This window comes from Vidua chalybeata, chromosome 24, assembly GCF_026979565.1.
Source record: "Vidua chalybeata isolate OUT-0048 chromosome 24, bVidCha1 merged haplotype, whole genome shotgun sequence".
Lineage (NCBI taxonomy): Eukaryota > Metazoa > Chordata > Aves > Passeriformes > Viduidae > Vidua > Vidua chalybeata.
Window position 1 is genome coordinate 5008552 of NC_071553.1, and position 136195 is coordinate 5144746.

Consider the following 136195-nt stretch of genomic DNA (forward strand, 5'->3'; position numbering starts at 1 on the left):
CCACAAGGGCAGAGCTGTCACCAACCCCGAGGTGCTGGGGGTCCCCATTTGTGACCCCCACAGAGCTGTCACCAACCCCGCGGTGCTGGGGGTCCCCGTTTGTGCCCCCCACAAGGACAGAGCTGTCACCAACCCCGCGGTGCTGGGAGTCCCCATTTGTGCCCCCCACAAGGACAGAGCTGTCACCAACCCCAGGGTGCTGGGGGTCCCTTTTTGTGCCCCCCACAAGGACAGAGCTGTCACCAACCCCGGGGTGCTGGGGGTCCCTGTTTGTGCCCCCCACAAGGACAGAGCTGTCACCAACCCCGGGGTGCTGGGGGTCCCTGTTTGTGCCCCCCACAAGGACAGAGCTGTCACCAACCCCGGGGTGCTGGGGGTCCCCATTTGTGCCCCCCAAAAGGACAGAGCTGCCATGTCCTGGAGCTGGAGGATGGGGAGTGTTTCATCCATCCAGGGAGGAATTTGGGGATGTTGTGTCACCGTTCCCAGGGTTCAGAGTGGGCAGGGCGACACCCCTGGAATATTTTGGGTTCCTCAGCTGAGCTGGGACATTCAGTGCCTGGCTGGGCACTGCCAGCACCCTGGTGGTGCCATGGGTGGGATGGTGGTTTCCAGAGGCTCCATCCCGCTGTTCCCAGTCCTCCTGGGGGGCAGAAACCAGGCCAGGTGCCAGTTTGTTTAGTGCCACGGGGTTTTTTACACTCCCTGGGGGTTTTCTTTGCCCAGCCATGCCCGGTGAGGCCGGTGGCACTGGCGTGGCACAGCCGCAGTGCCCCTCAGCTGTGGCATCACTTGTGTCTGTGCTCAGAGCGGCTGATCCGGGTGTGAAGTTTGGGACTTTGGTTCCTTGGGGCTTTCCTTCAGCTCCTGTTGTGAAACCTTCATTTGCTTCTAAAAGCAGTGAGTATTTGTTGTTTTTTTTTTGGTTTTTTTTTTTTTTTCTCATGATCTTCTCTTTTCCCCCTCTGTTGCCCTGAGATAAAGGCTTCTAAATTTGTCCTGTGCTGAAAACGCAGCTAATCCTGACGGACCTGAATTCACATCTCCCCCCCAGAGGAATTGCACTAATTTTTTTTTCCCTTTGTTCTGCCAGGGGACCTGTCCGTTTCCTAGTGGAAAGAAAAAAAAAAAAAAAAATCACTATTTAGGGCAAGGTTTATATTCCCGAAACCTGTGTTTGTTTGCGAGAAAAGAGGACAGGAGGGAAATAAATGAGAAAAGCATCATGCTGCTTTTTTTTTTTTTTTTCCCCTCTCCCAGTATTGTTTTTACAGCAGGCAAGTTTTAATTAAAGTGAAAAACTGGGTCGCTTGTGCTGTCCAGAAGATGCTCTGAGGACGTGGTCCTTTCCCACCAGTGTTAATTTGGGAGCCCAGAGCAGCTGGCCCAGCCTGGAGGTGTTGGGAAGGCTCCTTAAAGGACTGCAAGGGCTCTGGAGGAGGGCGTGCGGGTCTCTCCTTCCTGCCCACAGCTCCTGGTGGTGGTGGAGGGCTTGGATGTGGCCTTTTGGGTGCTGGGTGAGCCCTGTGCCACTCCCAGGGTCGGGCTGTCACCGTGGCGGGGGACGCAGGGGACGGGCAGGGTCTGGCAGCACTGCGGGGACAGCGCCGGTGAGAGGCAAAGCAGGTGCGAGCTGGCCTCGCTGGGAGCGCCGAGCTGGCAGGAGCCACCTGGGCTTCAGGAAGCCGCAAGTGCTCGCCTGGGGCAGAAAAATCCACCGAGAGCCGCCTCGGCCTCACCTGGGGCTCTCCCTGCTGCGGGCGGCGCGGGACGGGGAATGCGCCGGCCGAAGAATCAGGGACAGGGACAGGGAGAGGGACGGGGACGGGGACGGGGACGGGGACAGGGAGAGGGACGGGGACAGGGACGGGGACAGGGAGAGGGACGGGGACGGGGACGGGGACCTGCGGCTCCCGCGGTGCCACCTGAGAGGGGCTGCACCAAGGGGGCGGCACGGGAGGGGCCGTGCGGGACGGGGACGGAGCCGCGGCAGTGACCGCTCGCTACCGCCGGTGGCCGCGGGGGCTCCCCGCGACCCCCGAGCGCCCGGGGCCGTTCCAAGCGGGGGAGCCGCGGGCGAGACCCCCCGGGCTGGGGGCTCCGTGCTGGCTCAGAGCGGCCCGAGGGGCGGCCGGGGGTCACGGAGCCGAGTCGGGGCAGCGGAGCCGGGGCTGCCCGCGGGCACCAGGGCGCGCAGCCCCCGCCCCCCCCGGCGGGAGGCGGGTGCGGGGGTGGGGCCTCTCGTGGCCCCCCCCGTCCCGGGCGGCCCCGGGTCCCCTCCCCGCACGCTGCTGCCGGCGGGACTTCCTGATCCCGCCGCATTGGCCGCAGGTAGCGCAGCTGTGCGCGACGGGGCACGGACAGACGGACAGAGCCCATGCGGACCCTTAGCTGAGCTTCATCCCCCGCCCCCTCCTCCTCCTCCTCGTCTTCCTCCTCCCTCCCTGTCCGGCTCCCTTCCTGCCCGGCACATGTAAAACTTGTGCGTGGAGCTCCGCTCCCGTCCCGCTCCCGGTGCTGCCGGCGGCAGGAGCCGGGCTGGGATCGTCCCCCCGCGGAGCAGAGACCCCTCCGCGCCCCCGGAGCAGGGACCCCCCCCCCGGCTCCGCTCGCCCATGCTGGATTTCGGCCCGGGAAGGTGACTGCAGGAGGAAGCGGCGCCGCGCCGGGTCAGGGTAACCATGAATGAGATGTCGAGTTTCCTGCACATCGGGGACATCGTCTCCCTGTACGCCGAGGGCTCCGTCAATGGCTTCATCAGCACCTTGGGGTGAGCGAGGGGCTCCCGGGGCCGCCCCACGGTGATTCCGGGATGGACAGGACGGGACGGGGGAGCTGAGCCGGAGCGCGGTGGGAAAAGGAGCCGGGAAGCTCCGGGAGCTCAGCAGGGACGGGGAGAGGAGCCGGGCAGGGGGACAGGCTGTCCCCGGGCTCGCCCCCGGGCTCGCCCCCGGCTCCAGCTGCTGTCATGGGCAGGCTGTGGCCCTGCAGGGACCCTCAGCCCCCCCTTCCCCTGGCCAGAAGCTGCTTCCCCCCGTTCAGGGGCTGGGGGGATGAGATGGGTTTCAGTAGCGCGAGGGGTCGGTGGGATGAGGACGGGGACATGTCGGGGTGAGAGCTCGGGCAGCCGGGGCCCCTCCTGGGCACGGAGTCGTTCTGTGCCCCCAGCCCTGCCCAGTGTGGCCGGAGGCTGCCGGCCCTGGACAGGCAGTGGCGGCTGCCGCTGTCCCCCTCAGCGGGAATCGCTGCAGGGTCACCAAGCCGGGCTGCCCGTGGCTACCAAGTGCTGCCAGGGGCTGGGGGACAGGGCAGTGCCAGCTCCGGGCTGAGGCAGCTCCCCGGACGTGGCAGGACGGGCCGGGGGATCTCTGCCCAACCTGGGGACCTGTCCCGCGTCACTCCTGTGTCCGTGCAAGCCAAGGGTGCGGCCGGAGCCGCCCCTGGGCACAGCCCAGCGATGCCCCTCTGCTCCCACAGGGAATGTTTGCCCGGCGGCACGGGGGCAGGGGGGGTGACAGGGAGGGCTCCGACACGGCCGCCCTGGGGCACGGGTGGGTTTTTCCTTACCCTGACTCAGGATCCCGAAGCGTGCCCGCAGCCCCGGGCGAGGGGCATGCGGGGCCGTGCCAGCTCCTGCCCCGCGCTGCTGCGTGTAGGAGAGGCTGAGCTCAGGCAGGAATGCTGACTTGGATGGGATTCCTGGGGCAGGAGCTGCCCGGCTCTATAATCTGCGCTGAATGCACTTGCTCCCACATGCCTGTGCCGAAGCGGAGCCGCGCATACCTGCGCCCACACGCGTTCCCCCACCCACCACCGGGCACGCGTGGCACTGGGCTGCTGCCCACCGGGGCTCCCTCCGCCTGGCAGCCCAGAAATGGGGTGCAGAAGTGCCCAGAATCCCCGTGTGTTCAGCCACGGTGCCGGGCAGCAGGTCCTGCAGGTGCAGCCTGTCTGAGCCAGCCCTTCCTGGGTCCCCACGGGTGCTTTTGGAGAGGTGTCCTTGGAGCTGTCCCAGTGCCAGAGCTGTCCCCAGGCAGGGGATGCTGAGCACTCCTCCAGCCTCTTGGAAATGGGGTCTGCAGGAGGCTCTGCAGGGACCAGCGCTCGTTGTTGTCCCCTGAACACGTCCCAGTGGCTCAATTAGAAAAGTGTGGATTTTTCAGAGCTCTGATCCCTTTGCAGCTCTGGGCCCTCACATCCCCCTTTTTGCCAGGTGTTTTTCCAGACTTCCACAGAAGCAGCTGAAGAGCAGGGCTTGCCTGGGGAGCCTCTTCTTCCTGGCCCAGCACATCCTCTGCTGGGCAGCCCCACTTCCCCAGGCTTCGGCTTCCTGCAGGTTCTTTACCCCCCCTCTCCTAAAATTGTTTTCCCTGGTGCCCTGCGACATGGGAGACACAACCGCACCTTAAATCACTCCTGTGATAAGGGACCAGGTGACTCACCCAGAGTGCTCCTCCTGCCACAGGGACCTTCCTTAGCTCATTTGCAAGGCAAACAGCTCTGCCAGCCCACGCGGGCGCCCTGCGGAAGCCTTCCTGACATCCTTCCTTGTGGAGCGGCTGGCTCTGGGCTGTGGGATCGCCTGGGGTCTGCAGCGGGATCCTCTCTTTATGGGGTGACACGGAGTGTCCCCAGGTGTGGATCACCAGTGTCACATTAAGGGTGGCTGCTGTGACATCCCTGTGCCAGCGCCCTGTGGAGCAGCCCCGGGGGTCTCCAGGGTGTGGGGCAGAGGTGAGGGGAGCCCTGCAGCCCCCCACCTGAGGCTCCTCTGCTCCTCAAATCTCTCTGTCGGGGCCGCCGGGCACGAACCCTCCCTTTCACCCCCTCTCTGCAGTGGGCGTTTGCTCCTGAGCAGGAAAAACATCCCGGGCCAGGCGTGGAGCTCAGGCTGGGCTCGGAGCTGGGGGGATGCCGAGCCAAGATACCCAAACCAGCCCAAATGCTCGAGTCAGCCCAAAGCAGCGCCCTGGGGAGGGAGAACCGGGCTCAGGGCTGGTCACAGTGACCCTTGTGGGGCTGGGGCACGGGATGGGCCGATTGCAGTGGCCAGAAGTGGTTTTGGGGAGGTGGGAAGTTTCCCTGGAGGATTTTGTGCTGCCCCAGCCCTGCCAGGCTCCTAGAACCCTTCAGGGGCTCAGAACGAGCACTGGCAGAGGGGAAGGGTCGGTGACAAACTCAGCTCAGGTGGTGGCTGTTTCAGGTGAAATAACACCTGTACCTGTGCTTGCAGGTGGATTTCGGGGTGGAGCAGCTCGGGGAGATGCAGCTGGTTAAAGGGTAACTCCATCTCTGCCGGGTCAGGATGAACCCGTCCCTGCCGGGGGGAGGAGGAGGAGGAGCCCGAGCCTTCCTGGCACCGGGACAGCACCAAAAAGCCGCATTTTTGTGGCTGCCCCGCTCACTTTGTTCTCTCCTCCCTGGGGCAGCGCCCACCCTGCGGGTGCCAGAGGGGCTGACCCGGCTGCACGGCCGAAAACGAGCTCTCATCACCCTCCTCTTCCTCCTCCTCCTCCTTTTCCTCACCTCAGGGTTTGCTGGGCTTTGTATTGGGGTTCTCCTGGCTCTGTTGGGGTTTCCCTTCTCCCAGAGCTCCCTGGACTCCGGCATGCCCGAGCCCCCCTTGGTCTGTGCCACACCTGGGGAAAGTTTCTGCCCGGCCCAGGGGGCTCCAGCTGGGGGCTGTCCCCGGGGAGGGGTCGGGAGGGTCCGACTGCCCCGGATTTTGGACGAGCTCCTTCTCCCCTGGCCTCGGGGAAGGCTCTGCCTCGCACGAGGCCAAACGCGCTGGCCCCGGGCCAGGGAATCGCTTTGCGCTCGGGATTTGGAAGCACCAGGAAGCCCCGCTTGGAAGCCCGGGGCTAAGAGCCGGCCAGATGCTCGCCCGCGCCTTGAGGGGCTCATCAGAGCTGGATCCCGCCCCTCCTGCTCCCGGCTGGGGGGAAATTTGGAAGGGCATTTGCCATTAAAAGGTGCCCTCGCACATCCCCGCCGCTCTTTGGGGAGCTTCCCTGGCCCATCCCACCGCGGGAATGCCGGTTTTTAGCGGGAGCGTGTCCCGGCCCCAGCAGCCTCCCAGGTGACTCATGTCCACTCTGTCAGAAACCCTTTTTTTTTTCTTTTTTTTTTTAATATTTTCAGCAAATTTTTAACCGAGGAATGTTCGCCCAGAGTATCAGTTTAATAAAAAGAACACTTCACGTTCCTGCTGAGCACGTAATCCTGGGATTAAAGATGCTGAAAGTGCCTTGAGATCGTTAACTAATTAAGACTTCCAGGCTGGCAGGTCACTGTCTCCAATCCTGCCCGGTGGAGCGGGGATGCCGGGCACAGAGCACGGCTGCAGCAGGGCAGAGCGGAGGGAGAGGCTCCCCTGCTCTTTTCTTCAGTGCTGAAAATAAACCTGGCAGGTCAGGCCCTTCCTCAGAGACCCCCAGCAATAAGAGTGGAGGGTTTGGGGGTTTAAAGTGCCCAGATGAATCGAGCCTTTCTGCCTCCGTGGGCACTGATGGGAGCTGGGGATGTGCTGAGGGTCAGGGCTTTGCTCCCTGAGCCCCACCCGTGGATTGGTGTCCTCAGCCCTCGGTGGTTTTTGCTCCCAGGCACATCCCAAGGGTTTGTTCTTCCCCGTCCCCCATCAAAATAACAGAACAGAACCCAAAACTGCCCCCGAGTGATGCCAGGGCTGGGCTGGGGCTTTGCAGCCACTCTGTTTTTTCCCCTTTCCCCCTTTCCCTGCCCTCCCAAGGCTCTGCAAGAGCCTGGGAATGTCCCTGGCTACTTCCCTGCCATCACGACCCAAGGAAAAGTTGTTTGGACAGCCCCAAACCCCCTGGTTTGCAAAGCCCAGGCAGCCCTGTCTGGCCACAGCTCGTGGGTTTGGGGTTTTTCCAACCTTCCAGGTCTTTGCTAATGGTTTTGAAGCTTCTGCTGCCACCAGGCAAATTGCTTTTCTCTCTTTATGTGAGATGTGAGGCTGTTCTCCCCGGCCCCGCGGAGCCGTGAGGAGCTCAGGGGTGTCAGAGCCCGGTGCCAGCCCACGCCTCCCCACCAAGGACGCGGCAGCTCCGGGCTCCGCGGGGTCCCCATCCATCAGCACCGAGGCCAAATTCCTCTCTGCGAGCGAAAGGAATTCTCCCCTCCTCCAGAGAGCGGCTGGGCTGAGGGCAGGAGGCCGGACCTGCGGGTGGGATGGACCTGCTCGGGTTTGAGCCCTTTGCAGAGCAGCGCGTCCATCTCCAGCCATTTTCGGGTTGTTTGCTTTGCTGGGGACACCGAGAGTCCCAGCGCAGGCTCCAGGCTGTCCGTGCCCTCCTGTGCCGGGGACAGAGCTGTCCCCCATGGATTGTCCCTCCGGCAGGCCATTGTCGCATCCTCCGGCACGCTCCGCACGTGGGGACACGCTTCCCTCTCGCTCTCCCGGGCAGGAGCAGAGTTTCTCCTGCTGCTCCGGCTTCCCGGGGCTGGGCAAAGCAGGCGAGCGGGTACAGCCTGTCTTGCTGGAGCTCCCAGCTCCCTCGGGAGCCTCGCACGGAGCTCCCAGCACAGGGAGCCCCTCGGGCGATGCTCGCACCTCTGATCGCCCTGCCGGGCTCTGCTTTGCTGCTCTCCCGCACTCTGAAAAGCAACGTCCCACCCACCCCAAAATCAGCCCCCAGCACCCGAGGCCAAGCCTCGAGGATTTTGCTCAACGCTGGGAAAACAGAGGTGGGCAGGGAGGAGACACGGAGCCTTGATCTGATGGGCAGAGCCTGCAGCTCTGATCAGATAATAATTAATAACTGGGTTTGGGGGGGCCCTGCCACCTCCATGCGCAGCACCTGCACCCTCCATATCCCCGTGGGAAGAGTTCCCAGCCAGAGAAGGAGAACTGGTGAACAGAACTCCTCCTGTTTTTGCTGGATTGAGAGTGCAATAACAGAGCTCTGTGTGCAAGGGGGGGAGAGCTGGGCAGGGCAGGGTCCCCTCTGGCACAGCTCACCGAGCAAAGGGCCTGGAGTGACTGCCATGAACCCTCCCTGGCCCTTCACTGCTGTGCCAGCCCTGTGTGCCCGAGGCAGCGGCATGGAAAACACCCAGGGAAGCAGTGGGAACCGAGGGAAGGGGGGTTCGGCTCCTGAAAAATATTTATGGGTGGGAAACAGGAGGTGCAGCATTTGTCAGGATTTGTCACTCTGGGCCAGGCGATGGTGGCACAACCACTCTGCACACCCAGCCCCGCTGTTCCTGACCCTGCTGTCGCTTTTTGTCCCCCTCAGGCTGGTGGACGATCGGTGCGTGGTGGAGCCGGCGGCCGGAGACCTGGACAACCCCCCCAAGAAGTTCCGAGGTGAGGCTGGGGCAGATCCATCACTCCCTGAGCAGCATCGGGGCCAGTCCTGGCCCTGAGCATCCACAGCAGGCATGGCATGGCATGGCATGGCATGGCATGGCATGGCATGGCATGGCACGGGGGCACAGCTCTGCCCTGCGCTGCACCCACCTGGGAGGTGCTGGCATGGTCCACCCCATGTGCTCCACACTCAGGGAAGGGCCCTATCCCGGCAGGATTTGAGTGCCTGGATGACACAGCCACGGAGCAGAGAGCTGGGAAATCTCCCCAAACCCGTGACTGGGAAGTTGGTTTAGGGCAGCTGCTCCTTTCATCCCCCCTGTTGTCATTTTATGTCTTCTTTTAAATAAGAATTTTTAAATATGGGTTCCCCACTCTGCCTTGTGCCTCCACCTTTTTCTCAGCACCCATCCCCCTGACCACCCTCCTTTCCCCCCACACCCCAAAATGTCTCAAGACACCAATTCTTCCACTCTCTCAGGATCCCACCAAGCAGTGACCTGGCTCTCCACAGGCCTTATTACCATTAATTTACTCACTAATCTAATTAACAACCCATCCAGCATCTCCAGCATCCCCCAGCAGCTCCATCCCCAGATTCCAGCCGGGGCTGGATGCTCAGCAGCCACCCCGGCCGTGCACGTGGGTCGAATCTCTTTTCCAGGCGCAGGTTTTTGGGCTCAGCCCTGCTCGCTATCAGGATATCCAGCTGTTTGTTTTAATGGCCGGAAAGGTAGAGCTCTCCCTGCTCGATAGCCATCGCCTGCAGCGAGGTGGAAACAACGGGCTGGGGCTGCTCCCTGGCCCAGAGGCTGCAGGGGATTTTCGAGCGCTGTCGCCGTCCCCACATCCTGTGGCCGGACCCTGCCCTATCCTGAAGCGCGCACGGGTCGTGCCGGGGCTTCCCGCTGGGAAAACAGGACCCTCCCGCCGAGGGCAGCTCCGAAAGGTTCTTTGGAAATGCCAGAACCCACCTGGGAGCTGCTCCTGCCCGGCTCTGCCGTGGAGAGACGCTCGGCCACCTCGCAGTTGTTTGCTTTTCATTTCTTGCGGTCTCTCCTCCCGCCGAGGCTCTCCCAGCCCAGTTCAGGCCCATCAGGAAAAGCTTCCACCCTCCCAGGCAAGGGGACAGCGGGACCCTCAGCTGTGCCACTGCTGTCCCTCGTTCCCCAAAGGAGTCACCTGGAGATTTTGCCCCTCAAAGCCTCTCTGGGTGGAAGTTTTGTCCTCCAGGCCTCTCTGGATGGGAATTTTGTCCCCAAAGCCACTCTGGATGGGAAGTTTTTCCCCCCAGACCTCTCTGGATGGGAAGTTTTGCCCCCCAGGCCTCTCTGGATGGAAATTTTGCCCCCAAAGCCACTCTGGGTCAGAGGTTTTGCCCCCCAGACCTCTCTGGATGGGAATTTTGCCCCCAAAGCCTCTCTGGGTGGAAGTTTTGCCCCTCAGACCTCTCTGGATGGGAAGTTTTGCCCCTCAGACCTCTCTGGATGGGAATTTTGCCCCCAAAGCCACTCTGGATGGAAAGTTTTGCCCCCCAGGCCTCTCTGGATGGGAACTTTTGCCCCCAAAGCCACGCTGGGTCCTGGCAGGTCAGCCCCACATCACCCTCCGAGCTGCTCACTCTGGGCACTGCTGGTGCAGGAGCTTCCTCCACCTCCCCTCTTTTCCACCCCAGTCCATTTTCAGAAATCTGGCGGTGCTTTAGCCCAGCTGCCAAAACCCTCCTGCTCCCAACACAAGCTGAGCTGGATATTTTCTGCACGCAACCCCCGCCGTGCCTCAGTTTCCCTCCTTGCAAAGCCGAGCTCAGCTTTGCAATGGACTCGCAGCCATTTCAGAGTGGCTGTGCTGGGTTCTTTGACCTCCCCTTGGTTTCTCCTTCCCACCAGCGCCTTTCTTTCGCGGCAGTTCCCATTAATGACCCATTTAGGGAGCCCCGTGCAGGTGCTCCGGGGCGGGGGTGGGCGCTCACGGCCGCTGCCCCGGCCCCGCCGGCTGCTCCGGCTGCTTGGCACGGGATGTGCCGCGGGCAAACGGGGCTGGGAAACGAGATGTGAAACCTGGCCCTGCCCCAGCGGCCCCGGCCGGTGAGAACCGCGCTCGGCGTTGCCCCAGCGGCACTCCCAGGTAAATAAATACACGCTCGGGCCCGCCGCCAGCCAGGGAAGGGACTTCGGTTTTTGTTTTTGTTTGGTTTTGTTTGTTTTTTTTTTATTTTCTTTTTTGTGTCTGAACTTTCTGGGCTGCTATTTCAGGCATAATTAGGGCGATTCAGGCTGCAGAGCCCTTCCTGCCCTCGCCCCGCGCAGCTTCCAGCTCGGGGAGGGGGTTGGGAGATGCGAGGGCCTCGTTGTCTCCAGACATCTGCTCTCCTGCCTCAGCTCCCGAAGCCTGGCCGAGGATGTCTGCACTTCCCACCCACCATCCTGGGGGAAAACAGGCGAATCGGGGCAATCTGCAGCGCAGGGAGGGTTTGGAGGAGCTGGGATGCATCTTGTGCATCCTTCAGGATCTTGAAATAGAGCTGCTGACACGGAGATCTCGGGAGCGGGCGCTCGCAGCATCCAGTGCTGGTGATCCGGGTCACGGAGGGGATGGACGTGTGTGTGCCAATGGCACGGCCATCACAGGCTCCTTCCACAGCTTCTGCAGGCTCAGGGTGTCCCGTGGGGGACAAGGGACGTGGAGGTGGCTGATGGTGTCCCAGCCTCCCTCCTGGATCCTTCCCACCAGTATCCTCCTCCTTTGGTGCAGCTGGGCTCCATCAGAGCTCCTTCTCCCCCCTGAAGCTTTCCTTCCCGACCAGCACAGCCATTTCCGATGGGAACACTTCTAATCACGAGTCCAAGAAGTGCAGTAATTCCTGAACTCATTATTTATCCTGATTTAAAGCCGACCCAGCAGCCAGCACACGGTGACGTGACCTCCACCAGTCCCCGCCGTGCCTCCCTCGCTGATGGGGGGGGGACCATCGTCCCTTCCAGGAGTGTCCCTGCCCCTCGGTGACATCGGCCCTGCTGGGGACACCCTGGTGGCTGCTGCAGCCTCATCAGGCTCTGCTCTTGTTCCCAGATTGCCTCTTCAAAGTGTGTCCCATGAACCGCTACTCTGCCCAGAAGCAGTACTGGAAGGCCAAGCAAACCAAGCAGGACAAGGACAAGATCGCCGACGTGGTGCTGCTGCAGAAGCTGCAGGTGAGCAGGAGAGAGGGACCCAGAGCTGGCTGGGTGATGGCATCCACACCTCTGGTGACGCTGGTCTGGGATGAGAAGGGATTTCCAGCTGTGTTCTCCCCCTTGTCCCCTGCCCAGCCGTTGCTTGTGTCACCCTCCTGATGCTTCTAGTGTGGAGGTGCTGTGGCAGAGGAGCTCTGTGAGTGCAGCCCTGCACCCTGGGGCACCCCAGGGCACCTCAGGACACCCTCAGCACCCCGGGACATCCATGCAGGAGGGAGCCCTGCTTCCAGGACATGCTCCAAAGGGTTGGGGAAGGGAAAGGCTCCCGTTGGCTTCCCCCAGCCTTGGCCAGGGCCCACATCAAACATTGCACAACGGCCTCAGGCAGCTGGCGAGGCCCCGCCGATGATTCATAAAACCGAGGCTGGGGAAGAGATTTCACTAAATCATCTCATCGGGCCTCGAGCCCAGCCCCAACCCCGCCATCCCCAGCTCTGCCTCGGGCAGGGGGGGCCGAGCAGTGCCAGGACAGGGTGTCCTGCCCTGGAGGTGCCAGGACAGGGTCAGTGCCTGCTCCGTGCCCAGCCCTGCGCGGTCACTGGCACACAGAACCCCCATTTTCCTGCTCCCCTTAGCCGGGCTTGTAATGTCACAGCTGTCCTGGCCACGAGTGGCCCCAGAGGCTCATTTCCGAGCCTGATTGATTGCACCTTGTTTAGGGCTTGTCTTAAAGAGATTTTGCCATTTCCTGGCTCCTTTCTGCTGCTCCTGGTGTTTCCCTTCGTGGCCGGGGCTCAGCCCAGCCCTGCAGGCACCGGGCTGCAGCCTGCCCCTGCTCAGGGAGGCTGGTGCACAGGCTGAGAGCATCCCCCAGCCCTCGGAGATGATTTCCTGAGGCAGGAGCAGCCAGGGCTGGAGTGGGAGAGCCCTGCCTGCCATGCCCGTGGTTGCCTTTCTGAGCTCGTGCCCCTCGCTGCTGTGTTTCAGTGGGTTTGAACTCTGTTTTCTTGGCCCAAAGCAGCTCAGACAGGCTGGGGGGCTTTCCAGCCCCTCTGCTGGTGTCCCCCAGTCCTCCCCAATCCTCTGTGGGCATCCCTGACTGGGCTTGGGGACAGACCCTCCCCATCCAAGTGGGAACTTGAGTGCTTGGGGCAGCCAGCTGCCACTGCCAGCCCCCCTGGCTGGTGGCTCAGATCTGGAGGGAAATTCAGGATATCTCGAGGTGCTGGATCTCCCACCAGAGCCCTGCTGCTCCATGGGACTGTTGTTAAACTCCCAGAGCAGCATCACTGAGGGATTTCTTGGAGCGGGTTTGTTCTCCTGATGGCAGCAGCCACTGCTGCAGGGCGGTGAGGGTGACTCCAGAGCTCCGTGGGGATGGAGGTGACTCCAGGTGGCACCCAGAGCTCCATGGGTGCCCATGGAGTCATGGACAGGTGCCAGGCACATTCAGAGCCTCACCTCCCTGGGCACTCAGGACCTGCAGCCCCATCCTTCCTCCTGGTGCCAAGCCGTGATTCCAGATGTTTCCCAATCCCTCTGCCCTCAGGTGGAAGGGGTGAGAGAAGGATGGGAAAGGGCAGAGGCTCTCCCAGCTCCATCCCTCGCTGTTTCACATCTTCCCATCTCAGTTTTGGGGGAGCCCTGGGCTGGAGCTGCCCGGGCCGTGCCCAGCCTGGCGCCGGGGCTGTCGGCGCTGCCTCGCCATTCCCAGATTTGCTGTGGGAGCAAGTTCCTGCCTCGCTCCACATGTGTCAACATCCCGTCACTGCTCCGACTGCCAGAGCCAGCGCATGGAAAATCTCTGTGGTTTTGGAGAGGGGCTGCTGAGCCTTCGCTCCTGGGGACACATCCTGCAGCAGGTCCAGGCCTGCTCCATCTCTGGGCATGGCACCGCTGGCACGCCGCCTTTGGCTGCTTGGCTTTGGTGCTGCCGAGAGCCCCCAGTGCCCACATCCCCTATTTTGGGTGTTTTACCCCCATCCCCAGCCTGAGCCCAGCACCCTTGTTCTGTATTACCCCAAGACCTGCTGTCCTGGGGGAATTTTGGTGCCATTTTGTCCCTGTCCTAGTTTTTAAAATCCTCAATTTAAAGCCCTCATGGCCTTCCTAGGGCTGGTCAAGGCCACACCTTGGCCCTGGCCTGAGCTCTTGGGTGCTCCCTGCTGTGGCCCTGGGGCACAGAGGGGTGCTGACCCCAATCCCAGCCCGCCCCATCCTTCCCAAATCCAACGCTGTGAGTGACCCTGCTCCTGGGGATTTGCTCCTGGGGAGGGAGGAGGGCGCTGCTCCACCCTCAGCTCTTCTCCTTTTGGAGCAGCACGCGGCCCAGATGGAGCAGAAGCAGAACGAGACGGAGAACAAGAAGGTGCACGGGGACGTGGTGAAGTACGGGAGCGTCATCCAGGTGCGGGGGCAGCACGGACCCAGCACAGATCCAGCAGGGATCCAGCAGGGATCCAGCACATCTGGGAAGGGGCTGGTGGTGCCTTGGGGGCTGCACTTCTCACCTCTCCCACCCTTGGCTCCTCCAGCTGCTGCACATGAAGAGCAACAAGTACCTGACGGTGAACAAGCGGCTGCCGGCGCTGCTGGAGAAAAACGCCATGCGGGTGACCCTGGATGCCACCGGCAACGAGGGCTCCTGGCTCTTCATCCAGCCCTTCTGGAAGCTCAGGAGCAACGGGGATAACGTGAGCGTGGGGCCCGGCAGTCCCTGCAGGGGTGTGCAAAGAGCTCCGTGCCTGGGCTCGGCTCCACACCGGGTCTCATCCTCGCTCCCCTTTTCCCATTTTGCTCCCCAGGTAGTCGTGGGAGACAAAGTCATCCTGAACCCCGTGAATGCCGGGCAGCCGCTGCACGCCAGCAACTACGAGCTGGCTGACAATGCTGGCTGCAAGGAGGTACAGGAGGGGCTGGGGTTTTTTTCCTTCTTTTTCCCTTTTTTTTCCTTTTGTTCTGGGGGTCGTGACCGCGCTCTCTTGCTCTGTAGGTGAACTCGGTCAATTGTAACACCAGCTGGAAAATCAACCTGTTCATGCAGTTCTGTGACCACATGGAGGAAGTGCTGAAGGGGGTAAGGAAGGAGCTTTGGCTGCATGGACCCGGCAGGCTCTGGGGGACAGCACACTGTGAGCAGCCACCTGGCTCTGTGACAAGGGCAGAAAAGAGCTCCTGCCTGGAGGGCTGTAATTCCTGCTTGAATTCATCACCTGGAGAACAGCACAGTGAGGCGGAGTGGGATATTTTAGGATCTGCTGGCAGCAGGGAGCCGAGGGCACAAATTACCGACCTCAGGGTGTTAAAACTGACTTTTGGGGACAGCCCCACGCAGTGCCAGCAGTGGCTTCTTGTGTGGGGACAATTCCAGCTGCTCAGCCCTGCCTGGGAAAGGAACTTTCCCTGCTGAGCTATTGTTCGGGGCTGAGGTCCTCCAGGAAGCAGCTGGATGGATGTGGATTGTTAGGATCTTACAGCCCTTCATCCCCAGGCACTGTGCTTATCCCAGCTTCCCACATCCTCCTTCCTGGGGTGTTAATGCCTCAAACATGTCAGGGAGCAGAGCCTCTGCCTGCTCCAGGGCTGGAAAATGGTGGATTCACATCCACTCATCCCCTGGGGGTGGAAGCAGAGGGTCTGCATGGATAAAGGGAGTGATGGCAATGCAGGGTGCCTGTGCCCTGTCCCCTGGGCTCAGAGGAGCATTTGAGCTGCCTGAGGCAGGTTTTAGCAGAGCTGCAGGATGCTGGATAGGAAGAGGTGACAGTGTCCTGTGGTCCCCAGCGTCCCTCAGTCCTGCCGTGCAGTTGGGAGCTGAGTTCAGGAGGAATCCCGTCCCCTTTGCAGCATTGCAGGAGAGTCGTGGAGAAATTTCCCCACTGACTGAGTGGTTAAACATGGGAACAGGCTCTCCAGGACAGTCACCTTCCCTGGGAGTGTTCCAAAATGAGTAGACACACACTCCAGGACACAGTTTAATGGGCATGGTGGTGAAAGATTGCACTTAATGACCTTGGAGGTCTTTTCCAACCTGAAAGACTCCAGGATTCTCTGACCCTGACCCTGGCCCCTGTGTCCCGGTGCAGGGGGATGTGGTGAGGCTGTTCCACGCTGAGCAGGAGAAGTTCCTCACCTGTGACGAGTACAAGGGCAAGCTGCACGTCTTCCTCCGCACCACCCTGCGCCAGTCAGCCACCTCGGCCACCAGCTCCAACGCCCTGTGGGAGGTGGAGGTGAGCAGGGAGGGTCTGGAGGGGCTGTTTGGAGACGTCCCAGTCCCTCCTGTGCTGTGGCTGAGCTCTCCCCTGCCTCTCCCAGGTGGTTCACCACGACCCGTGCCGAGGGGGAGCCGGGCACTGGAACGGCTTGTACCGCTTCAAGCACCTCGCCACGGGCAACTACCTGGCAGCAGAGGTAAGGGGGTGGCAGAGAGGTGCAGGAACGTGCCCTGGGGCTGTGGCAGCCCTTGCAAAGGCAGTGCCCACCTCAGGCAGGGAGTGATGCCCAGCGTTTCCTCTGGTCCTCTCTGGTTTGCTCTGCGAGCCCCTGGGACTCCTCCTTGCTGGCAGGAGATGTTGACACCTGACCACCAGCATCACTTAACCTGGTTTAGGACCAAACTTTCCCCCCTGAAATCCCCCAGTGGAGGGGTTCACTCGCTCAGATGGCTGCGTTTGGCTCCTTTTCTGGCCCAGGGGGACCGGAGGGGGTGGCTGGGGCGTTTCTGTGCTCACCCCATGCCAAGGGACCGACTGGCACAGCCCGGTGCGTTCAAAGTGGGACGTGACTCATCCTGCTGTCCTCGCCTGGCAGAGGCTGGGGGCAAAATCTGGGTCTGGAGGCACCATCTGCCAGGCTTTTCTGCTCCCTTTTAAGGCCAGCTCAAGGCCTCCTGGTAGAGGCACGAAGGAGTTGCTGCACTTGGATACTGGGGTGTGTCTGGCACTGCCAGCACCGAGGGCTGTGCGCTGCTGCCAGGGCAGCAGGGACATCCTGGGGATGCTCCCCAGCTCCCAGGACCTTTCCATCACTGCGGGATGGAAAATGACAAATGCTGGGGCTCTGAAATGGGTGCTTTAAACCCAAAGACACTCTGCTAACACTTGAAGGCAAAAGAAGATCTCAGACTGAGCCCATCCTGGGCTGGTGCTGCTCACTGGGAACTCAGCCTGGAGCCTCCAGGGAGCTCTTGCTGCCACACAAGAGCCCAGATCTGCTCCCCTGGGCTCCCCCATCCTCCTCCCAGGGCTGGGACACCGTGCACTGGGCGCAGGTCACACCCTCCAGCCCCACCCGGGCAGGTTTCCCTCTCTGTGTTCAGGGAAGGCAGGAACAGGGATCACACACCATCCCCAGGGGTTTGGAGGGACCGAGCAGGAGGACTGACAGCTGCTTTTCATCTCCCTCTTTAACTTTTCAGGAAAACCCAAGTTATAAAGGAGACGTGGCTGAGCCCAAAGCAGCGCCCACGGTGAGCAGAACCGCTGCTGCCACTGCCCCAACCACGCCAGCTCTCAGCAAGGGCCTAAAAGCAGAGAAATGCCCCAAAACAGAGCCCTGTGAGGGGACTACAGCTGAGTTTGTCCCATGGTGCCAGCCCAGCATCCCCTGCCCTGCACTTAGAGCAGTGTCCCGCCTGTGAGAGGGCCCTGCCAAAACCTCTCAGAGGGGTCCCAGTGCATGTTGGCTCCCCAGGCCACAGGGAAATGCTTGGTAGATGAGAGAGCTGGAGGTTCAGGGGGGTTTTTCTGCGCTGTTGGTGAGGTTTGGATCGGGGGGGACCTCGTAGCTCAGCTGCATCCACGCCGCTTGTGCTCCGCTCGTGCGAGGCTCAGCCCCAGCAACGCTTGTGCTGCGTCCCCCCCGATGCCGTGGGGGCAGGGGACCCCCGAGCCGGGCTCAGAGACCCCCTCCCCACCGTGCAGGGGGGCAGCAGCCGTGCCAGCCGCAGGAACACCGGGGAGAAGATCAAGTACCGGCTGGTGGCCGTGCCCCACGGCAACGACATCGCCTCCCTCTTCGAGCTGGACCCCACCACGCTGCAGAAGACGGATTCCTTCGTCCCACGGTACGGCAGCGGGGTCGGGATGAGGGGAGGGGGCTGAGTGCTGGGGGAAGGGCAGTGCTGGCGTGTCCCCGTGGGGGTCACTTTGCCAGGACACTCTGTGGGGGTCACTCAGCCGGACATTGTGCTGTTGGCAGGAACTCCTACGTGAGGCTGCGCCACCTCTGCACCAACACCTGGATCCAGAGCACCAACGTGCCCATCGACATCGATGAGGAGAGGCCCATCCGCCTCATGGTACGGCCCCGCTCCCTCCTCTCTCCCTGGGGCTGTTCCCTGTTCCCCGAGAGCTCTTAGGCTGCTCCTTCCCTCGCAGCACCTAGAGACTGAAACACCCTGGATGATCCAAAGGGGTGGCTGGACACCACCCTGGAGCCCCCTGCAGTCAGCCAGAGCCCAGCCCAGCCCCTCTGATGGGGACAAACTGGGTCACTGGTGTCAGCAGGGGTGGTGGCAGATGGTGGGGACACGCCTGGCACGGCCCTGTCTGTGTGATGCTGCTTCTCCGTTGCTTCCCAGCTGGGCACGTGCCCCACCAAAGAGGACAAAGAAGCTTTTGCCATCGTCTCCGTGCCCGTGTCTGAGATCCGGGACCTGGACTTTGCCAACGACGCCAGCTCCATGCTGGCCAGCGTGGTGGAGAAGATGAACGAGGGTTTCCTCAGCCAGAACGACCGGAGGTAAAAGGCCCCTGGGAGATGGGGCCGTGCTGGGCTCCTCCAAGGGCTCCCCAGCAGGACGGGGCCCCTGCCTGGTGCTGGTGCCAGTGCTGCCCTCACCTCCCTGCCCACAGCCCCCGTCCACGCCTGCTTCTCCCAAAGCCTGGCGAGGAAACCAGATAACGGCACAGCCCCGCTCTGGCCCCTCCTAGGAAAATATCCTAGAAAAATATCCCAGAAAAATATCCTAGAAAAATATCCGAGGGGCTGGGAGATGGCCCCACGATAGGGGCCTTAGTCACTGTATTATTTTTAGGTGGGTGGGTTCTTGGTGCTTCCTGAGCAAACACAGATCCCTGTGGGACAGAGTGAGCGACTTCCGCCCCGCCAGCCTGGCCCATGGGGGTGACCATGGGGGCAGTGGCGTTAAATGCAGAATCCCTGGTGTAAGCCACAAGCAAAGCCCCTCAGACATTCACCCTGGCGCGTATGGGAGCCATAGGGGCTGCAGATCCAGCCATTGACTTCCATCAGGGAGTGCAGGATGGGCCAGCAGCTCCCCTGGCAGGTTTCTGAGGCTCTTTGGTCCCCAAAACCCACCAGCATCACTGCAGGGTCCTGAGTCTGGGCAGGTGAGCAGCCCCCAGCCCGCTCACCCCGTGTCCCTTGGCAGGTTTGTGATCCAGCTGCTGGAGGACTTGGTGTTTTTTGTCAGTGATGTCCCCAACAACGGCCAGAACGTGCTGGACATCGTGGTGACCAAGCCCAACCGGGAGCGGCAGAAGCTGATGCGGGAGCAGAACATCCTGAAGCAGGTGGGTGGCCCTGGGGCCCTGCATCCCAGCAAGGCTGGGACATGTCCTGTCCTGCTCAGGGCCACTCTGGGGGCCAGAGGGATGGAAAACACCATGGAGGAGGGTCTGGCCTCCAGCTCATGCCATGGTGTCCAGCCACGCACAGGGGGGCTGGTGTGGAGCAGGACACAGCCCTGATCTCTGCTTTTGGGCAGATCTTTGGGATCCTGAAGGCCCCTTTCAAGGACAAGGGCGGGGAAGGGCCCCTGGTGAGGCTGGAAGAGCTGTCGGACCAGAAGAACGCTCCTTACCAATACATGTTCCGCCTGTGCTACCGCGTGCTCCGGCACTCCCAGGAGGATTACCGCAAGAACCAGGTGCCGGGGGGTGACTCCCCGCCCCCGTGGAGCCTCGGGGGGCAAGGGGGGGACATGGCTCACGGCCCCTCTGTGCCCGCTGCAGGAGCACATCGCCAAGCAGTTCGGGATGATGCAGTCCCAGATCGGCTACGACATCCTGGCCGAGGACACCATCACGGCCCTGCTGCACAACAACCGCAAGCTGCTGGAGAAGCACATCACCAAGACCGAGGTGGAGACCTTCGTCAGCCTGGTGCGCAAGAACCGCGAGCCACGGTGCGTGGGGGGCCCTGCGGGGTGGGAGGGGAAGGGGGGAGCCATGGGGACCCCCCCCCTGATGGCAGAGCTGCCTCTCCCCGGCAGGTTTTTGGATTATCTCTCGGATCTCTGCGTGTCCAACCACATCGCCATCCCCGTCACCCAGGAGCTGATCTGCAAGTGCGTGCTGGACTCGAAGAACAGCGACATCCTCATCAAAACCGAGTGAGTGGCTGAGGGAGAGGTTTTCCACATCAGGGGTTTGTCGTGGCACCCACCAAAGCCTCTCACTCTGCAGCTGGACAGAGGAGAGAAAATTTATCGAAGGGTTCATTGGTTGGGATAAGAAGCAGGAGAATTCACTCATCAAATACAACCACAGGCGAAACAGGCTCTAGTTAGGGATATGAATTAAGTTTATTCTTAACTAAATCAGAGCAGGACAATGAGAAGGTAAATAAAACCCTCACACCTTCTCCCCACCCTACAAGAAACCCACGACAGGATGGGCCTGGTCCCACTGAAGCTCCATCACCTCTTGAGGTGCAGCCCCTCCATCCATGGGAGCATCTCCAGATTTCCCCTCTCCTGTCCCAGGCTGAGGCCAGTGAAGGAGATGTCCCAGACCCACGAGTACCTGAGCATCGAGTACTTGGAGGAGGAGGTCTGGCTCACCTGGACGGACAAGAACAACGACCACCACGAGAAAAGCATCCGGCAGCTGGCGCAGGAGGCCCGGGCTGGCAACGCCCATGACGAGAACGTCCTCAGCTACTACAGGTGATGCTCCTGTGGCACCTCCTGTCCAGGTGAGGCTGTGAGGGTTGCACGGCCTCACTCCCTCTCCCCCTCACCCCTGGGCAGGTACCAGCTGAAGCTCTTTGCCCGCATGTGCCTGGACCGCCAGTACCTGGCCATCAAGGAGATCTCCCAGCAGCTGGGGGTGGACCTGATCTTCCTGTGCATGGCAGATGAGATGCTGCCCTTCGACCTGCGCGCCTCCTTCTGCCACCTCATGCTGCACGTGCACGTGGACAGGGACCCCCAGGAGCTGGTGATGCCCGTGAAGTTTGCACGGCTCTGGACAGAGATCCCCACAGCCATCACCATCAAAGAGTGAGACACGCCAGGGCTCGGGATGGCTCTGAGGGACAGGGCAGGACAGGGGGTGGCAGATGCCGTGGCAGGGAGTTTGTGGAGTGACCTGGGCGGGTCTGAGCCCTCAGAAGGAAGTGGGCTCCGTCTGTCACGCCATCACTGCTGGTCACGGTGGCTCAGGCGCCGCCTGGACAGCGCTCCTGCCAGCTGGGTGTGAGGACACCCGCTGTCCCCAGCTCACCCCGACGTGTCCCCTTGCAGCTACGACTCCAACCTCAACGTCTCGCGTGATGACAAGAAGAACAAGTTTGCCAGCACCATGGAGTTTGTGGAGGACTATCTCAACAACGTGGTGAGCGAGGCCGTGCCCTTCGCCAACGAGGAGAAGAACAAGCTCACCTTCGAGGTGCGGGCAGTGCCGGTGTCGCCGGCACCTTGCAGGGTGTGACACGGTCTGGCTGCTGCTGCTCCTGCAATGTCCCTGTCCCCCACCACGGATTCTCCTGCTCAGCCCTGAGCAGGGCGAGGTCTGGAGCTGCCTTGTCCTTCCCCAGGTCGTCAGCCTTGCCCACAACCTCATCTACTTCGGCTTCTACAGCTTCAGCGAGCTGCTGCGCCTGACACGGACCCTGCTGGGCATCATCGACTGCGTCCAGAACCCTCAGCTGATGATGCAGGCTGTCTACAATGACGAGGTGACAGGTGAGTCCCTGTTCATGGCCAGGGAGGTGTTTTCATAGTCTGCCCAGTGTTTTCCATGGTCTGTCCAGTGCTTTCCAGTTTTTCTGACGAGAAAACCAGACACTGGCTTGCTGATGTGGCTGGGTGTGCAGTAGAACGTGGGGTAGTGAGCCCTTGCCCGTGTCAAAACAAATATTCAGTGCCTTCTGCCCATTCTCTGCTTTAGTCCAGGGCATTTTCCAGTCCAAGTGGGTCCTTCCTTGGTCCTCTGCCACCTCCCTCTCCACCCACGCTAACTGTGGCTGCCTCCACAGGGAAGAACGTGCGGAGGTCGATCCAGGGCGTGGGGCAGATGATGTCCACCATGGTGCTGAGCAGGAAACAGTCCATCTTCAGCCCCCCCAGCCTCAGCACCGGCTCTGCCCCGGAGCAAGTGGACAGAGGGAGGAGCATTGAGAACGAGAACATTGTGGTGATGGAGACCAAGCTGAAGATCCTGGAGATCTTGCAGGTTGGAGCCAAAAGAGCGGTGGGACCTGTGGGATGGGGGTGTGGAATGTGATTTTCTCAAGCAGGGGCACAGCTGGCATGAAGAGGGCACTCGGTCACTTCTGGTTTCTCCTTCCTTGCTGCCTCCAGTTCATCCTGAACGTGCGGCTGGACTACAGGATCTCCTACCTGCTCTCTGTCTTCAAGAAGGAGTTTGTGGAGGTTTACCCCATGCAGGACAGCGCGGCCGATGGGACAGCTCCAGCCTTTGACTCCACAAGTAACTCTCCCACTTTGCTCCTGGTGCACCCCCAGCTCAGCAACCCCCAGGGGCTGGGAGGACACAGGTGGCAGAGGTGACATCTCCAGCAGAAGTGACATCTCCAGCAGCTGCTGCTGGCAGGGGGCAGGGGGAGATGGAGTTTGTGTTTTGGTGGGGACGGGATCAGGGAGCTGGGTTGGTTCCTGTGGGCTCCTGCCAAGACACAGGGCTGGCATTGTCCACCCTTGTCACTCCCTTCCTCTCCCTGCAGCCGCAGCCATGAACCTGGACCGGATCGGGGAACACGCCGAGGCCATGTTTGGTGTGGGGTGAGTCCCTGCCCCCCAAGCCCCCCTGGCCATAGGGCCCTTCCCCTTCTGCCCACCCCGCCCAGGCTGGTGATGAGCAGGATGAGCCTCTAAAGGCTCTAAAGCTGTCCCCGTCAGCCCCTGAGCTCCGTGTTAACGCCCAGCGCTTCCATCCCGCTCCAGGAAGTCGAGCAGCATGTTGGAGGTGGATGACGAGGGAGGGAGGATGTTCCTGCGGGTGCTGATCCACCTGACCATGCACGACTACCCCCCGCTCATCTCCGGCTCCCTGCAGCTCCTCTTCAAGCACTTCAGCCAGAGGCAGGAGGTCCTGCACACCTTCAAACAGGTGACGCTGAGGGGACCCGGAGCATCCCACGCCTGGCTGCGGGTGGGGGACGTGGCGTGGATCCTGGCCCTTTCCTTGGGAGGGAGATCTGGGAGTGGGATTTGTGCCCCAAACTGGAAACCCCTGGGAATGTCGCTGCAGGTCCAGCTCCTGATCTCAGCCCAGGATGTGGAGAACTACAAGGTGATCAAGTCGGAGCTGGACAAACTCCGCACGATGGTGGAGAAATCGGAGCTCTGGGTGGACAAGAAGGGCAGCACCAAAGGGGACAGCACAGGGGAGGGGAACAAGAAGGAGAAGAAGGAGGTGAGAGCCCTGAGCAAGATCCTGGGATCCAGGGTGGGGAAGGAGTGGGAGGCAGGGGGCAGCTCACCTTAATCCAACACCTGATGCCTCTCGATGGGGAGGCTCCAGAGGGTCCTGGGGGTGTGGCTGGAGGGGCACGGTGTGACCCCAGTGCTGTCGTGTCCCCTGCAGCACGGTGCTGATGAGGAGGTCATTGCTCCAGGAGAGAAGAGCAGCGAGAACTACCAGATAGTGAAGGGGGTGAGTGAGACCACACCCCGCTGCACCAGCAGGAAGGAAAGGGGCGAAATCCTGGGGGGGATTTCCAAGTTCTGCTGTGCTTCAGTAGAAACAAGTCCAAGCCTGGTTTGCTCCTGCCAGCTGAGCACAGGGAAAAGCTGTCACATCCCTGCACTGGGGGGACTGGAGGGACTGGGTGGGTGACAGCTGTGAGGGCTGTGCACGGAGGATCCCTGAGCGGGGCTGAGATTTGTGAGCAAAGCAGGGAACACCCGGGATTACAGAGGGAACACCTGGAATGCAAAGCAGCCCCGGTGCTGGTGACCATCCTGAGTGGCCCCAGGCTCAGCCCCTGCCCGCCGTGGTCCCTCTGTCCCCAGATCCTGGAGAGGCTCAACAAGATGTGCGGGGTGGGGGAGCAGGTGCGCAAGAAGCAGCAGCGCCTGCTGAAGAACATGGACGCCCACAAAGTGATGCTGGACCTGCTGCAGATCCCCTATGAGAAGGTGGGTGGACAGAAACCAACTGGTCCTGAGTGCCCAGGGCAAAGGGGGCACGCAGGGACCCCCCTGAGTGGCCTCCTGCCACTCCCGTCCCTCTCAGCTCCGTGTGTTTCTCCTCTGTCTCCTCCTCAGGGGGATGCCAAGATGATGGAGATCCTCAAGTTCACCCACCAGTTCCTGCAGAAGTTTTGTGCTGGCAACCAGGAGAACCAGGCCCTGCTGCACAAACACCTCAACCTGTTCCTGACCCCGGGGGTAAGGAGAGGACACGGAGGGGCAGCAGCACAGGGAGGGAATTCGGCACCACTCCTGGGGCTGAGAGCACGGGATGGAAAAGCCAGGGGGAGACAGCAGGCAGGGCAGGAGCTGGGGACAGCTCCTGCAGCCCCCTGACCTCACTCTGCCCCTTGTCCCCAGCTGCTGGAGGCGGAGACGATGCAGCACATCTTCCTCAACAACTACCAGCTGTGCTCGGAGATCAACGAGACGGTGCCGCAGCACTTCATCCACTGCGTGGCCACCCACGGCCGCCACGTCCAGTACCTCGACTTCCTGCACACCATCATCAAGGCCGAGGGCAAGTACGTCAAGAAGTGCCAGGACATGATCATGACTGAGGTGAGGACCTCTCCTGTGGGGCAGGAGTGGGGGAGGAAGCAGGACAAGGCTCTTGCAACCTGCAGCGTTGGCTTCTTCCTTGAGAAGAGCCTTCCAGCCATGCTGGCTCCTCCCTGGAACCAGCCAGCCCCAGTGCTGCTGGCCGTCTTGAGTGGCCATCAACCATCTCCAGGGGCTCAATGCAAGGTCCACGAGTCAGTTTGGGAGTCCCACAGTTTTTGATTGCACTGCAAATGCCTGGTTTTCTCTGTAAACACAAATCCCTGTCCCCCTTTCCGGCCACTGCTGCTCATCCCCCACTGCAGAGGGGACACCACTGGCCTTGGAGGCTTCTGACCTTCCTTTTTCAGAGTGGTGACCACTGAGCACTGAGCACTGACCCTTCCCTGCAGCTCACCAACGCCGGGGACGACGTGGTGGTTTTCTACAACGACAAGGCTTCGCTGGCCACCCTGCTGGAGATGATGACGGCGGCCAGGGATGGGGTGGAGGAGAACAGCCCCCTGATGTACCACATCTCCCTGGTGGACCTGCTGGCGGCCTGCGCCGAGGGCAAGAACGTCTACACCGAGATCAAGTGCACGTCCCTGCTGCCCCTGGAGGACGTGGTGCGGGTGGTGACACACGAGGACTGCATCACGGAGGTGCGGGGTGGCAGCCAGGAGGACACTGGGGCTCTGCACTGATTGTCCCCTGACTGTCCCTGCCCCTTTCCCCCTCCCTGACAGGTGAAGATGGCCTACGTGAACTTTGTCAACCACTGCTACGTGGACACGGAGGTGGAGATGAAGGAGATCTACACCAGCAACCACATCTGGACCCTCTTTGAGAACTTCACCCTGGACATGGCCCAGGTGCGTGGGGAGGGTTGGGTGGGAGGGACACAGCAGTGGTGGCTTGGATGGGGACGGGGTGGTGTCACCAAGGCTCCCTTGAGGGCATGGATATAAATGTGGGACCTCATATAGGCACATCCCACGGCTCAGTGCGGTCGCAGCCTCTGGGCAGACACGAGCTGGCCCTGGTGCCATCAGGGTCCTCCCTGTCCTCACAGATGTGCAAGAAGCGGGAGAAGCGCCTGCCAGACGCCACGCTGGAGAAGTACGTGCTGACAGTGGTGCTGGACACCATCAACGCGTTCTTCAGCTCGCCCTTCTCGGAGAACAGCACCTCGCTGCAGGTGGCAAGGGTGGCCAGGGCGGCAGGGGGAGGACAGCGCCTCAGCCAGGCCCCCAAAACACGGTTTGGATGCGTGTGCTGACACTCCTGTCTCCTCCAGACCCACCAGACCATCGTGGTGCAGCTTCTCCAGTCCACCATGAGGCTGCTGGAGTGCCCGTGGCTGCAGCAGCAGCACAAGAGCTCGGTGGAGTCCTGCATCCGCACGCTGGCCATGGTCGGTAAGGAGCTGCTGCTGTGCCCAGGGGACAGGGGACAGGGCCACCCTGGGCTGTCTCTGCCCAGCAGCGAGCAGGACACCCTGTCCCTCCTGTGGGGGTGGCAGGACACCACGGTGAGGGGCTGCCAGCTGGGGATGGGGACACTCAGCTCTGGGATGTGCTTCTCTTTGAGCTTCATCTCAGCACGCCCAAGGTAATGTGGGGATAACCAGAGCCTGGGCTTGGCTGGGAGCTCCCTGGTGTGTCCCTGGCCGGACACAAAGCCAGCGCTGACAGTGGTTTTCCCTGGCCAGGACTTTGCCCTCGGTGTGCAGCTGCCTGACTCAGGCTGAGGGCTGTTAGCACTGAGTCACCCTGGAAAGGATTGCTGGTGGCTGGGCTCTGGGTGGGGATTTCCCTTTGGAATTCCAGGCAGGGTGTTTGCAGCCTCCCCACGCTGGGCTTTCCCAACCAAAAACTGGGGCTGGCGCCAGTTTCCACCCTGCGTGGGGCTGTGGGTGTTGGGATGTGTGGGAACACTCCAGCCCGTACTGGCCTGGAGGCGTTTACTGGTGTATTTACCCCAAATCTCTGCTGAACACTGGTGAAGGGGTGCCCAGACAGGGTGGCAGGACCCAGCTGGGCGGCGGCTGTGCCCACCCCATCCATCCCCGTGTCCCGCAGCCAAGAGCCGCTCCATCGCGCTGCCCATGGACCTGGACGCCCACGTGAGCTCCCTGCTCAACAGCAGCTCCACCAGCACGGTGCAGAGGAACACCTCGAGCTACAAGGCGGCCACACGCACCTTCCCCCGCGTGTCCACCACCCCCAACCAGTGGGACTACAAGAACATCATCGAGAAGCTGCAGGTAACAGGGCAGGGCGTGGCGGGGCTCAGGTGGCAGGAGGGCGCTGGCGTTGCAGGGTCCCTCTCTCGTGTGTCCCCCCCTGGCTCTGAAGGGGCGTGCTGTGGCTTGCAGGACATCATCAGCGCCCTGGAGGATCGCCTGAAGCCGCTGGTGGAGGCCGAGCTGTCCGTGCTGGTGGATGTCCTGCACCGGCCGGAGCTGCTCTTCATGGAGGGCACGGAGGCGTTCCAGCGATGCGAGAGCGGGGGGTTCCTGTCCAAGTGAGGCTGGTTTGGGACTGCCCTGAGGGTGCTGGGAAGGGTTTGGGACCCTCATCCTGCGTGGGCTGTGCATCCCTGCGTGCCTGCAGCCTGGAGGGGTGCTGGGGGTGGTTCCCTCAGGGATCCCCGGGTCCCTCCCAGCTCTGTGACAATGGCTTTGCTGTGCCAGGCTGGTGCAGCACACCAAGGACCTCATGGAGACAGAGGAGAAGCTCTGCATCAAGGTGCTGAGGACGCTGCAGCAGATGCTGGTGAAGAGGAACAAGTATGGAGAGAGGGTGAGCGCCGTGATCTGTGTCCATGCAGCCCCACTCCCAGGCTGGCAGAGCCCACCCTGGGCACCCAGGGGTGCTCAGCTGGTTCTGCCCTGGCCCCCACCTTGGCACGGGGACACTGGTGACATTTGTTTGCCTTGGCAGGGCAACCTGCTGCGGAAAATGCTCATGAACAACTACCTGCAGAACAAGAGGTCCAGCTCCAAGGGGGAGATGGGGGACGCTGCTGGGGGAGGTGAGTGCCCCTCTCCTGCCCCTTCCCCTCAAATTCCCAGCTCCCAAACAGCGATGGGACCAGGTCTGTGGCTGGTTGCCATGGCTCCACCTCCACGGGAGCAGAGGATGTGGGGAGGTGAAGGGATGGCACTGAGGTGCCCCGGCAGTGGTGGAGCTGTGCTGGCTCTGTGCTGGCAGCACATCACATCCCTCCTTGTCCTCTCACGCAGGCCAGGACCAGGACTGGTCGGCCATCGCCGCTGTCCAGTGCCGGCTGGACCGCGAAGGGGCCACCAAGTTGGTGGCTGACCTCATCATGAACACCAAGAACGAGAAGATCTTCCAGGAGAGCATCCTGCTGGCCATCCGCCTGCTGGATGGAGGCAACACCGAGATCCAGGTGCTGAGGGGCAGCAGAGGTTGATGTGGGCAGTGTGAGGGTCCAGGGCTCAGCCTCGAGCAGTGGGTTTGGCCAAAACACCTCTTGTTTGTGCTGAAATGTGATGATTTTGAGTTTCCCAGCTCCACGGCTGGATGAAGGGCTGGAGGCTGTGGGAAGAGCAGGTGGTTCCAGGTTGTTTCTGGAGTTCTGCTGATGCCCTCTGCTGGGAATTCCTAAAATGGCTCAGGGCTGCAGCGCTTGTGGGGGACCTCCAGGGTTATCCCAAACCCTTTGCCACAGGGAAGCTGAAAAATGGTGTGTGCAAATCCCAGTGGGGCTCCAGCAAAAAGCAGGTCATCCTGGGCAATGTCTGGAGCGCTGAGGCTGCTGCCCAGAGGGACAGGCAGGGACACTTTGGAGGCCGTGGTGGGGACCTGAACGAGTGTCCTTTCACCAGAAATCCTTTTACAACCTCATGACGAGCGACAAGAAGTCCGAGAAGTTCTTCAAGGTTCTGCACGACCGGATGAAGAAGGCGCAGCAGGAGACCAAGTCCACGGTGTCGGTGAACATGAGTGACATCGGGAACAAGCCCCGCGAGGACAAGGACGAGCCAGACCCTGGCACCAAAGGTACGGGGCTGTGTCCCCTTGTCCCCTCGGCAGGGCCAGCACTGGCTCGGTGACAGCCTGAGCCGACGAGGGGACAATTCCCTCCAGGACGAGGAGACACCTTCCTGATGCCCGGCACCCCCACGCGGTACCCGATGGCCGTGGGGTTCAGGAAGGGCCACGACCCCGGGGAGCAGGGCCAGAACAACGAGATGGGGGTGACGGTGCTGATCATGGAGCCCATCCTGCGCTTCCTGCAGCTGCTCTGCGAGAACCACAACCGCGACCTGCAGGTTGGTGCTGGGTTAGGGGAAGGTTGGGATCTGCCCCAGTTTTTGGCCCCAAAATGCTGTGGCACCCAGCAGCTCTGTGCCTCAGTTTCCCCATGTGCGGTGCACCATCCAGCTTGGGGTTGTGGGAGGAGTTCATGGCAGGACTGGCTGTGGGACTGAGGTCTGTAGGTTACAGGGGCGGTCCCAGCCCAAATGTCCCTGAAACTGCAGCTGGAGGGTGTGGGGAGAGAGGGATCAGGACCCCACTGCTGGGCTCTGCTCCACAGAACTTCCTGCGGTGCCAGAACAACAAAACCAACTACAACCTGGTGTGTGAGACGCTGCAGTTCCTGGACATCATGTGTGGCAGCACCACGGGCGGGCTGGGGCTGCTTGGCCTCTACATCAACGAGTACAACGTGGCTCTCATCACCCAGACCCTGGAGACCCTGACCGAGTACTGCCAGGGGCCCTGCCACGAGAACCAGGTCCGGGGCTCATTCCCCAAACCTCCTCACACACCAGGGGAGCTTTTGGCGGGGATGTGGGGGAAGCAGGGACAGGTTTTGGGTTCAGAGTGTGAGCAGGAGCAGCACGTGGGCAGCAGAGGTCACAGCGTTCCTGCACAGGTCACCAGCTGCTGCTTGGCTGCAAAATGGGGTGATGCAGATGGGGGGGTAAATAATTCAGTGGTGTGAACGGGGCTCTTTGCAGGGAGAGGGGAGGTTTGGGGGCCCAGCGCCGCAGGCAGGGCTGTGTTCCAGACCAGGGCTGTGCTGGAGGGAGGACTGGCAGGATCTGTGGGATAACACACTGCCCGACTCCCCCAGAGCTGCATCGTGACCCACGAGTCCAACGGGATCGACATCATCACGGCCCTGATCCTAAACGACATCAGCCCCCTCTGCAAGTACCGGATGGACCTGGTCCTGCAGCTGAAGGTGCACGGAGGCCTGGGCTGGGGTGGTGGGGACGTGTCCCTGTGTCACTGCGTGTGTCACTGCGTGTGTTACTGCGTGTCACTGCGTGTCACTGCGTGTGTCACGCCTGTGTCACTGTGTGTCACTCTGTGTGTCACTGTGTGTGTCACTGCGTGTGTCACTGTGCGTGTCACTGCGTGTCACTGCGTGTGTCACGCCTGTGTCACGCCTGTGTCACTGTGTGTGTCACTGCGTGTGTCACTGCGTGTGTTACTGCGTGTCACTGCGTGTCACTGCGTGTGTCACGCCTGTGTCACTGTGTGTGTTACTGCGTGTCACTGCGTGTGTCACTGCGTGTGTCACGCCTGTGTCACTGTGTGTCACTCTGTGTGTCACTGCGTGTGTCACTGCGTGTGTCACTGCGTGTGTCACTGCGTGTGTCACTGCGTGTGTCACTGTGTGTCACTCTGTGTGTCACTGCGTGTGTCACTGCAAGGACTCGCTGGCAGGGTCACGGGGTGTGCTGTGGGGTGAGGTTGGCACTGGAGGGGACCCTGCCTGTGTCAGACCCTCGGGTGTGGGAGCAGATGGGCTCGGTGGGGCAGGGCTGGGGCATCTCCACCACACTCAGATGCCCACAAGGGAGTTGGCAGGGGCACAGGATAATTCTGCCCACCCCAAAGCCCTGGGCAGTGGCAGGGCACAGCTCCCCTCACCAAGGGCTTCTCCTCACCAGGACAATGCCTCCAAGCTCCTCCTGGCCCTCATGGAGAGCAGGCACGACAGCGAAAACGCCGAGCGGATCCTCATCAGCCTCCGTCCCCAGGAACTGGTGAGGGAACTGGGAATGTCCCACTGAGCCCCCAGCCCCCAGCTGGACGTCCTCTGCCCTGGGTCGTGCTGCAGTTCCTGCCTGCCCTGCCCCACTGCTGCTCCTGCTGCCCAAATCCTGGCTGGAGGAGGAAGCAGGGAGTGGGGAGGAGCTCAGTGCCCCCGTGCTGCCTTGCAGGTGGATGTGATTAAGAAGGCCTACCTGCAGGAGGAGGAGTGTGAGAACGCCGAGGTTTCCCCCCGGGAAGTTGGACACAACATTTATATCCTGGCGCTGCAGGTAGGGAGCTGTAAAAGCATCCTGCCAGGCTGTGCTCACGGGCTGCACTTTTTCCTCCACAATTATGCACATTTCCTTCAGCCAGATCGGCCTCCCTGGGGAGCCAAATGTGCCTTTGGCTGTGGGGAGCAGCCATGGCTCGCTGGCCATCCTGCACCCCCTGTGCCCCACGTCCCCTCCCGTGTCTGCTGGTGGCTGCCTGCCATCCTGTGCTCACTGTCACCATCCCTGTCCCCCTCCCAGCTCTCCCGACACAACAAGTCTCTGCAGCAGCTCCTGAAGCCAGTGAAGCGAATCCAGGAGGAGGAGGAGGAGGGAATCTCATCCATGGTATGGAGAGGCGCAGCCCCCGCAAGCTGCAGGGCTGTAAAAAAGCCTTTGCAGAGCCCACCTGGGCTTTGTTGTTGAGGATTTGATGGATTTTGGTGTTCCCCAGGGGATTAAAGAGGGAGAGACACCTTTTAGCCAGAGGTAGAAGCCCAAAGGTGTGTGTGCCCTGCTGTGGGGTGACACAGCCTGGTGGCCCCGGGGGGGTCCTGCCCTTACCCACCTCCCCCCTTCCCTTCAGAAGGGAAGGGCCGAGTCCTTTGCTGCCGTTCCTTGCCCAGGTACCTCAGATCCCGACAAGATTCAGCAGGAATGTGATTTCCCCGGGGGTTTTGTGAGCACTGGTTTGTAATTTGTGGATTAGCAGCACTTGGATGTAATTATTGCAGGGAATCGATTGTCTGTCACCGCAGGGAGCACTAGCACCCCTCATGGAAGCTTTAATTCATTTGCTTTTCCCTGAAAACCTCATCAGCTGCAGGAGATGTTGAGGCACGTTGTGGGAACAGTCAGATCCAGCTTCTGGCTGGATCCTCATCCTCTCCCTTTCCCTCTCCCCATCCAGCTCAGCCTTAACAACAAGCAGCTGTCGCAGATGCTGAAGTCAACAGCCCCAGTGCAGGAGGAAGAGGAGGATCCACTGGCGTATTACGAGAAGCACACGTCCCAGATCGAGGCAAGACCTCCTGGCTGTTGGCTTTCCAGCCTGCCCCTGCTCCATGAATCCCACCTGGCTCCAGATGCCCCACGTCCGATTATTTTGCACCAGGAGCTGTCCCCTCTTCCCACCCCCGTGCTGCTCCAGGAACTGAGGGATGAGCAGCCCCCTGGACCCTCCCCTTCTCTCCCAGCAGCAGTGGGATGCAGCTGATCCAGCAGCCTCATCCTTGGCATGGATTCCCCCATTCCCACACTCCCACTTACCCCAGCCAGGGCTGCCTCTGCTCGGGGCAGTTTGGAAGCTTTTAAATGAGTGGCTGACAATATTTGTACCCTGTGGAGCGGGAAGGAGGAGGGGAAGGCACAGCTGGATGTGGGAAGGAGGAAAAAACCACAGCAGGGCAGGATCTGAGGGCTCTGCTTCCCGCAGATCGTGCGGCTGGACCGGAGCATGGAGCAGATCATCTTCCCTGTGCCTGGGATCTGCGAGTTCCTCACCAAGGAGACCAAGTACAGGCTCTTCACCACCACGGAGCAGGACGAGCAGGGCAGCAAAGTCAGCGACTTCTTCGACCAGTCCTCCTTCCTGCACAACGAGATGGAGTGGCAGAAGAAGCTGCGCAGTAAGAGCAAGGCAGAGCCTCCCCCAGGCTGCCCCGGTGGGAATCTGGGGGGCATTCCTGCTGGGAAAGGGCTGCAGGAATTCCCACCTGGGAATGGCTTTGCTGAGCTGCCCGAGCTCTGCAGAGCACCACACACCTGGCAGAGTGCACGGAGTGAGGGTTAAAATCCCAGCCGTGGGGCTCCTCTCTGCTCTCAGAGCAGTTTCTCCACAGGCTGAGGGGCACCTTGCTCACATTCCCTGGGATTCCAGCTGAGGTGTTTTCCCTGGAAAGCCCTTTCAGTTGCCTTCCCCTAAACCAGAGTTGTAGCTGCACATGGGAAAAACAACCTGTTTCTCTGCCCCCTGCAGACCTGCTCAGGGGCTTCCAGGGTGGAAATCCTGGCTGTAAATCCCAGGAACCGAGTAGAATATGGCTACTGGGATGCAGCTGAGGAGTAGTGAAGGAGCTGTGAGGGAGGACAGAACCAACCTGATTCCAGGGTCTCAGAGTAGGTTTCCAGAGGGCTGGAAAACCAAGGAATGTGAGCAGAGCCACTTGGAAGGTGCACTCCTAACAGATGAGCAGGGATGTTTTCAAAACACTTCATGAATGGTTTGAAGAAGGTGGGAGGCTGGGTCAGTCTGGGGGCAGCAGCTGCAGAGCCCACAGGGGTCTGGGATGGCAGGGAGGGCACAGGGGCTCCAGGAGGGCACAGGGGCTCCAGGAGGACCCGGTTGGCACGAGGCTGGCTGAGGTTTGTGTGTTGCCTCCTCTCCCCCCAGGCATGCCGCTGATGTACTGGTTCTCCCGCAGAATGACGCTCTGGGGAAGCATTTCCTTCAACCTGGCCGTCTTCATCAACATCATCATTGCTTTCTTCTACCCCTACGTGGAAGCCACTTCCATGGGTAAGTGCCCCAGCATCTGCTGCTCCTCGGGGTGGAAGGAGCAGGTCCTTGGGCTGGATGAAGGCAGATCCTTGGGCTCCTACAACCCCAGGTCCTTTCTGCTGGATAAAGGATTTCAGGATTTCAGTTTCCAGCCCTCCCACCCCTTCCTTCTCAGGGAAACCTCTTTTCTCCTGGGCTGCCCTTCTCCTGTTTGTACAATGTGGGGAGCAGTGATGGATGTAGCCTCCATCACCTACAGTGGTTCTGAGCTCTCAGATAAAAGATGTTAGAAAATGTATCAGTAAAAACCATCTGAACCCACACAAATCCTGCAGTGCAGCATCAGCATTTCTGATAAAGAGCTCATTAGTGTGGCTGGACAGCCTGGCAGCAGCAGTGCCCCATGTGTTCCTCTTGCCAGGAGTGCTGGATTCCCCGCTGATCTCCCTGCTCTTCTGGATCCTGATCTGCTTCTCCATCATGGCCCTGTTCACCAAGCGCTACGGGGTGAGGCCGCTGCTGGTGGCCCTGATCCTGCGCTCCATCTACTACCTGGGCATCGGGCTCACCCTCAACATCCTGGGGGCTCTCAATGTGAGTTCTCCACCTGCTGGGGGATCAGGAAGCTGTCCCGTGTTCCCAGGGCACGGCAAACCCCACTCCCTCCCGTTTCTGGCTGTCCCCAGCTGACCAACAAGATCGTGTTCGTGGTGAGCTTCGTGGGCAACCGAGGCACCTTCATCCGTGGCTACAAGGCCATGATCATGGATGTGGAATTCCTCTACCACGTTGGCTACATCGTGACCAGCGTCCTGGGGCTCTTCGTGCACGAGCTCTTCTACAGCATCTTGGTATGATAAATTCAGGTGCTTGGGGGCACAGGCAGCCTGGCTGCTGCTTTAGGAGCTGGAAGGTTCCTGTGACACCTCCCAGGGGCTGATTGATAGCGGAGAGAACAATTCCCTGTGCTCTAATCTTTGCATGGGCTGAGCTTTCTGCCTCCTGACAGTATCTATTGCTGTCTCACTCCTGGTCCTGGGCTGTATCTCTCCTTCTAATCTGCTGTGTGCTTTATCTGGGTCAGCTGGGAGGCAACGTGAGCTGGCGAGGGCAGAGCCAGGGTACATGTGGCCTATTCTTGGCTCTCCTGCTGTGTATAAGTCATCCATTCTTCTCTGCTTCCCTTCAGTAAGCTGGGAAACTTAAAGGCTTTGTGAGAAAAGTTAGTCAAGGTCTGCTGAGCGATCCAAGATCTCAGGATAAAAGGGGATATAGATAGACCAGGCATTATCAAGAGAGGCACCCCGCAGCATTTCTTTGCTCCTGGGTCCTTTCAGCTGTTTGACTTGATCTACCGTGAGGAGACCTTGTTTAATGTCATCAAAAGCGTGACGCGGAACGGGCGCTCCATCCTGCTGACAGCCCTGCTGGCCCTCATCCTCGTCTACCTCTTCTCCATCGTGGGCTTCCTGTTCCTGAAGGATGACTTCATCCTCGAGGTGGACCGGCTGCCGGACAGCAAAGCCAAAGGTTGGGCAGCGCTCGGGGTGGTGGGACACTGTGGGGTGCTCCACACACATCTCAGGGTGTGCTGTGTGGGTTTTGCGCTGGGAGCGCTGGTTTTGGGGTCGCAGAGAGGACAGCTTTGCGCTCGTGCTGCACAGAGCAGGCTTTGGGGTTAGTGGTGGCAGAGAAGGGGGCACAGGGCTACCAGTGAAGGGTCAGCTCTGCGGGGTCTCAACGCTGAGAAAAAGCTTCTGGGCCTAGAAAAAGTAGGAGAATATGAGGCAAGTTTTTCCCAGGAAGGTTGGCATCTTCCTGGGAGCCCATGGCAGTGGTTTCCTGGGGAGAGGTGCTGCTCTCACAGCGCTGGGGTCTCTTCCTTGCAGATGATCCCTTGGGGATGCAGAGGAACGTGGAGACCTTCATGGAGTCGTGCAGCAGTGACAAAGTCAGCTGCTCTGCTGCACCCACTGCCTTGGAAGGTAAGAGAGCCCCGTGGAAATGGCAGCTGTGTGTGGCAGCGTGGATTTGCCAGCCAGCTGAGGAAAATCCCAGCTTTTCCAAGGCAGAAACTCAATCCTCTTCCTGGGACATATTGGGCAAGAGGCCTGTGAATTTTGCACTGACCCTGGCATAAAAAATGTTGGGGTGGATTCATTTAATCAGAAAGGAAGTGGGAGCTGCAGGAGCGTTTGGCTGCTGGAGGAGCTGCTGGGATGTTGCTGGCTGGGACATCACAACAGGCAGCTGCTTGTGTGTCACTGCCACTGCAGCTGGAACCATGCCACTGCCAGGGGCTGGTGCTCTGCCCGTGCTCTGAGTCCTTGCCCTGCTCTCGTCCCCAGAAGCCGACCCGGAGCAGTGGGAACGTGCCTGTGACACGCTGCTCATGTGCATCGTCACCGTCCTCAACCACGGCCTGCGCAACGGCGGCGGCGTGGGGGACATCCTGAGGAAACCCTCCAAGGATGTGAGTGGGGACAGCACCTGGGACTTTCCTTCTTCTGCCAAACCCTGCTGCAGTCACTGCTGGCCCCTCTTCCTGGGAGCTGCAACACATCCAGTTCCATCCCTCACGTTCTCCTCCTCCCCTGGTGCCTCAGGCACAGCTGTGCCACAGGGCTGGCTGGAGCAGGGCTGTGCAAGACGCCCAATTCTCCCTCTCATCCATTACAGGAGTCCCTGTTCCCTGCTCGAGTTGTCTACGACCTCCTCTTCTTCTTCATCGTCATCATCATCGTCCTCAACCTCATCTTTGGGGTCATTATTGACACCTTTGCTGATCTGAGGAGCGAGAAACAGAAGAAGGAAGAGATCCTGAAGACCACCTGTTTTATTTGTGGTGAGCACTGGGAATGCAGGAATTGCCCCAAAGCTCCTCCTCTCCTCCCAGGCTGGGGGAAGGAAAATAATTTCAGATGGATTTTGGTTTTTATTTATCATTGCAAGACTTGAGACTGTGCCTTGAGGGGTCACTGCACTGGGAGGGGTTTAAACAAGGACAGAGCTGGAGGGAAATTCTAGGAGTTGTTTCTCACCCTGATAATGAGGGAAATTCTAGGAGTTGTTCCTCACCCTGCTAATGAACCCCACATTGAGGGGTTCTTGTCACTGTGCATCTCACTGCTGAGACCTTCCCTTGGCCAGTGGCGGGGGAAAAAGCAGCATGCCACTGGGGAAATGTAATAGACAAAATGCTCTGGAATCCTTTCAGTCAGCAGTAGGCATAAAAAAAAAAAAAAAAGAAAATAAAAGAAAACCCCCAGTAAATCTCTCTGCTTTTTCCTCTAAAGATCCTCTGGGTTTATTTTACTGGGCAGAGGCAGAGCCAGCAGGACATGGGAAGAAATGGTTCCCTGCGAGGGTGGTGGGGCCCTGGCACAAGGTGCCCGGAGAAGCTGTGGCTGCCTCATCCCTGGAAGTGTTGAAGGCCAGGTTGGACAGGGCTTGGAGCAACCTGGGATACTGTAAGGGGGTGGAAGATCCCTTCCAACCCAAACCATTCCGTGATTCTCTGATTCTGTGCTTTTAAACAGAAGTCTCCTGAACCCCCAGCTGGGTTGTTGCCCCCTGGTTTGGATGTTTCTGTGCTAATTATTGAAAGCCGCTAATTATTGAATGTTGCCTTTAGGAGGGGATGCACTGGGCTGAATTTCCTTCCAGATGTTTGCTGCTCACTCACCTCCTCCCCTCCCCATCTCTTCCCTGTCCTCCTCCACCTTTCCCTGCCTTTCCCAGGGCTGGAAAGGGACAAGTTTGACAACAAGACCGTGTCCTTTGAGGAGCACATCAAATACGAGCACAACATGTGGAACTACCTGTACTTCATCGTGCTGGTGCGGGTGAAGAACAAGACCGACTACACCGGCCCCGAGAGCTACGTGGCACAGATGATCAAGGTACAGGTGCCCTTGGGGCAGCTCCTTGGCTATCCCAACCTGCCTGCCCCAGGAACAAGGGGCTGGCCAAGGAAAAACAGCTCTGGGAAGTCCTTTTGGAAAATGTTGACTAATGGTGCAGTGCCTGAGATCGTTCTTTGCTGGTTTTTTCCACATGGTCTGTTTGAGGGTTTGCCCCATGAGTTGAAGGGTTGAAACAAGCAGGGAGTGGGGCTTCAATGGGGTTTCTAGGCAAGGGAGGGAAAGGAAAGCAAGGAAGGAAAAACCTCTGCACTTGAGCCCATGAACCAGCCTAGAAATGGACCATGCATGGGAAAATTGCAGATTTTTGCAAAGAGAGTTTCTTTAATCTCTAAGCACAGGGAGGCTGCCTGTTAAACCCTGTCTTCCTTCCCTCCTCCTCTCTGACCTCTCACCCCAATTCCCCTTGTCTGTGGTCACGTTCCCAGAACAAGAACCTGGACTGGTTCCCCCGGATGCGAGCCATGTCTCTGGTCAGCAATGAAGGGGAAGGGGAGCAGAACGAGATCCGCAATCTGCAGGACAAACTCAACACCACCATGAAGCTCGTGTCCCACCTCACCTCCCAGCTGAACGAGCTGAAGGAACAGGTATGGGAAATGGGAAACCCCCTGTGGGAACCCTCTGTCCTTCCCAAAATAGCCACTGAGGGCAGGGAGCGGGAGGCAGGTCCTGCCCAAGGCAGCACAGTGACAAGCGCAGGGCTCCTGCCGCTCTTTTTTGGGGGAATTGGGGACACCTGGGACACGTGGGTTTGGGAAGTGCCTCACCAGCTCAGAGTTTGCTGGCAGAGGCTCAAAGCAGCACAGTCAGACACTTGGGAAGCACATCCAAGAGCAGGAGGGCCTGGAATTGCCTCAGCGCGTCCTTGTTGGAATTGCAGATGACGGAGCAGCGGAAGCGCAGGCAGAGGATGGGGTTTGTGGATGTCCAGAACACCATGAACCACTGAGACACAGCTCCAGCCACCGAGGGACTGCACCTGTGTCAGCTGAGGAGGCTGCTCCTCCCTGGGCTCCAGGCATGGATTGTCACTGCCTGGGGACAATGGACCACATGGAAAGGGCTTCCCAGGCAGCATCTCCCTTAGAGCGCTTGTAAGCAATGCCAGGAGCAGGGACAGGCCGGAGCCCACCCCACACCTGGGCCCAGGTGTTTTTCTACCACCCTCGTAGGAAGATAAACCATACAGGACTTTCATTCCTCATTGCAATAACTCTTTTATTTTGCAACTGTGGAGGGTTGTATCTTTATCTCCATGTGCTCCAGCCCCTCGGCTGTGGGGTAAGTAGCTGTAGGGCCGCACTATTTAACTTATTCCGAGTGCCACTTGTCCCTGTGGATATTTGCCAAGCAGCCCTCGTTATCTGCTGTGCCTGCTCCACGCTGACCCCTCTCCATTTACAGAATTCTCTTCATCCTGTGGTGCAGTAAAGAGCAGCTGAACTCAAGGAGGTGGATTTAATTTAATTAACTTGCCAGATGAGGAGCTGAGCTTGTCCTAGTGGGAGCTAAAAGTCTTTTGCCTTCTGTGGACCAAGGATCTTTGGGCAGCAGTAGTAGGAGCCTGCAGGTTTACAGGAGTTCACTGTGAAGGGGTGTCCTGTGTTTTAGTTTCATCTCTGGTGTCATGTTTTACCTTTTTTTTTTGTTGTTTTGTTTTGGTTTTTTAGTTGTTACCGTTGTTACTTAAGAACTGAAGTGTAAATTGCCTTAACTAAATTAAATACAGAATCATGTTATAATAAAAACTTCAACGTGGTAAAGAAAGTCCCCTCCCTGTGCCCTCTGGTGTGTGATGGGGCTGTCAAACAGAACCCAAAGCAGGGCTGGCACCCAAGGTGCTCCCCAGCCCTCTGCTCCCAGCTCCAGGTGTTGCACATCCCCTGCCAAGCGCTGCCATGAAGAGCCACCACGAGCACCAGCCTTGGTTCCTGGAGCTCTGGACCAGAGCCTGCTGCAGTTTCAAATTCTTTCACTGCCTGCCAGGAAATCACTGCTGAAACCCATAAAAAGGAGCAGCTGTTGGTGCTGTGGAGCCCTGGCACAGCTCTGCTCCAGACACTCATCCTGCCCAAGCCAGCCCCAGCTCCAAGCCCAAGAACAGACACTGATGAAAGCAGTAAAGCTCTAAAAAGGAATAAAAAAGCCCATAACAGGGAAGTTGCAGAACACTTGAAATGTGTTTATGGCTCCATCTAGCAGCATGTCATTTAATCCTGCCTTCACCCTCAGCTCTGCACTAACCCACACATCCCTCTCCTCAGGCTGGGGGGAATCTGCACAGAGCTGGCTCCTCCAGCAGAAGCAGCTCTGCAGCAGCTGATTAAAATCTCAATTAAACTCGTGCAGTGCTCCACTGTCACCATGGCAAAGTCACCCTCCGTCCTCTCGTCTTCTCCAAAGGAAAATAAATGTGGTGATTAAAGTTCTCCCTCCCTGCACTGCCCTGGTCCCTGGGCTAACACACAAACACAAGCACAGAGAGGTTTTCACATCCTCTCTGTTCTCTTCACAAGAACATTTAAAGCTGCACCTCCTCCCCCTGGGCAGCTCCTGCTTGTTCCATTTTTTGAGGTACAAAGGGCCAGGTTTGACACCACAAAGATCCCTTCCCTCCATTGCTCCAGCATGGATGTGTTAAGCTCTGCCCCAGATTCTCAGCAGAAAAAAAGGAGGCACTAAATATGAAGAACGTACAGGGTAGGGCTGAACAAAAATCCTGTTGCTAAGAGGAATAAGTGGTTTTATTCATCATGGCAACACACAGAGCTTCAGGGATATGTACAGTGAGAAGCTGAGAGCTGGGCCCTCACATCAAGTCCTCCTCGGGTTTCTTGGCAGAGAACTTTTCCCGCAGTCTTTTCCACGTCCCTTTTTTCCTGTCTTCCATCTGTTTCAGAATGTCTGCAAAAGGAGAAGGGAGACAGAGATGGGGCCAGAGGAAGATAAGCAGGAAAGCAGAGGAATGAAACCCTCTTAAAGCAGCTCTGCCTTCCATCTAATTTCCTTTCCTGACTTTTCTTCTTAATGAATTTTCATTCCAGGCCCGAGGCGAGGTTGGTTTCCCTTCCAATCAATGCAGGGAGCCTCTTATCACTAACAGCTGATACTCAGTTTCCACGCACTGCAATCAAAGTTAGGAACTGGAGCAGAACAAAACTGCTCTGGCTCCCAGCTCTGCCCTTCATAAGGGATGTGGTGACAGCATTGCTGCGTGGGGCACCCACTCCTTCCCAAGGTCTGCACAGAAGGAACACGAAGGGAATTGGAAGATGGTGAAAAGAGAAGCTGAGCTCAGTGTTGGGCTGACGTAGCAAACGTGTTCCTTCCACACACATCTGACCCCACAGAGCCTTTGCAAACCCTCTATGGTTCCTGACAGTGCAAAATCCAATTGATTCTTCACCCCAAAATACTGAGTTACTCCTCAACTGAGTTATTGCTGAATGTACTTCTCATCCAACACCTCCACAGAATTGCAGGCAGCCCCTTGGCACCCTCCAGTGCCAGGGGCTGAGGAGGGATGCAAGGGAGCACCCCAAAACCCAGAATGTCCCTTTCCCCTGCCCTCTCAGAGCAAGCCCAGCAGCAGTACCTGTGGCCAGGACCGTCCTGCAATTCTCCACTGTTACCCCGGTGAAGGTGGTGTCTTTCAGGCGTGGGTACTTCCCAGGAGAGCAGGAAAAGGAGGGACAGAGACAGAGAAGTCACTTGTAGTGCATGAAAAAGGTGCAAGTGTCACCAGCTGGTGCAGTCTCAGCTGGGATTCTGTTCATCCACACCAAGAACCAGGCCGGCCCTGTTCACCCAGCAGCTGCCCTGGGTGACCACAGGCACGGCTGCATCCACCCCTCAGGTGTCCCTCAGGCATTCCAGGAATGCTGCTATTCCCAGGAATCCTGCAGCAGGTGGTGGCTCCCCTCCAAAGAGAGGGGCAGTGGCCGGTGCCACAGCTCTCACCTTGTTTTTGTAGAAGTTGGTGTGGATCCTGACTAAGCTCTCGTACATTTGGTCACAGGCCTCGGGGTCAGGGATCTGCAGGGGACACAAGTGTCACACAAGTCTGGTTTTACACCTCCACAGCAAAAACCCTCCTCGTTCCAAGGGACAGCGGCCATGAAGGAGCAGCTCAGAATTCCCAGTGCACTGCTGGATACTGTCCATCTGCTGTGCTGCTCCAGGCTTTTCCCCTCCATCTCCCACCAGCTCAGCCTGCAGGAATAACAACAGCTGGGATTTCCAGAATGGATCTGAAACTCTGCATCAGCAAGGTCTGGCAGTGAATACCCGGCCCCAGAGAACGGCATTGGCTGGTGCTGTGAAATCTGTGGCCCTTCCTGCTGCGAGGCCACTTCTGTCACCTGCCTCATGGCAGGGAATCACCCAGGACAAGGTGCCAGGACTCCCTGTAGGGGGCTAAAAATAGCCTGTAATTGATTAGGGAAATCAGTACAAATGACAAGGAACAGCTTGAAGGGTAACTGGATTTCTATTTCAGCTGGAAGATCCGGCTCAAGCCAATGTCTCTGCTTAGCACAGCCCCTTCTCAGCTGCTTTTCCAGTCTAAAATGTTTTCCCCGTTGTTTGGGGTTTTTTTTTTGTTTTTTTTTTTTTGGTACAATGAGCCCAGCTCACCCCAGACCTCAATGTTGGTCCACGAATGGTTGAAACAGGTCAAGAGTAAAAATACCACCAAGAGAAAGTGTCAGGACAAAGGAGGGAGAGTAAGGAAAAGGTCTCTGCAGGAGAGAGGACACAGGGACAGCCACATCCCCCTGCAGGTGATCCCCACCTGTGCCCTGCAGCCCAAACAGGCCCTGCCAAGGCTCCAGCAGATCCAGCCATTACAAGGGTGGCACAAACAGCATCCCTCCCCTGGAAATCCAGCAAATCTCATTCCATTAGATGGCTAAAGAAGCCCTGTGGCTCTAGTTCCCCTCTTAGAAGCTCCTCCTGCCAGCACATTCAGCCTCTCTACACACAAATTGCTACCACTGCTGCAGGCATCAATTCAGATTTCCAGGATCAGTGGCAGCTTTGGGATCTTGGAGCCAACTGGTGCAACACATTAAGCTGTCCTGAGCATATGGAAAAGCAATAAAACCCTTCCCAAAATGCCTGCTGCAGACTATTCTGGTCACCAGTATAGGATTAGGAGCCTCTAATGGCCCCTTGAGGTCGAAAACGCATCTCTGGAACAATGTTTTTATGCTAAGAAAGGGCACATTTGCATTCTGCAGCAACACCTCCGCGCCTGGGATGGTCTGCAGCCAAGTCAGGCATCAGATTCCCTAATTTATTTCAGCAGCAAAGCCTAAACTCCAACAGAATTACAGCTGGAGGCGGAATTCAATTGTAAAACCGCTGCATTCCATCAGTGTCAGGCCGTGCTGCAGCATCCCATCATCCCACCCTCGAGGTAAGGAGATCACAGGAATTAACTGGATTCCAGCACGGCTGACAAATTCCCAAAGCCCTGTACCCCACTCCCATAACCACAGGAACGGGGTTCTCCAAAGAACACGGCATAAAGGGTGCAAGAACTGGGTATAGACCAGTTATCCTGAGGATAAAGCAGCTGAGTGCTGTTTTATCAGGCGTGCTGAGTATAAACCATCTGTCCAGGGCACCAACCAGGTGTCCTGAGTACAAACTGTCCTGGGCACCAACCAGGTGTCCTGGTCACAAACTGTCCTGGGTACCAACCAGGTGTCCTGGTCACAAATTGTCCTGGGCACCAACCAGGTGTCCTGGGCATAAACCATTTATCCTGGGTGCAAACCAGGTGTCCTGGTCACAAACCTGGTGTCAAAGGTACAAACCAGGTGGTCCTGGGTACCAACCTGATGTCCTGGCTACCAATCATTTGTCCCAGGTACATCCCAGGTATGCCGGGCACAGTTTGCCCCGTGGAAGCACAAGCCCGGTATTCCCGGGATGTGCGCTCCAAAGGCTGCCGAGCGCTCACACTCCTGCCGTGCCCGGGAGGAGCCGGGAGCACCAGGACTCCATCACCCCTGGGGCTCCCGTTCCCTCCCACCTCAGGATGTCCTAACACTCCAAGAGGGAGTGTTAGGGAGGCCCGAGCGCAGCCTCCTGCCGGCATGCAGCCCAGCGAGCCCCGGGGCAGAGCCGCGTGTGAGCGCCGAGCCCTCAGAGCCCCCTCAGAGCCCCCTCAGAGCCACCGCCGGGCCGCTCCCCGCGCCCTCCCCAGGCCGGCGCCGCGCGGGTGCCGCCCTCCCGCCCCTCACCGGCGTGTTCTCGCCCTCGCGGAAGGCCTGCGCCACCCGCTGCCGCAGGAACGAGCCCAGGTCCCGCTGCTGCTTGGTCTCCTCCACCGGCCATTCCTCACAGAGCCGCAGGAAGCGCCGGTACCGGCTGGCGGCCATGGCGGCGGGTCACGTGCGCCGCTCACGTGGCGCCGCCGCCGGGTCACGTGCGGGCGCGGCAGGGCGGGAATGCCTGAGGGGGGAGAAGTGCCCTGAGGGGCGGCGGGTCCCAAAGGGCGCCCGGTGCCCGCTGAGCGCCGCGCCTCCAGCGATGGGGGCTCCAGCACCGCCCCGCACGGCCCCTTCCAAAGCCTGACCGCCCTCTCCGTGAGGAAATTCCAACCTGAACCTCCCCCGGCTCCGCTTGAGGGCGTTTTCCCTTGTCATGTCCCTTGGGAGCAGAGCACGACCCCCTCCGGCTGTTCCCTATTGTCAGGGAGTTGTGCAGAGCCAGAAGGTCCCTCCTGATCCCTCTTTTCTCCAGGCTGAGCCCCTTTCCCAGCTCCCTCAACCTCTCCTGATGCTTCCCAGACCCTTCCCAGCTCCCTCAGCCTCTCCTGGTGCTCCAGACCCTTCCCAGCTCCCTCAGCCTCTCCTGGTGTTCCAGACCTTTCCCATCTCCTCAGCCTCTCCTGGTGTTCCAGACCCTTCCCATCTCCTCAGCCTCTCCTGGTGTTCCAGACCGTTCCTGTCTCCCTCAGCCTCTCCTGGTGTTCCAGACCTTTCCTGTCTCCCTCAGCCTTTCCTGGTGTTCCAGACCCTTCCCGTCTCCCTCAGCCTCTCCTGGTGTTCCAGACCCTTCCCAGCTCCCTCAGCCTCCCCTGGTGTTCCAGACCCTTCCCAGCTCCCTCAGCCACTCCTCACAGGATTACGATGGTTTGAGTGGAAGGGACCTTAAATCCCATCTCATCCATGGGAAGGACACCTCCCGCTATCCCAGGCTTGGAGCAACCTGGGATCCAACCTGCCCTAGGACACTGCCAGGGATGGGGCAGCCACACTGTGCAGGTGAAAAGGGAGGGCGCATGGAGATTTTTCTAGTTATTCAGCCAAAAAGTTGTTTTCTGTGCAGCAATGAAGAGTGAGGGGCTGCCCAACGTTGGTGTCACACTCAGACTCTTCTCATCCATCCCTTGTCCCACCCGTGTCCTGCTGCACACCCTGGGAATGCTCAGGTGGCTCTGTACAAACTCATCCACAAAGCCACAAAGTCTTATCACAGACTTCTGGTGGGAGCCAGGACAATCTGTGGCTCGACCCTTACTAAAATTGGGTGTTTGTGGCTTTTTTTTTTTTTTACAGTTTGCGGTCAAGCAATAATCCAACACTGTGAACAAGAGTCTTCCCAGGTGGACTCCGGGCCAAGCAAAACACACAAATGGGCCAGATGTCTCAAATTTTCCAGCTATAAACTGCAGCAGCTTTCTGCTGTAAATCCAAGTGAAGCATCTCCCTTGGGATCTGGTGTTTAAACCCATGGCAATAACGGCTCTCTTAAAAAATGATGGGCTTAAACAAAGGATAAAGTACCTCAAGGATGCTGCGGGAGGGAAACAGAGATGGACAACGGTGGGAGTTACTTCCACAATTTTATTTATATCCCCTCTCCCCAGTAGTGGAGTTCTGTAGCTCTATTCCTTGTGCAAGGACTTCTCCTTCAGATTTCCCACACCATGCAGGAAGGAATTGTGTTTGTTCCATCATAATAATAAAATCTGTCCACAAAAGCTGTAAACATTATTTTTTAGAGTCTTTTGTTACTGTCTCCTTCAAACACACACACACACACACACACGCACACAGACACACACACAGACAGTATTTGTATCAAAGAATTTCTGGGTGACCTTTGACGTCCAGTCCCTGACTCAATCTCACACTGTTTTTTTTTCTTTTTTTCTTGCTTTTTTTTTTAAGCAAAAATCCCTTGATGTGAATGTTTTTTGTGGCTGATACCTGACAGATTCATCACATTCCCACACTTCCAGCCCCAGTGGAGCCTTTTTCCTGGAAAATCCGTGGAAAATTCCCTGTTATAACCCTACAGGGATGTTAAAGCTTGGTGAGGTGCAGCTCTTGCTCTGAACACGTGCACAGAGAATCCCGACCAGGGGCACTGGGAATGTTGGAGGGTGTTTTTTCCCTCCCACCTGAGCAGGAGCAGGAAGGGAAGCTCCAAAGGGAAGCTCCATCTGTTCATTCCTGCCTCAAACCCCCTCCTCCCACTCGGCTGCAGGGCGAGCATCTCCCGGTTTATCATTAAGACTCTTCCCAAATAATGCTTTCTTTGGCTCACAAATAAATCAAGGACAGCAGTAAAACCAGAAAGGAAAACAAATCTTCTGCTGGATGGCAGAGAGAGCAGATTCTTCCAGCTCTCTGCTTTCCACCTTCAGTTCAGTGACAGCACACGGAGAGTTTTCAGCACTTCCCGATTTTTCCGTGCCACATCCAGCGGCCGGAGGGTCCCACACAGCCAACCCTGGGCAGGATTTTCAGGGCTATCAGTCCTTAGGAAATCCAGGCCGTTTCACAGAAATTCTCACTTCCCTTCCAACAGGCTCTGAAGGATTTTTCCGTGCCACATCCAGCGGCCGGAGGGTCCCACACAGCCAACCCTGGGCAGGATTTTCAGGGCTATCAGTCCTTAGGAAATCCAGGCCGTTTCACAGAAATTCTCACTTCCCTTCCAACAGGCTCTGAAGGATTTTGATTAGGTTCTCCAAGCCAAAAATGTAGCCGTGGTCCGGCCCATCGTGCGGGGTGGGGTTGGGGTTGCTCTTGGAGCCTTTGAAGGTGGTGTGGGCAAAGTCTATCATCCTCACATCCACCCTGGAGGGGTTCGTGCCGTGAGTTTTTGGGAAGGGGAGGTGCTGATCCGCGCTCTCCTTGTGCTCCTGCCCGTCGTAAATGATGAGGAGGGAGCTGGAGTAGAACCTGTAGGAGCTTTGCTTCCTGATCACCGCCAGCAGGGCCTTGAGCCGCAGGATGATGGGCTCCAGCAGGTCGGTCCTCAGCTGGTTCCCGTTGCACAGGAACTGCCGCAGGGTCTGCCGGAATCCCTCCGGAGAGAGCTTCCTCCCGTAGTATTTGTCTTTGCACAAGAAATGGCCGGTGTCTGCCTGGTAAACCTGGAAGGGAACAGAGGAACCATCCATAAAATCATCCTGAGTACTGAGGGATTCACGAATGATGCCTTAGATTTTAGCATTTTAGCATTTATATTTTAGCATATATTAGAGCATATACTATATATATATATATATAGCATATATATAGCATATATTATATTAGATTTTAGCATTTATATTTTTCAAATCCTGTGCTGCATTAGTGCATAACTCTAAACTTCATATAACTGCTTTGGTAGCTAACACTTGACACTGACACACTTTGGTCAGACAAAACAATTCCTCTGGGCCTGGAACCCAAGGACACCCTGCAGCCTCAGGCCCTGAAAAATGTAAAGAAAAGTGAGTTGGGGAGGAGCGAGCTGGGGGTCAATGACTTCATTACCTGAAGCTGTAATTGGAGAATTACCCCCTGATATGCAAATAGACCAAACTTATATCTGTCTGAAAAACTTGTGACCATCTTCAATCTAGGTGTAGCCTCTGGGAGGCTTTTGACTGCCCGAGGTGTATCTATTAATTTTAATAAATGCCCATTTTATTCTCTTAACTCTGTCTAGCCTCTGTTCTAGGTAGCTACTCCAAGGATCAATATGACCACTAAAGTTCAACTCTGCCCATATGAAGATGCCAGAGATCAGAAAAGGACATGGGTTTTGACTTTATATATTTTGCTTCATATCCTATTCTCATTACTGTCAAATTCTCCTTCAGGCAGGGTTTTGAAACCTGCTTGAGAAATAGTGAGTGAGGGAAACGTGTGGTTTGGGTTTCCAGGAGGAAGGATGGGCATTTCCAGCTGGAGAAATTTAGTTCAAAATGAACCCCTGGTTCTCACAGCTCAGTGAAAGCACAAGTGGGGCAATGTGGTGCTTTTGGGTTTTTTTTCATGCAGCAGCCAAGAGCTGAGCTGACCTTTGTGTAAAAGCAGCTTCTCAGATGGGGTGAAGGGTTCCAGCTGCTCACACAGGTGGCAGTGGCACAGAGAAAGGGTCACCCTAAATGTGCCATATTTGACACCTTCTCTGAGAGGACACAGAGCCGAGTGGCTGTGAGAATCCTTAAAATCAGAGGTTTTTTCTTAATATCTTGTTAGATATACGGTTCTGCAGCTTAGGGAGTTATTCTATCCAAGAGTTAATACACAGGCAATTGTTCTATTTGTCCCTACTTCCTACATCTCATACAACTTTTCTGCTGACAAATCTTAAGGTTACTGCTTAGCTCTAACTGCAGTTCTGCTGTTTCTGAGGCCTGCCTTTCGCAGCTTTCCCAAAACCTTCTGGTTTTAAGGATTCCCACAAGTGGCCGCTTTTTACAGCCCGTGTTTGAGGGGAAAAGAGAATAAAACCTCTTCAATTCACACCAGCCAAGAACCCCTGGAGATTCCAGCTTGGTTTCAAGGGAAGAACCAAGGGGGGACACCAACAAAAAAAAAAAAAAAGGACTTAAATTTCGAAGGGATGGAGGCTTTACCTGCATCCCACAGATGCGCACGCCCAGCGACGCCGAGGTGCTCTGCTCACACTTCTTGATGTGCCGGGCTTTCTTCTCCTCCGAGGCGTCATCCCCGTGCTGCCGAGTGCCCATCTTCAGGTCCAGGATGCAGGGGTAGCTGTACTTGGACACCACGTTCTCCAGCAGCAGAAACTCTGAGCGTGAGTTAAGGGAAACCCAATACTTTTAAATTCTAATTGCAAGAGGCCTTAAATCAAAGCAACCGCTGACACTCTCCATAACAGCTCACAACTGTAATGAGACTTTCTCAGCCAATTTCTCTGACGTGTCATTGCTATGGGCCTCTTGCTGCCAATTCCAGTTAATTTACTGTACTACAGCCCTACCAATTAAAGCCCCAACAGCTCCATTCTCCAGTGACACCGTAGCCCTGGGCTGTCACTCTGACACCTTCCCTAGGTGCTGAGCTCGCTCCGGTGGGTGGGGGAAGTTGTTAAACTCTATTACTCACATGACTGGTGGGTAATGAAGTGTAATAGGAAAATAAAAGGCGAGGCAGCTGCTAATTCCTGTATAGTTGTGTTTTTAAATGTATGCCAAGGGGATCTTTGACTTCTGCTGAGAACTCTTTATGGAAAATGGTTTGGTTTTTTTTCTTTCTTTTTTTTTTTTTTTTTAGAAGATAACAGAGACTATTCCATATTTTCCCAGAGTCTGTGCAGAGGAGGGGATGTATCCCGCTGCAATAAACCCTACACCGATTCCCAGCTGTTATCTGTAGCCAGGACTGAGCTGGAGGGGAGAGAGGAGAAAGGATACGATGAAGTTTGTTCTCATTGTGCTTGGAGGACATGCGGTTCAGGTGCTGCCGGTGACAGTGCAGCCCCCAGGGGTTGTAGCTCTTCCTTTCTGGCTGCTTCCCATTTGCATCCTCCAAAAGGGAATCTGTGTGGTACTGAAGGTCTGTCCTCAAAAGCATCTTCCCAGGGCAGCTAGACAAAGCACACAAAGGGACATGTCAGGTTTATAAGCTCCAGAGGAGAATATTCTCTTCCCTATTTTTTTTTCCTGTAGAGCCTCAAACTTGATAAGGTGGATTTTCAGGGACTCTCAAAGGAACCATATTGATCATGTCCAACCTGCAGAGATCCTTTGTTACTCCATAACAGTAATTTTCAGAAAGCCAGCTATTGCTGCCTGCCAATACTTTTTTTTCATTATAATTTAAAGTGTGCTGGCTCCCTTAAAAAGCCATTCACAGCCTCAGCTGCCAGGGATCTCTATTTATCCACCTAATGGGCACAGCACAGGCAAATGCTCCAACAATGGGAATGATTCCCAATTTGGAAGGGCTGGCTCCAAGGAGGGGAGGGAGGGAAAGATTGATGAGAAGATCTGTTCTCCTTGGGGGGTCATTCCTTGGTCTTGCTCATCCCAATTCCACCACTCCCATCACTCCAAAGGCAGCAGGAATATTCCACCTCCAGTCCCAGGTGGCCCAGGGCTGCTCTGAACCAGTTTGGGATGAAGGATGTCCTGCAGAAAAGCTCTGTGAGGCAGAGGTGCTGGGAGCACTGGGTGCCTTCCTGGGAGATCTCTCCCCTGGGATGGGGTGGGATGGGATGGCTGCCAGCAAAGGGACATTCCGTGCTCAGTGAGTGTTCTCCCTCTCCCAGAGCATGCTGTGCTCCAAGGAATGGGGTTCAGAGCAGAATTTGAGGCAGATATTTGAGCAACAACATCCCAGATCCACCTCACTCTGTCCCCACACCAGGGAAGAGCAGAACCACACACACAGGGCTTGGCTCTGCTGTTCTTCACCTTGGCTGGGTCCTGCTTTTCTCCTAAACCCACAGCTGGACCACCAAACCCACCCCAAACCCACCCCAAACCCAGCCCAAACCCAGCCCAAACCCAGCCCAAACCCAGCCCAAACCCAGCCCAAACCCAGCCCAACCCCACCCAAGTGGCAGATGCCAGCCAGGAGGATTGCAGGGAGTGACAGACCCTCACCTGTCTTTGAAGCTCTTGCTGACCTGGCTGTGGCTCCACTTGCATTTGTGCCACAGGGTGACCGCGGGGTCACCGCCGGCGCTGTCCAGGCGGCCACAGCTGTCCGGCTGGCCCAGGCCAGGGCTCGCAATCAGGGTCAGGTTGCCCAGGCTGTCCTTCTTGAGGTGCACAGACACAATGCCTGGACAGAGGGGAAAACAAACGAGACAGAGATGAGCCCGTGGGGTATCACCAAGGCCTGGCCACCACCTGGCCACCACCTGATGTTTTGGTGGCTTCTTACTGATCCCACTCTGATTTCAAGCTCAGTAAAGCATCATTAGGCTGAGACCCTGGAAAACACACTCAGGATTTTCAAGTGTTCCCCCTCTCAAAGCTCAGTTTGAAACCTGCCTCCTCTGAACCCCACATTCCTTTGTCCCCCACGCCTCCAAGCTCTGCTGTGCCTCAGAAAAGCCCAGGAGCTCCCAGGTTATTTATCACAAGGGATTTAAGTGCTTTTTAAAGACAGCACAAGGCTGGAAACACTTTTCATTGGCAAGGAGCAAAGAGAGGGTTGGGGACAAGGCATTTTCCAAGGACACCCAGCGTGCCAACTGCTTCTTTTAGTTGGAGAGCCCCAGGAGCAGGGCAGGGATGTGGCCATGGGCTGGCAGTGCTGCCCACACATTGTCATGGTTGTGCCCTTCCCCCAGCACCAAGAACCAGCTCCCAGATATCCCATGGGGGGCTGGAGTGTCACACATCCGTGTTTGTGCCCGACAGCGACCAGGACTGTGACCGGAGGTTATTTTTTTCCACCCGGAGTGCTTAAAACACCATTCTGCATTTGAACATCGCAATTTTCCCTGACTCTGACAGCAATCACAGGGCTCAAATGCCAGCCAGTCCAGCACGGATTTAGCCCAACATGAGCCCATCCCTGGCACGGGGCCGGCTGTCTGCGCGTCTCAAGTGACGGCGCAGGAATGGCCATGGATCTCACTCTGACCTTTCTGGGAAAGGCTGATAACGCCAGCCCGCTCCTGCAGCTCTGCCACGGCTCCCTGAGCCTCCTTAGAGCACAGCCTTAAGCTGCACCACAGGAAGTTTAGGTTAAATATATTAAAAAAAAAAAAATTCTTCGCTGGAAGAGTGATTGGGCACTGCAGTCTGCCCAGGGAGGTGTGTGTCGCTGTAGGCCTCCAGTCAGGGAATAATTAGCACTGACTTTATGACTGCAGAAGATTGATTAATTGCTTGATGATATCATCTTCTACTATATTTATTAAGAAACTCAGTAACCCTTACAGCCAGACTGATCCAGCTTCGACCTCATTGGTTAATCCATCTAAACACCATCCAGTGTCCAATTAAGAAATCACCCTTTGCTAAACAGGTGCAACAAGTGGAGATAAGAATTATTTCTCATTCTTTTCTCTGATCTTCCCCAGGAAAATGCCTGGGAAAGTCTGTGCCTGCTCTCTGTGGCCAGAGAGCTGCTGCCACAGTGGTGGAGTCACCGTGGCTGGATGTGTTTAGAAAATCCTGCACGTGGCACTCAGTGCCGTGGTTTAGTTGACGAGGAGGTGTTAGGTTAGGTCATGGGTTGGACTTGGTGATCTCAAAGCTCTTTTCCAGCCTGGTTCATTGTGTGATTTGGGGCTCAGGGGGCTGCCAGCTCCCAGAGAGGACAGGGACCGAGGACAGGGACCGAGGACAGGGCAGTGGGAGCAGCAGAAGCAGCACTGGAAAGAGCCCAGCTGGGGGCATGGGGAGCTGGGCTGGATCCAGCTGTGCCCAGGGCATCCTCACCGGGTCTGCTGGGCATGTGGGGAGATGATCTCAGCAGCTTAACAAACAGCTCTGCTCTCCCAAGCAAAGGTGCCAACGCCAATAAAGGTGCAAAGCCCCTTCTCTCCATTTCAAGTAGGATTCCAGCGAGCAAACACCGACCAGAGGCTTTGCCTCCTGTGCCTGCTGGGTTCTGCTGCCTCAGGGGCTTCCCCACCTGAACTGTCCCTGCAGCCACCCCGTTGGACTGGGGTGCCCATCCCTCCCCGGGTCCTGCACCCCAAAACCTTGGGTTTGGATGCTTTTCCCTCACCACAGCCATTCTGTACAATCAGCATTATTGTGAACAGGCTGGGTTAAACGGGCTGACTTCACACAGAAACGGGGGGGAAATCTACCCAGGCTGCTCTGCCAAGGGAGCTGAGGGGCTGCAAACCTTCATTAGGGGAAAAAGGAATATTTTTAGCCCTCCCAGCCCTCTGTGGTGAGCTCAGGGAGTTCCATCTTGCTCAGGCTCCAGCATTACCTTCTCCCTGAGTCCTATTCTTAAAAAATCCATATTTCTGAGAGCAAACAAATCTCCTCTCAGCCTGGATGACTGCTTCACATTTTCAGGGGATGTAGGCATGAAAAAAAAACCCAAAAAATGGAGTCTTTTGCCTAAATCAAAGCCTTTTTCATTTTAGAAAGTCACGGGGAAGCGACCAGAGCCCTCGATTGCAAACACCATAACCTTAAAAACTGTCCCAGTTCCTGCCTGCAGTCAGCAGGGCTGTGCTCATTTGCATAGTGCTGACAGGCTGGCCCCAAAAAACTTATATATAGCGTGAAAGTAAGAGTTGTTAAATATCAGCCATTAATATGAAAATTAATGGGGAGATTTTCAAAGGCGAGAACCGAGCGTTAAATTGGAAGGGAATGTGATCCTCTCCCTCCTCCCAGCTGGAAATTCAGCTCTCAAAAAACCTACAGCTCAGCATGGAAAGTGCTTTTTGTTTGCTGGAGGGATTCCACAGGGGTTTGCAGGTGTCCTGCTGTGACCTGTGTGTGGCAGACAACCCCCAGAGCTCCTCTGCTGCAGCGGGCAAACATCTCTCCAAAGCCTTTGGGTTCCTGTCTGTGCTGGCTTTTGGTGTCACTGACAGCCCAGTGCCCCTCCTGCCGCCACCAGCCACGAGCCAGAGGGTATTTCTGGGTGCTGTCACCACGCTGGAGGCATCCCAGAGGCTCTCAGGAGGTTTCATTCTGTAACTCTGGCCTCGTGGGTTTATTTTTGTGTTTACAAGCACATTCATCTACTGCCCGGGGCGCTGGGAACCTGAGCAGAACTGGGCTGGAAAACAAGCCCAGCATCCCGCTGCGAGCTCAACTGGGACCAGGCAGGGCCTTCAAAGGGGATAAAAGTCGGTCCCAAGGTCACCAAAGTGCCTGACATGGGCGAGGTGAGCAGCAAAAGCCGCGGGCTCGGGGTGAGGCTTGAGTGATATTTGATCCCCATTGTGGAGAATGCCATCGTTACACAGAATGTCACCATTGCACAGAATGTCACCATTATGTAACAGTCCCAGGGCCATTCCCACAGCCCAGAAATAGAGATGAGGTGCATGGATATGTGTGGATAGGGGATGGAGCCCTCATCATCCTCACAGGAAAGCGTTCCAGCTCTTTAATTGCCTGGCAGCAGGGCTGGGACAGCCAGGAGAGGCATAAACCTCTGAGCCCAATGCCAGATTGGAGAATTGCTTTTTAATTACCCCTCATCAGAAAATTCTCTGGGATTTGAAATAGGAGAAGAAAAGACACAAAGGTTTGAATAACCAGGGCACCCCTGGACTGGTTAAACTGGGACTGTTGAACAGCTTTATCAGCGAGGGCCCAGTGCTGCAGCACCAAACCCCAGCTCCTGCCAGAGGAAACTGCTCAGAGGAAACTTTTCTCCCTTAAGCATCTTTATAATATTGTCCCATAAATCTGCAGAGGCCCCTGACTTTCTGAGAAAGGGAGAGATTGGGCTGGCAGCACATTGGAGCCGTGGCTGACTGAGCTCTTTGCTGTAACGCCGAAGGACCAAGAGATATTTTAAGTTTTTACGTGACAACTGAGCTTCTCGCTTCCCCCAAAAGCCAGGGTCAGGAGCTTTATGAGCAGCACAAGTCTGGCAGTAAAAGCAGAAAATACTGAAGGAGTAAGAAAGAGAAGGGAGGGGAGAATGTCTTTAAAAAACGCTGGTGCTGCTCTCCCAGTGCTGCTTTCCAGGGGCTGAGAGATTCACCTGGGAAAGGGGGTCAGGGATGGGGCAGCAAGCAGAGGGACAGGCAGGAAAATCCTCTGTGCCTGGAAAGGCCTCAGCTGCAGCAGCTGGGGATGATTTCTGGGGAGCTGAGAGCTCTGTAGCTCCCCTTACCTTTGTACTGAGGCGTGAACTGCCTCATGGCCAGGGGCAGGGACTCGTAGAAGCTCAGCTCCTGCGACACCAGGGGCTTGCAGATGGTGTGCTCGTCGTAGGTCAGCATGCTGGTGTGGCCGCCCACCTGGTGCACGAAGGGCTGCAGGAGCACGGCAGCCCTGGGCTCGGCACTCTGACCCACCATGGTGCCAGGCACAGCCCGGGGGGCTCCAGCCCCCTCAGCAGCAGCACACGGAGCTGGGAAACGCCGGCTGGCACGGGCGGGGCTGGGCCAGTTTTCGCCCACTCTGGTGTTTCCCCCACGCTGGGTTTTCCTCCACGCTGGCCTTTCACTAATGGAATCTGCAAAAGAGAGGGAATGAAGGAGTTAGAGGAGAAGGGTCACCCAGCAGGGTGGGATGAGATCTGTCAGTGCCCAGGGGCTGGCAGGGAGCCCCAGCCTGACACAGAGAGTCCAGGAAAGCCCCAGTTTTGATCTGCTGGGGACAAGAGACAGCAATCGGAAGAGCTGTGAATTACAGCAGTGGCCTCGTCAAGGCAGCAGGATTAACACACTGCATCGATGCTGTGAAACACCCCCAGTTTGTCCCACAGGCCACGTTAGGGTGGTCCCAGTCCTTCCCTTGGACATTCCCTGCACAGCAGCGTTGCTGCAAAGCCCCTGCAAGTCCCCAGGCACTCCCTTGCCTTACAACACTGCTGGAGGGGTGAGCAACAATTCCTGCCCCTTCCAAAGAAACCTCAGTCTGGGACATTCCCTGCCGCTGAACACCGGAGCAGCAGCAGCAGCATTTCCTTCCCAGGGTGACACACACAGCCAGGGGGATGTGGATGTGTCACAGCAGCACCCACAGGGCTCACACCCAGCTTTCCACCCTGCACCCAGCAATGGATCCACGCCTGATTCCAGAAATTCCTCCTTGATTCTGACAGCAGCAAGTCTCAGCTCTAAAGCAGCAGTGTAGGAAAATCACGGAGCACATCGTGGTGCAGCCCCAGCAGCAGCACCCACCAGCTCCTTCCCCCATTCCTCACAGGAAACCCACGGATGGCTCGTGGACATCAGGAATTGAATCCCACAGGCACCAAGGACGACAAAAAGGAGCTGATGTTGGTGCTGGAGCAGCCTGGCTTCACACCAGAGATGGACACCCCACATCACAGACTCACAGGGATGGGGAAAAAATTATTAAGATCATAATTTGAGGATGGGTGCATGGCAGCACAGGCCCTTTCTCCCGATTGCTCCAGCTTCAGCACAACCTGTGAAGGGAGCTTTGCACCCCGTTGTTGCCAGCAGAACCCCAGTGCAGGGGACAATGATGCCTTTGCAAGACCCAGTTCTGCCAGGAAAGCCTCCAGGTGAGCAGCTGCACCCCCGGCAGCCCCACGGGACGGATGTGACCCCTCCTTGTGCAGGAGCCAGGGAACAGCAGAGGGGTGGTGGCACCTCCTGGGGGCACCTGGAGCTTCCTGTGGTGGGCGAGGGCTCTGCGGGAAGGGCCAGCACTGACCCGGGGCTGGATCATTCCCCATCCTGCAGGAAGGATCCAGAGCTCAGGAGTTGGAGCCTTCTGGGTCCCTTCCAACTGGGGATATTCTGTGATGCTCAAATCATCCCTGCCCCTCCTGCTGGGATTGACCCCCAAGGGAAAAGCACCTGGCACAGGTGCCGGCTCGGTTTCCCACCTGGAGCAGTGGGATGGAGTGGGCTGAAGGCAGGGAAGAGCCACTCCCACCTCCGAACGCTCCTTTATCTCCCCCAGGGTGGGGTTTTTCCCCTCCCATTATTCCTCCTCGGAGAGGAATTCCTGCTCTACAATTACCTTTCCCGGAGGAACAAAGCCAGGCCCCCGAGCCGAGCGCTTTCCAGCCGGGAAGAAAGCGGCTCCTCGGAGCTTTCCTGGGCGTTAATAAAAGCATTTTGTTAAGTTGTGGCAATTTTTAAAGAGGATTTTCTGCCTCAGGAGCCGCAGGTTTGTTGTGGTTTGTTTTGTGTGGCTTTGCCCCCCCTCTTCCTCCCATCCTTAAAAAGAAGGAGAAAAGCCAAAAGCAAGCGGATTTGTCATAAAACCTCTTTGGAGCAGGGAACAACACGACTTAAATCCTTTCTTGCTTCTGAGACGGTCCAAGGCTCAGACTCAGCTGCCACAACCCCCTGACAGCTCTGGCAACCTTAGCATTGCAAAGGGAGTTGGGCAAAAAAACATCCACAGTTTGATAAAGCTCCCGAATGTTTTCTCCCAAGCAAAACTCGGAGCAGGATTTGCAGTAGGAGAAGGAGGTTCTTTTCTGGGAGTTTCTGCTGGGAAGCAGCTCATCCATTCGGAGCAGATAAATGTTCCTGTGAACACTGAGCTCCCCTGAAACAAGACACTGGAAATAAATCACTTCCACTGGCTCAAGGTATCGCAAATGCCAGGAGATATTTATGTCACTAAAAATACATGGAATTACAGATAAATCAAGACCCTCCAAGAAAAACCAGAATCTGTCAGCGTTTTTCCCCCAGCTAAAGGAAAAGCAGCTCAGGTGCTGCAGGTGGAGGTGAGCCAGGAAATATCGGGGAAGGAGGATATGGAGAACATTCCTCTGCGTAGAAGAGAAATATTCCATTCTCCAGGAAAAGGATGGGGCTTTGGAGAAACCATGGAAGGTATCCCTGCTCCTGGCAGGGCTGGAGCTGGATGAGCTCTGCCCCAGTGCTGGGGACAGCGCCGCTCCCCTGGCACTGTCACCTCCCACCCTGCTCCCAGGCAGGGCCAAATCTCAAAGCAGTCTCAGTGAAACGGGTTGTTCATCCCAACTCCAAACCGAGCCAAAAGGAACTGGGCAGGTTCCATTCTCTAATCTTTGAGTGGCACCTATCCCATCCCATCCCATCCCATCCATCCATCCCATCCCATCCCATCCCAAACAGGACTCGTGTGGCCCCAAGGGGAATGCACAGCCAGGCCGAGCTGCGTCCTTGTGGCAGAAACACCCAGGAATATTAAAATGCAAAATCCCTTTAAAAACAAGAGCTCTGTGCACAGCCCTGTGCTCTCAGTGTCCCCTCGTGGCCACCTCCCTGCTCCAGGAGCATCCCAGAGCTCCAAAGTCGGGTTCCAAGCACTGCGCTGCAGATTCTTTGCTTCATTAAAAAGGCAAGATAAGCACATGGCTGAGATCTGTGTGTGCACAGCTGGGGCTCACCTGGAGCCCCAGCCAGCCCTGCTTGGAGCCCCAGAGCTGGGACCTGGTGCCACCACAGACCCAGCGCCACCACGGACCCAGTGCCACCATGGACACGGTGCCACCACAGACCCAGTGCCATCAGAGACCCAGCGCCACCATGGACACGGTGCCACCACGGACCTGGTGCCACCACAGACCCAGTGCCATCAGAGACCCAGCGCCACCACAGACCTGGTGCCACCACAGACCCAGCGCCACCACGGACCCAGCGCCACCATGGACACGGTGCCACCACAGACCCAGTGCCATCAGGGACCCAGTGCCATCAGGGACCCAGTGCCATCAGGGACCCAGCGCCACCACGGACACGGTGCCACCACAGTCTGCAGAAAAGGGCACAGCTTCCCTCACCCCCCTGCCCACTTTCTGCCCTCCACAGCACCTCCCTCCCCTCCTGCCAGCCCAATGCTTTCCAGCCATTCCACGAGCACCACGGAGAACCGAGAGCCGCCAGCTCCAGGGTCACTGCAGAGATTCCCACCGGCCCCAGGTGCCCCCGTCCCTGCTGCTCCCATCCCTTCCTGACAACATCCCACCCACCTCCAAAGCCGTGCCCATCCTGCCCCATCCCTCCTGCCCTGGGATGAGCCCGGAGCTCACCTGGGGGTGCAGGTGTGCGCCGGGGGCTGCGGCCGAGCCTCGCGGCGCTGCCTGGGCCGGGCTTCTCGCTGCTTCTCGCTGCGGCTCCAGAGGGAGGAATGAGGGAACATTTGGGCATGGCCCGACTGCGTCGGCGCTGGCAGGAGCCCGGAATGTCCAGCTGACATTCCAGCAGGGCTGTGCTAGGGAGGAACAGCCTGGCTGGGACAGGGAAGCGGCCGCGTGCGAGGGCTCGGAACAGAACGAGAGGAGCCGGCCGCGCGCTCCGGCTGTCTTGGGAAATCGGCTCTCCAGGAAAACAGCTGGGGATTTGTCCATCTGTTTTCCACGGAACTCCCCCCTCAGCTCGGGTTTGTCACCTCCCTGCAGAATGGGCTGACACTGGGAGAGGGATGGGGCTTCCCAGAGCACGCAAAGCACCGGGAAGAACAGCGCAGGGAGATGGGGAAGGAGAGGCACAGGGAGGTGACAGGGGCTCCAAACCCCCCTTCATGGCAAAGGAAGGGTGTGGGCAAAGGGGGGAAGGCCGAGGTTTGTCCAAAGCTGGTCAGGACATGAGTGGATCCAGAGCTCCAGCCCTGCCAACGGGAAGAGAGACACATCAGAGCTGGGAGCGTGATGGGAATGGAAAAGTCCCAGGGAGCTTCCTGCCAGGGCCACGCTGTCCCCTGCAGCCACTCCTCAAGGACAGCGTGTCCCCCCAGGCCTTACTGTCCTGTGCAGCGAGTGCCAAGGGCTCCTGCCAGCCCCTGCACCCCAAAAAAATGGGATCCGTGTGTTTTTTAGGGAATCACAAGGAACACCCAGCCTGGGCAGCACCCAGGACAAGGAGGGGACAATGCCCACTCTCACCCCCAGGCCCCAGCAGGAACTTGAGGACTTCAGCACAGCCATGCCCAGGCCTGGGGCCCCCAGGGATGCCATGGGGGAAATGCTGGGGGAAAAAACCTCACAGCCGGGCTAAGGATCCGTGTCTGTGGAAATTCCCACTAAGTGGAGGGGAGGACCCAGGCTCGGGAGGAGCAGAGGGACGGAACTGATGGTGAGGGCAGAGGCTGAGATGAAAGACAAGGATGAAAGAAAGACCCAGATTCCCAAGGCCTGGCTTCCCAGCTCCCCTGGATCTTTCCAGGAGAACTGGCCCCGTGCCCTGACTCCGTGCCCATCAATAAGGTGCAGCATCAGCTGTCGTGTCAGAACAGGAAAAACATCCCGTGGGAAGGGCTCTAAATGGAAGCAGGAAAGGAAAAGATGAAGAGCTGGGTTCATTTCAGAGCCCTCGCTGGGCCACATTTGAACCACTGACAGGGAGGGGATGCAGCAGCTCCCGTGGATGAGTTATTTATAGAAATGTGGTTCATTACAGAAATTTACTTTGCTAGAAAGTGGGAAAGGGCCCTCAGCAGCTCTGGTTGGCAGTGGGGGCTGGGAGGGGAGCAGGGCAGGGGGGCAGAACCTGCTTTTCCCAGGAAAACTGCCAGAATTCCCAGTCCAGTCTGGCGTGGAATGGGGCTGCTCCAGCCTGGAGAGAGGAGATGGAACGGGGGACACGCTGGGGGTGACACTCAGAGCCACCATTTCCTAACCTGGAACAGATTCCAGCTGGAACTCAGCAACCTGACCTGGGTAAAAGCATCCCACCAGGAATGTGGGGCCTGAGGAGAATCAGCCTTGCACCAATTCCTTCCCTTTTGTTCCCAAATCTCAGCAACAACTGCAGCCAGAGAGGAGCCACCCCCTTCCTGTGCCACTGGAAATCCCCTTTGTCACCCAGAGCTACAGGATGAGCTGAATCCATCCAAACTGAGTCACCCCTTTCCCCAGAAGTCACAGTGGTGGGGAACCACTCCTGCCACACCCCAGAGAAGCTGGAACTCGACTTGATCCAAGCAAAAGCACTTGGGACAGTCGGTGATGTCTCAGCACAAATAAAAGTAGTAAATTATTGGTAATAAATTTATTTTTTGATACTGATTTTTTTACAGAGCTAAATGGAACATAGAAACAGCACCAAGCCATTGAAGTTTGTTCTACAAAACCAGGTTTAATACAAAAGGATGACAGCAATGCCTGACTCTGAGCTTCTGGACGGTTAAAAAAGCTCACCCAAACCCCACCAAGAGTTTAAAAAGGTTTAAGAACAGAGGCACCGGTGTTTGAGAGAATTTCTCTGGCAGCAGTGATGATCTTGATACATGTGGGAAGAATCAAGTTTGCCTTTATTCCCACTTTATTGCAGTGCAAGGGGCTGGTCCTGGCCTAGAAGAGCTCTTGAGTCTCCTGCCCAAACACCCACACCCAAAAATTTGGTAAAGAGCCACCTCCATGCAGGATATTCCCCATTTAATGGGAAAGATCTCCTGGTTTTGCTCCTGGAGAGCTCTGCTCCAGCCACGTGGGGAGAGGTGCAGGCTCTGCCAGGTGAGCAGGCACAAGGAACACACCTGGAGTGGCATCACCTGCCCAGGGCTGTGCCCTGAGCCAGCCCAGAGCCTGGGACAGGAGCAATCCGAGCATCCAGCCCCAGGATGTCCTCAAGGAGAGCAACATCCAGGGGCTACAGGGCTCAAATCACTGCTGGCCTCACCCTGTGACTCCTCCTGCCCGAGGCCAGCAAAGGATTTGGGTCCTGCAGCCCCAGCAGCTGCTGCAGAGCCCTGGGAAGAGCAGAGCAGCAGCTCCTCTGCCGAGCCTCAACTGCCACGCACTGGTGCCACTTCCTGGGAAAGAAACATTCCTTCACTGGACAGAAAGAGAAGCTGAAGTAACCAAGTGATTACAGACATGAGATAGGATGCAGCAGGGCTGGGACAGAGCCAGGCTGCCCCTGGGGCCCCTGGGGGCTGCAAGAACAGCGACAGTCCCAGAGCTGGCACCTCCCTGCTCTGACACGAACACAGACACTGCAGCTGCCCAGCTCAAACATCAACACTGAGCCCTCAGAGCCCTCCCAAAGCTGCTCTGTAACAGCCACGGAGCAGTCCTGGGCTGCAGCCACAGGAAAGCACCTTTAGAAGCTTCCTATATCCTTTATTTTCCACCCAAATTCCCCCCCACGCCCCCCAAAAAATAATAAAAGCACACAGACTGCAGACTTAAAAGTGTAACAGGATCACAGACTCTCCTCCACCACCCCCAGCCCAGCCCAAACCACCAAGGCACGTCAGGCTCCCCCCTCTCTCCAGGCCCACCTTCACCCAATTCCCCCTCTCCCCAGTTTTGGATGGATGAAGCCAACATAAAACATTTTCCTTGCTGGGAAGCAGCAAATGCTTCCTCACTGTCTCTGCACTGATAAAAACAAACGCAAACAAAGACACGCCTGCAACTGCCACCCTAATGTTTCCATGGGAAATGTTATCTTTCAGTACATTCCCTGATGGACTCTGCCACCAGTTGGCCTTTGCAGAACTGAGGTCAAATTTTGCACCCCCAGGCTCTGGCAGAGCCCCCCAGCCCTCGAGAGGGGCGTGCAGTTGTTCTTTGTAGGTTGTTGTTTGCTTGCCACAGGAGCCAGGTCTCTGTGGAAGGCTCACTTTGGTGCAATCCCAGCTTCCCACCAGCTCAAGCCCATCTTCTTTCCAAGCCAGCATTGCCCTGAACGTGTGTGTGTGTGTGTGTGTTGGGAGAGTTTCAGCAGTGAGAGCAAACAGAGCCATGCAAGCCCAACCCTGGGCCAGGCCCTGCTCCCCCCAGCAGCAGCGAGGGCCCTGAGGCCTGCACAGGGTCCGTGTCCCACCCGGCTCCACGGCTGCTCCTCCTGCTGCCCTCAGTGCTCCGAGTCCGACAGGTACGAGGGCTGAGTCCATCTCCACACCAGCATGTCCTCCCCTGCCACCCTGTGGGATTCTGTCTGGATCCGGGACTCGTTGGAGGCCAGGAAATCCACGGCTCTCTCCCACACCCGCTTCATCTTTTTTCTGCAAGGAACAGCAAGAAAATAAACAAGAATCCCAAGCTGGTTGTGCTTCTGTGCCTACAGCAACTGTGCCTGTGGATCTGGCTGCCTGCTGTTCCCTGTGCAGGCAGAAAAGGGCATCAAACAAACCCTGGGTTAGAGATTTCAGACCAGGGCATGGCCACACAAATCCTGCCTGGGGGGAAGATGAGAGGCTCTGTCAGTGCCCTGAATTTCTGCCTCAATTTGTGCTGCAAAGGGACTCGATGAGCAAATCACCCTCCCCCATCCTGCACACAGAGATCTCAGCCAGGGGAACACCCTGGTGTTCACCCCAGCTTTGGATCCAGCTGTCCTGAGCATCTCACACCCAGGGATGGCTCAAACAGCTGCAGTCATCCCTTGTAGGAAAAGGAATCCTGTTTCTGGTACAGAGGGAGGATGTTTAACACTTCACAGGAGGACAAAGCAGCTCCATTTAACCAAAACACAAGAAATAACCCTACAGAAATGGAGCAAAGCACGAAGATCCAGCCCTGCAGCCTTTCAGCCCCACCACCCACAAAGCAATGACCTCAACCACAATTCCTGACTGAGAAAGCCCCACAACCAACCTGAGAAAGCCCCACACCCAACCTGAGAAAGCCCTAAACCAAATAATCTCACTCCAGCTCCCTTCCCAGCTGGTCCCTTTCCAGGCACACAATCACTGCACAGGAGCCCCAATATCCTGTTCAGCTCATGGGAACTGTTCTGGTCTGGAGAGCCAGGTAGGATGGCTGGGAAAGGGGACAGCACCAGACACCCAGCAGATGAAGCAGAGGACACCTGATGCTCCAGGTCCAAGCAAACCAAACCCAGGTACTGCTGGACAGGACAAGGACAACACGCCTGTGGCACTGCACCAAGTACCAGCCCTGGGGCTGGCACACTGATCTGCACCAGCCTGAGCCATGCCCAAGCCTTTCCCCACCCAAAGGCTCCAGCCTCGTCCTGCAGAGCAGCTCCAGGGATGCATTTTGGAGCTGTGCTGAATCCCATCCTGCTGCTTCCAGCCCTCCTGAGTGCCCAGAGCAGCTCACCTGCTCTGAGGAGGGATCAGGCTGTCCCGGACGTGGAAGATGCCAACGTAGGGGTAACGCTCCAAATTCCGCTCCCATTCCTTGTAGTGGTCCTGGACAACAGCTGGAGGACAGGAGGACACAGCAGTGAGGGCTCAACCCTGCAGGAGCAGAGCAGGGCTCCCTGTGCTCCCACAGCTCCTACCTATGATCTTCTTCACCATCTCATACATGGCTTGTTCCTCCTCCTCCATCTTCCGCCAGCGATACCGGAGGTAGAGCAGGATGCCCCAAAGGGTTATCAGACCTGGGAGAATAAAAACAAAGGGGATTCAGGAATGACAGCTGTGTGCTTGCTGGATGCAGTTTTAGCTCTCACACTGTGACCCAGGCCTGCTTGGAACTGAATCCCAGTGATTCCTTTTGTTCCCCAGAGCAGCTGCACCCCAAAAACCCCTTGGTGCTGCCCCCCCCCCCCCCCCGGAGCACAGGAGCACCTGTGGATGTGGGAGGAGGTGGTGGGAAAGCCTCAGCACGGAGCTGCCCTCACGAAAGAAACCTCAGCACAACCACAGGGCCCCAGGTCTGCAAATCCCAGAGGAAGCTTTGCCAAAGGCCTTCCCCACAAGGATCCCTCTGGAAGACTGTCAGGTTTCACTGCTCCATGGAGAGCTGCTGGATAGGGAAATAAAGCCTGGGGCTCCAGTGGCAGCCCAAAATGAAGGAGATGTGTATGGAAGGTTTAGCAGTTACAGTGCCCCCAGTAGGACTTCAGTGTCTTGCAATAAACAGAACTGTCCCTTGTCACCCCCTCCCTGTCAGGTTGGATTAGAAACTCCTGCAGTCACACAGCTCTCGTTATCACCTCGCTGGGTAAAACCCCTGTCTCAGCTGAGGCGTGAGAGACTATTCCAATAAAACCTCCAACCCTGAAATGCTACAAGTCATTATTAAAGAGGCTGGACGACTTGGGAGCTTAGAGCAAGAAAAAAAGAAAAACTGACTCCTTAAGGTAAGTTAACACACTTATTCTGCAGCCCATAATAATGGGCACTTGAGGAAAACCCAGAGAGCTCATCAGCTGCCTGATTTAAAGCAACTTTTAAGCACTCACAGCACAAGAGGAGGGCTGTGGGTCTCCTGTGCTGCCAGAACAAAGGTTAATTAGACATTAACTCATCAGCAGATTTATTTCACCTCTGTTAGGTGTTTCCTACAGCTGAGGAATGTGTGATCACAAGGCTTCATCCCTGCAGCTGAGCCCCAAGAGCCACTTACTCCAGAAGAACAGGAAGAGGTTCGTGATGGCCGTGACCACGGCCCGGCGGAAGCGGCAGCCCAGCCCCATCTGGGGGTGAGCAGATTCCAGGCAGAACACTTCCTCCACGCTGGAAACAGGCTCCGACAGGTCCCTGCCTTTCAACCTGATGGGAAGAGGAAGAAAATCTCACTGAAGACAGCAGGCTGCAACTGCAGCCTTAAATCAAGACTGCGGATATAGCTGCTCGCAGGAAATGCCCCCACACCCAGGCACAGCCTCCTGCCAGAACATTTGGGCACTGGCTGCTTAGCCAGGGATGGATGTGGCTCCAGGAAGGCAGCAAGGGCTGCAGCTCCCACTGGCATGCTGAGTATCCTCTGACAGCCCCTCTCAGCCAGCACAAGATTGAACTCGGAATTGGATTCCCACCTCCCAGCACAGAGATGGAAACGTTCCCTGAGTCAGAGCCACTGCTCAGCCCCAGCATTGGGAGCTGGGGGACCCAGGCTGGGAGCAGGAGCAGCTCAAAGAGTGACAGAGCACCAGCACAGAGCCCTGCAGAGCCCTCAGCTCCCCTCCCTGCAGTGCTGCTGCTCCCAAGCCCAAGCTCACTCCACACCGAGCCATTCCCAGAGCACAGAGGCACCGAGGGGTCCAAGGGACAGCCAGCAGATCCAGGGGAACTGGAACAAAGGGGATTGTATATTTTTAAGCTCCTAATTATGAACAGCCTGTTAGACAAAGAGGTTGCTCAATTTACAGGTGCTCAGCTGACAAACTGCAGAGAGCTCGGCCGGTTCTGAGTTCAGCAGGAGCTGCACACACACGGTTGTTTCCCACCCCCTTGTCTTATTTACAACCCAAATTCCATGAAAATATTTAAAACATGCAGCAGAATCACCCAGTGCAAAGCTCATTTTCAGTCCTGCCTCTCAGACTAGCAACTAAAAAATAATCTCATGTAGCTAAAAATGCCAGGGGCAGGGTTTTGGGGATGCTGCCATGCCGGCTCCGGGGAAGCGGAGCTGTTTGGGGACCAGCCAGCAGAGCTGCTAATTAACAAAATAAAAAGTGGGAGGATATTGTATCCCACAGCTTCTGACTGGAAATGTGCTGGAGTATAAAAATACAAAATTTGAAAACTCTGCATCCCAGCCCACCTACAAATCCAGCCCTGCCCCGTCCTGGGAATTTGCACAGCCCAGGAATCAAAGCAGCAGATGCCGTCTGATCCATGGATCACAGCAGCAGCTGCAGGAATATTTAAGAGCAAATGGAGCAGTGGGAATTCCAACAAGCTTGCCCACCAACCCCAGCACCACAACTGCTGCAATTCACTTCATCAGAGACACATTTAGCAACGTGAAAATGCAAACAACTGTTAAGGCTTTTAGAGTTAGAGCAGACTGGAGGCAGCCCACGCTTCCCAGAGGAAGGTGATGATGGCTGCTGACTCTGGGAAAAGTGACCACGTGGGCAAGTTAAGGAAGAGCTGTAGGCACAGGAGCATGGGCAGGACCAGGACCACGCCACAGGAGGCACAACACAACCACTGATGGCCACAAGCAGCCCTGACCTCCCACTTCCATCTCACCTGCAACACATCCCTGGACACTGTCCCACAGTACAAGCCTGGGCTGTACTTTTCCTTTGGAAGTTTGGCCAGCAAGCTCAGCCACAGCCAATCCCAGCCCAACGAGCTCTGGGAGCTGAAGGGCACCACGGACCCTGTCAAATTCCACCCCAGCCAACACCCAGATCCCCAGCTTTGACACAGTGGGCTCCTGCCCACCCAATTCCCAAATCCCTGCTGCTCTGCAGTATCAGCAGATCCCTAACTTTGACACAGGGGGTTTCTGCTCACCAAATTCCCAAATCCTTGTTGCTGTTCAGTATCCAGTGCAGGGCAGCTTCAAACTTCTGTGAGGAGCAGCCAGTTACATTCTGTGCAAAGGAAGCCATAAGATTAGCCCTCCATTCATTTAAAATACTGACCAGCATGATTTCATTACAGCAGTGGGGCAATTCTTTCCATAGGGGCTGTCCCCAGGTTAATTCTTATCAGGATTCTGCAAACTGGAGGGAGGAGAACTAAGCCTGAAGGTCTGCCTGGCCTAAAGTCTTCTGACTGGGGAGATGATGCATGAAGCACTCTGTGAAATAACACCATCCCAGACTGTTAGGGCTAACCACTAAATACAACATAATCTTACTGACAGGTTACCAGGAAAGAAATGGAATGCTGGATCAGAGCAGTCTGTCTACTGACACTCTGCAGTAGAGAAAAATCCTTCTTCTGCCCAGCCCTCAATCCAGGGAAATTTCTGGTTGCACAAGACTGATGGCTCCAGTGAAACAACAAACCATTAAGATTTACAGGGGGTGAATCAGAGACGGAGGAGAAAATGATTTTCAAAAGAACTGCTGAGAACAGGACTGGCCAAAGGGGAAGTGAGAGATATGGGAGAGAATCAAAGCAGGATGAGGAAGCAAAATGGATGGTGAATTGTTTTAGTGTCTATAATTTATTGCTTTATAAGAGACTAAGCACTGGGTTGTAACAAAGCTGCTCAGAGCCCACTCACCATCACGTGATCCTTCACCTCACTAACCCAAATGCATTTGCTTTTTAGGTTCTCAGGGTTTCCACATTCAAAATTACCTGGTAAGAGAAGTCAAACAGAAAAACCATGTTTGTAAAAAAAGCCCTTGAACAGCTCAGAACCAGGCTCTGAACGCACACCAAGAAATGCTCTCCTTTCCAATCAGCCCCAGCCCTGAGCAAAATGATTCCAGGGTGAGATTTATACTGCAGGCAGATCAGATGACCATTAATAAAATGCTCAGCCACTGCACAGAGGTTGGATAAGGGCAATCAAACCTCTCACTTCAGAGCTGCTGCTGGATAAGGGCAATCAGAGCTGACACTTCAGAGCTGCTGAACACACAGTGAGAGTGAAAGTATTGCTCCTGCCTCTTGCAGAGCACAGAACCACAGCTGCCACCAGGTATCAGGTGTGGAGCTAATGATTAGTGTTCAAAATGCCTCCAAGGAGCTGAAATCACAGCTCTGCCTCCAACCCAGGCAGAGAAGTGCTGGCAAGGCACTAAATCCTCCAAATCTTGCCTCACCAAGTTGGCTAAACAAATGTGCTAAGTAAATCTGGTGGAAAGCCGAAGTCAGATTTGAAAAGATTTAGGAATTCTGTGCAGCTTCAGTATCCAAAGGCTTCAGCCTTGAGGTCTGAAATGCAGAAAATGGAACTGAAACCCTTCTACTGATTACCACTGCTGTGGATCTTGCTGAACAAGTCTCTGCTCATACAGTGGATTTCTAGCAGCCTACTCCATCCCAAAATACAGTAATGGGCTGGATTTACTCCTGGAGTAGGGACTGTGCTGGGTCAGCTCCTCATCTCAGAGAGCCTGTCCCACTCTGTGGTGAGGAAAAGAAGAGGCACTCACACATCTGCTGCCACATTTCAGCAGAAATGACAATTTCTTAGGACACTTCATGTGTAAGAACACATCAGTTTACACTCCTGCCTCTATCCTGATGACAATTTCAAGCTGTTGGTAGAAAAGAATAACAAACCCAACCAATCCTACCTGAAACTCCCAACACTTCAAGTACAAACAAGGCCCACCCACCCAGGCAGGGTGACAGGAGTGAATTAGGCACTCAGAAGAAAAATAAACCCACCTTCCCCTGTTTTCCTATTCCCTGCCTGCCTCAGAAGTCCTCAGAGGGAACTGCCTGTTCCATAAACCCCTCCAGAGTGGGACAGAAGGGAGCAGGAGCTGGGAGAGGCAGCTCCTGCAGGCTCAGCAGGGGTGGGGATGTGCTGGCACTCACCTGCCTGCACGGACAGGTAATTGTAGAGCTCGTGCAGCACAGCCATGGTCACATCCTTGTGCTTGGCCTGGCAGAACTGCAGGGCACAGACAGGGACAGGGACACACATCAGCAGTGGCATGGGGACAGTGGGAGTGCAGCTCCAGACAGAACCACAGCACTGGAGTCTGGCTCAGTCCTGCACCACCAGCTCCAGCCAAATCTCCTGCACAGGGGAACATTCCAGGCACAAGTGACCCTGAGCATCTTCTGGAAGTCCCTGCCCAGAGGAACTGGGTGAGTTTTAATTTCCCTTCCAGCCCAAACCAGACTGGGGTTCTGTGAAGTGCCACCAACCCCCAGCCCAGCCTGCAGCACCAGCCTTGGACCCACCACAGATGGATGCATCACCTCCACAACTTCCCACACACCAGAACTCAGAATCCAACAGGAAACCTTCTCCCTCCTAATCATGGAATGTTTGGGTTGGAAGGGACCTTTAAAGTTCACCCAGTTCCACCCCTGACACCTTCCCCTATCCCAGGCTGCTCCAAGCCCTGTCCAACCTGGCCTTGGGCACTCCTGGGGATGGGGCAGCCACAGCTTCTCTGGGAATTCCATTTATTCCCAATTCCCCACCCAAACCAGCACATGGAATCCTGGAATGGTGTGGGTTGGAAAGGATCAGCCAATCCCTTGGGCAGGGACACCTGCCACTGTCCCAGGTTGCCATTTTATCCATTTAGTGGATATTATCCACTACACAATCCTGGCCTTGGGCACTAGCAGGGATGGGGCAGCCCCAGCTTTTCCAAAAATCCATCCTGACAGAGGGAGCAGGGCTGTGCAGCCACTCCACAGTGGAGCTCAGGGAATTAGCTGGATTAAATCCTGCACTGTTAAAGCTGAAAACAGCTTTATTGCAAGCCAATACCACTGCTGGTACAACTGTTAAAAAATAAATTGATTCACATAATTGGGAATTTAAATTTTTATCTTTCAGAGTCTCATACACACTCCTAACTTAATCTGGCCCATTAATTCCAACTCATCAAGTCCCAATTTTTCTGTAAAATGATAGAACTAATCATTTTACAGTGATACTGTTATGGGTGGAATAGACTACCTGGAATAATCAGTGTTCTGTGAGAGCTCACAAGATTGAGGAAAAATAAATAAATGCTTACATCATCCGTTCTTTTGTCACAATCCACAGGCAAGAGATTAACTAGGAGAGAGAAGAGGGTGAGTTAGCTGGCTGCAAACAAGAGCTTTGATCAAGAAAATAATTATCTTTTTAAAAGCAGGCTCAACTTAAAGCCTGGTTCTGCTGCTGTTCATCTCCCCCTGCACAGATGCACAGAGCCCCTCCAGGAGCTGCTTTGGGAGCAGCCCTGAGGAAGAACACACCAATGATGGAGCTGATGAATGTGTTCAGCTGGGGAGTGAAAAGTGGGGCCGGATGTTTTAACAGCTCCTGTTTGAGGAGAAGCTTCATGCTGATGTTTACCCTCCAGTGCTGGCTCTTGCCGCCCACCAGGGTCACCTGAAATATCCCAGCACAGCCAGGGAGGGAAATGAACCCCCCTGGAGGGCTGACTGCAGCTCTGGGCTCTGCAGGGCTTGAACAGCACCTGTGGCACAGCTCAAACCTGGGTGCATTCCTGCCTCCAGAGCTCCTGTCACTGCTGAAACAGGACAATCCAGTGACAATGGGCAGCTTTATCCTGGCTTGGGGAATGCAGCAGCTTTCCTAGCCCACACCAAGGGCACAGTGTGCCCAGGCTCAGGACCAGCACCTTCCCAAAACAGCCCCCAAACCCTTCTTTGTTCAGCTCAAAGCCTGAAGTATCCCCATTTCCAACTGTTCCAGCTGGGGAACTCTGCCTTAAAAGCCAGTTGCTGGGGAAACTCCTTTTCATTTCTCACGGAAGAGAGAGACACTCTGCCACACCTGAAGTGCTGAATTGATCTGCTGCACTTCCCTCTAGGACAGAACAAAGGCTGGGAAGGGCAGTGCTGGCAGAGGGAACATCAAAAACACACCCCAGGTACTACACAGACCTCGTGTCACGCCATAAAATCCATCCTTGGCCCAGCAGGAATGGCACTCCACATAAACCCCGTGGTTCTGAGGGACTGAAGGCCAAACTCGTTTGGAAAAAGCAAACTTTTGATTGGCTTCCCATGACTAACAAGGTTCCCCAAAGGAAGGGGGAGATGGGAAAAGGGACAGAAACAGAGATGTCAGCTTATGGCAATGAGAATGACAAATGTGATGGGAATGGAAGCAATAAAGAGAAAGCAGGAAGGCAGGTGAGGAATAACGTTGAAATGAAAATTAAACCAGTGCACGTACAGCTCTCCTCTCTCCCGTCCAACCAGCCTGACCCAGCCATCTTCACCACGAGGATGCCCAGAAAAATCAGGAGCAGCACCAAGCTGGCGAGGCAGAGGAACTGGGACAGGTAATACTCCAGGCCTTTCCCCTTTCCCTCCGGCTGCTGCCTCGGCGCTGAGCGCAGCAGGGCGGCGCGCGGGGTCACTCCGTGCCCCCCATCGCTGGCTGCCCGCCAGGGGAAGCGCCGGATCAGCCCCCCAGCCCTGCTGCCCGCATCCCGCTCTGCCTCCTTCCCTACGCTGGAAGCCAGGTCCTCCTTCCCTCTCCTGAACAGGCTGCTGAACCTCCCGGGGGCCGCCGAGGAGCCCCACTGGCTGCTGGGGGTCACCTCGCTCTCCCGTCTCCACCAGCTGTCGGAGGAGAGCCCCCTCCTCTCCCCCGGCGTGTCCAAGGCAGCCCGGGAGCTCTGCGCCCCAGTTCCCCCTCCCGATGTCCACCAATGGCTCCTGGACTTCTCCTCGCTGGGAAGGGGTTTGGAGGAGCCCCAGTAGGGTGTGGAGCTCAGCCCCCCAACCTCATCCAAGCCCGAGCCAGCCCGGCTGCCGAGCCCCCCGCTGCTCTCTGCTGAGGGGCTCCACTGGGATGTGGAGTTTGACCCTCGGAACCTGTCCAGGGTGGGTCTCAGGCCACTGCTGAGCCCCCCGCTCCTCTCCGAGGCGTCCCACCGCAGCGAGGAGCCCCGAAACCCATCCAGCCCCTGGCTGAGCCCCCGGCCGTGCTCTGCGGCATCTCTGGATGTCTCCCAATGGGACGCAGAGCTCAGCGCCCCGGCCCTGTCCGCCCCGAGGCCCCCGCTCCTCTCGATGGACGTGTACCACTGCGAGGGGGAGCTGAGCCCCCCGTGCCCGGCCAGGGATGCCCCCAGCCCACCGCCACCTCTCTCCACAGTCGTCCCCCACTGCTCCGAAGGGCTCAGCCTCCCGAGGCCGTCCCGGGAGGGGCCGCCCTCAACCCTGATGCCTCCGGCCCGGCCCGGCGGGGACCCCCGGGGGTCCCCCCAGGCCTGCCCGCCGCTCTCTCCCGACGCCCCCCAGCGGGGCGCGGGCGGCCGCCCCACTTTCTCCTCCTCTTCCTCCTCCTCGTCCTCCTCCTCCTCACTCTCACGGGCGGCCCCGCCGGTGAAGCCGGAGCGCTGCCGCGAGGGCGAGGCCTGCGGCGGCCTTGCGGAGGAGCGGCCCGGGCTGGGCGGCGCGGCGCGGCCGCTGCGCCGGTCCGCCGCCACTTCGGCCCGCAGGCAGCCCAGCTTCTTGATGTAGACCTTGCGGGTGGTGGCGGTGATGGGCCCCGGGCGGTAGCCGAGCGCCAGCAGCTCCTTGCGGAGCTCCGCGTCCGTCAGCTCCGCCATGGCCGCGCCAGGCCCCGCCGGAAGCGCCCCGCGGGCGGGAAGCGACGCCGCCATCTTGGGAGGGGCCCCTGGCGCCGCCATGTTGGGAAGGGCACGGGGCGTGTGGGGAAAGGGCGCGGGGGCGGGCGCCATCTTGAGAAGGTCAAGGGGGCGCGGGCTCCGTGTCCTGAGGGAGCAGCAGATCCCGCTCCGGGCTGCTCCCTCAGGACCGGGGAAAAGCGGAAGAAATGGGGAAAGCAAAAGGCGAAAGCTGCCTCATCTGCGGGACGAGCCGGTGTCGATGATGGGTTGTCCTCCCTCGCTGTGTGGGGCTGCTCCTGTGTGGGAGTGAGCTCCCGCCTCACTCACCCCGATGTTCTGACACTTTTAGGGCCATTCTCCTAAAAAACGTCCCTTTCTCAGCCAGCTGCCACCCCCACACGCGTTTCCATTATCGCTGCCCAGTTGCTGAGCTCTGCCAGAACCTCAGGCAGGACCAGGATCCAGATCCATGAAATATTTCCCGAGAAGGGGTGTCCCTCCACACCCCACACCTAAAACAGCAAACCCAAGCGTTGACTTGTAAATTTATTTTGGCACAGCTGTGATGCACGGTAATTGCTTTTTCCTGCTGCCGCCGCTAAAGAAAGCGATGAAAGCGGGTGAAATACGGTGGCATCATTTCGGAATTTAATTAAAGGTAATGGAGCAGCGGTGCTGAAGGTGCTGAGGGCTGGCTGTGTGCCGCGGGTTTGGTGATGGATGTGTGACACTGGGGTGGGGGACACGCTGTGGTCCCTCGGGAATGGCACCTGTGGGGAGAAGGAGGCTCCAGTGGAGCACGAAGCGGAAAGAGCTGAGCTCTGCCTTCCCGACATAAATCACAGAATCCCAGAGTCAGTGAGGCTGGGAAATCCCTAAAACACCATCGAGTCCAAGCTGTGACCGATCCCCACCTGAGTGCCGTGTCCAGACTTCCTCAGACACCCCAGGGATGGGGACTCCAAACCTCCCTGAGCAATGCTAACAACCCTTTCCATGGAGAAATTCCTCCTGATGTCCAACCTCACCTTCCCCTGGCACAGCATGACCATCCTGTCCTGTCCCTATTCCTTCTTTCAGGAACCCTCTTCCTTAGCAGATCCCCAAAGCTCACATCACTCTTCCCAATTTATCCAAAAAAGCAGCAACGAGATGCTGAGATTTGTTCATCAGGTTGGCAACAGCAAATACATCCTCAGCAGAGGCCAGGGAGCCCATTAAAAGAGCAAACTCAGCTGTGCTGGGAAGTGTGAACGCGCTAAGCTGAGCTTCCTCAGTGCTCCTCTGCCAGCTCATGATGTGGAGAGGGGTCTAATGTAAATAAAAAATTCCAATTTGCTCCTATCACTCGGATCCTCTGAGCTCACAGCTCTCACTTTGCAGAAGCTCTGCCTGCCCTTGCAGCTGCACGCTGGCTGAGCTGGTGCAAACCTGGGAATTACATGAACTCACCTTTTTCTGGAGAAAACAGCAACAAAAGCCCAAACCTATCCTTTCAACTTGTGGTTATGCCAATCATGAGCATTACCCCAGGCCCAGCAGCCTCATTGCACAATCTTTGGCAGGGAGGACATGGGATTGGTGTTGGACAGCTGGAGGATGGGGGGAAAGCTGTGATTCCTCCTCAGAAGGAGGTTGGCAGCGCCAAAGCTCAGCAGGATCAGGTGCCTATTCTTTGTGGAGAGAAACCCACCACCCCTTTCCCTTCCTCCCCATGGGAGAATCCCTGCCTTCCCTGGAAGTCATTTGGCCTCCTCAGGGAAGGCAGCAGGAACAGACGTGTCAGACCCTATATCCCCATGGCAATCTTTGTCCCCATCCCCTGCCCACAGTGCCAATGCTGAATTTGACAGTGGGTTTTCTATTTTTGCAGCCCCTCATCATCATCGTGGCTCTGGGTGCACCAAGCGGTGCCGAGGCTGCAGATGGGCTCGGCAAAAAGCGTTTCTTGGCTGGAAACAGCCGGAGCTGGCTGTGGGAAGCTGGGACAGCACGGAGGGACAGCCTCCACCTTCCCTGCGAGCCCAGAAGCTGCCTCAGAGCTGCTGGCAGCGGCTCCGATGCCAGAGGAGCAGACGCGCCGCGCCGGCTGCTCCGGTTCTGGCAGCCTGGGGACAGGGCTGGCGTGAGCAGAGCCCTGGGAACGGATCCGTGCCGGAGCAGGGAATGGCTGCACCCCAAACCCCGCAGCTGAACCCTTCCACCGCTGAGTGATGGGCTGCTGAAACCCCGTGTCTCCACCCACCTCCTTATCCGTGGCTTTTGGGTGACAGCCCTGCACACGGCACCCAGGGAAGTGTCAGGGCTTTCTTGGGAGCCGACTGTGCCCGTTTGTCACCCTGTCACTCACAGCCACAGCACAGGTGTGACCCAAGAGCCCTCATCTGCCTGCCCATCCTGGGCCTGCTCAGTTCCTTAGGAAGTCAGAGGTGACTCCGTTTCCTTCCCTCCTCTTTCCCCCAGCTATTGGGCTGCTCATCCCACCATGAAATCTTGTTTGGTTTCTGGAGCAGCAGATTCTTCCTGCCTGCCTGCAGGTGTGACCTGGGTGCTGCTGGCTGCCAAAGCACCTTCCAGGGCAGGGGAAAACGGAGATCTGTCCCGAAACCTGGAGACCACTTCCTTCTTACCCAGAGCCAGAGCCCTGACAGCCTGGAGGGGGCTGGTTGGGGTCCCTCCATCTTTGTCAAGTGGAAATGTTTCTGCTTTCTCCTGCTCAGGCCCCTGAGGGTGGAAGGAATTTACTCCCAAAAGTTGAAGGTGTACTTTGGTGCCTGTTTGGACACCACAGTTGGTGCTGCAGGACAGGACAGGGATTCCTGTGGTCTCTGTCACAAGCAGCCATTACATCCTGAGCTCATTTATAACTGGGACAACTGGGACGAGCAGAATCCACGGCTGGGGTCAAAGCTGGCCCTTGCTGATGCAACTTGTCTGGGTCCAAGGGTAAGAGCAGAGTCCTACTGATGGATCTCCCTCTGGAATTTTCCACAGCGTCAGCCCCACCATCACCCCAGTGGGAAATGGTCCAGGAAGCAAATCCAAGAGGCTCATGTTCACTTTCTTTCTTTCCATCACTGGAAAACTTTCCTTCCTGGGTGGCACAGGGGAGGTGTTCGCTGGGAAAAGGGCAAATTGGGGGGACAGCTCTGACCTGCACTGGAGCTTATGGAGGAGGTTTGGGGGCAGTTTACCCCTTGAGGGGGAATTCTCCTTTGTTTTCATGTGGCAAAATCAAACCCGGAGTAAAGGTTTGGGTGTCTCTGAAGTAACAAGGCAAGAGAGGTGCCCTCTGAAGCGAACAAGCCTCTGACCTTGCTGCACACTGGTGTAAATGTGGCACAGCTCCCCCTGCGAGTCCCATGGATATCTCTTCCATGGATATCACCCCTCTGCAGATGGAGCTCCTGCAGCCCAGACTGCTCTCACTCCCAGCCTAATGGAATGTTATTTCCCATTTCCCTCCCACTCAGAGTCATTACAGAGCTTCCACAGCTCACACTGCCTCAGCAATACTGGGAGCTTCCTGGAGCTGATCAGTCCCTGGACAAGGAGTGTGCCTTTGGATCAAACATTAGAGCTGTAATCCACTGCACGCTGCCTGTTCCATTATCCATTGGGAGCTTTCTCCTCTCCCCAGGGCTGCTTACGGCACAGTGCTCCGAGGGGTGTTGTTCCAGCACAAACAGAGCTCTTGGAATGAGCTCAGTGAGAACAGAAGTCCTGTTAGGTTGGGAGGATAAAATTGGATTGGAATTGGATATATTCACGTATGTACCATTGATCTCATCCATCCGTACTTTACATATGTTGGATTTCCTGCTGCCAGCAGAGAGGAGTAGCTCTCAGATAAGCCAAAGGCATGGAAATGGAGAGCAGGATGTTCAAGTGGAATTAGGATTTCACCTCGGGGTGTGTTTGAGAGGCAGGAAAAAGGGCAGAGTGCAGTTCCCTCACACTGTGCCTGGCACAGCTGCTCCTCACTGTGCTGGTGGATTTATAGCACCAGGCTGACAGGAGGGGTTGGGTACAGAGAGGGGCTGCCTGTCAGGGCTCCTGCATTCTCCAGCAGTGTGGGAGTGTGCCAGAGCACCCTCCTGGAGCAGGGAAATGGGTTAGGGACACCAGGTCCCCCACCTTGTGTCACCAGTTCGGCCAGGAGATCTGGTAAAGGTTTGTCTCAGTTTTCCTCACTGCTAAAAGGGAGGGATAAGACTTAATACTCCTCAAAGATTGATTCCTCGGGCTTTGCCACACACTATCACAGAATCCTTGAGGTTGGAAAATCCCTCTGGGATCATCGAGTCCAGGCTGTGCCCAATCCCCACCCTGACACCTCCAGGGATGGGCACTCCAAACCCCCCTGGGCAGCCCCTTCCAGCCCTTTCCATGAGGAAATTCCTGCTGGTGTCCAGCCTGAGCCACCCCAGCACAGCCCGAGGCCGTTCCCTCTCCTCCTGTCCCTGTTCCCTGGGATAAGATCCCAAATCCCCCCCGGCTGTCCCCTCCTGTCAGGAGTTGTGCAGAGCCAGAAATTCCCCCTGAGCTTCCTTTTCTCCAGGCTGAGCCCCTTCCCAGCTCCCTCAGCTCCTCACAGGACTCTCAGAGCAGTGCTCAGGAAAACAGGGATGTTTGCCAAAACCTGGAGCCTTTCCTCTCTCTTCTTTCCCACACCGGGCACTCCCCATCTGTTTGAGAGGCTTGCAGGACAGAAGACACAAATCCTCCTTTTAATTACACTGCACATTTATTACCTCACCTCAGATTTTGTTAATCTCTCTCACAAATTTCGTTTACATAAGTGGAGTCTTTCAGCTTGAGCAGCTCCAGCGCTTTCTCTTCTTATCCTGCAGATATCAGTCAGCTAAATAGAAAAGAGAGAAAAGCACAAGTGTCCTTAAATCTGGCATTCAGTCTTCCCAGAGCTTTATGTGTTGTTTCCTCCTCCTCAGCTCCGCAGCTGAAAGCTCAGAGGCAAACTGGGATGAGCACAGGCAGAGCAGAGCAATCCCACGGGGAGAGCAGGACCCCTTTCCTGGGCTAAACATCCCAGAAAAGGCAAAGGCACAGGGACAGCCCCATCCCACCATCCCTCAACCTGCAGGCAGGAAGAGCTGCACAACAGCCCGCCCCTGGATATTTGCTGCTGCAATTCCCACACACGATTTCCCAAAGGAAAAGGAGGATTTGCAGCAAATTGCAGTGTAATTAAGTGTCAGTGTTAAGCCCCCGTGCAGGCAGCGAGGTGTTCCAAGCTGGCTGCACATGCTGAGCTGCCTCACAGGTACAGTTGCTGTTATAGGCTCTGCTGGAAATTGTTCCCTGGAGACTGAGGACTCTTCAGGAGGAGGAGGAGCAGGGAAGTGGCAAACAGGGCTGTTGGGAAGGGTTGTGCTGCTGCTTCCAGTCAATATCAGCTCTGGGGCATAGGCAGCACCTTACGAGGAAATAACCTTCCCAGAAGGGTGCACACAGGAGCAGTTGGGATCTGAGGGCTCCACAAAGTGAGCAAACATGACACAAAAACCCTTCTGGGGAATATAAATATCTCTGTGCTGATGAGCTGGTGAGAAGAAGGAAAGGCAGAATTCCCAAGGCAGAAATCAACCCTCTGACAGTACCATCTGGGGTGTCCTGTAACAGCTCTGCCAGCAGTTTCTCCAGGACATCTTGGTATTTTTCCAGCTGCCTCGGGGTGAGCCAAGCTCTGGCAGGAAGGGCCTGCTGTGGAGGAAACCAGAGAAGTCAGAACAAAAAGATGAGGGGAGCAGAGGGAGAAGGTTGGGGTGCTTTGACCCCACTTGGATCGAGTTAATGGAGGGTTTAGGGTTTGGAGGAAAGAAGATGAGCCTCATATGGGGAAAAGCAACATTTTGAAGGCAACACAAAATGTTGAGTTGTTCAGAGTGCTGTTGCATAACCCGTGGGCTGGCTCAGAAATCCAGATAAAGGCACCTCCTGGCAGCAGGGACTGCAAAGAAAATAATTTCTGAACCTTCTAATCCTCCACTGTGTGGCACATCGACCCTTCCAGCCTGAGCCTGCAGAGCTCCTGCCCTAGCAACAGCCGAGGACAAGCTGTGGTTCTGCTCCAGCCTGCTGGACTCGGAGCCAGCTGTGCCTGAAGCAAAGAGCTCTGTTCTGGTGCTGGCCAGCCGTGGGGATGTGCTGGGTATTTCACACTTTGAACTGGGCATTTTGCTGCTTAAATCCCGTTAGCAAGTGCTGGTGCATCACGAGTGAGGGAGGAGTTGCACATTAAGCTGTGCCTTGGCCAAATTCCAGCCTGGTTGGTCCTGCTGCCTGTCCCACGGGGTCTGTCCATGTTTGGGGGGGACCTGCACCCTCCTTTTGCTGGCAGAGCACAGCCAAGCTCCCTGCAGGAGTGGCTGCCCACACAGGAAAAAGTTCCCTGTGCTCAAGTGGCGAAGCACAATTTTCAGACTTGGCTTGCCAGGTAAGTCTGTCTTTGAGGGCTTAGCCTGGCACTTCAATCCCTAAAATTGCCCATTTTCTGCTCTGTGTACAGACTTTGAGCCCAAGTTTTTAAATAAGGCCTCACCAGTGCAGAGAACTGCGGGGTCAGAGGTGACACCAAGCAGGAGGTGAAGCAGAACTGGGAGTTCTTGCCTTGCACCTGGCTGGGCTTCACTGCCTGCCAAAGAGACCTCGGGCTGTTCCCATCTTCCTCAGGGAGAAACTGTTGGGTCTCAGGGGTGACCTGGCTGCTGAACGACCAAGATAATTTGGGATGGAGCTAAAACTTCTCTCTGATGTAAGCAGGCAGGCTGGCACAGGACGTCACTTGGACTCCTTGTCCCCTGCATGTCCTCGTGGGCTTCTCAGAGTCAAATGGCTCCACATACCTGGAGGGTCTTGGCTGCACCGACATCCACACTGGACTGCTCAGAGAAACCTTCTTCCTCCAGCTGCTGCAGCGAGCTCAGGGATTTCTTCTGCCCTGCCTTGTTCCTCTCCTTTTCCTGCAGCTTTGGGGCAGAGAGCAGAGGGGGCAGTTGGTGATGCTGGGATCAACAGCAAACCCACCCTGTGCTGTCCCAACAGCCAGGCATCCACGGTGCTGGGCACAGAACCAGCAGGATGGTGGAATCCTCCTGGGAAGGGCCCATCAGCTGTGGCCTGAGTGGCCTTTGGGGACTGAAATTCAGCAGTGCTGGGGGCGAGGTCAGGTCAGGGAAGGTCTGCAGTAAACAGGAGCCACGTGTGGTGGGGGAACTCTGTCAGCAGGACATGGGAGCTGACAGCACTGGGACCTGCCTCAGCTGTCCCACAGAACTTGGCCTGGCTCTGTGCTGGAGCACTGCGAGGAAATTGAACCGAGCCCTGCATGTGCAGAGAGGTCACGTTTTCCCAGCCTTTCTGCAGGTCTGTAATGTCAGCCCATCCCCATTTATTTAGCTGCCTTCAGGACCCTCTGGAAAAAGCCAAAGGTGCTTTGGAATATGACAGACACAGCAGGATGTGCCAAACGTGGCACAGGCCGTGCTCAGTGTGCAGCGTGTGAGCACAGGAGGGGCAGGGACAGCCTTTGGGGGACAGATTTCCCCTTTGTTCATCCAGAAACCCCCAATCCCTGGCAGACACGGGGCTACAAGGGCTGTGGAGTACAAACACAGCCCATGTGGGTCCCCATCCTCCTCAAGGACATTGAGGAATGCCTGTGCTCCCCACAAAAAGCAATTGTTATCCAGGGGTAGGTGTTGGAAATGGGATTTCTCCCGGTATCCAGGGGCTCGGCAGTGCGGGGGAAGCTCACTGGGGCTGTGTTTCAGAAGCTGCCGGCTCTGAGCCTGCCTGACACCTTTCAACGGTATTTGTTTCACTTCAAAAGGAAAAACGTTCTCTCGGCACGTCCCAGAGGTGACAACCAGCCGGGGGATGGTTAATTATTTGTTACAACAAAAGAGCCATCACTGAGCTGATGGGAGGCTGCAGCTGCTCTGGAAGAATTCCAGCACCAGAAAAGGGAAAGGACCCGCAGGGACTGCAGGTGACACCCCCACAGGAGTGGCAGACCTTTGGCAGGGGGGTCCAGGCTCTTCCTTTCTATCTCACACCTTAAAAATTCCCTCTGCCTTCCCCCAAAGGCGTGGATTTTGAGAGAAGGATATCAGAGTGTCTCCCGTTGATGGTGTGCACTGCAGTTTGGGGGATGAGGGCAGGAGAAACCTTTCCTGGTTTATTCATTCCAGAGGGGTTACCTGCATTTTCTGGAAGTCACTCTGGGTGAAAAAGGGCATGAAGCCTTGGGTCTGCTCAGCCAGCAGGGACACCAGCAGCAAACTGGCCACCACCTTCCTCGAAACCATCCTGAGAGCCTGGACAACACGGGAAAGGAGACACCAGGGCAAGAGTGGAGAGGGAGGTTTGACAAGAAACACCTTTGGCTCTGCACCAGCTGCAACCCAGCTCAGCCCCAGCCCACCTGAGGGATATTTACTCTTACAGTTGCTCCTGAGCTGAGAATAGAAGTGCCTTGACTGACAATTCTCTTCTCAAAGCTGTTTGTGTAAACAGGTTTGTTCTTGAGCAACATCTCCAGGGATTTCCAGCCCAGCCCTTCAGGACCGCTCCAGCCTCCCTGAGTTCTCCAGCCTCAGCCCTGCAGCTGTGTTGGTTTAAGACCTGAACACATCCAGAGCAAACCCATCAATCCCAGCACCAGCACGGCAGACAGAGATGCTGCAAAGAGAAAAACCTTCACACAGCTGTTTTTTACATTTTTGTTTCGATTTTCCTCACCACTGGCAACCTTCCTGAGTGGACTGGATCTTTTAAGAAGCCTCATTGAGTCCAAGAGAAATGGAAAAGGCGTTTTCCAGCCCGGCTCTGTCTGAGCTTGGAATAAAAGGCTTTAAAAACCACCTCTGAAGTGATCTAACTGTGACTTCACGTCAGGAAAGGCCTTATGTAAACATTGAATGTTCTCTTTAAATATTAAAATATTCTCTCTGGACAGACTTAATGAAGTCTGGTCCTACAGCTTAACTTCTCCACCTGATTGGAGCCTGATCCTTAATTAGTTTCAGCAACCTCTTGGTTTGGACATTATTGAGAAGACATTGTTAAGTTAGATTCGACTCCTGAATTAGATTTCCCATAAATATCAGCTGGTATTGAACCAAGGGCCAGTGGAAGTTAATAAATGTTCCCTTTCCATAGCACCTGTCAGTCACATCCTCTCCTCTCCCTTCCCTGGGCACTGCACTTGTGCCATCTCCCCCTGCCCACCCAGACTGGGCCACCAGAGCCACCTCCTGCCCTGGGACATCCCAGGGTGTCCCAGCCCTTTTCCTGCAGGGTTCCAAGCAGGAATTCTCAGGCTGTGCCCTTGCAATGCAACCTCAGCAGCATCAATCTTTGGTGCTTTTTCATTTGTTCTATATCCCTGCAGTAAATATATAAATAAATAAAATACTGCTGAATACAAAGAAAATACACCCAGTCACTTCCTTCATCTCTTCTTGGCTAATCCCTCTGGGAATTGATTTTCTCCCTCTTCTCCCAGAAAAACACCCACACAGACCTCTCCACTCAGAAATGTCCCTGCTGAAAGCCCTCCCTTGCTTGGCAAGCAGGACCTGTACTCCAGCCCCGAGATCTCCAGCTCAGCACCTCTCCAGGCAGAGAGCACTTGCCGGATTTGCTTCCCAGCTCCAAAGGGAAAAGAAAAAAACAGGAGGATCCCGAGCTCAGCATCAGCACGCAGGCACACAAGGACAGCTCTGCTCACCCCCCAAAATCCAGTGTCAGTGCCAGTGTGGGGGCAGGAGGCACAGCAACAGGACAGGACACTCACCTACTGAGCTGTTCCCAAAAAATCCAACCATTCCTGGCTCTAGGACCTATCTGAGGGTCATTTTCTGCCTGCTCAGAGCAGCTCCCCGAGCTCAGAGGGCACCAGCCCTGTGGCAGTGCCTGGTGTGTGCCGGGTGCCCACAGGAGGCAGGAGCTGCTGGAATTGGTGCTCCCGAGATGGGGATGAGGGAAAAGCACCTTCCCCCTTGTTTCAGCATCGATTTTGTTCCCTCCTTCTCTGAGCTGGCTCTGCTGTGGCTAAGAGGTGCCAAGACCTACCTGGGAGTGCAGCCACGGGACACTGGAGGTCAGAGCTCTTCTCCCTCCTGACACACCTGGGTGCTCCTGCTGCTTCTCCTCCCTTTATAAACCCATCCAGGCACTGCAGTCACTCACCTGTGACCCTGCCCAGCCTGGCCTGCATGGAAACGGCTTTCCCAGGCAGGGAATGTTGTTATCTGCACTGGAGTTTTCTGAGTTTCTCGTTTCCAGGCAGATCCCCTCTGCTCCCTCCCCAGGTTCTTCAGCTGTTCCTGGTCGTCCCATTGATCAGCTGCTGCCTCAGTTTCTCCATCTCTAATTTAGAGAAATTCCTCTCTCCTGGCTTGTGTTTCTAGACCCTGAGCCTGCAGGACAAGCTTTTTAGGATGTGAATGTCCCAGCACTACAATGGCACCTGTGTCAATAATATTTCTACTGTGATTGCAAATCACAATAATATCAAAATTGCCACTTTGAGTCTTCAAGTGGCCCCTTCTCCCATCCTCACTGAGCCTGGCACACTGATCCCCCTCAGGAACACAAATCCTGCACTGTCATCCCTCTCCAGACAAACGAGGTGCTGAGAGAGGGAGGGAATTGTGCAAGAACTCATCCGAGCTCTCCCGGGACCATCAGCCAGGAGCTGATGCCAGAGGGTTTGGGATCAGGCCAGGCACATCCCGGTGCTGCTCCTGAGGGAGTCTGGGAGCAGCCAGGGGAGGAGCAGGAGGGAAAAACGAGCTGGGAAGCCATGAAATCCTCCTGCATCCACAGCTCCATGGGCTGGCAGAGCGGGGAGCAGCAGCATTCCTGCCTGCCTGGGGAGGGATATCGGCAACAGCGATTGCCCAGCCCGGGAATGGCGTTTGTCACCTGGGAATGGTGTTTGTCACCTGGGAATGGCGTTTGTCACCGGGGAATGGCGTTTGTCACCTGGGAATGGCGTTTGTCACCTGGGAATGGTGCTTGTCACCTGGGAATGGCGTTTGTCACCTGGGAATGGCGTTTGTCACCTGGGAATGGCGTTTGTCACCTGGGAATGCCATTTGTCACCTGGGAATGGCGTTTGTCACCTGGGAATGCCATTTGTCACCTGGGAATGGCGTTTGTCACCTGGGAATGGTGCTTGTCACCTGGGAATGGCGTTTGTCACCTGGGAATGCTGTTTGTCACCTGGGAATGCTGTTTGTCACCTGGCCCCACCGCAGCCAGTCAATAGGACACGGGCACACCAGGTGTCAGCAGGGACCTGCTGCTGTCACAGCTGTCAATAACGCTCGATTTGGGACGGAGCCCTCCTGAAAAACCTCGTGTCCAGCACTCAGGTTCTTCCTGGATCCCTGGGCATCCTCCCCAGCTTATCACCCCCTGGGCAGTGGAAAGCTCCCAGAGACTCCAGAGCAGCTTTGCTCCCTGGAAACCTCCCTGGGAATGTGGCTGGGGGTGGTGGGAAGGATGTCACCCACACAGTGTGGGGTTTTCCCCTCCCTTCCCTAAACAATTTGTACCAACCCCATCCGATTCCCATTTTAAGTGACTTTTCCAGTCCTTTTCTTCGCATGGTTATGATGGATGCAGCTGACGAGTCAGCAGATGGTGCTGGGAAGTGACAAATTAGTTACCAAGAAAGGTCACTTTTCCAAAGCACTAAACTTCCCCGTGTCTTGTCCCACTGTCCCTCCAAGACGTGTCTGGCTGGCAGCTTTCCATCCATCTGGGATGGAGCCTTGTGCCTGGGGAAGGACAACCTTCCAAATCAAACAGAGGGATGAAAATTAATCATATCTGTATTAGCTGCATGCAGCCTGCCAGCTTCACCTCTTAATTATGCAAGAGTGCTCCGACAGGAAGGAATCGTGGAGCTGAAAATAAAGGATCTGACTCCAGGTCTGGAAGTGCCAGGGCAGGTGGGAGCAACAGGCACCTCCTGGCTCTGGCTTGGCCCAGTCCATAAATGCAGCTTTTGGCACATCCTGGCTGCAAAGCAAGGATAAATGAAAATAAAAAATCCCAGCTGGAGGTCTCCCTGCCAGCTCTGTAATTCCAAAATTCCACCCTGCTGCATCCCTGGCACAGTTTGCAACCTGCAGCCTCCAAAACTCCCCTTTGGGCTGCGGTGCCAAGTGGCAGCAGAGGTTAGGGGCTCAACAGAAACACGATGTGCAGGATGGGTTTGAGTGCAGTTCTGCTTGTTCTGAAAGTTAAACATTTGGCATAACTGGGAGTCGTTTTCCCAGGAAACTGGCAGTGGAGTGCAATCCACTGGGCCTGGCAGCAGTGGCAGTGCCAAGGAACAAGGGGCAGAACGAGCTGCCCGTGCCAGCAGCACACCCAGCCCTCTCTGGAAACCAGCCCCGAGGTGACCTGCGCACCCCAAAACTGGGGAAATTCTGCCTGTTGCCTCAGTTTTCCATGAAAGAATAAAAGAGAGGGGAAATGCTTTTCTGGACAGAGCCTGGGTGGATTTGGCTTCTCTACAAGGGCTGGAGGGGACAGGCACTGACCAAAACATCCTATCCCCTAACAATCCTCTTTCACTGGGATTAAAAAAAAAACCAAAACATTTTCAAAAATCCCTTTTTCCAATAAAATAAATGTCTGGGCTTATAAATACTTTCTCTCCTCTCAAATAAGGAAAGAAATAAACAGGAGGAAAATGTTTCCTTGCCTCGTTTCTCTACATTTTTGGTCACTCCTTTGCCACCCTCTCCCCGATCTGGAAGGAGTGAAGAGAGAAAGGAGAGGAGGTGAGAAAACACGATGGGATGCAGCTCAGCTGTTCCCATTTTGGTTTTCAAATCCAAGCCACCCGGTTTTCACTTGGGGGATCAGTAATATTTTTAGGAATGGTACAAAATGCAGCCTCACACCCAGGGAGAGGATGTGAGTGGTTTGTCCCATGGGGCTGGGTGGTGTCCCTGGGCACCCCGCTGTCCTTTTGGGGTGCTGTCACCCCGGGCAGGTGATGGGAGAGCCCAGCCAAGCCCTGGGCTGAGCTCAGAGGCAGGGAAATCACTCAGATTTCAGCCAAAGAGATCCCTGCCCTGCTCACAGGGGATGTTTATTCGCTTTGGTGGGGAGGAATTCAGCTTTTCCACACTCCAGGCACCCTCTGACCTTTCATTGCCTCATTCCCTCTTTCCCTTGCCCTGTTCCCATATCCAGCACCATGGATCAGGTTGAGCCCTGCAGGCACCACCACCACCAAGGCACCACAAAAAGCCCCAAATGGTTTTTGTGGGGGCTGCTCAGACCATCCCAGCAGCAGGAGGAGGATGGGCGATGTTCCTGCTCCCCCACGGGGTGCAGAGCCCGGCCCGGTGCAGGTGAAGGGCTCAGCTAAGGCCGGGCTGGCTGCAGGCAGGTGGGAAAGGGGAGGAGGGAGCAGGATCCAAACACCGGGATCTGCCCGTGCTCACCATGGACAGCGGCCACTCCTGGGCCCATCCAGGGGGAAGGAGGGGCAGGGAAAACAGCTGGGGGGGAGAAAAGGAGGGAGAGAAAGAAGAGGAGGGGAAGAAGGGAAGGGAAAACAATTGTGGGGGGGAAAGAAAAGGAGGGGGGGAAAAGAGAGGGAAAGAAGGGGAAGGAAAACAAGGAGGGGAAGAAAAGGAGGGAGAGAAAGAAGAGGAGGGAAAGAAGAGCAGGGAAAACAGTTGGAGGGAAAGAAAAGGAGGGAGGGAAAGAGAGGGAAAGAAGAGCAGGGAAAACAACTAGGGGAGGATAAAAGGAGGGAAAGAAATAAAGAAGAGGGGGGAAAGAAGAGCAAGGAAAACAAGCAGAAGGAAGAAGAGGAGGAAAAGAAAGAAAAGAGAAGGGAAAGAAGGGCAGGGAAAACAATTGTGGGGGAAGAGGAAGAGGGGAAAAAAAGAAGAGAGGGAAAGAAGACCAGGGAAAACAACTGGGGGGGAGAATAAAAGGAGGGAAAGAAATAAGAAGGGGACAGAAGGGGTCCAGCATCGTTGTGCTCAGCAGTGCCAGATGCCAGCAGATTTCCCAAGACTGGATGATGCCAGATTCCCAGGATTTATTGGTGCTCTCACTGGAGTCTCCCTGTTCATCCCAGCACCTCTCAGCAATCAGTGGCCATTTATCTGCCACAGAGGAGAAGGGTTCTGGCTCTCAAGGCACCAATTCATCCTGGGAGGAACAAGGAGGCAGAGCTGGATGGCTTCAGGGTGAAAAAGAGACTCACATGTGGCAGGTCAATGAGCTCCCAGGTGAGGAATCCCGGGAGAGACTGGGGAGAGGAACAGCAGCACATCCATCCCAGCTGGGATATGGGAAAAGCAGAATGGAAAATTGTGACAGCAGCAGAAAGATCTGCAGAGCCTCGGGGCCTGTGCAGCCAGGCCTGATCCCAGCACAGGGCTCACTTTTGATAAAATGCCCGTTTAATCCGTGGATATTTTGCTTAGGCGTGGAATAGCAACCTCAGCGAAAGCCTCTCAACCACAAAGGCTTTAGAGGGCTAAACAGTAAAGATTGGGAATTAAGGAGAATAAATATTAATTAAAGGGTGGGAAAATGCATCATTTCTCCAGACAACCCTGCCCGTGCTCCCCTGCACGGGGCTGTTGGGTTTTGGCTCTCTGGAGCGGGAGCTGGGAGGGATCGTGCTGGGATGGAGCTGCAGCACAAGCCACACAGAGCCTGGAGAGAGCCCACATCCCATGGGAGAGGGAAAAGGGAGCAGGGACTGCCCAAAAAAAAAGGGTCAATATGGGTTTAACATGCAGCAAACCTGCGCTGGTGTCAGTGGCTGCGGGTCAAGCCCAGAGTGGTGCAGCCAGAGCCAGCACTGTTACATAAAGGGATGGATGGGGAGCAGCCCGGCCTGGATGGAGGAAATGAATCCAATTACAGGATGAAGGACACAGGGAGAGGATGGACACATTTGGTCTGGAGCAAATCCCTAAAAAGCTTTATAGGAGGGATGGCAAAAAGAATGAATTGTAGTGCGGGACACACAGCCATCACCAAGAGGAGCTGGGGCCTTGGAATGGGGCAGGAGGCAGGAATGGGGCTCTGCACCTGGCTGAGGGAGAAACGCTGCCAGGATGAGGTTTTTCTGGGAGCCAGGACACCAGTTTGGCTGCTCCTGGGGATGCTGGAGCGAGGAGCCAGCCCAGCCAGGCAGCAGGGAACAGCCCTGCTGGAAAGAGAAAACAAGCAGGCAACCCCCAAATTTCCTCCGTGCTGATTCCCATAAGATTATAACCCAGCTGCCCGTGTCACAGCAGGCTCCAGACTTCCACTGAGAAAACTAAGGGCTTGTATTAGAAAGAGGGAAAAAAAAAAAAATAAATTGACCCAGTTATGACAAAACGAAGCAGCACGTTCACGGCATCGCTGTGGAAGCCCATGAGCAGCCACAACACGGCCCTCGGGAGTAACAGGATTCCACTTCAAATGAGATTTACAAATTAAAAATAAAAGAGCTGGATTATTTCTGTGTGCCTGAACCCCCTTTCCTGGCTGCTCAGCCAGCCTCAAGTGGACACTGCAGGGTGGGGAGGGGTGCATGCACGTGCATCCCTTGGGAATTTGGGAAAAGCCTTTCCTTTGCCTCTCTGACTTCGCGGTCAAGCACCTGCCCCATGTCAGGCAAAGGAGGAGAGCTGGACACAGATCCCTGGTAACTCCCCTGGTAATTCCTGTCCAGCCCCTCAGAGAGCCCAGAAACCAGACCAAAATCCAGACTGGTCCCAGTTTGCCAGGCGGGAAGATCAGAGCAGCGTTTTTGCCGTCACCCCTGGCAAAGCACGACTCGCTCTGGGCACAGCCTCAGGAGCGCTGCCAGAGCTGCCAGAGCTGCCAGGATCTGCCAGGATCTGCCAGGGCTGCCAGGATCTGCCAGGGCTGCCAGGATCTGTTGGGATCTGCCAGGATCTGCCAGGATCTGCCAGGGCTGCCGGGATCTGTTGGGATCTGCCAGGATCTGCCAGGGCTGCCAGGATCTGCCAGGGCTGCTGGGATCTGCCAGAGCTGCCAGGATCTGCCGGGATCTGCCAGGGCTGCTGGTATCTGTTGGGATCTGCCAGGATCTTCCAGGGCTGCCAGGATCTGCCAGGATCCGCCGGAGCTGCCGGGATCTGCCGGAGCTGTTGGATCTGCTCCTCGCTGCGGGGCCGGGGGAATGTCTTGCACACCTGCCCACTCCGCCACAGCCCCGGGTTGTCACCGAGGGAGAAGTGTTGACAGCAGCACACGGAGCGGAGCAGGTTCGCAGCTGAGCCAGGATTGCTCAGCTCCTTGGCAGGGAAATGACAGGGCCCAAAAAGTGCCTGTCTCTCCAAGGAAATCCTACAGCGCTTGGAGAGACATCACCTGGATCAGCAGCAGGAAGAAAAGGCTGGGAGCTGACAGAGCCTGCAAATACCAGGAGAAGAGGTTGGCATGGAGGAGCTCTCCCCACATCCCAGCTGCTTTGTGGCTTGGGGGAAGAGTCTGAGCAGGATGGAGATGGAGGACCTGCATGGAAAATGGGAGCTGGGGTCCCTTCTGCTCAAATTTTGTGCTTGAAAGACAAAAGACAGCCTGCTGTGCACTCTTATTTTTTGGGACAAAAGCAAGGTCACCTCCCCATCCACACCCAGCCCCTGTCCCCAGTGGGTGCCCAGGGCACGGCCACAGAGCCACAGAGCCACCAGCCATGGCCAGGTAATCCCTGCTGGGGGGAGGGCAGGCCCAGCGAGCCCAATTGTAAATACATCAGTGTCCTCCTTCTCCCTGCCACACGTTTAAATCTATTTGATCCACTCTAATGGATTGATCTACAAGTTTGTGCACACACATCCTGCTTTGGACGGGCGGCTGGCAGCGCCTCGCCCATCACGGCCTGTCAGCTCCACTCAGCCTCACCTCCAGCGCAGAGCGAATCCAATTACAGGATAAAGGGTTTTCTTCCCCTCCATATGGTCTCTATAACGCTGTGGCTTTATCTTGCCTTAACCCCTTTCCTGGCGAGGGAGCTCACAAGCCCGGCCTAAGCGGCTCAGCGCCGCGGCCCCGGGTGGCTGCTATGTGATACGGGAAACGGGGTCTTCCCAGGGCACCCAGAGGCGCTTCCTCCCTCTTTCCCTGCCCACTGGGGAGGAATGAGCCCCCACGGGAGGGAGATTCAGGGCAGCACAGGTTACAAAACCAGCCAGAAGCACAGGAGTGAGCTCAGCCGTGCAGTCAGAGCTGTGCTCACAGCCGGGCTTCACGGGGCTGTGCGTCAGCCCAGCACCAGGAGCTCAGCACAGATGTTCCCTTCATGACTGATTTGTTGTGCTTTTGCATTTCCCTCCACCTTGCTCTGCCAGGTGCTCCCTTGGTGCCTCTGGGCAAGTGGCTGCTGTGGCTCCTGTGCCCAGCAGGGCTGGGGATGGGCACCACAAAGGGCTCCAGGAGCCCAGCTGCCCCGTGTGAGCTCTGCCTGTCGCTGATCCCTGTGAACCAGGCGTGTCGGCTCTGTGCAAGCCGGTTATTTGATTGTAATTATCATCCCTTGCTTTACACAGGACATGAAAGCCCAGAGCAGCTCAGGGCCCCGTCACGCCGCGCGCCAACAAACAACGAGCGAGAGACAATCCCAGCTCAAAGCAGGAAAACCTGCAAGGGGCAAGAAAAGCCTTTTCTTGAGCACAAACACAGAGCAGCAAAGCTCTCCTCCCGCATTAGGCAGGGAATTTGCTGTAGAGTCAGCACAGAAAACAACTGGGAGCTCTCCTGGAGACAGAGCAGCTCAAAAACTTTCCCTGCTAAGAGGCAGCAAATTAAAGCCATCTCTGTGACAGGGCTGCAGCAGGAGCTGAGGTTGCATTCAGGACACGTCCTGGAGGGACCAGCCACCCTCAGCGGTGTCATTTCCCTGCTCTGGGTTTACTCGAGGCCTCGGCCATTGCTCCGGCTGTGCTGACCTGCCCAGAGCTCTAAATCCACCGACCCCAGCGGACACAGCTGGGAGGGCACAGCCCTCTTACACAGCACAGGTGGCTCAGGTTTACCTGCTCCCAAAAAAGGGGAAGGGCCTGGTCCAGGCCTTGTTGATGGTCGGCTGAAACCCTCTCAGTCCAGCTGTCCCTTTGAAAGGTGTCTGGGGACCACTCGTGAAGCCAAATCTCCTCCATGCTCAGCTGCCAGGGTGAGTGGAGAGGATCTGCTGAGCCAGGAAAGGTCCCTCTCCCAAAAAGTGCAGCTGAGTGTTCCCCCAGCACCCAGACTCGGTGTCCCTCGTCCTCCCACAGCTTCCTTTGCACCACTCTTGACTTTAGAAGAGGGCAGCACACCCCAAAGGGGTGCCAGGAAGGGACAGGAGGTGACAATTAACTTTCCCATGGGGTACCCATGTCCACATACAAAACCTTGGAGAAGCACCAGAGCTTTGGGATGCTGCTGGCACAGGCAGCAAGGCATAAATGTTTTTGAAGTGAAATATTGGAGCTGAAGACTTGCTTTCTCTTTCGAAGGTGGGCCACCACAGTGAAATACTGGAGCTGGAGAGAGTTGCTTTCTCCCATGGGAGCTGGGAGGTGCACACTGGAATTGAGATGGATGCCTGGGATCTCCTTTGATATTCAACTCATTCTGCAACAATGTGCCCAATTTTTGTACATCTGGAGCCTGACTATGGCCAGGAGAGGCAGGAGATTCCTCCAGGGAAAGCTCTGTGAGAAGCAGGGCCATGGGACTCCTCCACTTTCCCCTCATCTCCTCAAGGAAGACCTGGAGCAGGAATTTGCTGCCTGGTGGTTCCACAGTGCAACGATTCCAAGAGGCACATCCATGCCGTGGGGAGCCCTCTTCCCGGGGCACCTGAGGCTGGCCTGACCCACTTCCCTGCACCACGTCCTACTTCTGCTCCCGCGGATCAGGGATTAGGACACCGTCCATCCCAACACCCCCTTAGCCTTCCGCTCCCGGCCTCCAGCTCGGAGAGGCTCCAGGCGTGCAGGAGACCTCATCCATCCCACGGGACAACGGTGACTTTTTCCATGGGCCGTGCCTTGAGGAGGAGGCCCAGCTTACCTCGTTATCCGATCAGCTCCCTTAACGCCCCACATCCCCAGGATTAATGGAAGAGCTTCCCTAAGGCGCCTTAGGCAGGTCCCCTGGAAAAGGAGCACCCATGACCCAGAAGGAAGAAATGGAGAAGAAGAATTTGGGTGAGATGGAGCACTGGTGCTGGCCCTGCTGGGAATGGTTTCCCAGGCTCGTGTGTGCTGGGATCCGGGGAAAAGCTCCCACACTCCGTGCTGGGAGCCTGGGAAAAGCTCTCTTCCATCCCTCTGGCTCTCCCAGGTTGCACTGGTCTCTCCACACTCCCTGCAGGGATCTCAGGACATCTTTGCTGTCCTTTGCCCCGTGGCACAACCAGGGGTGGGATCAGGGTCAAACAGCCAAGAGCCCTGCCCCAAAATGCTACATTTACCAAAAAATTACCAACTGCATTACCTTGGGGATGGGAAGTGGCGTCCCCTCCTACCTTTGCCTGGCTCCAGGCCCTTGGCTGTGTCAGCAGGGCCTGGATTTGGGATGCAGACCCCAGCAGCCCCCACACTGAACCAGGCACCCGAAGCAGAGCCCAGCCAACAGCTCAGACCCACAAAGCTCGGTCCACTCTTCCCCCAGTGACCTCCCCAAGGTCAGTGGGGCAGAGCTGGCCACTCCCCAGTACCCAGCTGGTCTCACAGGGTCCTTCAGCCGCCCAGGGACACCCCAAACCTGTGACACCCCAGAACAGCCCATTTTCACATCGGCCACTCCCAAACTCCCCACTGCTCCTCCCACCTTTGCCCCTCTTCCCAAGCGCTCCCCACCCCATCCCTTCCTGCCCCCAACACCTTAAACAACATTAAACACTTAATGGCAATTAATACGCTCTAATGCAGGTTTTGGGGCCAACTGGCTGCTTAGAGGGTGCTTAAACCATCAACCCCTCTCAATCCCGTTGGCCTTGTCATACAAAGTTAGCCGAGCCCCTCGTCAGCCTCCCCCCTCCCTCGAGGAGGCCGGAGGGTATAAAACCACCCCAGGCGCGGCACCGCCAGCCCCCGGCGCGGCACAGGGCAGGCCACCACCTCCATCCCCTCAACCCCTGCTGCTCCTTGTAATTCATTCACGTTTTAGGTCGGAGGGGAATCCTCTCACTGCGCACTTTCCGCGTTGGGAGGGGGTGGGGCTTCCCTTTTTTAATTAATCAGGGTCGGAACGCAGTTCATTGCAGAAAACCCCTCCGGCAGAGCAGCTCCCGTAGCGAGGGCAGGATGAACGGGACGGAGGGGATCAATTTTTACGTGCCTATGTCCAACAAGACGGGGGTGGTGCGGAGCCCCTTCGAGTACCCGCAGTACTACCTGGCCGAGCCCTGGAAATACCGCCTCGTGTGCTGCTACATCTTCTTCCTCATCTCCACCGGCTTCCCCATCAACTTCCTCACCCTCCTGGTCACCTTCAAGCACAAGAAGCTCCGGCAGCCCCTCAACTACATCCTGGTCAACCTGGCGGTGGCTGACCTGTGCATGGCCTGCTTTGGTTTCACCGTCACCTTCTACACCGCCTGGAACGGCTACTTCGTGTTCGGCCCCATCGGCTGCGCCGTGGAGGGATTCTTCGCCACGCTGGGAGGTAAGGGATGGGAATGGGGGCTTGGGGCTTCCTTCTCCAGGGCTTTGGGAGTCTGGTTCCATCTCTTCACGGCCCTGTTGGGATGTGCAGCATCGTTCCCCCACGTGTGGCGCTCACCCTGCGCTTAAAATGGGGGAGGAAAAGAGATTTCTACGTGTTTGACCTTGATAGCAAGCAGCCGCCGTGGCATGGTGGCAAGGAAAGGAAGTTTGGGAAGGGATCCTTGTTTGCGGGATCCAGCCTGGGCTCACCTGGCCCTGCTGGTCACTGGGGGTGTGACGCCAGGGTGGTTACCAGAGACCTGCCAGGGATGACCACAGCGTGCTCCCGAACCAACGCCAAGCAGCTCGGACCAAGGACAGCCTTGCACTTGATCACCTTAGAGGTCTTTTCCCAACCTTCATGATTCCATGACTATTCCTTTGCCCAAAGGCTTTCCTTTTTGGAGAAATTGAGGGTTTAGAAGGGGAAGAGAAATCCCTCAGGAAGGGAACCCCACGGAAGAGCTAGAGGTGTGGAGAGATGAGAGGGCTCAGAGCTTATCCAGGGGCAAAAGGAGGGTGAGGAGGATCCAGGGTGGTTCTCAGGTTCCACAGGGATGGCTCAGCTCTGTCCCAGCTGCACCAGATTTGGGCGCCCTTGGGATTTTCCTTGAGGCATTTCTCAGGGACACACACAAGTGCTGCCAACACTTTGCCCTGCGGAAAAACAGGGAGAATTCACTCGGCAGCCGGAGCCCACACAGCCAGCCCTGCCCACGCCACACCTCGTGATGGATCTGACAGCCACCAGTCCTTGTTGGGGAGACCCAGAGCCACCACAGGGACTTTGCTTTCCTTCCCCTAAACAATGCCATATCCCACAGTGAAGCTGCTTGGAAAATACACATTTAAAAAATACGGATCTTCTGCCAAAGGCACAGCTGAATGTCCTGATCCAAGCCAAGGAGCAAGGAAAGGCTTGGGTTTGGGGTCAGAAGATCCCAAAGTCTGCTCCATCCCTGCTCAGTGAGCCTTGGGCAGCGTTATTTTGCCTTTCCAAGGTTTGTAGCTCTCAGAGGATGAGGAGGAGGCTCCTGTTCCCAGGGAAGGAAGTTGTCTGGGAAGCAGCGGCTGTTCGAGCAGCAGGTCCCCAGCGAATCCCAGCACAGGGTGTCGTTATCAGCAGCTTATCACAGCTGGGGGCATTAGCAGGCTTACAGCACCGACTAAACGCTCCCAAATCCCCTGAAGTTTAATTATCCCTCATAAATACATGTGCACATTTCCCACCCACACAGTCCCCCCTCCCCACACCTCCCCCCCACTCGATCCAGTGCCAGCAGAAGGCTCCTGAAAATGCACATTTCAAGGAATCAACAGGTTTGGAGGCATCTGGCAGCATTGCCAGGAATTGCGCTTCCCCACGTCCAGGTGGGATTCACTCCCTTGATTCTTAATTTATTAAAACCCCTCCGACCCCAGAGCTCCCAGAGCTCCATCCCCTCAGCTCCCAGAGCTTCTGCACGTTACGGGTGGAGGATTCCCCGTTTTCTGGCAGGATGCTGCTTATCCCACGCTGATCCCCAGCTCCCTCTGCTCTCCTCTGGAAGCTCCTCAGGGGCACTGACCCCTCCGTGGGCTCTCCCTCTCCTCCCCACAGGCCAGGTCGCCCTGTGGTCCCTGGTTGTCCTGGCCATCGAGCGCTACATTGTCATCTGCAAGCCCATGGGCAACTTCCGCTTCTCCGCCAGCCACGCCATGATGGGCATCGCTTTCACCTGGGTCATGGCCATTTCCTGCGCCGCCCCGCCGCTCTTCGGCTGGTCCAGGTGGGTCCAAGGATCCTCAGCAGCTCCCGGATCCCTCCAGCCATGCAGGGAGGTGGCTCCCACAGGGAAGCACTGGGCCTTGGAGGAGGGAAATGGATGTCCTGTTCCTGTGGGAGGAAGGGAGGGTCACAGCAAGCTGTGACCCAAACCACGCGTACCACCCTTCCAGCATCCCCATCCTCAGGGAATTCCATCCCTGTTGCCCCCAAGGAGGGTCCCGGAGCAGATTCCGACCTCTCTCCCTGCCAGGTACATCCCGGAGGGGATGCAGTGCTCCTGCGGGCCCGACTACTACACCCACAACCCCGACTTCCACAACGAGTCCTACGTGCTCTACATGTTCATCATCCACTTCATCATCCCCGTCGTCATCATCTTCTTCTCCTACGGGCGCCTCGTTTGCAAAGTCCGGGAGGTAACGGCCGGGGGGGGACTCACGGGGACAGGGGGGTGGCTCGGGCAGGACGGGGGACGTGGGTTAGGGGTGGAGAGCTGCCCCTCACCGCCCTCTGTGTGCACAGGCAGCTGCCCAGCAGCAGGAATCGGCCACGACCCAGAAGGCGGAGAAGGAGGTGACGCGGATGGTGATCCTCATGGTGCTGGGCTTCATGCTGGCCTGGACGCCCTACGCCGTGGTGGCGTTCTGGATCTTCACCAACAAGGGCGCCGACTTCACGGCCACGCTGATGGCAGTGCCTGCCTTCTTCTCCAAGAGCTCCTCCCTCTACAACCCCATCATCTACGTGCTCATGAACAAACAGGTGAGACGCCCCCGGGGCTGGGCAGCACGTCTGGGGGCTGCACGGGCACGCTGCTCCTTCCCAGGAGGGATCTCAGTGCATCCAGGGACTCCTGGTCCTGTAGCACGTCCCTGCTGGCCCCCCGGTGCCACCATTGTCATTTCTCTCCCCTCCCCAGTTCCGTAACTGCATGATCACCACAATCTGCTGCGGCAAGAACCCCTTTGGGGATGAAGACACCTCCTCCACCGTATCCCAGAGCAAGACCGAGGTCTCCTCCGTCTCTTCCAGCCAAGTATCACCCGCATAGAGCACGGACAGTTTGAACTGGGGTGACCTGCCGAGCTCGGGGACCCAGACAGACGCCCCACAGCCATTCCCTCGTGCCCTGGCCCCCTCCCCCTGCAGGGGAATTTAGCTGTGCCCATCCTGCCATAGCTGTGCAGACCCCACCCCATACATCCACGGGGACCCACACGTGGCACTCTGAGCTCTGCCACTCCGAGCCCGGGGAGCCCAGGGCCGTGCCCCAGCTCCCAGGAGCTCGACACCTCTGGGGGACTGTCCCTACCTGTCCCCATCGAGTTCGAACAGCAGCGCTTGGTGGGGACCCCAAACCTTTTCCTGCCTGAATCCCACTCCCCGCCAGCATCGCCCTTCCCTGGGCTCCCGGGAGCATCACAGGAGCATCCAGGCCTCATTTGCAAAAATCTAAATATTCTGGCAAAGCCCCGGGAGCAGGACCCCGTGGCTGGGGTGGCCCCACCTGCCCCTCACCAGGGCCTGAGCCTGGGGCTCTCCGGAGCCACGCTCCCGCCGGGATTCCCAGCAGGAATCGATTCCTGCAGTCCCTATAAATCAATATAACAAACGGAGCCACGAGCGGGCTCCGCTTCCAGCCCAGCTCCCTCTATCCCCAAGACAACACTGTAGATACATTTTTTTTGTCTTGGAACCTGTAAATATTTGCTCATGTCCTTTGAAATCTCTATCTCTCTCAGCCCTTTCCTTTCTCCTCCTCTTCCCCACTCCGAAGCAGAGAAATTCCCCTTCCACCTCTGCTCTGGCTGGACAGGCACAGCCAACCTTGGAGGGTGGGGCCGGGACCCGAGCGCTTTCCTGTACATATTTTATAAATAAATAATCTCATGTCAGCACAAGGACGTCTGCAGTCAAGGAGTAGGGATTTAAAAAAAATAAGAAATAAACAGAAGCAGCACAGAGAAAAACCCAGTTGCTCAGTCCTTGTCCTTTCTCTTGGGCCATGGGGACAAGATGCTGGTGGCCAGCTGGGGGAACATGATGCTGCTCTTGGAGACACAAGCCTGCAGTGGTCCCAAAAGCCATGGGAAGGGGGATCTGTGGGTGACACCATCCCCACAAGGTGACAGCCCCGTTAGCTGGTGCACCAAAGGTGTTTAGAGGCAGAAAGAGACACACAGGGCACAGCCCTCGCTGCCAAACCAGGGACTTTTGTACTTTAATATTTAAGATTTCCCCATGTAGCCTTAAATAAAGCTTCAGCTGAGAGCTTCTCGCAGAGTTCAAGTTCCCCTTCCTGTGGGGCCATTACAGGCAGCGTCGTGACAGAATTGGCAGAATCAGGGAAAAATTGTTCCCTGTGTCAGTGAATTCATTCAGGAGCGGCTGGAGAGCGATCCCGGTGCCATCGCTGCCAGAATCTCTCCCTCCTCCCCTCCCTGCTCAGCTCACACCTCCCCTCTCCAGTGTTTGTCCTCCTTTTTGGGTCCAAAGCCACCAAAACCAGCGGGCAGTCCCAGGCCCATCCCTGGCATGGGAAGGCAGGGATAGGAAGCACTTTTTGCCCCAAAACACCAGGCCCTGGGAGGGGAAGGATGCAGCCCCAGCCCTGGCTCTCCAGGTACTCTCCTGTCTCTGCAGCCACCCAAACTCGGGGCTCCTGGCCAGGATTGCCCTGGGGCAGCTCCCACAGCACTCCTGCTGTGCTGGGTGATTCATGGCCACTCTGCCCATCCCAGGAGCCTTTTTTCCTTCCCTACAAAGCCCCGAGCCCGTATCCAAGCTCAGAACTGATTTCTTCAAACCGTGGGGGCAGGGGAGGAGCAGCCACCAGACAACCAAAACCCCAAACCTCACCCAACCCAACAGACCCAACCCTTCCACGGCAGAAAGCATCTCATTCAAATGTTCCTCTTGAAAAATCACCCAGGAGTTCTTTCCTTCCACTTTTCCATAAATACGTGGATTCATCCAGGCACTGCATTTGCAACCAGCAGGGACCATCCTGGCATCACCCACTCAGAGCAGGCACCACCAGCTGCTCCAGCGCCGCTGGCCTGGCACTGCTGCCACCTAAATTCAGATGCAAACTGAGGAAAGCAGCCAGACTCATCGAGGGAACGGAGACAGCTGGAATCTCGGCACCAAAGGGCATTTCAGTGTCTGACTCCCATCCTTCTGCAGCTGGGACTGTTCCTCCTCGTCCCAGCACTGCTCTCAGCTGGCTTAGGAAAGCTGCAGTAATTGGCTCAATTCATTTTAAATCAGTTCTCGTTTGTGCAAGCAGCACTCAGGGAAAAGCAGCTTGGAGTTAATAACGTCCTCATTTGGAGCATCCACAGGCATGAGGGGGAAACCTCAGTGAGGTGGTCTTGGTCTTTGCCCCACAGCCCTGGGCACAGACAGAACCCCAAAAAAGGGACAAAGCAGGGCCCTGGCCCAGTGCTGTTCCCCACAACCCTCATCCTGCCCAGGGCTGATCTCTCCAGGCTGGAATGGCACTGCCTGGGTTTCTCCCAGGACATTTTTATCCCGTCAGTGTAGAAGGAGCAGCTCCATGCCAGAGGGTCTGGCTCTGCTCATTTGTCTCTGCCAAAAGGAAAAACATCTCCTTGTCCAGCCACTCCAGCAGCTCTGGGAACAAGAAGATTAAAACCCTCAAACACTCCCCCCTTCCCTCTGTGCCATCACACACAGCGCTGGGGGGACCAAATCCCTCTCTGGGGTGCCCAGACCCTGATACCAGGGGGAAAAGCTGCTCCTTAAGGGAAAATCTGCTGGAATTAGAGCTTGGGAGATGCCAGGATTGCCCTGACAGTGCCAGGGGGACCCTGCAGAGCCCCAGCAGCCCAGGGAGGCCCAGGCAGTGTTTGCCTCCCACCCAGGAGGGTTCAGGAGTCCCCACATTTGTGTCACTTCCCAGCACGGCCACGTTTGTGTTTGTGTCACATCCCCAGCCTGAATCCATCACGGCTGCCTGTGTCACGTTAGCAGCAATAAAAGGATTCAAACAGCAATTCCTTACTTTTATGAACAAATGGCCCTGGCTGGATGATTCAGGCAGCATTCAATTCCCAGCCAGAAAGTGTCAGCAAAATCCCAGCCTCTCACATGTAGGTGGATAACTGCAAATGAAAGGAGGGAATTATTAGCACTTAATACTTGGTGGGTTTGCACTCCCCGGTGCTCCTCTCCCGGAGATGCCAAACGCTCTGGTGCTGCAGGGAGGGCCCTGCCAAGGGGGGCTGCAGGGATTGGGATGATGGCTTTGGACACTGGGATCGACCTCACCCCGCTGCCAGGGTGAGCCCCACTAGAACCCCATGTCTCCTCCAGCCTGTCCTTTCCACTGCCCTTTTCTCCTCTGATCCATCCTCTGCAGAACCCCTTTTATCCTTCAGACTTTCCCTTCCAGAGCCACTTTTCTCCTCCATCCCATCCCATCCCATCCCATCCCATCCCATCCCATTCCACTTTTCTCTTCCAGCCTGTCCTTTCCAGAACCCCTTTTTTCCTCCATCCCATCCTCTCCAGAACCCCTTTTCTCCTCCAGACTTTCCCTTCCAGAGCCCCTTTTCTCCTCCAGCCTGTCCTTGCAAGAACCCCTTTTCCCCTCCAGCCCATCCCATTCTGAGCCCCCTTTTCTCCTCCAGCTCTTCCCATCCCAAGCCCCTTTTTCCTGCAGCCCATCCCCTCCAGAGCCCTTTTCTCCTCCCCACACCCCTCTCCCATTCCCCTCCCCACCCAGGGAGCCTCAGGGACCCCAAGCCCGTGGTGGCACAATCCCCCCGGCTCCAGAGGGATCCAGGGAGGCTTCCCCAGCCCCCTGGGGCTGCTCCTGGCCGTGCAGAATCATGCTCCACACTCTCCATTTCTCCTTCACCCAGCCTGCCCGTATTTTTCTTGTTCATCAGACTGACAAATGGGCAGAAAACAGACTCCTGGTGATTTCCTGCACAGGCTGCCCACTCCTCCTCTCCCCTCGGCGATGACTGAGAGCTGAAAATGCAGGAATAGCATATAAATTTCCTCCCTGCTTTAATAAATACCTCTATTACCTTGTGCTTTCCCCCGGCTCGCTGTGCAGCTCCTGCTGCCCGCCAGGCAGACGTGATAAACCAAAATGCCCATTTCTGTGGGGAATCAGCAGCAGGGCTCAGGCAGGCTGGCAGCAGCATGGGAGGGGTGAACCTCCCACCTCGGGGGTCTGGCTGCAGCTCCATGGGGAGATAAATTAATCCATTTATTACCAAAAGGGAGCTGGGGTTTGTCTGGCCCCTCTGTGGACGCCCTGTCCTGGTCCCAGGGGGAGGAGGGGTCCCACCATTCCCAGGGCTGGTGCCAGACACCCCTGTGCCCCTCGGGGTGAGCCTGGGGTTTCCTGAAGGGTGGGAATAAAGACAAACCCTGCTAAAATCTCAGCCAGAGGGTGCAGGGGGAGCAGAAGGGTTTGGAGGTGGAGGGAAAGCTGTCCCAGCTGGGGTCTGTGCTGTGGAAAAAGCCCCATGATGGATTCCTCTTCCCGGGGCCTCCTTCTGACCCAAATCCTTGCCTGGGGGGCTCTCAGGACTCCCAGGACGGGATGTGTCGCTGTCCCTTGGCCAGGAGACCCCTGAGCAGTGCAGGAGCAGCCCGAGCATCCCGGGGGGATGCAGACACCTCGCTCCATCCCCAGCCCACCCCATCTGAAGGACAAGGGGCAGAAGCCACCGGCCTTTTACACCCCCAGCGCTGCCAGGAGCCCCACGGGCACCGCTGTCCCCTGTGCCACCCCCCCAGCACTGCCTGATCCAGCCCTGCCAAGCGGGCAGCGCCCCTGTCCCCATCCCCCGGGCACAGCGCTGCAGCCTCGGCTCCTCCTCCCCCGGAGCTGGTGCTTTGCAAAGCCCGGGGGGAAAAAAAAACACCTTCAAAAGGAGCATCAGGAGGTGGCAGCCACCCAATTTCCCCCTTAGCCAGCGATTGCTGCGTCTCATCCGCTTCCTGGAGTCTATTTAACTTCTACATTTAACAAGCTCCTAAACAAGTAGCAGCAGCAAGTGGCAGCGCCCGGCTCCCTCCTGCGAGTGCCATTTGGGGGCCCAGCCCGGGAATGGGAAATTCCTCCCAAGTCTCTTTGATTTATGGCTCTCGTTAATTCTCCGGGAGGGCCCCGAGCTGCCCCGAGCGCACCGAACCTCCGAGGGATAAATAATTTACCAGCTGGTTAAATATTCTTTAAGGGCTGGAGAGCATCAGTGGGAGCGGGGATTTGGGAGGGGGAGTGACACAAAACTACAAACTGAGCCCAAAAAGCGGGAGGGGATGGCCTGGAGCAGGGGAGGGAAGGACAGGGATGTCCCGGGAAGGGAAGGAAGGACCAGGAGATGCCAGCCCTGCTGCAGAGGGATCAGCACAGCCAGGGGTTTGGGGGGAATATCCCCTCCAGATGTGCCCTGCCAGCTGTGCCGTGCAGATGTGCAGGGCTGCCCCGCCCCTCCGAAGGAAAGGATGACCCCGGGAGTAGGGAGGGAAGGGAGGAAGGTGCCAGCAGGGAGGTGGCCCGGCCTGGCAGGGCTCGAGCACAGCCCGGTGTCAGAGGATGCTGCCCCAAACCGGCACTGCCTGCTGCCCTCGGGGGCCGAGCTGCGGGGACACAAGGTTTTGGCAGCAGAACCTCGATGAATTTGGTGCCAAGGGGATGTTTCCACCTCCATCCCTCCTCCTCCCCAGGGATCAGGGCGGCGTTCCCAGCGAGGAATCCCCGGGCTGGTGCTGGAGGGAGACCACGGAGCAAGAGCAGAAGTTGGAGAGGAGAGTCCAGGTGCTCCTGCTGCGAGCTCCCAGCACCTTTCAGCCTCGGCTCGGGATATTTTGGGCTCCCCAGGGCAGCCTCGAGCCTCCCCCCGGCCCCGCAGCCCCGCGGATCCGGCGGAGGTAGAGGGCAGCAGAGCCTGCTCCATGCGGCAGCCGGGATGTGACAGGTCCTGGCTGCTGGAGCCGCGTGAGGAACAAATTGGAATAAAGCTGCTCCACGCAAAGGAACAGCGAGGCTGCCGTAACCTGCAGCGTCAGGCAGGAGGGACAAGCTGCACATCCCAGTGGGAATGTGGGATGGAGCCAGGATGGGTCCTGCAGGCTCTGGGACACCCCTCCCCAGTGGGTCTGGGGACAGCGGGGCCACAGGTCGGGTTCCCAGGTGTCCCATGCCATGGCCTCGTGTCCTGCTGGTGGCTCCATCCTGGGACAGCCTCCAGACGCTGGAATTTGCTCCGACACAGACACAGGATTTCCATGGGATGATACCAACGCTGGCAATGTCACCCCTCGTCATTTCCAAGAAGTCTGGAGGGCTGTGGGGATGAATCAACATAAAAAAAAAAAAAAATGTTTATAACCTCCACATCCCATTCCCAACAGCGCTGGGGCTTTAGCTGGGATCTCAGGAAGGAGGAGCTCAGGCCAGGTGCCCCCACCCTTTCTCCTCTCGTTTGTTCATCCTCACTCCTTGTCCCAGTGCCCCACACGCCACAGGGAGGGATGCTGGGGGTGAAACAGGGAGAGGAGCTGGAGCTGGGATGGATCCCTGCTGTCCAGCCTCCAAAAGGAGGCAGGGAGCATCAAATAACCTGAAATGCACGGGAAGAGGAGCTGGGACTGCAGCCAGGAGGGACCCCAGACCCAGGGACAGAGCCCCCTCAGCTGGGGGCTGAGCTGAGGAGGGGCTGGCACAGGAGGGATGGCACAGGAGGGGCTGGCACATGGATTTAGGGCTTGATTGGAGCCTGTTACACTCCTGAGGGTTTAGTTGGATCCATACCCAAGTGTCAGAGAGGAGAGAGACCCTTGGGGCCAAGCTGGGACCAAAATCCCGAGCTTTACTGAGTCCTGCTTGTTTAAAGGAACGAAAAAAAAAGAGGTTTTTTTCCTAATCCCCACCCCAAGAACCTGCAGGGAAGTGAGGAGGGGTCTCATTCTGCCCCTGCCCTGAGCTCTGGGGAGTCCTGAGGCTCCTGAATCCTGGAGATCCCGAGCAGGGGCAGCTCCCAGCACTGGGCAGGGAGGGCTGGATAGATCCACGGGCACGGGGAGGCACCAAGGGCCAGAGCAGGACTGTGATGCTCTTTTTACTTTTCTTTTTTTTTTTTTTCTTTTGAGGGCAGCAGCCACCACCTCCTTTTCCACCTTTTTTTTTTTCCTCCTTTTCCTGGTTCTCCTCCTCCTCTCCCTCCAGGGCTGCTGCCTCCCGCCTGCGGTGCAGATGGCCCAGCATATGGGCAGCCTCCCCTCGTGCTCGCACCTTGTAAGCAGATTCTGTCAGGTTTAAAGAGGAAAAGCTTAATTAAGCAGTTGTGTGTGTACAATTATGTCCTTAATTATCTCCGCGTTTCACTCCTTTGTTGCTCCCTGTTCGCGAGAAGTTTGGGAACAACCGCAGGCGTCCAGCAGGAGCTTTTTCCTTCCCTGTTTTCTCTTTTCTCTCTCCTCCTGCCTCATTTTAGGGATTTTTCTGGCTGAAGGGAGCTGCAGGACGAGCCCCCCCCCGGCCACTGGGGTTCACGGAGCCCAGCTCGGTTCCCGAAGCAGAGCAGGTTGCCAGCGGCGCTGCCCACACAAAGTGCGAGTTTAGCTGCTCCAAAGCTGCTCCAGCCCAATTTATCACCTCCCACATTTGTGCTCCAGCAGCCCCAATGCCCCAGCCCTGCCCCAGCACCCTCGGGAATAAACAGACCCCGTGAGAGCATCATCAGGGTGATGCTTCATTTCTCCCATGCCCCAGCAATGCCAGCCAAGGGGCCCATGCCTAATTAATTCCTCTAATTACTCCATTCCCCCCACCACTCCCCAGCTTGGGCAGCAAGCCTGACACATCTCCAGGGACATCCCGGGGTGCCCTGGTCCCCTCCTCGCTCTCAGCCAGGGTCTGGAGCCGCCTGCAGACATCAGGGACAAGAGGTGGCACAACCAACCAGCTGATTTGTGGTGGTGCTTTTATTTTATGCTCAGAGCACTAAAGAGCCATAAACACCCCGAGCTGGATGCTGGAGCTGGGGGTGGGTTTATTGTTCCTAAGTCCTTGAAGTTTTGCCATGAAGCTTTTATTAAAAGTAACCCCAAACTCTCGTTTCTCTAATTGAGAGTATTTCAAAACCCACATGCCTGCATTTGTACCCAGGTATGTTTATATCACCACCAGTTAATTTTTATTTACCTTCTAGTGAAACTCATCTTCCTCCTTAATTCCCAGGCCTGTGTTTGCTTTCAAATCAAAATTGGACCCAACAATCAGCCGTATATTTAAGGTGCCATTAAATCCTCAGCTCTGCTCTCACAGCTTCCAAACCCAAGCTCAGCAGTGACTTCCCCCTCCTTTTCCAGGCATCCCAGCAGGGAAAATGAATCTTCATCCAGCTGAGAGGTGTCAAGTGCCGGGAATGAGCCCGGGGAGAGCGGCAGGAGTGATGGGGGCTGCAAAGGGAGGGGGTCGGGGGAGGTTGGAGGGAAGGAGGAGAGGAACAATCTGTCCCCTGGGGTCAGGGATGGAGAGATTTGGGCTGGCTGGGAAGGGAAGCTCTGTGGAGGGTTCAGACAGGGGAGCTTCAGGAGCAGGCAAAGCTCAACCTCATCTCATCCCTCCCCCCTCCGGCCCCCCGCTCGCTCCCGTTCCCAGGAAAGGCTCTGTGTCCCCATCCGACCTGCGAACAGGGCTGGGGCGCTCACCAACCCCTTCCCCCCCAGCCTGGGGGAGCGGGAGGGGCTGGGGGCTGCCTGGTGTTCCCTAGTCCCGACTTTCCACAAAAACCAGCCCGTCCGGAGGGGCAGCAGGGAGCTCCCTCCTCTCCGGCGCTGGGTCCGTCTGTCTGGCCGGCCCTGAGCTGGCCCCGGGGCAGAGCACAACGTCTCCAAGTGGGGCTGGGGCAGCTCCTCCCCCCAGTTCCCTGCCCCGCTCCCCAATTCCCCTCTCTGCTCCCCAATTCCTGCCGCACTCCCCGGTTCCCCTCTCCACTCCCCAATTCCCCTCTCCACCCCCCAATTTCCCTCTCCACTCCCCAGTTCCCCTCTCCACTCTCCAATTCCCTGTTCTGTTCCCAATTTCCCTCTCCACTCCCCAGTTTCCCCTCTCCACTCCCCAATTTCCCTCTCCGCTCCCCCATCCCCTTTCCACTCCCCAATTTCCCTCTTCACTCCCCAGTTTCCCCGCTCCGCTCCCCAGTTCCCCTCTCCACTCCCCAATTCCCTGTTTTGCTCCCCAGTTTCCCCTCTCCACTCCCCAGTTCCCCTCTCCACTCCCCAATTTCCCCTCTCCACTCCCCAATTTCCCCTCTCCACTCCCCAATTCCCTGTTTTGCTCCCCAGTTCCCCTCTCCACTCCCCAGTTCCCCTCTCCATTCCCCAGTTTCCCCGCTCCGCTCCCCGGTTCCTGCCCCGCTGGGCGCACCCTCCGTGCGGGAAGCCCCGAGCCGGGAGCCCCGGGGAGCCGAGCCCCGGTGTCGGCGCGGGGCAGCCGAGGACAGGAGCGGCTCCAGGCGGTAATTAACAGCCGGGAGGAGGGCTCTGGTGCCGGGGGAGGACTCTGGTGCCGGAGAAGCTTTTCATCCCTCTGCCACAGCCCAGGGCTGCGGGAAGGCACCAGAGCCCGGAGGCTTTGGAGATGTCTCACCCCAGCCTGGCGCTGGTTTTGGGGCGCAGCGGGGAGAGGATTTGGCAGCATCAGCATCGGGATCAACGCAGCCAAGTCGCCGCGGCTCCTGCGCAGCCCCAACATCCCCATCAAGGCAGTTTGGGATGTGGGACGTGGCTGGAACACGGGGCAGGGAAATCCCCTGCACCCCAAACCCACATCCCCGAGGGTGCTGAGGAGGCAGGTTCAGGGAGCCCGGGGCTCTGCTGGCCCCGCTGTCTCTCGGTTATTCCCACTCCCCGCGATGTCCAGCAGGAATTTTACACCCTGCAGGAATTTTACACCCCGCAGGAATTTTACACCCCGCAGGAATTACACCAGGCAGCCCAAAGCAAACACAATATTTTAAAGCCCTTCCCAGCCTAACCATCCCCAGCGCTATTAATAACACTTGTAAGGAGTTGTTCTTGAATAGATATGATTTTTATCTTGACAGCGTCTCCCTAAATCATTTTTATCCCCACGAAGTTTGCGAGGAGCAGATTTTCTGAGGGCCATTTATCTTGGCAAATATCCCCACCCCTGTTTATTGCTCACTCCCTCTTTAGTTACGGTTTGGGCTGTTCCCCACCCTCACCTCAGCTCCCAGATCCCTCCGTCCCCTCCCTCCACGTGTGTTTCACTGGTGGCAGCAAAATGAACTCAAATCCTCAAATCTCCGTGGCTGGGAAGCTCTTGGGAGGTGGGCAGGGGGTGTGAGCTCGCTGCCAAAAATCCCCCTGTCCTCCTTCCCCCCCCCCCGCGTGTTCAGCCACAATTCCAGCCGGTCGAAATGCACAGAACTCCCCTGAATTATCAGAATTATCAGCTTTTCCCGGCACAAAAGCGGCCGCAGCCCCCTCGTTGTGGCAGATGGACAAAGGCACGGGAACAGCTCGAGGCAGTGGGGCCATTCCGGCTGTCACATCCATCACTTGCTTGGGAATAAAGACCTTTTTAAAAAGGAGAACTGCGGGGAAAGGAGCAGATTCTCTGATCCAGCTTGGGAAACACCGATTCTGCTGGCAGATGGCCCGGGCTGCTCCTCCTGGGGGGGATGAAGCCGTCCTGGGGCTGCTGAGCTCACCCCAAAGGTGCTGAGCACACCCCAAAGGTGCTGAACTCACCCCAAAGGTGCTGAGCTCACTTTGGGAATGCTGAACCCACCCAAAACGTGCTGAGCTCACCCCAAAGGTGCTGAGCTCACCCCAAAGGTGTTGAACTCACTCTGGGAATGTTGAACTCACCCCAAAGGTGCTGAGCTCACCCCAAAGGTGTTGAACTCACTCTGGGAATGCTGAATTCACCCCAAAGGGGCTGAGCTCACCCCAAAGGTGTTGAACTCACTCTGGGAATGCTGAACTCACCCCAAAGGTGCTGAACTCACCCCAAAGGGGCTGAGCTCACCCCAAAGGTGTTGAACTCACTCTGGGAATGCTGAAGTCACCCCAAAGGGGCTGAGCTCACCCCAAAGGTGCTGAACTCACCCCAAAGGTGTTGAACTCACTCTGGGAATGCTGAACTCACCCCAAAGGTGCTGAACTCACCCCAAAGGGGCTGAGCTCACCCCAAAGGTGTTGAACTCACTCTGGGAATGCTGAAGTCACCCCAAAGGTGCTGAGCTCACCCTGAAAATGCACAGGGACCCCTGAGGTGGGTGGAGGTGCCTGTTGGAGCAGGGGTTGGGCTGCAGGAGCTGCAGGGACAGCACCAGGACGCTCCTGGGTTTAAATCCCTGAGGGCAGAGCACCCCCGAGCCTGGAGGGTCCCACCCAGCCCCTTCCCCTGACAGGGGATGAAATTCATTCTGTCTTCCTCCCTGACAGGGGTGTTTGGTGGAAGTCAGCAGAGCCCTGAGCATCCCCATGGCCAGGCAGGGGTGACCTGGCATTCCCGGGGCTGGAGAGCTCGGGGTGATGCAGCCACGGGGTTCAGACCCCATCTCACCCCATCCCTCCTGCCAAAAAGCCTCTCCTGGGAATGCCCCCAGGAGCCAGAGCCTTGGCTGCAAGTGCCACACGGGCAGAACTGCGTGGCTGTCACCCTGCTGGGGACATCGGGGCTGCTGGAGCCCCCATGGCTTTACAGGACAGGGCTTGGGATCGCCCACAAGGAGCCAGCCGCCCTGGGGTCCCTGCAGAGCCATGCCAGGTGCTGGCAGGAGCCTCTGGGCACGGCCACGTCCTTTGGGAAGGGCCAGGAGCCCCTCAGGAGGTGGAATTCAGGGATCTGAGCTCAGCTCCCATCCTTTAGAAGGGCCAGGAGCCCCTCAGGAGGTGGAATTCAGGGATCTGAGCTCAGCTCCCATCCTTTAGAATGACCAGGAGCCCCTCAGGAGGTGGAATTCAGGGATCTGAGCTCAGCTCCCATCCTTTAGAAGGGCCAGGAGCCCCTCAGGAGGTGGAATTCAGGGATCTGAGCTCAGCTCCCATCCTTTAGAAGGGCCAGGAGCCCCTCAGGAGGTGGAATTCAGGGATCTGAGCTCAGCTCCCGTGGAGGAGCAGGGGGACGAGCCGGGCTCTGCCCGCCAGCTCCGGAGCAGCCAGCGCTCAGGGAGTGGGAATTTGGGAATGGCTCTTGCTGGAGGAAGTTTCTCCTCCCCAGGTGTGGGCAGGAGGCCCCTCCGGGCTGTCAGCAGCTGTCAGCGGTGCTGGCAGTGGGTAATTAAAGCTTTTATTCCGTGCCTGGAGGCACAAACGCACCGAGCAGGAACCCAGCCAGGCCAGGGCCGGCTCTGCGCAGAGGGGAGGGAGAGATGCCAAAGCTGCCTGCAGGAAAGTTTGGGCTCCATCCTCCTCTCCCAGCTCTTTAAATCCACCCTAATCCAAACCTGTGTCTGCAGGGTTCAGCTGGGCAGGGCCAAACCCTCCTGTCCCAGCAGCTCCATTCCCAGCACTGCTCCTCACCCTCAGCTCTGCCCTGGCCCAGGATCCCGGGTCAGAGATCCCACAGACCCAAGCGATCAAGGAATTTCTCTCCCTCTCCCCAAACACCACCCTGTGCATGGGATGTGAGCCAGGGGTTCCTCCACCGGCTCTGCTCTGACAGCTGGGGACGCTCACCATGGGCTGGAGGGGCTGTGCCTGGCCATGGGGGGACAAAAAACACCCCAAAAGTGCTGGCAGAGGCGCTGGCTGCAGCCCTGTCCCACACACATGGAGAGGGGACAGGTCCTGCCCCTGCCCCAGCCCCCAGGCACTGCTGTCCCCTGCCCAGGGCTGGGGACACTCCAGCAGCAGGACAGAGCTCACCCCCCGAGTTTTGGGGAGCACGGGGGCAGGACAGAGCAGGAGGAGCAGGGCAGAGCTCACCTCCCGTGTTTTGGGGAGCACAGGGGCAGGACAGAGCAGGAGGAGCAGGGCAGAGCTCACCCCCCGAGTTTTGGGGAGCACAGGGGCAGGACAGAGCAGGAGGAGCAGGACAGAGCTCACCTCCCGTGTTTTGGGGAGCACAGGGGCAGGACAGAGCAGGAGGAGCAGGGCAGAGCTCACCCCCCGAGTTTTGGGGAGCAGGAGCAGCACACAGGGGCTGTGACAACAGCTCCAAGGTGGAGAGAATTTCCCAGCTCTCGGGTACAAGGGAGAACCAGAATCATTTGTCATCTTTAAAGATACGCAGAGTTGGCGAGAGAATGAATTCTTCTTCATAACCCAGTTCCCAGGGTATTTTTACTGTGCATCATAAATTATAATACCTTTTTATTTTTGCTTTATGGCCTGTCCCCCGCCAATTCTGGTGATCTACATCCTCATCCCCCCCAGTGCTTTAGGAACAATCCCTGCCTGTCTCTCTCCTCCTCCCATCAGCTCCCCAGCCTCTCTCCTCCCACCAGCGTCTCTTTTTCCCCTCGTCCACCCACGGAGCCGGGGCTGGGGAGCTCTGGGAGTCACCAGGAGTGGACAGAGTGGACAGTGACACCTCTGAGCTGCTGCAGAGCCTCGGACAGGTGCAGCCACGGCCACAGCTCTGACCCACAGCCCTGGCAGCTGCAGGGAGGTCACCTCCAGCTCCTGGAGCAGCCCAGCAGCTCTCTGAGAGCTCCCTGGGGGGGTGAGACAGCCCTGAGCACCTCCTGCCCCTCACACCTGGGGACAGCCCAGCTCCAGGCTGAGCTTAGCCTGGCCCAGCCCTGGCTGGGGAGGGTTTGGGGTCCTGGTTGGTTTCTCCACCAGCACAGCTCAGATGTGGGCCAGGCTGGGGATTTCAGCTCCATTTACACCTGAAATTCAAACGGGAGCAGCCCAGGGCAGGTGAGGTGACACCGAAGGATGCAGCCGTGCCTGAGGCAGCTCCAGACATCCCAAACCCTCCGAGGCAACCCCCCTGCCCAGGGCAGCCCTTCCCACCACCCCACGTGCTTTTCATCTCCACAGCGATGCCAGGAGCCCAGGGAGCTCCCAGTGCCCAGCTCAGCATTCCCGTGCCCGTGGATCCCCCCTTCCCAGGAGGACCAGCCCAGCTGGAAGGTGCTCAGGGCGGTTTCTGCTGCTCCTTTCTTTGCCAAACCTCCTCCCTTTAAGGAAAAATCTGTTTACAAAGCTCACCGGGTGGAAAACCCCCCCTGAGAGAGGGGGGGTTAGTACCAAAGCACTTGGATTTGTGTACGAGTCACTCTCATATTTAATATAAAATACCAACAAAAACCTAAAAGTATGATCCAGCTCATCTAGTACCAAAACCTTTATTTGAAAGCAACTAAGACACAATATTTCTAGGGAAGTTTGCTACCTGGAAATACCAGCTTCCATTTGTGTCCTAAGCATTATTTAACCTCTCAGAGAAGAGTTAAAATCAGCTTTACATCTTTTTCCTGAAATCTAACTTCAAGAAATAACCACCTCTTCCTTAAAAGCCTTTTGTCCTTCAGCTTCTGTGATCAGCCATTATATAATTGTTTCTCACTGACTTTTCATTCTGTGGGAAGCATAAGGGCCTAGTCCACTTCTGGGATTCTAGGAATTACTACAAGAAAATTAACAAACCTAAAAATCAGCAATGCAAATCCAAGTGCTTTGGCCAGGACTTCTTCCACGTCCTCCCACCCCACCCAGCCCTAAAGCAGGAGCCGGGGAGGAGAGGTGAGTGTTTATCCCTGCGGAATGTGGCGATTTGCCGCGATGAGGCTGGCTAAGAACGTCACACTGGCCGCGCTAAGCCGCAGAGCCTCGGGGCTTCGCGCGGGGCTCAGGCTCCCGTCAGGGTTTTTTTTTGGCATGTCGGGATTTACAGGAAAACAGGCGCCTCCTGGGAAGAGCCGGCACGGCTGACGGTGCAGAGTGTTCCCCGAGCTGTGCTGTGATTCGGGGCTCCCCAGGCCCAGGTGGGATTTTTGGGGCTAACAAAATATCCTTACAGCGCACACGAGGCGCATTTCCATTTCCCATTTTCCAGCAAATCTGCAGCCTGCGCTCAGCGCCTGGATGTGGGATGGGGCTCCTGCACAGACCCACGGGGATAAATCAACTTTCTGTGCCCCCAGACCCGGCCCGGGGGGTGGGCAGGGAGCAGAGGAGCCGCTGGATGGGGCCACACTCGGAGCTGCGCTTGGCTGGGCCCTCCCCACCGCGTCTGGGGCTTCTGGGGAAAAGGGAAGAAGGGGAGCAGGGAGCAGGGAACAGGGGAGAAGGAGAGCAGGGAGCAGGGAGCAGGGAACAGGCAGGAAATGATTGCTAACAGCGCAGCCAGGGCCTTGTTCCGGCCCGTAAAGAGTGATTGCTCGCAGGCAGTTAAAAGGCAGGGCCGTGTGTTATTGCCGGGATGCTCGGCAGGGACGGGAGGCTCCTTAACAAGAAGGAGCATTCCCAGGAGCATTCCTGAACATTCCCGGGGGCATTCCCAGGAACATTGCCGGGACATTCCCAGGAACATTCCCGGGGGCATTCCCGGGGCATTCCCGGGAGCATTCTCAGGAGCATTCCCAGGAACAATCCCAGGGGCATTCCCAGGAACAATCCCGGGGGCATTCCCAGAAACATTCCCGGGAGCATTCCCAGCAGCATTCCCAGGAACAATCCCAGGCACGTTCCCAGGAGCATCCCCAGGAACATTCCCGGGAACATTCCTAGGAACAATCTCAGGAACATTCCCGGGAGCATTCCCAGCAGCATTCCTAGGAGCAATCTCAGGAACATTCCTGGGGGCATTCCGGGGACATTCCCGGGGCATTCCCAGGAGCATTCCCAGGAACAATCCCAGGAACGTTCCCAGGGGCATTCCCGGGGCATTCCCAGGAACATTCCCGGGCTCATTCCCGGTCCGTGTGGGATGCAGGGAGCGTGTGGAGGCAGCAGCACGGGGTGGGGGGGATGGGGCTGGGAATGGACCCTTCTGCTGAGGTGCCCGTGGCGGGGAGGGGACACGGGGATGGGCTGGGGACAAAAGGCCGCCCAAAACCTGGGAAAAGGAGGATGGAAGAGGCTTGCTGGTGTCTGCCCGCGGGGCTTTTGGGGCAAAGGGGTCACCCCAGCCTCGTTCAGCCCTGGCACATCGATGTCCAGTGGTGCCTCTGAGCACAGCCAGGTCTGGGGGTCCCAAACTGAGATGGGGCACAGGGAGGGGGCAGAAAACAGCTCTGTGCAGCCCCCAGGGCATTTCCAAGCAGGTGGAGGCAGAGCAAGGCCCGTGGTGCCCGAGAACGTGGGGACACATCGGCCCCGGGGCAGCCAGGAGCCCTGCGAGGAGAGCGGGCTGGGAACAGGGCAGCAGTGACAAATGAGTTTAATTCCTGGGCAGACACCGATGGGAGGGGGTGATTAATGAGCCCAGCGCCTCATCGTGGCCTCAGGAGCTCAGGGAGATATTTTGGCAGAGGGTGGAGGTGGCAGGCTGGGAACTGAGAGCAGGCAGGAGGTGACAGCCACTCACAAAGTCCCTGTCCCGCCTGCCCGCAGCGTCCCTCTGACCCTCTCCGGGTCTGGGTCCTTCCCAGAGCTTCGTGGCCTGGAATAAAATCCTTCCATCATTTCTCCTGTCCTCTTCTCTCCCTCTTATCCCATCAAACACAGAGGCTGGCACGCCTGGCGCTCCAGGGGGCTCCTTCCCCGAGCTGCAGTGCCAGCACCGGCCTCTCTGCCTCTGCCTGCAGGAGCAGTGTGCCACTGGTTGAACTGGGAGCTGGGCTCCTCTCCTGCTGCAGCCACTGGGAGGATCTGCGTTCCCAGAGGCAGAGATGCCACAGGGGCAGCAGCAACCCGGCTGGGACCTCGGTCCAGCCCCTCCCTGCCCTGTGTGGAGCTGCTGGTGCCCCCTGCTCTCTCCCCCTGAGTGTTTCTGACTCCCAGCCCTGGGCTGGGTCCAGCTGGCTCCTCCAGCTGAGCGTGGAGCCAGCCCTGGGCTGCCAGGCGTGTGCCAGGAGCAGCCCCTGGTGCATTGGGCACAGCAGCTGCTGGTGCTGATTAAAAATGGAGAAACCCAGCAATTATCAGGCTGTGACAGCCCCTGCTGCTGCTGGGGACGGGGCAGGGGAGGGGCTGGCCAGCCCGGGGGGAGGCTGGATCCCCAATTCCCCCTTGGATCCCACAGGGATAGGGCAGAAAACGCCGAGTGCTCACCCCACAGCAGCCGTGTGCCCGCAGGGGGCACATTCCAGAAGGGGATGGCCAAACCCACAGGGCCCCAGCCGGGCCCACGGGGGCTGTGCCTGGCTGGATGTGCCACAGGGACACGCAGAGGACACGAGTGTCACCCCGAGTGTGCCTGGCTCTCCGCTCCTCCACCCCTGCGCTCGTGTCTCTGCCAGCTGGGACACAGCTGGACACGGGTGTCACTTCCAGCAGAGCCCAGGGACACACCTGGAGTCCCCAGGGAAGCACAGGGACACACCTGGAGTCCCCAGGGAAGCACAGGGACACACCTGGAGTCCCCAGGGAAGGACATGGAAACACCTGGAGTCCCCAGGGAAGGACATGGTCACACCTGGAGTCCCCAGGGAAGGACAGGGACACACCTGGAGTCCCCCAGGGAAGGACAGGGACACACCTGGAGTCCCCAGGGAAGGACATGGTCACACCTGGAGTCCCCAGGGAAGGACAGGGACACACCTGGAGTCCCCAGGGAAGGACAGGGACACACCTGGAGTCCCCAGGGAAGCACCTGGAGTCCCCAGGGAAGCACAGGGACACACCTGGAGTCCCCAGGGAAGCACAGGGACACACCTGGAGTCCCCACAGTGCCCCGAGCAGCCTCCCCACCCAGCCCAGCCTCCCCTCACTCATATCCACGGCTGAATTATTTATTACAAGCAGAGTTTAAAGAGTGCTAAGAGGATACCCTTGGCTAATCGATTTATTTTTAACTAGTTTATCTGTTTATTACTGCCAGAATTTGGATTTCAGCTGTCGTTTGGAGTTATCCCAACTCTGTGCTGCTTGGATACCTGTGCTGGGTCCTTGGGGACCACGAGAGAGGCACAATTCTGCTGCTTCCTGGCCAGGACTGGGCTGGCTTATTCCCTCCCTTCCACACCCTTGTGAAAAACACCGATCGCTTGGTTTTTAAAATTGTAAAAGTTTATTAGTAATAAAATAGTTATAAAAACTAGCAATAAAATTGGAGTCATAAAAATTTGGACAGTGAGGGTTAGGACACTACGAGACAATAAAAAGCAAAAAGAATTTCAGATGTCCGGATGGTTTTGGGCACTGAGCTGCCAAAACCACGCCTTGTGAACAAAGGAACAACCATTAAAAGCAACGGCCTGTTGCATATTCATACATCTCATACATTATGCATAAATCACTTGCAAATTAAGAATTTTTCTGGTTTTTGTCAACTTCTTCCCCTTAATCCTGGTGGTTCCATAAAGACGGAGAGAAGGTGGAAAATGTTTGTCTTTTCTGATAAGGAGGCCGTAACTCTTTAGATTTCCTGTGGCTGTTATCTCTGTGCAAAGAGTTTCTTGTTTACCTTATCCCTTTTCTTTTATCTTACCTCTCATAGTTTCTATTTTAACATTATGTTGTAACCTAAAACTGTATTTAACACACTACTTAAAAAGGATTAACAGAGTACTACAAAATAACCCTCCATAACACATACGGTATTCAATTTCATATCTGCCAAGAGCCAATCATAAAATACGCTTTTTTCACACCCTGCATAAAATCCAGGCACTGAGCTGGAACGCACCGTGAACTCCCCAAAACCGATTTTTTTCCTCCGTGGGCAGCAGCCCGGCCGGGCTGGGGGAGCGGGGAAATCTCCTGGGAAAGGCGGGGAGGGAGGAGGGGGATGTTGGGGACAGGTAGAAGCGGGGCTGGCACTCAAAAGAGCCGGGGGACAGCAGAAAAACCGCACACCTTTATTCACCTGTCCGCTCCGGCCCTCGGGGGCACAGCCAGGTGAATGCGGGAGATTAATGACCTCGGCAAAACCTAATTACACCCCAGGCCTGCGCCGTTAATGACTGCGTATTCTCCCTGTCAATGCGCCTTAATTGAAAATGAGTAGGCGACTCGCTTGGCAGTGGAGCTGGCTGCAAAGGCTCGTCGCTGTATTAATTGTAGTAATTAGCAGTCACTTTAGGCTGGAGTCAGCTATAAATAGGGGGGTCCGTTAGTTTAGCGGAGAGCGTGATTTAAAATGCAAATAAAAGCAGCGTAAATCACTATTCTCCCCCAGCCCACCCCAGACCTGCGGAAGTTTGATTTCCAAAGGGAAGCGATCCCGCTGTTTGCCAGCTCGGGATGGGCTCAGCACTCCCTGGCACAGAGGTTTGTCCCCAGCAGTGCTTTGCAGTGCCCCAAATCATCCCCATCCCACACTCAGGGCTTGGAATGTGCTGGATAAACCCCAAAATCCACGCGGTGCAGAGCAGGCCACAGAGCCGGGCGCCGCATCTCTGTCCTGGAGCAGTGGGAATGCTGCAGGGACATTTTTTTGGGGGGGGGAAAAAAGCCACTCAAGGATGGTGAAGATGCAGGAGAAGGGAATGAAGGTCCAGCCGGGGCAGGCACCGTGCCAGGGTGGGGTCCCAGGGCCCCGGGCACGCTCTGGAGCTCTCAGCCCTTCCTGACACGCTCCATTTATTTGATTAGCACCAAAGGAAGGACAAGTGAGAGAGGAAGGGGGAATGATCTCTTACTAATGCAGAATCGCTAAATTACAGCCTGTACAAGCAGGGACTAAGTAACGGGCTAAAATAAAATCCTGGCTCTGAAAGATTCCCCAAAGCAGAGCCATTAAAAATTTAAAAAACAAACACAAGAAATGCCTTTTAACTGCTGGGCACTCCTTGATGTAACAGGGACCATCCAACCCCCCGCCTGCTGCTGGGCCGTGGACTTGTGGGGCCCTCCTGAGCGAGAAACAACGATTTTAGGGAAGGAAAAAGCTGATAAAAGAGAGTGGGGGAGGAACCAGCAGGTCCTTGATGGGGTTTGTGAGGAGTTCCTGGTCATTATGGCTGCAGCTTGGAGCACGTTCCCCGGGTGGCACGGGGGACACGCCGGGCTCTGCACTGGGAGTCACCCTGGACACGTCCCCTGGCCACAGGAGAGGCCACCAGGTCTGTGGATAGGACAGTCTGGTCAGAGGGAGAGAAAACCAGATAAATTGTCAGAGTCCAGGACACCCCTCTGGCTGCCCTGGCTGGCTCCAGACCCTGGCAGGGGGCTCGGGGACCCTGGCACGGTGTCAAAACCACCTGTGGCTTCCATTTTAGCCCATAGAAAAAGCTGCCAGCTCTGTGTGAGGAATTACAAACCACAAGGGTTTGAATAGTGTGGTGGTTGAACTAACACAGGGTGGAAAAGTGGAATTTTGGGTTTTTTTTAGAATGGGGTTCAAGGGGTACAAGATGGAAGGATTTGGGCATGTCCTGACCTCCTTCTCCTTCTCCTTGCCCTCCGTGTCTCGCTGTGCTGGTGACACTTTTCTGTTGGTTTAAGGCACAGACACACTGCCCAACATCAATGACAGACATTGGCACGTTATTGTAACCACGGCACACGGAGTTTTGGGTATAAAATGTGAACACTGCCCTGAGGGCAGACAGAATGCCATGGCCGAGCTGCTGGACAGAGCTCAGCAGGGCAGAGAGAGAATGTTCTAGAGAAGGGAAAATAAACAACCTTGAGAAGCTGATCCTGTGCATTTCAGAGTCCTCCTTTGGCTGCTCAGGCTGGGAGAACGAGGACTTTTACAATCTTGGGGTCACCTCCACACCCAGACCCCGAGAATAAGCTTTCCCATGAATTGGCCTGGGAAATTTTAGGGAGGCAGAGAGGAAGAATGGTAAACAAATGGTAAACGAGCTGCAGGTGGTGTTTTCAGCAAGTTGTTTTCCTCATGAGAAGTTTACCAAAGGGCGTCTTCTTAATTAGCCAACCATGTGAAATGTGATTAAATGACCAATCAGGTCCACCTGTATCAGACCAGGGTATAAAGAAAGGGGTTTCAATAAATGTGGGGATTTCAGCCTCTCAGCCTTCTGACCCAGAGTCTGTGTCATCCCTGACCCAAGGGTGACAGATGTCACCTTGTCACACGGAGCAGCAGCAGCAGCATGAGGAGCTCAGGGAGGGGACAGTGGCCTTCTCCGTGTGCCCAAACCCTGGGGACCCCACGGGCTCCTTCCCCTCACCCTGGGGCTCCAGGCTCTCCTTGCACCACTTCAAACCACAGGTGACCCCTCCGTGTGCCCAGGGCTGTGCCACCCACCTTGGCTTCGAAGAGCCAAGCCCTGGAGCTGCCCGAGTGGCCTTGGAGGCCAGAGTTTATCAGGATTTTCACTAAGTCCAGAGAAAAAAGCCACTCTGTGCTTTGCTCACAGACCCAGAGCAGGGATTTACCTCCTGGTGCTTCCCTCTGCTTCCAGGAGCATCACAGGCAAGGCCAGACCAAAGCTGAACATTCCTACACCCAATCCCAGCTGGAATTACCCTGTGGTGGAGGGGTGGGATGGCCCCCATCAATAACGAGGGGATTCTGCACAAAAAAATTCCTCCCCAGACTTGGAAGAGGAACTTCAAGGCCCATCAGAGGCAGGAATGCTCGAAGCAGGCGATGGCTCTGCTGCTGCAGGGGCCCTTCTCTGCAGGAATTAAAGGAGAACCCGGGATTCACAGCACTCAAAAGCCCCTCAGGTTCCAGACCTTCAAGGGATGTGGCTCCCCCCAGCCCTCCTGGAGCTGTGCCCTCCCCGAGGGAGCCGTGGCTCCGTGAGCTTCAGGAGCTGTGCTTTGAGAGCTGCCTCTCAGCACCTTGCTTATCATGAGAGGGACAGGGGAATTAAAATAAATAAATAAATAAATAAATAAATAACATGAAAATAAATACAGAAGCAACTGTATAAGGCAGAGCAGGCCTGATCTTTTGCTTGACTTGCTCTGGAAATTGCTTCTCCCCTGCCCGTTTATGCACATTAATTGAACGTCTGGCCCGGCTGCACGTCTGTTTAAGCCCTCAATCAATCCCCTCCTGGACCACTGCGAGCTCAACAGGGTGCTAATTTAATAAAGGACATCTTCAGTTGGCTTTTAAACGCCACGGATGGGATTTAATTCTTCCCTAATTTTTAAGAAGGGGCGGTGGGAGAAAGGAGCAGTGGGAGAAGGGACCCTGCTCTTCCCTCCAGCAGCAGAATTCCAGACGAGGCTGTGCTGAACTCCCCGGCTCTCCTGGCTGTTCCTCATCCTTCCTGAGACGTGGCACGTGTGCCAGACACACCAGCCCTGCTGCGACCCTGCCGCGGCTCCCACGGGCTGGCAGCAGTTTCTAGGGAGGGATTTTTAGGATCAGCAGCTTCCCAGGAGCAGCTGGAGAGCTCCCAGGAGCCCTCACCAAAACAACAGGAGGGCCCTCGCCAGCACGGCTGGGACTGGGGGGAGAACCCCCATCCATCCCCAAATTCCTGCCGCTGCAAGGATCAGTCCTCCAGCACCCCCAGGGATCCCAGGGCACGGCCAAGAATGGCAAATCCATCCCGGAGGAGCTGCCCTCCAGGCTCAGGGGGGCTCTCGTGCCTCAGTTGCTCTGTCCCTTGCAGGGGTTTGTCCAGCAGATCCCCGCTGGATGTTTCTGGAAAACCAGAGGCAGAAAAGCTCCTTTGGATTCCCGGAGCGTGTGCAGCGGTGCTTGGCCAGGCAGGAATGAGCATCCTGCTGCTGTTCCAGCCCAGAGCCGGTCCCCGCTGCCCTCGGACGCGTGTCACCTCCTGCTCCAGCCCTGCTCAGCTCAGCGGCGACAGCGCTGGCACGGCCACGCTCCCCTCCCCAGCCTCCAGCTCCAGCCTGGCCGCGTTTAATTTGCTTTAATCGCTCTCCTCACAGCCATCCTCTCTAAAGCCTTTATGGTGCCCCGGGCTGCAGCTCCCTCCCTTTGCTGCCTCTCCTTTTCCTCCCTGTGATGCTTTGCCCAGAGCCCTCGGAATTCCAGAGCTGTAAGCAGGGAGGGGATCACGTCCCTGTGCTGTGCTCGGGACACCCCATCAGGATTTTGTCCCAGGGCTGCCTTTCCCTGCTAACTCACCCCACTCTGCCCTCGCTGGTTCTGCCCAGCACCACCCCGATCGTTTCCTCACGACTTTTAAAATCACGTCCTCATTAATCTGATTAACGTTCTCCCACCTCCACACACCTCAGCTCCTGCCAGAGCCAGGTCTGTGCCCAGGGCAGAGAATTCCTGTCCCCACAGCGTCCCCAAAGCTGTCCCTGGAGAGAGGCTCTGGCTGGACACTCTCCCTGAGCAGCAAAGATGTAGGAGAGGAACTGGAGGAACTCAAACTACAAATAAAAGTGATGAATTAAACAAGACTCTTTTTGTTTAAAAGGGTCAAAGGAATCCTCAGTCACTTAGAAATACCAGCTACTCCCACAGACACAAGGGAGGGGGGAAACCAATAAGTGTTTGTCATCACTTGTTGTTTATTGAGTGGCATTTTGAAGGCCCAAACCTCACCCTGCTGTGATCCTGGAAGCTCCAACCCAGGCAGAAAAGCACCAACCTCCCCTGAAAACAGGCCAGTGATGACTGTCCCAGTTTTAAAGCTGGGCAGGAGCTTTGCCAGGGAGAGGTTAATTTGGCATCTTTGGCAGAGCCAGGGTGCCAGCCTGTCAGGGTCTGGGTCTCTGTGAAGTCTTGATGACCCCAAGATTGTAAAAGTCCTTTTTCTCCCAGCCCGAGCTGCCAATGAAAAGATCTGGAATGCGTCCAACTGCTTTTCCAAGGTTGTTTATTTCTTCTTATCCAAACATTCTTTCTCTGACCTGCAGAGCTCTGCCCAGCAAGTCCACCACAGCATTCTGCCCCGAGCCTCGGGCAGCTCCCACCTTATATACTCAAAACTAGGTGTGTATGTTTACAGTTTATTACCAATACCTAACATTTATGTGGACAGTGTGTCCCTACCTTAAACCAACACCAGAAAAGTGTCACCCTCACAGCAAGACATGGAGGGCAAGAAGAAAGAGAAGAAGGTCAGGACATGCCCAAATTCCTCCATCTTGTACCCCCTTGAACCCCATTCTAAAACCCCCAAAATTCTACTTTTCCACCCTGTGTTAGTTCAACCACCACACTACTCAAACCCTTGTGGCTTCCAATTCCTCATACAAAATTGGCAGCTTTCCACGGGTTAAAATGGAAGCCACAGGTGTTTTTGACTTCATGCCAGGGTCTGGAGACAGCCAGGGCAGCCAGAGGGGTGTCCTGGACTCCGACACCAGCCCAGCCTCCTGCGTGCCCTGCCAGGCTGGGAGAACCAGCCCCACACAGCCCCAGGGACAGCAGGGACCCTCCTGCATTTGGTACCCAATGAACCCGGCCGTGCTTCCCAAATTCCGGGCGCTGCTCCGAAACCTTTCCAGCTCCCTCATTCTCCTTCAGTTGCCCACCCCGACCTCACCGCTCAGTGGGGCTGGGAAGGCCACGGCCACCCCCTGTCCACTCCCCAAAATCCCGTGGTTTGTCCTGTCAGGAGTGAGGAGCAAGCACAGAGAGTGAGGGATTGGAGATGTTTCCTGCCCCACTGCAATTGCTGCCAACCACGGGCAGATTCTTCATTTCCAGGCTGGTGATAGGTGGGAAAGGACCCAATTCAAGCTCCTGACACCCAAGACTCTCCCCCACCCTGCTGGGGGACAGCAACTTCATAGGATCCCAGAAGCACAGAATGGTTTGGCTGGGAAGGGATCCTGAAGATCAACTCGTTCCACCTCCCCGCTGTGGGCAAGGAAAATTCCACAACTCCAGGGAACCTCCCACGACTCCAACAATTCCATCTGAGTTCCTCAGTGGAGAATGAAGCCATCAGAGCTGGAGCTGAGCTCCCAGCCTGGCATTCCTGGCACAAGAAACTCCTGCAGGTGACGCTGAGACCTCGAGGATGGAGCTCCCCCGGCGCTGGGGACTCCTGGCACCATCACCAGCTCATTAACACACGAGCAGGTCTGGATAACAAAGGGAAGCCCCTGATTATCACCTCATGGGGCTGTTCAGTCCCCGTCGCTCTCTGAGTAGCACAAATTTACTTACAGGTGTCAGATTTTAATTCCTGCTCTCCGTAATTGGCCCCACTGTTAATACCAGCTCCAAGCCTCTGCTTCTCCGAGGCTCCTGTTCCTCTCCTGCAGCAGCTGCCACCTCCTTCCCCTTCTCCTTCCCTTCCCTCCTGTCCCAAACTCCCCAGAGCTGAAGATCTGTGCAAGCTGACACCCCCAGGACTGAACTGCCACTAAAAAACAGCAAAGGCACCACCAGACCTCCACCCCAAATCCTCCTGGAGCCTTGGGATGCACTGAGGGATGAGCTCCAGGCCTCTGGGGCTGTTCCTTCATTTCTAAAAGAATAAATACCCTGGACAAGTGGGTGTTCTCAAGAGCAAGGGGCACATCAGGCTAAAGCAGGAATTAAGGCTGGAAAATCCTTGCCTGGGCTTTGTGAATGCCCCCAAGGCCCGAGCTTGCCCAGCTGGGAGCCCCCAGGATGTTGTGGCTCCGGAGGCTCCCGGGATCCAGGTCCAGCACCTCCTCCCCTGCCAGGGCACCAGCCCGGCCTGGCAGATGCTCCGAGCACAAACCCGCAGGCACCTGGAGCCTCTGCAGTCCCAGGCTCCCAAAAAGACCTTCAGAGTGAGCAGCACTGTCAACAAATGTATTTAAATTAAAAAAAAAAAAAAAATAGCCCCCAAACCCAAACCTGATGTGCTTCTAAATTGGAAAATAAATTAATCGCACAGGAGACAGAGGAGAGAATTATTAAAATCTACGTAGCCTTCCACGTTTTCCTCCCAAAATGAGGAGGTTGGATGCTCAACTGGGGTAAATCTCCTCCAAGTGACACTCGTGTTAATGATCCTGCCCTGATTTACACCGTGGAGGGAGGGGGGGATTGGCTCCCTCTCTGCCCAGGCCTCTCTGCACATCTGTCCTGCGAGAACCAATAAATAAAGCTCAAACAAAAAATATTCATCCACCATTTATTCTGCTTAATTATTTAAACTTCAGATTCGGGAAATAATAAAGGAGTAATAAAGAAGAGATTTACCATCCAGCACAATTGCTGGGAGCACTCTGGGTAATTTCTTCCTTCACATTTTAATCTCTCCCTCTCTTTCACTTCCTTTTTGCCTCGCCAGAATGAATCAATTTATTAAAGTTGTTGCCAAACTGCTTTGCTCTGATGTGCTGCTGGTGATGAAGAGGAATGGGCTGCTCTGTGCCCCCAGGTGTCCCCCCTGAAGAAGGGGACACGTGGCCACCCTGGGAGCACCTGGCCAGCATCGGAGCAGGAAGGATTGATCAGAGGCAGGCGTGGCCTTGGAGGGTGATGGACTGGGAGAAGGATCCAGCCAAGAGCTCCCAGCTCCCAAAGATGGGCTGCACAATTTAAAAATCCCTGCAGAAACCTGGCTGAGCTTCCACAGCCTCAAAAAGTTGGGATGGGCAAAGGCAACTTCCTTTAAAGAGGCTTTTCTTGGTCCCTGCTGGAGCGGTCGCAGGAGAAGAATCAAAAAATCCCCAGCTGCCAAAAAACAGCTGGGGATGGTTCCTGGATTTTTGGAGCTCTGAATCCTGGTGGGCTTGGACAGATCCATCAGGACCTCACCAGCCAGACCAAAATCCACCAGGAGAAACCACACTGAGGATCAACGGACCTGCTGGCAGTGCAGGAAAGGAAAACACTGCCCAGGAGCTGATGAAAGTGGGTCCTGAACACCACCACCCCCTGCAGCCCCTGGGGTGCTCCAGCCCAGGGGGTGCCAGCAGCTCTCCCTGTGTCATTCCCTGCCTTGCAAAGGGGAAAGGAGCCCAGGAATTCCTGCTCAGCCCCTTCCAGCAGCTCTCCCTGTGTCATTCCCTGCCTTGGAAAGGGGAAAGAAGCCCTGGAATTCCTGCTCAGCCCCTTCCAGCAGCTCTCCCTGTGTCATTCCCTGCCTTGGAAAGGGGAAAGAAGCCCTGGAATTCCTGCTCAGCCCCTTCCAGCAGCTCTAACTCCGTGGCTGCAGGTCCTGGGCCAGGTTGGAGCACTGCTGTCTGTGCTGGGAGGAGGAAGAAGAGGAAGCAGAGGCAAAGAGCTCCTTCCGAGGTGTAAATCCCAGCCAGGATCTCTTTTTTGCAGTGCTGAAGGAATCAGCTCAAGCTCCACATCCCGATTTTGGAACCAGCCCCAAGGAGCACAAGACAAACACAGAGCTCAAAAGAGCAGCAAGGCAGTCCCTGGGGACAGGCACCAGCTGTAAAAGTGAACAAAACCTGTTTGAGAAGATTAGAAACTGCAGATAAGAGCACAGACCCCAGTTCCCACAGAGCTCCATCCCCAAATCTGCAGCACTGAAGGCTGAACAAACAAAGCCACAGCCTGGCCAAGGGGTCAGGGACCCCCATTCCCACCCCTTCCCCCCAAGCTCTCTGCAAAGTGGCCTTTCCTTTTCCCAGAGCCACAGAAATAAATTAAAATTTAAAAATATGGGGGAAGTTATTCACCATGGAGATTCAGGGAGACAGCAATTAATTAATAAAAATAAGTATTGCTAATACTGGGTTTTCACACAGCCCTTTAAATTGCAAATTCCTCTCAAAGCATGCACTATTAATTAAATCATTTGCATCCACTGTGACCCTCAGATACAATTATTTATTCTGATAAATAATTTTTTATTTATCCTGACAAATCTTCTTTTTTTTTTTTTTTTTTTTAATGCTGATAAATAATTGGCGGGGAAACGCAGGGCTGGCAACAAGGCTGAGCCTGCCTCCTGCACAGCCCTGTCTGCCTCAATCAGCCTCAGCCCCTGGGCCCCCCACAGCTGATTTCCAGCCTCTCTGAACACAAATAACAATTCTCCATCCCACATCCTTGCAGGAAAACGCTGCGTTTTTGGAGGAGCCAAGGCCCGGGGCGGTTTGAGGGCTGTGGCAGCGTCAGGCTCAGGCCAGATGGATGCTTGGGCTCCGTCCTTCCACTGCCACCAGGGACCCCAGATCCGCAGCTGTCATCCCAAACCCTGCAGGATTTTCAGGGGTAGAGGGGAGTTATAAACGGGACCACACTCCCGGTACTAAAAGTGATTTCAGCATTTTTTATAACAAAAAGAGAGGCCTAAAGCAAAGGGCCCGCGGGCTGCGCAGGCGCTGGCTCTGCTGAGCAGCGTTGTTCCAGGTGGAGCAGCACGGGTTCAGTGGGTCAGAAGCCCCTTTTTATCCTGTTTTGTGTCCTTTTGGAATGGTTTCTGTTTGGATCCTTCATTTGCATGAAGGTTTTAGGCGCTTGATTGGCCCATTTCAGTTCTGTCCAGGCTGGCTCCTTTGCTGGGGGGGTGGTGTGCTTTACTTAGGTGTATTTCTCATAACTACATTTTTAACTCCTTTTACCATAACCAAACAGCACGTGCTTAACAATTACCAACTATTTTACAACCGTTTCTAACCTGTTTTTAACAGGAGAGCTCTGTCCTGGCTGGCTGCTGGACAGATGGACAGGACAGGCTGGGGACAGGGGTCTGACACCCCTCGGACTCCGGGGCAGACCCAGGGCAAAGACGAGGTTCTGAACTGCCCAAAAAACCCAGGGCAGAGCCTGAGCTGGAGGAAAATGAAGCAGGAATTCCCTACAGGAACCAGTGCCAGCATCCCAGGGAAATTAATGCACAAACACCAGAGGTTTATGCCCAAAAAGGAGACAGGAGTTCTGTAACTTTATTCAGATAAAGGGAGAGGCCATGGGGCTTTTCCCCTGGGGTGTCTCAGATTTTTAGGGGAAGCAGCCTCCTTTTTATCCTCATTTTCTTCTCTCTTTCTCCATGGGCTACTTGAGAGCTACAGACTTCCCAAAACCCTAATACCTAAGACCCCCCTTTTTTTTCCTCTTTCCTTGCATCCATCCGTGGAATTCCTGTGGAATTTATGGTTCTTCCCATTGTTTCTTTCATCTCTCGGTATCCAGTTTTATTTATCAGCAGACCCACAGGTTGTTTGTAAAGACAAATCCCTTCGGAGAGGGGAATTGATCCCCGGAGAGGGGAATTCATCCCCGCGGGGGGAGCAGCCCCACTGGTGTGATCAACTTTTCCCTCTGGGAGCAGAGGAATTGCATCCCCCTAAAGAAACCCCTAAAGAAGCCCCCTAAAGCTCCTGGCCCCGCTGCCCATTTGCAGTTTTTTAGCCTTTCCTGAGTTAAAATTTTGACTTTGCCACTGCCGAGCACGTTTGAAAGGATTTAAAGCGTGAGGCAACCCCCAGTGCCAGCCCGTTAGAGGCACACGGGATGTGTTGAACCTGTGCTCGTTTTCCCTGCGTTTTCCCCAAAAAATCCACCTCGGCAGCCTCCCCCCACCCCCAAACCCATCCCTGGGTGGCCGCAGTGAAACCCTCTCGCTGCCAGAGCTGCTCTTTGGTGTGCAAATTAGAATTATTTCCATGCAGATGGAAGGGAGGGGGAGGCAGATCTGGATCCCAGCCCGGCTGAAAAATGACAGCGAGCTGCTCCAGCTGTTCCTCAGCCATTCCACTTGTCTGCTGTAAAGTGGTCTTTTCAAGCGGCAGCGATCGCTCCCGGGGGATTCCGGCACCTCCCGGCTCAGCCGGGAGCGGCGATTCCTGCCCGGGAGGGGATGGAGAGCAGGGCTGGGAGGAAGGATTCCCTTCTCCAGGGCACGGGAAAGCTGCAACAAACAGGCAGAAGGGCAGAGGGGACAGCGGGGACAGCACTCAGCACCTGCTCTGGCTCCCGTGACTCTGCTGCAGCCACCTGGGTTTGCAAAAAGTCCATTTGCAGGGACTGCAGAGCCAGCAGCAGCCATCACCTGCTCTGGAAATTAAAATCCAGCTCCGGTGGAGGCTGCTTTCCCTCAGCTCCTCGCCTGCCACTAAACTTGCTACAATCAGCTGGGTTTTTGACGCTCTGCACCCCGGGGTAAAGGAATAAACAAAAAGCCAAACAAAACCCAAAAGGAGAAAAGAAAAACCACAGCAGCCCCGCACCAAAGCGATTGATCCTGTCAGAAGCAGGGAAAAGGCACCCAACAGAATCACAGAGCGAGAAGTTGCAAACCAGCAAGAGGTGACAAGTAATTACAGAACAGGGAAATGCAGAGGGAACTCATTTGGATGAGCAGCAACTGATTAACAGGCCCAACATTTATTTTCTTTATTTATGGCCTGGCATCACAGGAAATTGATACAGAGCAGCCCATATACAACATGGCTGGTGACACGTTCAGCAAATGAAGAGGCTGGGAGGAAATCAAACTGAATTATCCCCGCCGTTACTCAGCCCCCCCTCGCCTCTCCCATCCCTCACAGGGAGGAGCAGGGGTGACACAGCACCGTGTGGCATCTCGGTGTCCCCCCGGCACGGCAGCAGGAGGGGACAGCCAGGCCACCTCCTCGTGGCCATCACCTCCTGGCTGGTGGCCTGGTGGCCGTGCAGCTCCGTTGTCGCCACATCAGCCCGGGTGATGCTGCGAGAGCTCCCTCCTCCAAACCATCACCCCGCGCGTAATTAGGAGGTTAATTGGGGTGGGATTGAGCCCTCGACCCTCCCACCTGAACCCCCGGGCATCTCACAGAGACCCTTAAATCTGCAGCGATCCCAATCCCTCTGCTCCCACCTCCCTGAGGAGAATTAAACATCCAAATTAACGAAGTGCAGCCCCTGCTCAGGGCACCGCGGGCTGGAGCACCCACAGCCGAGCCCTGGGGTGCCAGGAGAGCCGCCCCATTGCCAGGATAAAGGCAGGACCATGAAAGGCTCCCAGTGGCTCAGGGAGCCGGGTAAAGGCTGTGCCCACCGGCAAAGGCTGTGCCCGCGGGCGGCTCTGCCAGGGATGAAAGGCGGCGGCGGCTTTGATGGAAAACTCAGCGACTGCAAACAAAAGGGACCGCGAGGAGGCTGCACCTTGCACCTCGGGCACCCCCAGGACACGGGGAGGGGAGAGGGCAGAGCCCGCAGATGCAGTGGAACGGGCCCTGGTGTTGTGGGATTTGCGCTGGAAAATGCAAAATTTTTGCACCGGCTTTTTATAGAAACTGGTCAACGGCAGTAAAAGTTCATCCCGAGCAGAATGAACGGGAGAAGCTTTCCAGGTGCTCAGAGCAGAGCATCTCCTCCTGGTTTGCCTTCACAAGTGCCAGCTCTCGTCAGGATCTTGTGTTTCGTGTTGGAGCCTGAGCGGGGTTAGGACAAAAAGGAGCTGAAAGGAGAAAAGCTTTAAAATGGCTAAGAGCAGAACGCTCGAGTCCATCCAAAACAGCTTTAAAAATTTATAATTCCCTTCCATGCACTGCGCTGTGAGCTCCTTTCTGCTGCAGTTTCCTGGTGTCACCCAGGCTGGGCACCTCTGCACCTGCCCCAGCTCTGCTCAGGGGTGACAGGAGCCACTCCTTGTGCCCTCCGAATCCCCTCTGTGCCACCTCCACCCCGCTGCTCATTCCAGCACCATGGAGGGGTCTGGGATGCTCCAGCTCCCATGGCTGGGTGTCAGCAGGTGCCACCAAGGAGCCAAAAAATGCCATTATCAGCCCCCGGTGTGAGCAGGGGCAGTAAAACCCCCCCTCTGCTCCCCCCGAGCTCAGCAGAGCCCCTTTAAGAGGGACACTGGGTTATGAAACACGGGCGATTTAAATGCAAATGAGTGAAAAAACACAACTTCCTTTATTAAAATGGAAATTGCACTTCAAGCCTCCCCTCCCCACATCCCCGGGGTGTCCCAGCAGCCACATCCTGAGCCACCACCTCGGTGGTTTGGGGGGACAGGGTACAGCCAGGGCCGTGGGACAGGGTGCCATGGCCAGGCTGTGCCTGGGAAGTCATTTCCAGCCCTCTGCCTCCTGCACATTTCACGTGGTGAGAGGCGTCACTCAGCTGCAGCCTCCTGACATCAGCTGTCCCCAAAAAGCGCCATGCTGAAGGGAATCATTATTTTCCCATTCCCCGAGATCTCCTCACAAAATTTGTTCCTATAGGAATAGAAAAAGGTAAATAAAAAAAAATAAAGGCAGCCGTGGCTTTCTGTTCCTCCCCAGGACGGTGGGGAATTGGGATTTTTGGGACACTCGGGGCCCAAGGCGGAGGAGCAGGGATGATTGCTCCCTTGCAGCGTTCCCCAGAACCCCCATCCCGTGTGACTCTGCACAACCTGCCCTGGGATCTGCCACTTTCCCAGCTCCTCCAGGAAGTCCTGGCTCTTGCCTTCAGCCACCAGCTGGCTCAAGTTGCTGGAAGATTATTAAGGATAGCAGGGACTGGAAAAGTCCCAAGTGGTTATCCTCTCCAGTAAGCCCATTGCCCCAGGAGAGCATTTAATTGCCTTTTGAAAGATCCCACAGCCTCTGCAGGAGCCTTCCTGACCACCCAACCATCCTGGCATTTATTCGTCCACGGGGCCTGACTTGAACTTTGTTTTCCTTTCACTTCCTATTACTGTTCCCCTAATCCTCTCCTCCAGCCCTTTCCCGTCCTTCATCCCGCATCTCCCGCCCTGTCCTTCCCCGCTGAGGCTCTCAAGTGTCCCTGTTCTGATCCTCACCACGGGAAATGTCACTGTGAGACACGGCGGGGCTGAGACGGACCTGAAACCAAACCCTGCCTGGAAACAGAGCTGAGTGCCAGCCAGGGAGAGCCTGGCACGGCCAGGGAGAGCCCAGAACGGCCAGGGAGAGCCTGGCACAGCCAGGGAGAGCCTGGCATGGCCAGGGAGAGCCTGGCATGGCCAGGGAGAGCCCAGAACAGGCAGGGAGAGCCTGGCATGGCCAGGGAGAGCCTGGCACAGCCAGGGAGAGCCTGGCATGGTCAGGGAGAGCCCAGCACCGGCAGGGAGAGCCTGGCATGGTCAGGGAGAACCCAGAACAGGCAGGGAGAGCCTGGCATGGTCAGGGAGAGCCCAGAACAGGCAGGGAGAGCCTGGCATGGTCAGGGAGAGCCCAGCACCGGCAGGGAGAGCCCAGCAGGGCACACACAAACCCCTCCCTGATCTCCACCAGGGCAGGGACAGACCCCTCAGCCTGGGCTGGGGGCAGTCACCTTCTGGCCCTCACCTCTTCCACTCCCCAGGATTTGTAGGAAGGGGAATGGGGAGAGGAGGCAGGTGCTGGTCCCCCACCACGGACAGGAATCTGTGCTGGGATGCTGAACAAACTGTGGGAAAAACCACAACTTTCTCATTTTCGGCACTTTAGAGAAACACCCATTCGCTTGAGGCACCTAAAAATTAATGTGTGACAAACCCAAATGACCCCACCAGGCCCCCACACCTCTGAGCAACTCCGGAGGAAGTTTTGCCGAGCAGATCCTCCAGGAGCTGCCCAGGAGGTCACAGTCTCCATTCTCCAGCACCATTTAATCACCATTTGGAGTTTAGCATCCAGCATAACTGCCTCATCGGCAGGCATTGTGCCAGCGTCCTGAAGCATCACTTCATCCATCATTGTCTCCCAAGCTGTCTCTCCTGCCTCCCAGGCATCATTCCTGCCCCTCCCAAAAAGCCACCAAGCCCCTGAGCAGGCTCTGAGCCAGCCCAAAGTTGCAGCTCCTGAGGAATGAGCAGGACTCGCTGTTCCCTAATCGGGTCCCGTCTGCTGCTTGCAGAGCTGATGTATTTATTTTCATTACATTTAATCCAGGGATATTCTCCTCCTCCCACCTTCAGTCCGGCTGCTGAAGCAGCAGGGCTCGGGAAAGGAGCCACCTTCCAGTTGATTTCTCATCCAGCAGAGCCAGGTCCGTGTTCCTGTCCCATTTAATTAGCACAGAGAGAGAACTGGGCTGTGCAGCCGCAGAGCTGCCGCCTCCACGCAGGAACTGGGACGGGCAGAGGCTCCCCCAGCCCATTCCCCCCCCTCTCCTGGCACCCAAACCCCCCCCGTGCCACCCGTGCCCAGGTAGAGCAGAGATGCTCCAAACTGGATTTGCCGTGAGTGATGAATTGTGCAGCTCTCCCCACCTGTCACCGCCGCTCCCAGGTGGCAGCAGCTGAGTCACGAGTGAAATATGTCTCCATCGTCCCCACTTCCCTGCACCTGGTGGGCAAAAATCGCTAAATCACCTCCCTCCTGCTGCGCCAATCACCCGGCCAGGCTGCAGGGACGCCGAGGGGAGAGGTTTGGAGCAGTTTTTCTAGGGTAAAAACAATAAAAAACTGGGATAACAACAATTAAGAGCCAGAGAAACTCTGAGATCTACTCGACTCCCAGTGCCAGGCTTGGGCTCAGCCCACAGAAGCTGCATTTTGGGGCTTGCTGGAGCTGGCAGAGATGCAGGGAGGGAGCAGTGGGAGCATCTCAGGGTGTGCTGCTCCAGCAGGGCAGGATTTAGGGACCCAATATCATTTCCAGAGCTGCTGGAACAGCCCTGGGCCGGTGCCCTGAGCAGGGCCTGCAGCACTTTCACTGCTCAGTGCTGAGATGTGGAAAGGAGGGAAAGTTTAAGGGCCAGACAGAGCAAAACTCTTGTGTAATCAGTGCTGAATTATGCGGCAGGAGTTGCAGGGGAAATATCCTTGAAGGCTGAATTTCCCATCGTGAGGAACCACTCACTAATTATCCCTCAAACGAGGATGAGCTGTAACGGGAGGGGTTTATCACTCACACTTTGCAATGATGTCATTGAGCGGCAATAAATAAATCCCAGAGTAAAAGGAAGGCGGCAGATTCCCCCCAGGAGCAGGGAAGGGAGTGGGACAGCATTTCTCAGGAGAGGAGGGTTGGGAGGGGATCAGACAGATCCAGAGGGTGCCCTGGGACAGCTTTTCCCCAGCTTGAGCTGTGAAGAGATGTCAGGGACCCATCCTGATGCTCCCCAGACCCAGCAGAGCTGGCAAAGCCTCACACCAGGGGTTCTTTTCATCCTGGGAGTGTTTGGGAGGATGCCTGGATCAATTGCAGGAAGCCTCTCCTGCTCAGCCCAGTTTTGGGTCAGACCATGGATTGGAGAAGAACAAAAGCCTGAATTTCTCACCCTGAGCTCCACACACACCTCGGAGCTGTTTCTGCATTGACTTCCAGAGCCTTTGAATCCACATTTCCCATGCTGAGAGCAGGCTGGAGCTGAGCAATAACAAGCCCATAAACTCCATCTCTCCCAGCAGTGAAATCCAGTTCAATACATTCTTAATATTCAATTACTATTTATGGAACACGCAGCAAAGGATTATCCCATTAAACCGAAATTAAGTGCTTAGTTCATTAATTAATACAACTTATTTCAAGTGCTGCCAGCATTCATCCCTGGAAACGTATTGTTTAAAACCCAAACTCACAAATGAAGGGAAAGGAAGTTATTTGCTTGTTGCTTTTATGTGTTCTCAGAGATGAGTTATGGAGCCTGTGAAGGATCCATCCAGAACGCAGGAGGGGAATCACCCAGGGAGCAGCAGAGGAGAAATCCTGGTTGGAAATGGTTTGTGTCCCCCTGGGTGAGGAGGAACTGGCTAAGGAGATCCATCCTCTACTTCCTCCATTTCAGCTGGAACAGAACAGGGAAAACTCTTCTTCTCCCAGCTCCACCAGGCAAACCCAACATCCGTGGGGACTCCAGGATGTCACCAGCCCATGGATGTGGCATTTCCAGGAGGCTCAGCCCTGTCTGCAGCTGGAGCTGCCTGAGCTCAGAGCTTCAGCAGCTCTGTGACTGCTGCCACAGGACACTGGCTGGTTATTCCACCCCTAAATTCCTTGGAGAGCCACATCCTGGTCCCACTCGACCTCCAGGAATTATGCAGCTGGTTTGTGTGCCCTTGGGTGAGGAGACACTGGCTAAGGAGATCCATCCTCTATTTCCTCCATTTCAGCTGGAACAGAACAGGGAAAACTCTTCTTCTCCCAGCTCCACCAGGCAAACCCAACATCCGTGGGGACTCCAGGGTGTCACCAGCCCATGGATGTGGCAGCTCCCGCTGTTCTGCAGGATCAGACCTGTGCTCAGGCTCTCTGTAGCTGCTGCCACAGGACACTGGCTGCTTGTTCCACCCCTAAATTCCTGGAGAGCCACATCCTGGTCCCACTCGACCTCCAGGAATTACCCAATTGGCCCATCAAACCTGCAGCACCGGCAGCAAGCGCCAGGAAAGAGCGTGCAATCTAAATTAAGTCAAGAGTCTCTTTCCAAAACAAATTCCTTCTTGAAGAAGCAAGCCCAGACTTCATTACAACAACCCAATTATCCACGAGGCTGAGCTCTGGAGACAAGAGCTCCCCACGAGTGCTTCTCCGTGCTCCGCTCCCGTCACAACATCCCCTCCATGCAAACGGAAGGATCGGGAACAGCTGGAGCTTCCCTGAAACTGGAAATGGGAGGGTCAGGAAAAGCTGGAGCTTCCCCAAAACTGGAAATGGGAGGGTGGGGAATGGCAGGAGCTTCCCCAAAACTGGAAATGGGAGGGTGGGGAATGGCAGGAGCTTCCCCAAAACTGGAAATAGGAGAGTCAGGAAAAGCTGGAAATGGGAGGGTGGGGAATGGCAGGAGTTTCCCCAGCGCTGCCCAGAAAACAAATCACAGCAAGAGAGGCAGAACTGGAGCGTCTCTGTGGCAGAGCCTGCCCCGGGCTGGGTTTCTGTGAGCTCCCTCCAGGGCCACTCTTTAGGGTGGAAAAGCGGAATTTGATCCCCAAAGTGCCCCATCTCTCAGGAAGGGGAACTAAACACGAGGTACAAGAGCTGTGAATTCATTTTTAAGCTCGGGGGTCTCTCTCTGTTGAAGGAACTCTGCAGGATTAATATTTTTGGAGTCATCTTTCACTCCAGATGATGTCTTTGGGAATCAAACGACCCTGCTGGCTCTGCGGGAGCTGGGCCACCCCGGGCACCTTTCTACATTCCTCGACCGTCCTGCAGGATCCTCCCTGCCAACCCCAAAATCCCAAAATCTCCACTTCCACGCGATGGAAACTCTGAGCAGTGACTTCCAACCACCCCAGGTCCCACTCTGAGCCCCTCCTGCTCCAAGCCCAGCTCCAACCTCCAGCCTCCATCTCTCTTTGGAAGCACCAAGGAACATTTCTCCCCTCCTTTCCTTCCTGGCTTTCAGCTGCCATTAGCTCTGTTTCCATCCCAGCAGCAGCTTTCCGTGGGCTCCTGGGGAGGTCACAAAATTCCAGATCCATCAAATCGCCTCTGGAAAAAAAAACAACCAAACAAAACAAAACCCTGCAGAAAATCTTCCCGACTGTTATTTTCTAGATTGAAGAAAGAAAAAAAAAAATAAAAAGAAGAATTTAGAGGTAATTTCCTTGTCAAAAGTTCCTGTCTGTAAATACAATCAAGATAAGAGTGACATGGCAAATAGCTCCTTTTCTCTCCTGAATGAATTATTCAATCCGCCACTGATCCCCTCTAACTGCTCCAGGATTGCCTTCTGCTTCCCTGATTTATTTTACTTTATTTAGTTCTGTAGAGAAGCGCTGCCAATAATCGAAAGGAATTCAGGCAATTTCAAGATTCAACAAATCCCTCCCGCAGCCCCGACAGCTCAGCCCGACCCCGCTCCCCCCCCCCACTCTTCTCTGATCCAGGATTTCTTCTTCCTCAGGAGCAATCCCTGGAGTAATCCAGATTACCCTTCCCTTGGAATGGAGCTGAATTTTGGGGTATTAGCTTGCAGAGACCCTACAGGGATAGGAGTGTCCCATAAATCTCCCTTCCCGTTCCCAAAGGATGGAGGAAATCCCATCCAGCACCCGGGAATGGCGATAACCCTGCCGAGCTGCCAGCTCTGCCGTGGGAGATCAGAGCTGTCCCCGCGGGCGGATTCTCCTCGGTCTTGTCCCTTAATTGCTCCTCCTTGGAGAGACCACAGCCCTCATTAGGGAGTGGGAATTCACCTCTTCTCACACCTGCGGGGAATTTTTTTTTTTTTTAGGACAGCCCCAAAATCCCTGCAAGACATCAATAAAGAGCGGCGCTGCAGCCGGCGTGGAAAGCAAGGAAATGATATTACAGCTGGAAAAACCCCGCTCTGCAGCCACACCAAAGCTAATAAAAATATGATTCGAGAACAGAACAGTTTCGGAGCCGCCGAATAATATCCAGAGGATGATTCAATTACGGGGATTAGCGCCAGTCTGGCTGCAGAGCCCAAAGTTCCTCCGCAAGGTTTGGGAGCGAGGGGCAGGTGACGACTTCATAAACCCCCAGCCCGCGGTGTGGGGGCTCCAAAGAACGCGAGAGGAGGAGCAGCAAAGCAGAAACAAGACAAATAAACCCCTCATTCGACTCACGAAACAAATCGTGGGGATTTTTGTTCTCTCTCCCCGGAGCAGGTTTCAGCCAGGGCAGCGTTTCTTTAGGTTATCGATTAGCAATTAGAGAGGTGTTTTAGCTGCTTCTCTGCTCTGTCCCTTACTCCCTCCAGAATTTCAATTCCACAAGAGCTTTTTTTCCACCCAGCAGTGGGGGCCAGGAAAGCAGCCCTGCCTGACCCCCTGCCCTCAGGCTCGCCAAAAAAGCCTCGGGGAGAAGTGGGGAAGGAGGCACTCGGAAAAAGAAAAATACTGGAAAAGAGAAGAAAGAATCTCGGTTCAATCCCGCAGGAAGTTTCTCCCTGTGGCTTTTGGGAAGGGAAGGATGCTCTCCAGCAGCTCTCTCCCTGAGGAGAGGGGTTGGGATCACAGGGTGCCGTGGGACACAGAGCCAGGGTATGGGGAGCTGCTGGTGCCTCTGTTACTGTCACCCACAGGGGGTGGCCCCACAAAATGCCACCACAACGTCCAACAGCTGTCACAGCCTGAGGGGAGGCTCTGTGGGAAGAAGGCAAAGCTGGATGGGGCTTGGAACGCCCTGGAGCATGTCCCTGCTCGTGGCAGGATGGGTTTAAGGTCCTTTCCAACCCAAACCAGTTGAGGATTCAGTGATTCCAGCACTGGCCACAAGCCCCAGCACATTCCAGTCCAGAATCGATGGAGGAAAATCGCTGGAGTCTCTGAGGAAATAGAGGCCAGACCCTTTCTTCAACAGCAATTTTCAAACCTTTTTATTTGGTTCCTTGTAAAAAGGGGGAAATAAAAGGAGAAGAAATAACAAACTGATTTCAGATAATTTGCTGGGGCTCCGGGTGCATTGTAAATGTGTGCTCCAGCCAACCGGCAATCTGATGAATTTCACAGCCCGCTTTTGTGTCGCTGCTTGCCGAGCAACATCCTCCACTGAAATTGTGCCTGCCTTCATGCTCTCCTTAGCACATGGCATAATTGGCCCCTGCAATTTGTTGCCTGGAAAGCTTACCAGGAAAGAAAGGAAAAGGAGAGGAGGACAACTTTGTTGGCGGGGGAGCAAGGGAGAAGGGGAGAGACAAAGCCAACGGCGTTTGAAACGCGATTTATTCCAGGGCAAGGGATGCCATGGCAGGAAGGCACGGGGGCTTCCCAGACCCTGGTGGGGATGGAGCTCCCACAGGGATGCGATCCCCGCAGCCCGGGGCCCTGCAGCAGCGTGGGCTGGACATCCCTGCTCCCGAGGGGGCTGAAATGACAGGAGGAGAAACGGCCACAGCAAAGGAGGAAGCAGAGGGGAAGGGAAGGAGGAAATCCTGGCAGAAAGGCTGGAGCAGGGGTGGGGAGGGGGCGGCGGGCGGGGGCGGCGCGGCGGCGGCAGCCAGTGTTTATTAATTTTCCGCTTGGCTGCGCTCGGTGCCACAGCTCCGAGATCATGGAGCCGCTCCACACTCTATTAAATAATTCAATCTGCGAAGAATCCAAGTGTGTAAGCGAACACTCTTATGCGTCTTAAAATTTAATTGTGGAGCTAAACAAGATGAAGTGCAAGGAAGACATAAAAGATATGAAAATAGATGCTGCAGCTTTTGTTTCTCAGGCTGCTCCAGCCCTGCCCAGGAGCCTCTCCCCATTTTTCACACGCTGCCGCTAAAGAGCCCGAGCCTCCTTCATCTGCCTCCCCTCCCCTTTGCTATTTACAGCTGTGTTTGCAAGCAGCAGGCCCGCAAATCACTTAATATCCATTAGAGCAGCTCCATTCACCCTGCTGGCTCCTGCTCTGGCAGCCGTTCCCTTATAAATCCTCGTGTTCCAGGGTTTAGGGAATCAGCTGGGAGCACTTGCTCCGGCCGCCCCTCTGCCCGCTGGAGCCCACGGCCTCCCCCTTCCCAGGCTGGAGAGCCCTTCCTGCTCCTGCAGATCCTCTCCTCCCTTTTTGGAGGGAGCAATGCCTCTCCACGCTGAGATCCCATAAACCAGCCCTGCTGGAGGGTGAATCTCAGCTACCTGCAGGCCAGGTGAGAGCCAGGCCCTTCCTGCACAGGCTGGGTGGAGGGATGAGAGCATCCCATGCCCTGTGCCACTGCCCAGAAAACCTGGGAAGCCTCAGACAAGGGATGAGGGTCTGAGATTTATTTGGAAAGAGGAGTGAATTTGTCTCTTGGGACTGGGGGGGTGAAGGGGAACCCATCACTCGCAGAGGATCAAAACCTGAGGCCCCAAACCCCAGCAGAAACCCTCATGAGCTCATCCCCAAGCCAGCCTCACATCCAAGCTGCCAACAAACTGAGAGCAGCCCTGGAGGTTCAAAGCCCAGCTGTGAGCATTAGAGGTTTGCTCAGAACATCTGCAAGTGCACAAAACACCTGCTCCTGCCCCAAAAACCACACACCGGGCCCGGGGCTGGTCCCACAGCCCCAACAGCTGGTCCAGCACTGCTCCCACCTGCTGCCAGGGCAGATCCCGTGGGGCTGGATCCCAGGGAATGGCTCAGTTCTCAGCCACTGAGCTGCAAACACCCCAGGA

At 56.4% G+C, this 136195-nt stretch overlaps 6 protein-coding genes and 1 long non-coding RNA gene across 8 annotated transcripts; 3 read left to right on the plus strand and 4 right to left on the minus strand.

The window, feature by feature from the left end:
* Positions 1-2669: 2669 nt before the first annotated feature.
* Positions 2670-38945, plus strand: ITPR3 (inositol 1,4,5-trisphosphate receptor type 3). The gene is made up of 58 exons (XM_053963662.1): positions 2670-2770; positions 8259-8329; positions 11405-11526; positions 13829-13915; positions 14043-14201; positions 14313-14411; positions 14501-14584; positions 15594-15740; positions 15826-15921; positions 16928-16978; positions 17433-17575; positions 17710-17809; positions 18092-18252; positions 18905-19046; positions 19241-19402; positions 19488-19660; positions 19748-19867; positions 20240-20422; positions 20507-20758; positions 21002-21146; positions 21295-21442; positions 21736-21932; positions 22061-22190; positions 22444-22501; positions 22664-22829; positions 22971-23135; positions 23307-23375; positions 23735-23860; positions 23990-24112; positions 24275-24475; positions 24868-25119; positions 25204-25329; positions 25530-25655; positions 25755-25875; positions 26539-26723; positions 26835-26983; positions 27153-27261; positions 27403-27493; positions 27705-27874; positions 28314-28488; positions 28576-28760; positions 29027-29227; positions 29570-29680; positions 30396-30491; positions 30669-30770; positions 31014-31100; positions 31663-31773; positions 32188-32380; positions 33145-33270; positions 33674-33846; positions 33939-34103; positions 34590-34782; positions 35142-35237; positions 35601-35725; positions 35932-36097; positions 36994-37154; positions 37604-37765; positions 38059-38945. The coding sequence occupies exons 1-58, from the start codon at positions 2682-2684 to the stop codon at positions 38125-38127; spliced, it is 7995 nt and encodes a 2664-aa protein (XP_053819637.1). The 5' UTR covers positions 2670-2681; the 3' UTR covers positions 38128-38945.
* Positions 38946-39904: 959 nt separating this feature from the next.
* On the minus strand, positions 39905-43615 carry LOC128799351 (ubiquinol-cytochrome-c reductase complex assembly factor 2). The gene is made up of 4 exons (XM_053963696.1): positions 43430-43615; positions 41139-41213; positions 40774-40843; positions 39905-40082 (listed from the first exon to the last, which is right to left on the minus strand). The coding sequence occupies exons 1-4, from the start codon at positions 43565-43567 to the stop codon at positions 39988-39990; spliced, it is 378 nt and encodes a 125-aa protein (XP_053819671.1). The 5' UTR covers positions 43568-43615; the 3' UTR covers positions 39905-39987.
* Positions 43616-44080: 465 nt separating this feature from the next.
* On the plus strand, positions 44081-45182 carry LOC128799353 (uncharacterized). Its single transcript, XR_008434710.1, has 2 exons — positions 44081-44622; positions 44750-45182. It is a non-coding gene; the product is annotated as an uncharacterized LOC128799353 (long non-coding RNA).
* Positions 45183-46040: 858 nt separating this feature from the next.
* IP6K3 (inositol hexakisphosphate kinase 3) lies at positions 46041-58165 on the minus strand. Its single transcript, XM_053963666.1, has 6 exons — positions 58067-58165; positions 54227-54571; positions 50050-50230; positions 48856-49028; positions 48055-48230; positions 46041-46578 (listed from the first exon to the last, which is right to left on the minus strand). Exons 2-6 carry the CDS (start codon positions 54411-54413, stop codon positions 46126-46128), a joined length of 1170 nt encoding a protein of 389 aa, XP_053819641.1. The 5' UTR covers positions 54414-54571; positions 58067-58165; the 3' UTR covers positions 46041-46125.
* Positions 58166-60008: 1843 nt separating this feature from the next.
* Positions 60009-71888, minus strand: LEMD2 (LEM domain nuclear envelope protein 2). Its single transcript, XM_053963665.1, has 9 exons — positions 70481-71888; positions 69309-69349; positions 68143-68218; positions 66872-66948; positions 66151-66230; positions 64304-64449; positions 63231-63332; positions 63047-63149; positions 60009-61986 (listed from the first exon to the last, which is right to left on the minus strand). Exons 1-9 carry the CDS (start codon positions 71865-71867, stop codon positions 61836-61838), a joined length of 2163 nt encoding a protein of 720 aa, XP_053819640.1. The 5' UTR covers positions 71868-71888; the 3' UTR covers positions 60009-61835.
* A 4421-nt stretch (positions 71889-76309) lies between these two features.
* Positions 76310-81306, minus strand: LOC128799348 (promotilin-like). 2 transcript variants are annotated; one of them, XM_053963691.1, is made up of 4 exons: positions 80111-81306; positions 78755-78877; positions 77510-77612; positions 76310-76752 (listed from the first exon to the last, which is right to left on the minus strand). In XM_053963691.1, exons 1-4 carry the CDS (start codon positions 80216-80218, stop codon positions 76745-76747), a joined length of 342 nt encoding a protein of 113 aa, XP_053819666.1. In that variant the 5' UTR covers positions 80219-81306; the 3' UTR covers positions 76310-76744. The 2 variants fall into 2 exon arrangements, with proteins under 2 accessions (XP_053819666.1, XP_053819665.1); XM_053963690.1 differs by having other exon boundaries at positions 76310-77612.
* A 10876-nt stretch (positions 81307-92182) lies between these two features.
* Positions 92183-96095, plus strand: LOC128799343 (green-sensitive opsin). The gene is made up of 5 exons (XM_053963669.1): positions 92183-92582; positions 94224-94392; positions 94642-94807; positions 94914-95153; positions 95311-96095. Exons 1-5 carry the CDS (start codon positions 92222-92224, stop codon positions 95440-95442), a joined length of 1068 nt encoding a protein of 355 aa, XP_053819644.1. The 5' UTR covers positions 92183-92221; the 3' UTR covers positions 95443-96095.
* Positions 96096-136195: the final 40100 nt, after the last annotated feature.

Bases quoted from the DNA above. Each gene is read 5' to 3' on its own strand.
- ITPR3 (XM_053963662.1), top strand. From the start codon at position 2,682: ATGAATGAGATGTCGAGTTTCCTGCACATCGGGGACATCGTCTCCCTG. The intron at 20,423-20,506 runs GTGATGCTCCTG...ACCCCTGGGCAG, and splicing joins AACGTCCTCAGCTACTACAG to GTACCAGCTGAAGCTCTTTG. The intron at 27,262-27,402 runs GTGAGCGCCGTG...TTGCCTTGGCAG, and splicing joins GGAACAAGTATGGAGAGAGG to GGCAACCTGCTGCGGAAAAT.
- LOC128799351 (XM_053963696.1), bottom strand. From the start codon at position 43,567: ATGGCCGCCAGCCGGTACCGGCGCTTCCTGCGGCTCTGTGAGGAATGG. The intron at 41,214-43,429 runs GTGAGGGGCGGG...TGTCCCCTGCAG, and splicing joins GCGAGGGCGAGAACACGCCG to ATCCCTGACCCCGAGGCCTG. The intron at 40,844-41,138 runs GTGAGAGCTGTG...TCTCCTGGGAAG, and splicing joins CCAACTTCTACAAAAACAAG to TACCCACGCCTGAAAGACAC.
- IP6K3 (XM_053963666.1), bottom strand. From the start codon at position 54,413: ATGGTGGGTCAGAGTGCCGAGCCCAGGGCTGCCGTGCTCCTGCAGCCC. The intron at 50,231-54,226 runs GTAAGGGGAGCT...CCCTCTGTCCAG, and splicing joins GTTCACGCCTCAGTACAAAG to GCATTGTGTCTGTGCACCTC. The intron at 46,579-48,054 runs GTAAAGCCTCCA...GTTCCCTTCCAG, and splicing joins TGCGCATCTGTGGGATGCAG to GTTTACCAGGCAGACACCGG.
- LEMD2 (XM_053963665.1), bottom strand. From the start codon at position 71,867: ATGGCGGAGCTGACGGACGCGGAGCTCCGCAAGGAGCTGCTGGCGCTC. The intron at 69,350-70,480 runs GTACGTGCACTG...TCTCTCTCCTAG, and splicing joins GGACGGGAGAGAGGAGAGCT to TTAATCTCTTGCCTGTGGAT. The intron at 66,949-68,142 runs GTGAGTGCCAGC...TTCTCTTACCAG, and splicing joins TTACCTGTCCGTGCAGGCAG to GTAATTTTGAATGTGGAAAC.
- LOC128799348 (XM_053963690.1), bottom strand. From the start codon at position 80,218: ATGGTTTCGAGGAAGGTGGTGGCCAGTTTGCTGCTGGTGTCCCTGCTG. The intron at 78,878-80,110 runs GTAACCCCTCTG...TCTGCCCCAAAG, and splicing joins GTGACTTCCAGAAAATGCAG to CTGCAGGAAAAGGAGAGGAA. The intron at 77,613-78,754 runs GTATGTGGAGCC...TTTCCTCCACAG, and splicing joins GTGCAGCCAAGACCCTCCAG to CAGGCCCTTCCTGCCAGAGC.
- LOC128799343 (XM_053963669.1), top strand. From the start codon at position 92,222: ATGAACGGGACGGAGGGGATCAATTTTTACGTGCCTATGTCCAACAAG. The intron at 94,393-94,641 runs GTGGGTCCAAGG...TCTCCCTGCCAG, and splicing joins CCGCTCTTCGGCTGGTCCAG to GTACATCCCGGAGGGGATGC. The intron at 95,154-95,310 runs GTGAGACGCCCC...TCCCCTCCCCAG, and splicing joins ACGTGCTCATGAACAAACAG to TTCCGTAACTGCATGATCAC.